General features: G+C 45.2%; 2 protein-coding genes across 5 annotated transcripts; one reads left to right on the top strand and one right to left on the bottom strand.

Moving 5' to 3' along the window:
- Nucleotides 1-5,255: 5,255 nt before the first annotated feature.
- On the top strand, nucleotides 5,256-33,832 carry LOC147100717 (glutamate receptor U1-like). The gene is made up of 11 exons (XM_085967246.1): nucleotides 5,256-5,430; nucleotides 7,774-7,850; nucleotides 10,861-10,892; nucleotides 16,356-16,415; nucleotides 18,906-19,088; nucleotides 20,505-20,731; nucleotides 22,333-22,430; nucleotides 24,752-24,969; nucleotides 27,391-27,616; nucleotides 27,920-28,164; nucleotides 30,808-33,832. Exons 2-11 carry the CDS (start codon nucleotides 7,784-7,786, stop codon nucleotides 30,889-30,891), a joined length of 1,440 nt encoding a protein of 479 aa, XP_085823372.1. The 5' UTR covers nucleotides 5,256-5,430; nucleotides 7,774-7,783; the 3' UTR covers nucleotides 30,892-33,832.
- A 1,813-nt stretch (nucleotides 33,833-35,645) lies between these two features.
- Nucleotides 35,646-107,359, bottom strand: pank4 (pantothenate kinase 4 (inactive)). 4 transcript variants are annotated; one of them, XR_015073539.1, is made up of 20 exons: nucleotides 107,218-107,359; nucleotides 92,673-92,755; nucleotides 90,098-90,306; nucleotides 83,521-83,704; nucleotides 81,684-81,776; nucleotides 79,528-79,681; nucleotides 76,713-76,894; nucleotides 75,341-75,422; nucleotides 73,886-73,986; nucleotides 69,619-69,774; nucleotides 61,878-61,990; nucleotides 60,131-60,218; nucleotides 54,919-55,070; nucleotides 54,107-54,162; nucleotides 53,388-53,437; nucleotides 49,397-49,501; nucleotides 45,935-46,035; nucleotides 44,847-44,915; nucleotides 42,191-42,471; nucleotides 35,646-37,894 (listed from the first exon to the last, which is right to left on the bottom strand). XR_015073539.1 is itself a non-coding variant. In XM_085967243.1 (19 exons), the coding sequence occupies exons 1-19, from the start codon at nucleotides 107,357-107,359 to the stop codon at nucleotides 42,258-42,260; spliced, it is 2,334 nt and encodes a 777-aa protein (XP_085823369.1). In that variant the 3' UTR covers nucleotides 42,075-42,257. The 4 variants fall into 4 exon arrangements, 3 of the variants coding, with proteins under 3 accessions (XP_085823369.1, XP_085823370.1, XP_085823371.1); XM_085967243.1 differs by lacking the exon at nucleotides 35,646-37,894 and having other exon boundaries at nucleotides 42,075-42,471; XM_085967244.1 differs by lacking the exons at nucleotides 35,646-37,894; nucleotides 49,397-49,501 and having other exon boundaries at nucleotides 42,075-42,471.
- Nucleotides 107,360-144,179: the final 36,820 nt, after the last annotated feature.

Genomic DNA, 144,179 nt, shown 5'->3' with positions numbered 1-144,179 from the left:
CAAATATTTAAGTGTGTGAACCGTTTTTTTTGTCCATTGTACACTCTGTCTACACGAATAAGCAGCAGGGCATGTTTCCATACAATCAAACAGCGGGAGGCCATCACCGCTTTGGGATATTTACAAGTAAGAGTTTATTTTATAGCAGGGGCGAGAGAGTCTTGTTCCTTCTAATTGGGCTGAACTGCGCTGACCATTCGACACTGAGGCCCACGATGGCAGGCTTAAGCCCAACACGCCCAATAAAGTTCAGAGTGCTGTCAGGTCACCTCCGTGTTGAACAAGCCTCGGTACAAGTGCAGAATCAGCTCTGCGTGTGTAATTGTCACAGCGTGTCTTGATGGTCTTTGTGAGTTCATTAAGGACTCTTCAATAGAGAAGGCTCGGTGGGAATGCACCAGAATAAGCCTTTATGCAGAACGCTTGACTGCTCCTAATAACCACAATCTTACGACGCGCTCTGATCCAGAGGAATCTTGTTGCAACACTCCCAGATAGGTGAAGAGGGGGTGGGTGAGGAACCTTTCCCGTACTGTGTACTGTTTGGTCCCAGTGTTTTCTTGGCAATCGCTCAGCCACGGCAGGAGAGGACAAGAGGTCACAGAGGTGGGGTGGTGCTGTACAAGTTAAGGACATCGTTAGCAAAATACTGCGGATGCTGGACATCCGAAATAACAACAGAAAATGCTGGAAAAACTCAGCAGGCCAGGCAACATCCGTGGAGAGAGAAATAGAGTCAATGTTTCGGGTCGAAACCCTTCGTCCACAGATGTTGCTTGGCCAGTTGAGTTTTTTCAGCATTTTCGGTTGTTATAACGGAGTATTAGTTTATTAACGAGTCAGTGACGGGGGGAAGTCAGGACACTGAACTCGTTCACCAAAACAACAACTGGCATTTATAGAAACACCTATAACATAGAAAAACGTCCCAAGTTGCTTCACGGAAGCGTGAACAGACAAAAAAAATGGACGCGGAGAGATTAGGAGGGGTTGACCCTAAGCTTGGGCTTAAAGGTGGAGCGGTTCAGGAAGGAAATCCCAGAGTGCTGCTGAAGGGAATGGAGGGGACACACATCTAGGAAACAGCTGGATTCTGCGATGGGCAGACGATAGGGTGGCTATTCTGGGAGGAAGAGATTAGATGGGCCGAAGGATCTCCTACATGCAAAGCCAACTTGTGATCATCTCAGCAGTAAATGCAGTCAGTGAAAACATTGTTCGGAGTTTTAGTTTGTTGCTAAATCTGAAACCTTTACGTCCGATAGGGAATTTCTGGAATCACAAAACACCGTTTCGCTTGATCTCAGCCCCGCCTTCCTATTTCCACTGCCCACATCCCCCAGTCTCCCCTCCCTCTCTCGCTCCAGTTTGCCTCAATGACTTCCTCCAGTAAATAGTTTGAATTTGTATCTGGACCAGCTGAGGCTGTGTCTCTCGCACTGGGTCTAGTTTTGGTTTCTGTATTACAGACAGGCTCTTCAGAGGGTTGGGTTATGAGGAGAGATCCATCAGCCAGTGACTACAATCTCCTGGAAAAGAGGATGAGGGGGGAACATGATGGAAGTCTTTAAGACTTTCAATGGGTATAGAGAATCTGGATCCATGGATTTGAGGACTAGTGGACAGAGTTTAAAGTTACGGAGGTCGAGAAATTTAGCAATAGGTTTTTAGTAAGAGGGTGGTGGAAAAGAAAACCATGGCAAAACGACTGGGTGAATTCCATACAGAGTGTGTACCCGCCTGTACTGAGTGCGTATTCACTTACCTATATTTTGTATTTGTTCTCAGGTTGTGGACAATACTGGAAACCCTCTCTCACTGCCAGGGTCTCACACGACCGGCTGCACTCTCGGAGCAAACCCTTGGAATCACTAAAGTGCTACAATTGGCCTAAGTCTCCCTAGTCTAGAGAGAGGCAAACCCAGCCAAGAGTCCCAGGCTTGCCGCCCAGTGCTTGCTGCTGGAAGGGTGTAGTCATTAGTTGGGGACTGGATTGGTTTTAGCTACAATGACCACACTCCCCATTGTCCAATAGCCTTCCGACCTAGTGGGGTTGCCCATGGAGACTGATTAGTCGGAACCGACCCAGCACCTGTCGAGTACAGCACAGAGCTGCAGATCAGTCACAGAATCAAACAGCACAGAAGGAGGCCATTCGGCCCATCGTGCCTGTGCCGACTCTTTGAAAGAGCTCTCCAATTAGCCCCACTTCCCGCCTCTTTCACCACAGCCCTGCAATTTTTTCCTTTTCAAATATTTAACCAATTCCCTTTTGCAAGTTCCTGTTGAATCTGTTTCCACCGCCCTGTCAGGCAGCGCGTTCCAGGTCACAACAACTCGCTGCGTAAAAACAAAATTCGCCTCATCTTCCCCCTCAGGCTCTTTTTATCGTGATTTAATTGAACGGTGGAATAGGCTCGAGGGGCTGAATGGCCTCCTCCTGTGATAATCAGACAAGGAACGAGAAAGACCAAAGTGGGAAAGCGCAGTTTAACTTTGTGCTTGTGCAGCCTGCAAGGATTATTATGTAACTTTGAAGAATGCTCAGCATGTCAGCCGTTGTCTGTGGCACGATGACACGATAAATCAAGCTGCACAATTTCGAGCAAAAGTACTTTGCCTGCAGCTTGAGTTGGACACTGGGTGTATCTCTGGCAGCGAGTGAGCTGAAACAATGCAGCTTCCTGCTCAACAAAGCACGGAGGATCTAGGCTGTAACTGATCTCAGTAAACAATTTAACTCCTGGTTAGGAAGGTTCAAGCAGAATTGAGTGACTTTCCTTTTTTCTCACTGTGTTGAAGTTAAGACTCATCCGGCTCTCTCACATTCTGTCCCAAGACACCAAATACCACAGAACCCCTCACAACAACAACTTGCAATTATGCCATGCCTTTAACATAGTGAAAACGTCCCAAGGCGCTTCACAGGAGCGATTATGAAACAAAATTTGACACCGAGCCATAGGAGATATTAGGAGAGGTGATCAAAAGCTTGGCCAAAGAGGTAGGTTTTAAGGAGTGTCTTACAGGAGAAGAGAGAGGTGGAGAAGTTTAGGGAGGGAATTCCAGAGCTTAGGGGCACAGCAGCTGAGGGCACGGCCGCCAATGATGGGGCAATGAAAATCTGGGATGCGCAAGAGGTCAGAATTGGAGGAAGGCAGAGTTTGCAGAGGGTTGTGGGGCTGGAGGAGGTTACAGAGATAGGGAGGGGCGAGGCCATGGAGGGATTTGAACACAAGGATGAGAATTTAAAAATCGAGGTATTGCCGGACCGGGAGCCAGTGTAGGTCAGCGAGCACAGGGGTGTTTTTGCGAGTTAGGATATGGGCAGCGGAGTTTTGGATGAGCTCAAGTTTATGGAGGGTGCAAGGTGGTAGGCCGGCCAGTGAGCATTGGGATAGTCAAGTCGGGAGATAACAAAGGCATGGATGAGGGTTCCCAGCAGCAGATGAGCTGAAGCAGGGGCGATGTTACGGAGGTGGAGGTAGGCGGTCTTAGTGGAAACTCCCAATTACATTGAGTCCGGTGTCACTGGGTTTTCCTGGTAGTTGCCCAGTTACTGTGGGTTACCACCGGCTCCATGACACCTGCGGGTCAGGAGTTGGTGATGCCATCACCAGGTCACCTGTGGATCAGGAGTTGGCGATACCATCACCAGGTCACCTGCGGGTCAGGAGTTGGCGATGCCATCACCAGATCACCTGCGGGTCAGGAGTTGGCGATACCATCACCAGGCCACCTGCGGGTCAGGAGTTGGCGATGCCATCACCAGGTCACCTGCGGATCAGGAGTTGGCGATACCATCACCAGGTCACCTGCGGATCAGGAGTTGGCGACACTATCACCAGGTCACCTGCGGGTCAGGAGTTGGCGATACCATCACCAGGCCACCTGCGGGTCAGGAGTTGGCGATACCATCACCAGGTCACCTGCGGGTCAGGAGTTGGCGATACTATCACCAGGTCACCTGCGGGTCAGGAGTTGGCGATACCATCACCAGGCCACCTGCGGGTCAGGAGTTGGCGATACCATCACCAGATCACCTGAAATGGAAAAGCAGCTTTGGTCTTCCCTTCTTCCCACGACCTACAAGCTTTGAAAAAAAAGCTTGGGGTCACTTGGCCACGATCTCCTGACTTAACTCATCTTCTTTCCTCAAGGGGAAGGGGAGACTTTTTTGTGCTATGTGCAATGAAAGATCACAAAGATAAGTATAGAGGAGGTGGGGGATCCTCAGCCAATCCTTGCACAGAAACCCACAATTCCCTTCCATCACCTAACTACCCCTTCAATGAGTTTCTGCTTCGCCTTCCCTAGAAACGAAGGGGGTCATTTTAATTTTGAGCGATAGTGTAAAACGGATGATATCGAGAGTTGGCCGGTCGTTATCACCCCCGCCCCATCCTCCATTCCCTTGACTTCAGCAGAAAGGATAATCGGGTGGGGCGTAGAATGGGTGGGCATTCCAATATTGCCTTAAGTTAAAATTACCCTCTAATAGTGGAGCTGGGGTTAAACTGTGGATCTTGTTAAATCAACAGCACTCCAAACGCTCATCCACCCATTGAACCATCCAGCAATAAATGGCAGCTTTGCAGTAATGAGAACTATTTGTAGTTTAGTGATGATGGCTGGGGGATAAATATTGGCCAGGACACCGGGGAGAACTCCCCTGCTCTTCTTTGAAATTGTACCATGGGATCTTTTACATCCACCCCAGACAGCAGACAGGGCCTCATCTGAAAGACAGCACCTCCGACAGTGCAGCACTGGAGTGTCAGCCGAGATTATGGTCTCAAGTCTCTGGAGTGGGGCTTGAACCCACAACCTCCTGACTCCGAAGGTGAGAGCTCCACCTGCTGACCCACGGCTGACGTATGTATATATAAATCCTGCTCTATATGTTGTACAAACAGAATGCATGTGGGGAACTAGTGAGTCATTCAGAAGAAAGCACCTGTGTGTCTACTCTCTTCTAACTGGTTTGAATTTCTTGGTCAGTGTCCCTCAGTTTTGCATTGACCACTTTTGCTGCCGGGTGACCTGGGGAGACTGCCCGCGGAAATCATGCAGCGCCTTGCCACGGCAACACGTTTTGCTTCTCTCTCACAGATCGTGGCGGGGCTGGTCATCCATGAGCTTTGGAAAAGGGAAAACTAGGAGTTAGGGTCTAACCTTATCCTCCCAGGGTTTGGTTAAATATCTGCAAACAGCTTCCAGACTAACTTAGCATTCCGAGCTCTCCAGTCGTTAAGAGGTTCTTAGACTGGCTCCTCCCAGACCTCCCAAACCCCCCCTCGCCCCCAAAACACCCTTCATTTACAACTCAGCTGATCCGAATCATTCGTAAGTTGGACTGCTTGCACAGAGGCAGAAAAGGAGCGAAAAGTCATTCTTAACACTGATCCTAGAATAAAATGTGCTGACTGAGTGAGTAACTGCAGTTTCTTTTTTTTGACATCACATCTCTGTCTGAGTAAGTTATTGTTACTGATTTTGGGGATCTATAATTTCATTCGGAGCTGGGAAAAACGTGGATTATTGAATTATTTTCTTTTAAAGGGTTCAGACGGGCACATGATAAGGAGATGCTCCCCCTCTCTCCTCGCTTTGAGCACTGTGCTTAGGGGTCCCAGTACAGCAGGACTGAGAGAGAGAGATCCACAATCTATGCCTGTCTCCTCTCTCTTCTATTTTAGTGCCTCTCAGCGCTCACTGGAAATCAGAAAACCACTTACGAAGGGAGGGGGACTCTGGCTCAAAGCTTGCATTTTTAATCAGTAACATCTGGATCCCTACAGCTCTCGAAACAATTGAGATCAGCTCATTTGTGTTTTTCAGTGCCGCTAATGACAGGGGAATCACTTTTTTATTAACCGTCTTCTGCAATCTTCTAATATAATTTATCTTTTTAATTCCACTGCAAGGTCGTAAATGCAAGTACAGTTCTGGATTGTAGTAAGTTGGTGTGTCAGAATCCACATATTGCAGAGTGAAAGCATCTGGGTTCGCCTCTGCACACTTGCCCCCACACGATGAGTTTCCGATCTCAGCCCTGCCTTGGAGGGAAGGGGAGAAGAGACGGGCACACTCTCTGGGGGGCAATTGTAACCTAACCCGCCCCGCGGGAAACTGACTGAACCGGGTGCAACGCTGCTTTTAACGCCCTGCCCAATTTTACTCTCCATTGAAGTCAATATTGGGCGGGGCGTTCCACCCGATCCCGTGGGTTTCCCAACCGGAGGGTTAGGTTAAAATTTACCCCCCCCCCCGTTGAGCTTAGGACCGCTGCTTTCCTCTCAAGGGGGATCAGAGGGCGATCTCAGAGCAGCCCATATCTGAGAAACGGGAGCCCACAGCACACCTGAAGTTCCGAAACACCAGACATCAGGAAACGGTGACACTGAGACTGCCAACAGTCTGTGTGCTGAGGGGCACTTGCAAGAAATGCAGTAAAGAAAGAACCTTAGGACATCCCAAAGCATTTCACAGCCAGTGAAGTGCACTAACTGTTGTAATGCAGAGAAATGCAGCAGCCAAATTGTGCACAGCAAGGTTCCACAAGAGGAGGTGCGGAGAAATTTCTTGATGCAGCGAGTGTATAGATCTATATAGAATGCACTGCCTGAAAGAGGGAAAGAGCAAGGGGAGTGGGACTAATTGGATCGCCCTTTCAAACAGGCACAATGGACCAAATGGCCTCTTTCTATGCTGTAAGATTCTATGATAATCTGTTTTAGCGATGTTGGTTGAGGGATAAATATTGCCCGGGAGAACTCCCCTGCTCCTCTTTGAATAGTACCGTGGGATTTTTTACACCCACCTGAGAGAGCAGACGGGGCCCTCAGTTTAACGTCTCATCCGAAAGACGGCACCTCCGACAGTGCAGCACTCCCTCAGCACTGCCCTGGGAGTGTCAGCCTGGATTCTGTGCTCAAGTCTCTGGAGTGGGACTTGAACCCACAACCTTCTGACTCAGAAGGGAGAGTGCTGCCCACTGAGCCACAGCTGACACACAAACATAGGAAATGTGAATCTAAGTTCATGGTAAACTAAATTTGTGATAAATTTACACGCACAGTAAATTAAAATGTGCAAATATGGCAACATTTATTAGACACAAAAAAAACTGGAGTTAAGTATAGGCCCAGAGCGGGTAAGGACGGCAGGTTTCCTTCCCTAAAGGACACGAGGCAACCCGTTGGGTTTTTACGACAATCCGATAGTTTCATGGTCACTTTTACTGATACCTGTTGTTTTTAAACTGAATTCAAACTCTCAAACTGCCATGATGGCAACTGACCTCATATTCTACTGAATTATTAGTTCAGGCCTCTGAGCTGCTTGCTCTAGCAACATAACCACAACGCCACTGTACCACTACACACCAGTCCCTGACTGTCTTCTGGCAGTGAATCCGTATCCTGCAATTGCACCTCCAGAGCAGCCCGTGCCATTTTCAGAAGGGGCTTTCCCAAGTGATATGCCCGAACTGTGCAAAGACTTGGGAACTGAACCCTACGCCAACAGGCACTCTCCCTGCCTCCCGCGGGCTACTTTCCTACTTGCATGCTCCATGTCCCTTTCCGCTAATTGGAAATGGATCGGTTGTTTTGAAGGGTGGCGATTGGCATTCAGTATCGTGTTTGTGCCAATTCTTCACGGCAGTCTGAAAGCAAAGGGGAGGGGCTTTGTCCTGCTTCTCATCAAATACAGGCCTGTCCCCTGCCCTGGGTCAGTACTTCTCTTACTGTTGTATTTGTCTCATTCTAGGTCGATCACTATGAGGAACAGTGTGAGGTTATTGCTCTCTGTGACGGTACTGCTGTCCTTTGCCATGATTAGGACAGGTATAAAATCTTGTAATTCACAGATTACTGAAATCAAAATATTTAAATCAGTTAAGTTCAGATCAAAAAGTTTACATTTTTTGAAATAGAAAGAACTTGCATTTACACAGCACCTTTCATGATCTCAGGACTCCCAAAGAGCTTTACAGCCAATGAAGTTCTTTTGAAGTGTAGTCACTGTTGTAATGTAGGAAACGCGGCAGCCAATTTGTGCACAGCAAGCTCCCACAAACAGCAATGAGATAATGGCCAAATAATCTATTTTTTAGTGATGTTGGTTGAGGGATAAATATTGGTCAGGACACTAGGGACAACTCCTCAGCTCTTCTTCATAGATAGATCTTTTACATCTACCTGAGAGGGCAGACAGGGCCTCAGTATAACATCGCACCCGAAAGATGGCACCTCTGACAGTGCAGCACTCCCTCTAAGTGCCAGCCTAGATTTTGTGCTCAAGTCTCTGGAGTGGGACTTGAACACCTCCTGCCTCAGAGTCACCCTGGCCAATATTTATCTCTACCCCAACATTACTAAAAGAGATTATCTGGTCATTTTCACATGGATGTTTGTGGGATCTTGCTGTGCGCAAATTGGCTGCCACATTTCCCACATTACAACAGTGACTCCACTTCAGAAGAAGTTCATTGGCTATAAAGCGCTTTGTGATGTCCTGAGTTTGTGAAAGGCGCTATATAAATGCAAGTTCTTTCTTTAAGGTGGCTGCAATTGTTCCCAATGCTGCTGGGCTCGGGAGGGGGGTAATAAAGCCCACATTTGTTCTTTCCTGTGACCCCTGCTGGACATGTGTGTGCAAGTGGGCTGTCGGGTGAGGGCGGGGGGGGGGCGGCAGCTGTGTTCAGCTGTGATGCCTCTCGAGTGGAATAGGCTTCCCCCTGGAAGGGTGACCTCACCTGGATTGTCTACCAGCAGGTGCCTATTAACCCGCAGGGCAGAATTCCCTTGGGAGGAAGCCAGCGCCTTCGGGAAAGGAGGAAGGGAAAGTTGGAAAAATTGTTACGAATCATGCGACGGCTATTTACTTTATCTCGCACTTGCAACTCGTTCCGTTGAGAGTTTTTCTTGCTCAGCATCTTCCTGAGCCTGGGCGCGCTATCATTATCCAATCTGAAACCGGATGCAAACCGCCCCTCTAGCCCTCTCGGGGGCTCTTTGTCCTTCAGTCTATCTCCTCGAGTGAAATTAGTGAAAATAAAAAAGACCTCAGCGAGATCCTCGATTCATTATCTGATTCAGACAGTGATGAAGCAATTCAAAACTGTCTCTTTTTAAAAACAAGTCTTTTTTTTTGGAATGGTTATTAATTATTCAGAGTCCCAGTGCGCTGGCTTCCTCTCTGCTCTTCATTCAATTGTAAATTTCCTTTTTGGAATGGAGTGAAAGGCCTGTCTTGTTCACTCTGAGATGTTTTATCAGTTTTATTGTCAAGGATTCAGAAGTGAGAGAGGGAGAGAGCGAGAGTGTGTGAAGAGCGCCACTGGGGAATTCTTGGGAAAAAAACATAAAACACACAAGAGAGCATTTAGGACAAGCTTCTCAGCCTCCCAGCCTCCCACAGAGTCACAAGGCTGAGAGCTGATGGCATCTCGCTCACCTTCTACTGGGGTCGAAGATGTGGAGAGGTCAGGGGTCATACTTCAGTGGTAAAGGCTGTGGGAATGTGGGTGAAATTCCTCTTTTAATGCGAAACAACGGGATGCCTCTTTTTCTCCCTCCCTAATTAGTACATGCTCGAGAAATCAAAATAGAACTGTTCAAAATCATGATGATACAGTAAATGAGGAGAAACTATCCACTGGCAAGAGGGTCAGTGATAATATAATTATCGAGTCTGGGGTGAAAATTAAAACTGAACCACGTTATCTGATAAATCTGAGTGATGGCCACAATCCGATGTGCAACCTGAGCCCCAGAAACCCCCAGCGTTGGAGATTACATGGCTCCGAATGGGTGGGGAGTGATGCAGGGGGCATCATGACTGGACGGGGCAGGCTGGATGGACAAGTGGTTCTTTTCCTGTCTGTCATTTTCGTATGTAACCAGGGGACACAGATTTAAGATAACTGGCAAAAGATCCAGAGGGGGAGATGAGGAGAATTGTTTTTACGCAGCGAGTTGTTGGGATCTGGAATGTGCTGCCTGAAAGGGTGATGGAAGCAGATTCAATAGTAACTTTCAAAAGGGAATTGGATAAGTACTTGAAAAGGAGAAATTAGCAGGGCTATTTAAAGAGCAGGAGGAGTGAGACTAATTGGATAGCTCTTTCAAAGGGCCAGCACAGGCACGATGGGCCGAATGGACTCCTTCTGCATTCTATGATTCTAAGCCACCCAGTCCTGTGATTTTGTTAGTGGGGAACAGGCAGTCTCTTGTTTTTCAGTTAGAACAGTGTCAATCCCTAAGCCATACAGCCACAACGGGTTCCAGGTTTAATCCCCGGCCTGTAGAATGACAGGGCCCTACAATTGAGCTCAGTACCTCTTGAGTTAGGGATTGGGGGGGGGGGGGGGGGCGCGGGTATAGAAAAGTCAGCTGCTAATCGCTAACCAGTGCCTCCTGCTGGATAGTCAAATGAGAACAGCGTATTGCTTGGTTCTCCCACGTTTTACTAGTTGTGTCATCTCGTAAAATGTGAGGGACCCAAACCTAACTTTCTCACGGCCTCCCCACCGCATCATTCCCCAGTGACCATGCGCCGATGTCCGGTGAGGGCGAGATTAAGCTTGAACTGCGACGTGACCCCCCATGGTGGAATAGCTCGCTCGCATTGACTGTCTTAAGCCTTACACTTGGAGACTGGCCACCTCGGACAAGGTACTGGAGAGCATTAGACATCCATAGAACTGTAGCTCGACCTGATCTGCAGCCTAGGCGGAAAAAGATTGCTATGTGTATTTTACGTTTACTAAAAATAACTTCTTCAGTATTCAATTTTAAACAATGTTTGTACATTTTGATGCCAGCCTAAGATTGGTCCTTTTTCTTTTTGCAGGTGCTGGGGAGAATCATGACATCACTCCGGAGGTTCACACTTGTTTGTTTCACACCCGCACGGCCTCTTTTATATATATATATATATATATATATAAATATTCCCAATATATAGATATATAAATATTCCCTATATAGATATAATAAATATTCCCAATATATATAAATATTCCACATATATATATATATATATAAATATTCCCTATATAGATATAAATATTCCCAATATATATAAATATTCCCAGTATGTATAAAAGTTCCATATACATATAAATATTCCCAACATGTATAAATTTCCCTTTTATATATATATAAATATTCTCAATTTATATAATTACTCCCAATATATATTTCCCAATATACATAAATATTCTGTGTATAAATATTCTGCACATATACACATGGGGGAGAAATTCCCCATGCGGGCTGTTTGGGGCGCTAAGTGAAAAAGGTTTGGAAAATTAGCGCCAGGCGCTAACCTTTTCAAATATTTGTTAAATTCCTTCTTTTTGCTCCAAGCGGAAAGTGGAGGCTAAATCAAGCGCTCCACTCGCCTCTTGGGGTGCAAGAGATGGGGAATGTCCCGATCCGGGGCGATGTGCTCAGCAGCGCCACATGTGGCCAAACGTGGCGTGGTGTTGCAGGGGCTCTTCCCTCTTCCCTGCGAGCTCTGCAGGTTTCATTGTAGATTTCTGGGCCACTGGGGAGCGGGAGTGCCGGGCTCATGGCACGGACGCCGCGACCGGTGGCCGAAAATATATATATTTTTTAAATCAGCATTTTTTTTTTTGGTCGGCCGGCCACCTTTAAGTTGCGCCCCGCCAGCGGCCGGCCTCACTGTTCGCGACCCCTGCAGCAGTCGGTAACATCGTCCGGCGCTGCTGCGGGGCGCGAGTGCGAATTTTTCTCCTGAGGCGCTACCGGGGCGTTGCGCCCGGAGATGACGTCATGATCTCCGGGCGCCGAAGATCGGGCTGATACCCAGTCGCGCTGCCACTAACCTCCCACGGAATTTAGTGGGAGGCGCGGTTATTGAAAAGCCATTTGCGCCCCGTTAACGCCTCCCACTGGAGGCCAAACGAGGGGAATTTCGCCCCCATATTCTCTAGATATATAAATTCTCTATATATACATATTCTCTATGTACTTAAATATGTATAAATGACTTGGACTTGGGCACAATACCAAAAATTGTAGACAACATATAAATAGAAAGTGTAGTTAAGAGAGGAGAGGATACTGTAAGTGATCTGAAGAGTACATGGACAGGTTAGTAGATTGGGCAGATAGATGTCAAGGTGAAGTTTAATGTGGAGAAAGGCGATCGATTTTGGAATGATGAATAAGGAGAGGCGAGGACATGTACATATATACCTAAACAGTGAAACTGTAAGAGGAGAACAGAAAGGCTTCAACGTTTACACAAATATTTGGTGGGAGGCAGGATATGTTTTTAACATGGGGAAACGGCAGGGGAATGGGACTAAGTGGAGAGTTCTTTCAGACAGCCAACAACGGCACCATGGGCTGAATGGCTTCTTACTATGCTGTAAAATTCTATGAATCTATAAATAGCTAATTTAAATATTTGTCATGTATTTAAATATTATTATATCAAGTTGGACATTTACATAGAAAATAGAATCTTACAGCACAGAAGGAGGCCATTCGGCCCATCATGCCTCTTTGAAAGAGCTCTCCAATTAGTCCCACTCCCCCGCTCTTTTCCCGTAGCCCTATGATTTTCACCCCTTCAAGTATTTATCCAATTCCCTTTTGAAAGTTATTATTGAATCTGCTCCCACCACCCTTTCAGGCAGTGCATGCCGTGTAAAATTTAATATTCATAAGAACATAAGAATGTAAGAAATAGGAGCAGGAGTCGGCCATTTGGCCCCTCGAGCCTGCTCCACCATTTAATAAGATCATGGCTGATCTTCTAACTCATCTCCACTTTTCTGCACTATCCCCATATCCCTTGATTCCCTTAATATTCAATAATCTATCGATCTCGGTCTTGAATATACTCAATGACTGAACCTCCACAGCCCTCTGGGGTAGAGAATTCCAAAGATTCACCACCCTCTGTGTGAAGAAATTTCTCCTCATCTCAGTCCTAAATGGCTGACCCCTTAATTCTGAGATTGTGACCCCTGGTTCTAGACTCCCCAGCCAGGGGGAAACATCCTCCCTGCATCTACCCTGTCAAGCCCAGTAAGAAGTTTGTATGTTTCAATGAGATCACCTCTCATTCTTCTAAACTCTAGAGAATATAGGCCTAGTCTACTCAATCTCTCCTCATAGGACAATCCCCCCATCCCAGGAATCAGTCTGGTGAACCTTCGTTGCACGACCTCTATGGCAAGTATATCCTTTCTTAGGTAAGGAGACCAAAACTGTACACAATACTCCAGGTGTGGTCTCACCAGGGCCCTATATAATTGCAGTAAGACCTCTTTACTCTTATACTCAAATCCTCTTGCAATAAAAGCCAACATACCATTTGCTTTCCCAATTGCTTGCTGTACCTGCATGTTAACTTTCAGTGATTCGTGTACAAGGACACCCAGGTCCCTCTGAGCACCAACATTTCTCAATCACTCACTATTTAAAAAATACTCTGCTTTTCTATTTTTCCTACCAAAGTGGATAACTTCACATTTCTCCACATTATATTCCATTTACCATGTTCTTGCCCACTCACTTAGCCTGTCTATATTCCCTTGAAGTCTCCTTGCATCCTCCTCACAACTTACATTCCCAACCAGCTTTGTATCACCAGCAAATTTTGAATATATGACATTTGGTCCCCTCATCCAAATCATTGATGTAGATTGTGAATAGCTGAGGCCCAAGCACTGATCCTTGTGGTACCCCACTAGTTACAGCCTGCCAACCCAAAAATGACCTGTTTATTCCTACTCTGTTTTCTGTCTGCTCACCAATCCTCAATCCATGCGAGTATATTACCCCCAACCCCATGTGCCCTAATTTTGTTTAATAACCTCTTGTGTGGCACCTTATCGAATGCCTGCTGAAAATCCAAATACACCACATCCACTGGTTCCCCCTTATCTATTCTGCTAGTTACAACCTCAAAAAACTCTAACAGATTTGTCAAACACGATTTCCCTTTCATAAATCCATGTTGACTCTGCCCACTCCTATTATTATTTTCTAAGTGCCCTGTTATCACGTCCTTAATAATAGATTCTAGCATTTTCCCTACTACTGATGTCAGGCTAACTGGTCTGTAGTTACCAGTTTTCTCTCTCCCTTCTTTCTTAAATAGTGGGGTTACATTTGCTACCTTCCAATCAGTGGGAACCATTCTAGAATCTATGGAATTTTGGAAAATGACAACCAATGCATCCACTATCTCTATAGCCACCTCTTTCAAAACCCTGGGATGTAGGCCATCAGGTCCAGGGGATTTGTTGGCTTTCTGTCCCATTAATTTCTCCAGTACTATTTTTTTACAAATACTAATTGCTTTCAGTTCCTCATTCTCGCTAGGGCCTTGGTTCTCCATTATTTCCGGGAAGTTTTTTGTGTCTTCTTCCATGAAGACAGACACAAAGGGCTGGATTTTCATTGAGGAGTCGGGTAGGTGGGACTACAACTTTCGGGGTTGTAGTCCCGCCTCCATCGAGTTCTAGCCAACCCACGCGATTTTGACTTGATTGACCTTATTGAGCCCGCCCAGCGGGCTCAGCAGGCCAATTAAGGGCCACCCAGCAACAGGTGATGTCACAGATTGATACTTCATCTGTCAAGACCTTTTGACAGATGAAATATCAGCGTTTCACAGCTGTTTGAAGCTGTCAAACACTGACAATCTGTATTCGAAGTTAATTCCTTCCTCTCAGGATGATTTAGAGATCTCCCCGGAACAGAAAGCTGAATGCTGCAATTTTTGACAGCTCACAGCCATTCTGCTTTCTGTGCCGGTGAGATGAGGGACTCCCGAGACCTGAAGGAAGGAAGGCTGTAAAGGTAAGTAAAGGTATGTAAAACTTATTTAATCACTTTAGACACACCAAACACACTTACCTTTGCACTCATGCACCCATCACTCACCTGAACACCGGACATCTCGACCCCTCCAAGCCCTTCATCCCGACAGTCTGCCTCCTCTAACTTGCGTGGTTTGGAACCGTCGGGAATCCCACACTTCAACATTGAAAATAGGGATTAGGCTAAAAACTGCCTGTTAACTACCTGTTAACAGGCAGTTAATTGGCACTAATCCCCTTCCCGCCTCGGGGAGGCGGGTCCCAGTGCGGGGCGGGTATCCGCCTCCTTTGAAACTGGCATGGAGGCGGGTTGGGGACAGGATGGGTTCGTGCCCCCCGATTTCGGGATTTTAAACCCCCACACGCCTCCAATCCCGCCTCCACGGCTCAATGAAAATCCTGCCCAAAGTATTTGTTTAATTTCTCTGCCATTTCCTTATTCCCCATTATAATTTCTCCTGTCTCAGCCTGTAAGGGACCCACATTTACTTTTGCTAATCTTTTCCTTTTTACATACCTATAGAAGCTTTTACAATCTGTTTTTATGTCTCTCGCTAGTTTACTCTCATATTCTATTTTCCCTTTCTTTATCAATTTCTTGGTCCTCCTTTGCTGAATTCTAAAATCCGCCCAATCCTCAGGCTTACTACTCTTTCTGGCAACATTATAAGCCTCTTCCTTTGATGTAGCTTCCAAATCCACTGTGTGCAATTTAAATATTCAAATAACCTTTTGAACATTAATACATAAAAGTATAAAGCACGATAATCTGCTAAACACGCTACCCTGAGTGAATTAGTTTGCATTATGCTGTGGAATGATTACTGGGATATTTCCATGCAATTTGTCTACAAGGCAAGTTCCTCATCTCAGTTGGGCCGAGGGAGATAATCCAAGGCGGATCGCAATCCCATTGGGAGGGGAAGGCCAGGGAGGTGGAATCCTTCAACCAGTCTCCCACGCAGTGGAACGTTAGCTTAGGGATCTGGGCAGTTACCCGTGTTCTCACTCAACCAGGAGAGGTAGGCAAGCCCGATGATGAGAACGTTAATGATTGAGCCCCTATATCAGCAAAATTAAACCTTCTCCCCACTGCTAAACCTTCCCTCCACACCACCCCCCACCCCCCCCCCCCACCCTGGAAGAAATGAGCAATCTTCACAGGATCTTCTGTTGCCTGGGCCCTAAGCTCTGGAATTCCCTGCCTAAACCTCTCTGCCTCTCTTTCCTCCTTTAAGACGCTCCTTAAAACCTACCTCTTTGACCAAGCTTTTGGTCACCTGTCCTAATTTACCCTTATGTGGATCGGTGTCAAATTTTTTGTCTTAAAATACTCCTGTGTAGCGCCTTGGGACGTTTTACTACGTTAAAGGCGCTATATAAATACATGTTATTGTTGTTGTTGTTGATCTTCAAAGGGAATGATCCCACTTGCTAACCAGTTGCCTTCAGCAAAAGAACTTTTCTTATTTTTCAACAGGTGCAGGACAGAGAAAAGAGGCAGCTTTCAGGGCAGACACTGATGGTCACCACCATTATGGTAATGTATCCTTTAACAGCGTGTCGCTACACACACACACACACACACACACACACACACACACACAGTGCGGTCCTGTAAACCACGGCAATCACTGCCCTTGCAAATACATTTCCAGGCCGCGCCGAACATTATACACAGGAACTGTTCCCGACAGATTGATACATCAGCCTCTTCCTTCCTTAATAATTCTGCTTTAGAAGAGCAAAGTAATAGTCTGTATCTTGGACTGAACATCGAGGCAGGTTAGAAACTAGCCTTTCACCTCTGGGTTACTGAGTTCCAATCCAGCCCATGATTGATTTGGCCAGCTCCTAGCAGGCATAGTCTCTCAGCACCACGAAATTGGCAATCTCACTCGTACAGGCCAGAAGGAAGGCTGGTGTGGGGGAATGGAAATAGTTTTGCTGAGTGAGCTTAAAGTTAAATGATGGGATTTTCCATGAACCTCACACACTGGAGACCTGGGTGAGACAGACCCAAAGGTACTTCAAAAGGCTAACAAAGAAACAAAACTTGCATCCCATCAGTTCTGAGATGGATTCATAGAGAGGTCTCCTCTCAGGTGCAAGTAGGGCGCACTACCTCACTGCTCCATCCTGTCCCCATTTGGATTTTTTGAATGACAGGAATTCTTGGCCTACACACCAGCGCCACCATCTCTGCGGAAGAACTGGCATCATCTGTACAGGTCTAGTACCAGAGCACTGTATCACAATATGGAACTCAGTTTATTCATTAGTACAAGGTACTCGAGGCTGTCATTAGATTTTGATCCTTATCTTAAGATTATGAGCTCATAATCTAGGCTGTCACTCCCAGTGCAGTACTGAGGGAGTGCTGCACTGTCGGAGGTGCCATCTTTTGGATGAGACGTTAAACCGAAGCCCTGTCTGACCGCTCAGGTGGACGGAAAAGATCCCACAGCCGCTAATAGTCCGGCCAATATTTATCCCTTAGCTGACATCACTAAAACAGATGATCTGGTTATTATCACATTGTTGTTTGTGGGAGCTTGCTGTGTGCCGCATTTCCCTACATTACAACAGTGACACTTCGAAAGTGCTTAATTGGCTGCTTTGGGATGTCCTGTGGTCGTGAATGGCGCTATAGAAATGAAAGTCTCTCTCTCTTCAGCAAAACCCCAGCCTCTCCCGCCAGCACGTTTTCCAGGTCTCTCCAGTTTAGTCTCCAGTGTCTGAAAAATTCCAGTTTAGAAAATATATTCTTCCTTCCAGTCAAATCTTGGTAAGATTAACTTCCAAAGTACATTTAACATTGACTAGGGTGGTGAGGTTAACATTAACAAAGCCCTGAACTCAGCAACTGGGTAATCAGCCAAACCTGGACGAGGTTACATGTGACTAATAGAAAGGCTCAAACACTCAGTCAAATAATAGTCATGATGTGATGCTATTCATGCAGGCAAGAGAAAAAAGAAAGATTTGCATTTATATAGCGCCTTTCATGACCTCAGGACATCCCAAACCGCTTTACAACCAATGAAGTACTTTTGAAGTGGAGTCACTGTTGTAATGTAGGAAATGCGGCAGCCAATTTACACACAGCAAGCTCCCACAAACAGCAATGTGATAATGGTCAGATCATCTGTTTTAGTGATATTGGTTGAGGGATAAATATTGGTCAGGGCATCGGGGACAACGCCCCTGCTCTTCTTCGAAATAGTGCCATGGGATCTTTTACGTCCACCTGAGAGGACAGACGAGGCCTCGGTTTAACGTCTCATCGGAAAGACGGCACCTCTGACAGTGCAGCACTCCCTTGGTACTGCCCTGGAGTGTCAGCCTAGATTTATGTGCTCAAGTCTTTGGAGTGGGACTTGAACCCACAACCTTCAGAGGCGAGTGTGCTACCGACTGAACCACAGCTGACAGCTCTGTAGTTAGTGACCAGGGCGAGTTGTGTTTGAGTGAACTTCGAGAGTTAGCAATCTGAAATCAAAGGTAAATACTGATGAAAGGAAATCCTCAAAATGACATTCCCACTGGTCTCTAGCGACTGACACCTTTCCAAGTTCAAAACAGTGGAACTCATAGAATGATACAGCACAAAAGGGGACCACAGAAGGGGACCATCCAGCCCATCGTGTCTGTGCTGGCTCTTTGAAAGAGCGATCCAATTGGTCCCACTCACCTGCTCCTTCCTCATAACCCTGGAAATTTCTCGTTTTCAAGTAGTTATCCAATTCCCTTTTGAGTTACTATGGAATCTGCTTCCACCGCCCTTTCATATTCCAGATAGTAATAATAATTCATCTTAAATCTGGGTTTCAACCACATCTAAGAACGATACTTACAAGTGTAACAGGTCAACGTCTCTACACTTGGGATGTGGGCTTGACACACAGGCAGGAAGGAGATGAGTGAGCAGGTCCCGTCAAATGGGCTGCATCTGCAGTTGCCTCCACCATTGGTAAGATAGGTCCAGTTAATACACTAATGAGGTCTTCTTGATGTTTCCATTCAAAAGCAAACGCCATTTATAATGGCCAAGCCTACGGGAGGGTTCGAAGGGTTCTGCATCGACCTGCTTCAGTTATTCACAGAAAGGTTCAAGTTCCGCTATGAAATCCAACTCGTGAAGGACGGATTCTACGGGCGTAAATTGGAAAACGGCAGGTGGAACGGAATGCTGGGGGAATTGATGAGCGAAGTAAGTTTTTAAAGTGTCATTCTTGAATGTGACCAACATTCATTGCCCATTCCTCGTTATCCTGAGAAGGATAGCGATGGGCTGAACTGCTGCAGTCCATGTGGTGGAGGTCTTATTATTCTTTGTAGTGGTTTTGATACAACTGAGTGGCTTGCCTAGGCCACTTTAGAGGGCAGTTGAGAGTCAACCGTGTTGGTGTGGGGCTGGAGTTACATATAGGCCCAGACTGGTAAGAATGGCAGGTGTCCTTCCCTAAAGGCCATTAGTGAACCAGTTGGGTTATAACAACAATCTGACAGCTTCACGGTCACTTTTACTGATATCAGCTTTTTATTTCCAGATATTTTTTAAACAGATTTCAAATTGAGAAACTGCCCTGGTGGGTTTTGAACTGATGTTCTACTAATAGATTATTAGCCCAGGCCTCTGGATTACTAGTCCAGCAACATGACCACTATGCTACCGTGCCCCTTTAAGTGCACAAGTAAGTTGACCTTCCCTATCCGTGGGCTGACGCAAGTGGATTGTAGTGATTGGAGCTCCAGAGGTCAATGCCAGAAGGGCAAAAGTTGTCTTGATGCCTACCTCACCCCTCCTGCACACAGGTTGCCGAGTTTTCAATCTGTGCTGAGTGGCACGGTGCCTGATTCATGTTTTTTGGATAGAAGCATCACATCTGGTCTCGGCTCCTGCCACACACCAACAGCCCTGGTGAGATCAGGGTGAGGGTGGCAGAGAAATTCCCTTTAGCTAAGCAGCACTACTAGAGTAGACGTGTCCCTCAGACTGTGAAGGATGCATAGTTAACTTTCCATGGATCAGTACAGACTCGATGCTGCAGCGTATACACTGGAAACGGTAAAGACAGTGAGAGAGATAGAGCTCCAAAATTTAACACCACTCTTTTTGGGAGCAGCGCAGAGTGCCAGGAACAATCAGCAATGAATGTGCGGAGAGGTGCCCTAAAGTCACAGAATTGGTGGCCCGCACCGCCCTCTGTGACCTACGGAAATAGGGATACTTTGGGTGAGTCAACAAGGCCTTCCGTTACAAAAAGGCCTTGCCTAAACTTTACACAGCTCCTTTAATTGGCCTCAGTGCTTTATGAAGGGGAAAATCAGGCAGTGGTCTGCTCCTGATCGTTACCTGGTGAAGCCTGTCGGATTGGAAAGTGCTCGCCATTGTGAAATAACCCCCAACACTCACTGTCCAGGACAACACATAAGGAATGGCCATTTGAGTGCAATAAGACACCTGCGGGATGGCCCTCCGTTGATGGTCAGGATGCAAAGGGACATTTTTTTCCTCCCCGATGTTTAAAGGGTTTGTAGAAGTGCAAGTCTGCTGCTGTCGGAGAGAAGGAGGGAGTAGGAAACAATAAAGTAACTTTCATCTCCTCTGGTTGACTCTTGGCAGGAGGCAGATCTGGCCATCGCTCCACTGACCATCACTAGGGAGCGCGAGAATGAGTTTGGCTTCACCCGCCCCTTCATGTCCGTGGGGATCAGCATCTTGGTGCGTAAGGACTCCAACTCGCAGGGCACCAGCCTTTTCCAATTCCTGAGCCCCTTCTCCGCTGAGACCTGGCTCGGTCTTTTCATCGCCTATGTTTTGACCTGCTTCTGCCTGTTCCTCGCAGCAAGGTATTCTTTAAATGTTTATCAGGTCTAATTCTGACCAAAGAGCAGTGGAATGCAGCACCAGTAAGATCAGATTCCTGTTGAGAGAGTGGGAGAAAGAAGAAAGGGAAAAAATGAGGGAGGGAAGGAAAAAAGGAGAGACGGAGGAAAATGAAAGTGGGGAAGGAGGAAAAGATGGAAATCTTTTTGCACTCCTCTACTTGATATTTTCCATTTTATTTCCCCTTCCGAATCCAGCTCACTTTTCCCAGCTGGCATAGAATGATGCCACCCCTCAAGTTATTCCAATGAATCATCAATCATGTTAAGATCACCCAGAGGAAGGTGTGTTGGAATGACAAGGGAGAGATGTGAGGCAATAGTTGGCAAAGCAGACACTTGTATCACCTCTGGGACATGGGCTCAAATCTAGCAGTGCCTCATGGGATGAAATGCCATTGAGTTTGGATCTTTTCAAGACAGTTCCCAGTGACTCCACAATGCAAACCTGCCCATATCTTGGAGCTAATTGTCAACTTTGTTAAGGGAGGTCATGATGATGGTCTGTGCAGGAAAGGGAAAGGTCACAGTGTGGGTGGTTCGTAACAGATTGGGTTTAAGACATGTTGTTGCAGGCAGTATAGAGGGAGCTTTACCACAACTGCGGAGTGCCACAGGGCTGCACTACCACTTATCCCCTCTGGTGGTGCTACTGAGAACAGTAGCTTCCAGCAGCTCAACTGTGCCACTGGCTGGAATGTAGTTGGTACAACAACTGTTTGTAACTTTCACAAGTCCAGCACGGGTTAGATACAGAGTAAAGCTCCCTCTACACTGTCCCATCAAACACCCCATGGGCAGGTACAGCACGGGGTTAGATACAGAGTAAAGCTCCCTCTACACTGTCCCATCAAACACTCCCAGGACAGGTACAGCACGGGTTAGATACAGAGTAAAGCTCCCTCTACACTGTCCCATCAAACACCCCATGGGCAGGTACAGCACGGGGTTAGATACAGAGTAAAGCTTCCTCTACACTGCCCCATCAAACACTCCCAGGGCAGGTACAGCACGGGTTAGATACAGAGTAAAGCTCCCTCTACACTGTCCCATCAAACACTCCCAGGACAGGTACAGCACGGGTTAAATACAGAGTAAAGCTCCCTCTACACTGCCCCATCAAACACTCCCAGGGCAGGTACAGCACGGGTTAGAGAGTAAAGCTCCCTCTACACTGTCCCATCAAACACCCCCAGGGCAGGTACAGCATGGGTTAGATAGAGAGTACAGCTCCCTCTACACTGTCCCATCAAACACTCCCAGGGCAGGTACAGCACGGGTTAGATACAGGGTAAAGCTCCCTCTACACTGTCCCATCAAACACCCCCAGGGCAGGTGGAGCAAGGGTTAGATACAGAGTAAAGCTCCCTCTACACTGTCCCATCAAACACTCCCAGAGCAGGTACAGCACGGGTTAGATACAAAAAAGTAAATATTGCACTTTAAAAGTTAATGATTATAAAAATAGAAGGGGGGGGGACAAAAGTCTGTTATTGTTCCAGAGATGTGCTATATGTTATTATTCGACAATATACGGAGTGTGTTATGTGACTAATATTTTGCAGACTGAGCCCCAATGAATGGAGTGAGCCTGAGGTTGAAAGTAGCCGTTTCTCTCTGCTTGACAGCTTCTGGTTTGGAGTCGGAGCCCTCACTCTACAAGGTAAAAGGTCTCCAAGCACTGACAGTCAGCAGCTGCCAGTGGGCTTCAGCGGGCCTTGGTTCTGTCCTGCAGCTGATCATATTTTCCCTGGTTTAATTTTTGTTAAGGGGTGAAAGGCCCAGTCAGTGCTCACCTTCACGTCTGATCACCAAGGCAAGTGACATGAGACTGCGCAACATCCCACAAAATCCCCTCAATTTCTACGCTTCAAACTTATGGAGTTTCACTGGCCCCAGTTCTTACCAGGATTCAGGAGTTAAGAGTCAGTAAAACTATAGTAGATAGCGACCTACGAGAGCCTGTTCTTCACATTAATAGTGGTCTCCGACAGTGCAGCGCTCCCTCAGTACTGCCCATCCGACAGTGCAGCGCTCCCTCAGTACTGCCCCTCCGACAGTGCAGCGCTCCCTCAGTACTGCCCCTCCCACAGTGCAGCACTTCCTCAGTACTGCTCCTCCCACAGTGCAGCACTCCCTCAGTACTGCCCCTCCCACAGTGCAGCACTCCTTCAGTACTGCCCATCCGACAGTGCAGCGCTCCCTCAGTACTGCCCATCCGACAGTGCAGCGCTCCCTCAGTACTGCACTAAAGTGTCAACCTAGATTCTGTGCTCAAGTCCCTGGAGTGGAGCTTGAACACACAACCTTCTGACTCAGAGGCGAGGGTGCTACCGCCGAGCCACGGCTGACGCTATTATAGGAACAGGAGTAGGCCATTTAGCCCCTCGAGCCTGTTCTGCCATTCAATGAGATCATGGCTCATCTGTGACCTAACTCCATATACCTTTGGTTAACAAAAATCTATCAATCTCAGATTTAAAATTAATTGACCTAGAATCAATTGCCGTTTGCAGAAGAGAGTTACAAACTTCTACCACCCTTTGTGTGTAGAAGTATTTCCTAACTTCACTCCTGAAAGGTCTGGCTCTAATTTTTAGGCTACGTCCCCTAGTCCTAAACTCCCCAACCAGCGGAAATAGTTTCTCTCTATTTACCCTATCAGTTCCCCATAATATCTTGAAAATGTCGATCAAATCACCCCTTAACCATCTAAATTCCAGGGAATACAACCCTAGTTTCCATAATTTATCATTCTGGTAAACCTACGCTGCACTCCCTCCAAGGCCAATACATCCTTCCTAAGGTGTGGTGCCCAGAACTGCTCACAGTGCTCCAGGTGTGGTCTAACCAGGGCTTTGTATAGCTGCAGCATAACTTCTACCCCCTTGTACTCTCGTCCTCTAGATATAAAGACCAACATTCCATTAGGCTTTTTGATTATTTCTGTACCTGCCCATGACATTTTAATGATCTATGTACATGGACCCCATAGCCTCTTTGGACCTCCACTGTTTCTAGCTTTTCACCTTTTAGAAAGTACTCTGGAACGCTATTATAGGTCCAAAGTGGATGACCTCACACTTGCCTATATTGAAATCCATTTGCCACAGTTTTCCCCATTCACTTAATCTATTAATATCTTTGTAATTTTATGCTTCCATCTACACTGCTTACAATGCTGCCCATCTTTGTGTCATCGGCAAACTTGGATATGTGGCTCTCTATCCCATTATCTAAGTTGTTAATAAATGCGGCGAATAGTTGAAGCCCCAACACAGATCCCTGTGGGACACCACTAATCACATCCTGCCAATTAGAGTACCTGCCCATTATTCCTACTCTTTGTCTCCTGCCGCTCAGCCAATTTAATAACCAGGTCAATAATTTGCCTTCAATGCCTTTGTGGTAAAATAGCCTGTCTGGGTTCACACAGGAAGATTGGCATTTGGGCGAGGCACCAGAGGGTGGCTGATCGTCATGGAGCTGTACTGGAGAAGGTGCAAAAAAGATTTACAAGGATGATACCAAAACTGAGCCGTTATAACTATCAGGAAAGACTGAACAGGCTGGGGCTCTATTCTCTAGAAAACAGAAGGATGAGGGGTGACCTAATAAAGGACTTTAAAATTATGAAGCGATTTGATAAGGTAGATGTTTCGGGGGGTGGGGAGGAGTCCAAAACAAGGGGCCATAAATATAAGATTGTCACTAATAAATCTAATAATTCAGGAGAAACTTCTTTACCCAGAGAGCAGTTAGAAGGTGTAACCTGCTATCACATGTAATAGTTGAGGTGAATAACATGGATGCTTCGAAGGGGAAGCTAGATAAGCACGAGGGAAAAAGGAATAGAAGGATATGCTGATTGGGTTAAATGAAGAGGGGTGGGAGGAGACTCGTGTGGGGCATAAACACAGGCTGAATGGCCTGGTTCTGTGCTGTAAATTCCATGAAAAAAATACCCTTGCTGTGTTCCAACAGGTGCGGAGCCACATCCCAGAGCCCTGTCCACCCGGGTCATTGGCACAATCTGGTGGCTGTTCGTCATCGTTCTACTGGTAGCATACACGACCAGTTTTGCAGGCTCCTTGAACTCGGAGACCCACCGACCAGTCATCAATTCCTTCGATGACCTTGCAAAACAAAGTGAAATTGAGTACGGCACAGTGTATGGTGGCTCCACCTTCGCGTTCTTTAAGGTACATGCCTCTGCCTGGCGCCAGCTTTGTATTTTCTCAACCCAGCTCTTGCCGGGATTCAGGAGAGAAGAGTCAGTAAGAGTACAGTGGATACCGGCCTGTTCTTCATCAGTAATAAGGGTCTCATACTCAATTGGACAGGTTTGCCTATTACAACCTACAATTGTGTAGCAGCTTTCACATCTCAGGGCACTTCACTGAGTTTGCATGAGCCTTGAGCAGTAAAAGAAGAGTTCAGACAAGTGATCCATAACATGGTTGGAAAGATAGGCTTTCAGGAGAGTTTTCAACAGTGAGGTGTAGCAATGTGGAAGGTTTAGAGAGGGAGACAATTTAGTTACCAACCAATAGTTATGGATACGGCAGCGTAATGCCTATGTTACTGGACTGGTAATCCAGAGGCCTCGGCTAATAATCATTACAACATGAGTTCAAATCCCACCATGGTAGATTTAGGAATTGGAATTTTTTTTTTAATAATCTGGAAATAAAATGTTGGTATAAGTAAAAGTAACCAAGAAACTCAGATTGTTGTAAAAAGACACCTGGTTCACTCGTATACTTTAGAGAAGGAAACCTGCCATTCTTCTGTGACTCCAGTCTCACACCAACATGGTTGAGTCTTACATGTGCTCTTACGTGGCCTAGCAAGCCACTCAGACGTTCAAGAAGGCCCACCTACCATCTTCTCAGGGTAGCTAGCAATGGGCAATAAATGCCGACCTTGCCAGTGATGCCCACATCCCAAGAATGAAAAAAAAAATCAAGAACCCTTGAAGCCCAATAACTTAACGATTAGAAACACCCTGGTAACTAATCAGTGACCAGCAGCTCAGCAACCATCAATGAAGAATGCTTGGGTAACCAGGAGTGAAGTCAGCTTCATTATCAACTAATAAAGACTAACCTAATTACCCATCATTAGAGCTCAATAACTACACAGTGAAATGTATCTTAGAAGCCAGCAAGTGAAGAAGAGCCAAGTCTCCCAAACTTTGATTCCTTCCACAAAAGCAAAATACTGCGGATGCTGGAAATCTGAAATAAAATCAGAAAATGCTGGGAATACTCAGCAGGTCAGGCAGCATCTGTGGAGAGAGAAACAGAGTTAACATAGAAAAATAGGAGCAGGAGTAGGCCATTCGGCCCTTCGAGCCTGCTCCGCCATTCAATATGATCATGGCTGATCCTCTATCTCAATACCATATTCCCGCTCTGTCCCCATACTCCTTGATACCTTTTGTGTCTAGAAATCTATCTATCTCCTTCTTAAATATATTCAGTGACTTGGCCTCCACAGCCTTCTGTGGTAGAGAATTCCACAGGTTCACCACCCTCAGTGAAGAAATTTCTCCTCATCTCAGTCCTAAATGTCTACCCCGTATCCTGAGACTGTGACCCCTCATTCTAGACCCCCCCAGTCAGGGGAATCATCCTCCCTGCATCCAGTCTGTCTAGCCCTGTCAGAATTTTATACGTTTCAATGAGATCCCCTCTCATTCTTCTAAACTCTAGTGAATACAGGCCTAGTCGACCCAATCTCTCCTCATACGACAGTCCTGCCATCCCAGGAATCAGTCTGGTGAACCTTCGCTGTACTCCCTCTATGGCAAGTATATCCTTTCTTAGGTAAGGAGACCAAAACTGCACCCAGTACTCCAGGTGTGGTCTCACCAAGGCCCTGTATAACTGTAGTAAGACATCCTTGCTCCTGTACTCAAATCCTCTTGCAATGAAGGCCAACATACCATTTGCCTTCCTAACTGCTTGCTGTACCTGTATGTTTGCTTTCAATGATTGATGTACAAGGACACCCAGGTCCCTCTGTACATCAACATTTCCCAATCTATCACTATTTAAATAATACTCTGCCTTTCTGTTTTTCCTACTGAAGTGGATAACTTCACATTTATCCACGTTATACTGCATCTGCCATGTATTTGCCCACTCACTCAACTTATCTAAATCGCTGTGAAGCCCCTTTGCATCCTCCTCACAACTCACAATCCCACCTAGTTTCGTGTCGTCAGCAAACTTGGAAAAAATACATTTGGTTCCCTCATCCAAATCATTGATATATATTGTGAATAGCTGGGGCGATTCAGCTCGATAACCTTTCATCAGAACTGGAATGAGTTAGAGATAACAGTTTTTTAAGCAAGTACAAAGCCAGGGGGGAGAAGTGGTGGGGAGAAGGAAAGAACAAATAGAAATGTCTGTGCCAGGGTGGAGGGCAGAGAGTGATTAAAAGATAAAAGGGATGATGGTGCGAGGCAAAAGGTGATAATGGGACAAGAAGCAAAAGACAGGTGCATAGGTCTGACCTGCTGAGTGCTTGGCATTTATCCTGTTTCTAATTATCCTCGTTAATGAATGTATCTTTTATTAATATGAATGCTCCTCTCTTTGATATTCTGGCAGAACTCAAAAATTCCAACCTACTCTAAAATCTATGAAACAATGAACAGTAAAAGCGATTCCGTCCTGGTCCATACGACAAATGAAGGAGTGCAACGAGTGCTCGGCTCCAACTACGCCCTAATTGGCGAATCCTCGATGATAGACCTGGCTGTCGCAGAGCACTGCAACTTGATGAGGGTCCCGGACGTAGCAACTGTAAGGGGATATGGAATTGCTACTCGCCTCGGTGAGTTGCATCCTTAAGCTAAACCAATTGGTTTATTTAAGACGGGTGGACACAGTCCCCCCTTTGGGTATTTCTTGAGAGTCTTTACATTACAACTGCAGTTCACAAAAGTGCTTTGTTGGTTGTGATGTGCTTTCGGGTGTCCTGAAGTCATGAATGGTGCTGTATAAATGTTCTTTCCTACTCAATATTCCACGCCTCACCCCCAATTTCATGTTCTCTAATCTCACATGTCTACTGTTTAATTTAACTATAAATTTTGTTTCAAGAATATATCATTCTTTGTTTTGTTTTTGGCCCAAGGTGATCCACTCAGAGACAATTTAACTCTTGCCATTTTGGAGCTTGAGGAGTCTGGACACCTCCATCAGTTGAAGGCCAAATGGTGGCAATCTTCGTGTAGTGATGAATACTCAGCAGAATGGAGTCCACTGAAACTAAACCAGATTGGAGGCACCTTCCTCTTTCTCGCAATTGGATTGTTGTTGGCCTTGGTCATCGCTTGCATTGAGTTGGCTGTCAAATCAAGAAAAAAGGCTGATCAAGATGTATGTGTTTTATTAATTCCTCCTACCTTGAACAGAGGCCCAACCAGTTCCCATTCACCACCACCCTCCTCCGCCTGGCTGAACTTGTTCTCACATCGAATAACTTCTCTTTTGACTTCACTCACTTGCTCCAAGTAAAAGATGTTGCTTTGGGAACTCGCATGGGTCCTAGCTATGCCTGCCTTTTCGTGGGTTATGTGGAACATTCTTTATTCCAGTCCTACTCAGGTTCCCTCCCTCACCTCTTTTTCCGGTACAGTGATGACTGCATCAGTGCTGATTTCTGCTCTCGCCCTGAACTGGAAAATTTTATTCACTTTGCTTTCAATTTCCACCCTTCCCTTGCCTTCACATGGTCCATCTCCAACTCTTCCCTTCTCTTTCTCGAGCTATATATCCTAAGATCTTATTTGCCTTTTTCACCACCACATCTCATTGCACTGGCGGTTTCATGGTATTTTCCACTAAAACCCCACGGATTCCGCTCCTGTGAGGTTTCCTGTAACCTGTTCCCATTTATTTGGCACTCCCACTGTTGTTTCACTTCCATGACTTGCATTACTCTAAATCATTTCTCTACATTCCCACTTTTTGGCCCAATCCCCAAATTTATCCAGATGCTGTGCAACTGGTTTCTTTGTTCCCTACTTTTCATGGTCACTCCCATTTTATCTAATAAATAGCCAGTTAGATGGACCAGGAAGGACCAGATTCAATTTCAGGGATGTAGCTGATCTTACTGAGGATCTCAGTGCAGTCACTATGATCCTGGGCTGGGGTGGGGGGAGAGGGGAAAACACAGCCAGGGTTCCCACTCCAAATCACAATCTACTGCTGGCAATTGTGCATATGTGCAATTGGACAAGGACAGGACTGGGCTCAGCTGTGATGCTCCTTCCGTCACACGACACGCAGCTGTCTGAGCTCACACACAAAGTATGGGGGAAGCTGGATAGATACTATAAATGGCTGTACCCTGAGCCAGGAACCTATGCCTTCAGGAGTGGCAAAAGAAAGTTGGGAAAAAAAAGGTTGGCCAGGAATACATTCCTCAATGGCATGTTTTAAACTACCTGTAACACGGTAGAGAATTGAATAGCCTACAGCCGGTGGCTCTATGCCATATAGAGATATGCTCAAGAAGACACTACCCCCTGAGAAAATAGGATGTCATAATGTGTTTGTAAAGATCTTGGAGAAACTTGGCATCAAACAAAAGTTTTTTTTGATGGAGGGGCGCCGTATGTAGAGGTGGGATACCTACCATTTCATTTCTGGAGTTGGGTTTGGGAGCCCAGGTTATTGGGTGAAAGTCTCCTGTGTTTTCTGGTAGTAATGCTTCTGCGTGAAATTAAATTGGGGCAGCGAGATCCCAGCTCAGAATCGGCTGACTTTTTTTTTTTGCACTTTGGTTAATGACTTCTCCAAGTCTGTATTCACCGGCCTGCATTTTTCACTTTGAGTAATGATGTCCCGTGATGACTTTCAACTCGGCCCCGCTTTGGGGAGAGGGGGGTTCGGCAGCCCCCTTGGCGGGGGGGGGCGGGCGGCAGGACCTGATTGAAAAGTAGGGAAGTTATGCTAAACTTGTCTCAAACCTTGATTAGACCACAGTTGGAGTACTGCGTACAGTTCTGGTCGCCATATTATAAAAAGGATATAGAGGCACTGGAGAGGGTGCAGAGAAGATTTACAAGGATGATACCAGAAATGCGAGGGTATACATATCAGGAAAGGATGAACAGGCTGGGTCTCTTTTCTCTTGAAAAAAGGTGGCTGAGGGGTGACCGAATAGAGGTCTTTAAAATTATGGAAGGTTTTGATAGAGTGGATACAGAGAGAATTTCTTGGTGACTATCTTATGTTGATGGCCTCTAGTTATGCTCTTCCCCACTTGTGGGGAAGAGCATAACTAGAGGCCATCAACATAAGATAGTCACCAAGAAATCCAATAAGGAATTCAGAAGAAATGTCTTTACCCAGAGTGGTGAGAATGTGGAACTCGCTACCACAGGGAGTGGTTGAAGCGAAAAGTATAGATGCATTTAAGGGGAGGCTAGACAAGCACATGAGGGAGAAGGGAATAGAGGGTTATGCTGATAGAGTTAGATGACGGGAGGAGGCTGGAGTGGAGCATAAACGCCGGCATGGACTAGTTGGGCCGAATGGTCTGTTTCTGTGCCTTATATCCTATGTAATCCTATGATGGGGCTTGGTCCTTTCCACAACAGCACCGAAGCCTGGACTCCCGTCTCTTCCCAAACCATCGTTCTTCAAGGCCAACCAAAACCCAAGAAGGGAACCCCCCCCAAAAGAGGGTCAAAAGTCAGCGTGGTGGCAACTCGGGGTCAGTCTCTGCAGAGGTGGAAACTCTGGACTTAGTCTCAGATTGGAGTGACATCTGGGAAACATGCCTCCTTAAATTGGCAATCTCGCTTTGAGATACAAGAATTTTTCAGATTAGCGCATTAAGTGGGGTGCCTTCCCAAGTTGGAGTTCAAGCCTACGCTATACCCCTGACTTGGGAGCTTAAGGGGTGTGGGTGATAAAATTAGATACGGCGTCATCAGAATTGACTCAAGCTTAGTAAATGTTGTCCTGACTTGTCTTGTTTTTCCTCTTTCATTTTTTGCTTGCTTACAGAAATCCTGTTGCAATGTCTTCACTGAAGAACTTAATCTTCGATTCAAAGGGGGAAGCGAGGCCAATAAAAAGACCAAGGCCTGAGGATCTCACAATGAAAGATGGTTGTTCACTCAGATCATCACAACTAACCCACTTCTCTCCTCCTCCTAACGCAAGTTATGTGGAAAGTTGAATTTAATATATAATATTCTTATGTTAATTGTAAGATACTCTAGTTGTGTATACATATATACAGACGTAGGATTAGCATTTGGTTCAATCTTTTGGTTTCTTTTTACTTAATGAAATAATTAAAAGTTGCTCATCCCCAGGATGCTTTAGGGTTTGATTTGTCAGGGTACAATTTAGCTGACACTGTGGTTTAGGTGTTGGGTGAAACGTCAGGATGTGTAAGATTCGTGTCTCTTGACTTGTTTTCATGGCCGCACTGGGAAACAGTTAGCCAAGGCAGTTTTGAGATAAGGAGTGGAACAATGGAACAACAGGATGAAAAACAGTTGGCACCTGTTGTTTTGAAGGAAATAAATCCTTTCTGGGGGGTCTTGTTCACAATAACGCTGGCCATGCCATAATTAATTATCAATGACAGAGTTCGTGAGAAACAGATTATAAAGATCCTAAGCTTTTCTTAACAAGTGGTAGAGTCAGGGTTCGACAAGGAACAACCAAGGTTACCTGTCTACCGGGGGAAACTGAACAGTTAATATTCTTTATTTCTCTGTATGTCAACAATGTGTACCTGGACTGGGCCGAATACAAATTAACGGAGAACGTTGCAAACCCTATTTGGTGCCAGAAATTAAACTGTTACATAATGCTAACATAGAAAAATACAGCACATATCTGAACTCCCGACTCTGATGGAGACTATTATTGGTTATTTAATGTAACTAAAAACTGGAATATAGTGCAAGGCACCACCAAGATTGAAAAGAATACGATAGATGAGATAATCAGCAAGTTGTGATGAATTGATGCCAAGCTTGGATTACAAAGCCTGTCGATTGTAGGAAGAAAGCCATATTGAGAGAAGTGACGAGTTCCACAGTTAAGGATCAGTTACAGCAGGAGATAGCGTGATGTGCCTTGATTTTAACACTGAAATCAATGGAATGAAAAGCGGATGGGATCCGTAACAGGTGGGCGATCCGCTCCACCCCGCCCCGTCAGGTTACCATGCAAATTCACCCCATGTCCCTTAACCAAGTTCCGCAGCTCAGGTGAAAAGCAACTCACTGCAATTACTTAGACACTTAAAGAAATGAACCAGCCCCCAGGAACGCTGTCCAGGAATAATAGTCGAGGACACTGGTAATCTTGCCAGCCACTGGCAGCGCTACCCTTAGTTGTAACTTGGTTATAGATAACCTGGCAAAGCTCTACAACTGGCGTTGTGCTGACAGGGAGAACATGGAGGCAGTTGTCCTTGGTTACTGGCAGGTAGGTGTGCCAGGGTCTGAAAGTATGATCTGGTGCCTGCTGAACTCCTGGGCAAACATCCGACATCTTGGACCACCTCAACCATGAAATGCTGTATTTGAGTCACCTTTAAAAACAAACTTCCCGTAAAGGAGGTAAAGAAAATAATTACTCCCCAAAAATTGTATTTTCCTAAAAAATTAAAAATTTGAAAAATGGAAACAAAATCTGTCATAAATAATACAGCACTAAACCATACTGTAAACATTGGAAAAGCACACACAAGGTCTGCTTCTCTTTAAGAGCTCCATTTGCCTGTGGAGATGCCAATGCTCCCATTCTAAAGGGGCACTGGAAGGAAAGAAAGAGCAAACCCAGCACAAACCCCACACAATTGTTCCGGGTTCAGAATCGGCCCTGCTATTTCCAATTCAACAATACACAATCGGCATCACCAAGTCTTGGATCAGGATTCCAGACTGTTGGACCCAACACTGGGTGTTAGTTTAGTGGAGGTTAGAACGTGGCTGCCAGTCTCTCAGTAAATTGGTCTGTACAATCACCCTTTCCCCACCACACCACGAATACCACCAACCGCCCAATCTAGATGGTGTGTAAGTAAGTTTGTACTCACCTGGCAGATTGAATCCACACTGCAGAAGCTGGTGGTCAACAACCAGTGGTGGCCGAGCCTTCAGCTGCCACGGCCCGAAGCTCTGGAATTCCCTCCCTAAACCTCTCCGCTTCTCTCGCCTCCTTTAAGAAGCTCCTTAAAACCGACCGCTTTGACCAAGTTTTTGGCCACCTGTCCTAATATCTCCTTATGTGGCTCGGTATCAACTTATGTTTGATAATTGCTCCTGTGAAGCGCCTTGGGATGTTTTACTACGTTAAAGGCGCTATATAAATGCAAGTTGTTGTTTATCTAGGATGGCAAACCACTTTGGGAGGGAAGGGCATGATGCTTCACTGTAGAAAGGAGAAGCAAGGAAGTATATTACTAAGCTGATACAGTCCGACTGCGAGGAATAGGGCTAAAGTCAAGAATTTCTAACGTCAGCACAGGTAGAGGTTGTAAATTCCTGGAGTAAGCTGGTGCACTGGGGCTAGTCACTGGCCTCTGACCTCTAGGAGCGTAGTTCAATCCAGCCTAGACCAATGGGTTGAAAGGGTCTAATGTGAAGAGAGTTTGGGCAGTTTCAATCCCGTTCTTAGATGGGTCTACAGTACAAAACCAACCCAGCTTTGCACGAATTGGCAATGTCACTCAGACAGGCCTAAGAATGATTGCTCCCAAAAATTGCAAACATGTCACTCTAGTGCAGTAAGGGGGTGCTCGTTGCAAGTAAAACAAGCTTTAATCTGCAGCTAGCTATGCCTGACCTGGGAACACTGGGTGCTTGAAATAAGACAGTCTTCTATTCTCCAGCACCAACATCCCTCAGCTTAAATGAGAATCTGGTTTTTTTTAAAGCTTGCATGCCTTTAGTAGACACACTACTTTTATATATTACTTGTACAGGACTCAGTAATAACATTCATGTCATGTTAGTGTTGATTTTAGACTCATTGTCTTAATAAAATCTTGTACTGCAACACAGAACACGCTTTTACCAAGTACATTATTTTGCTAAACTTAACTTGTGGTCATTTTACTTGTGACTTTATTTATGAGTTTGGCAGTCTTGTTTAAACAATAAAGAGCTTTATTTATTATAAACAAGGTTGATGTACCTTGGCTTAGGGGAGGTTTTTTAAAAAGGTTGTTCATTTCCAGGGTTTGCAGGATGAAACCCAACATGAAATGACGGCTGCCTTTCTGTAAATAACTGAGAGTTTGAAGTGTGACAGATTTTAGGATAGACAGATGGGACAAAGAGTAGGAGAGTGTGCTAAAGCAAAAATGAACACAAAAAAAACATACATAGTGGGTATTCCTATGATTTTTTTCTGCTAAAATCTATTCTGAGGTAGTCCAGTCAAGTGTGGAAAAGGCCTGGGATCAATGAATTCCAACCGAAGGGGGCAGAGTTTACCTGTCCATCATCGTTCGTATGTAAAGCCTGTCCCATACAATGGTGATACCTTGTGTATCCCAATATATACACTCCCCGTCCCACCTGAAACCACGTGATCTCCTGGGAGAGGCGAGAAACCAGATAAAAACCCAGACCATTTATACACTTGGCATATTTTTCAAATCAAGACACAGGCAAAAATCACAGAAACCAAATGCTCCTTCCAAAATAATCTATATTTAATTTATACACATGGTGTTAACTAGTTGATCACATAAAATACAGCAAGGTTTTTCCCTTTTCCAATCTGTTCCCTTGGTTTGAGTGTGCTCTGCCAACATCGTGTCGTGCAGCCTGGGCCAATCCGGGATACTTTGGACCATTTTTATTTACATCTCTTAATACTGTCACAATATAAAATCCTCCGTCTAAATAGGAATCCACTGTTCCAATCAGAATATAACCTACTTGACTGTGCTGCCCTGAGGTTGGCAGGAGTAACCTGGAGTATGTTACAAGGTCTGAAGTCTTTGACTTAAGGGGTTAATTGCACATTGCTGCAGGTTACCCTGTCCGCATTGCTGCAGGTTACCCTGTCCGCATTGCTGCAGGTTACCCTGTCCGCATTGCTGCAGGTTACCCTGTCCGCATTGCTGCAGGTTACCCTGTCCGCATTGCTGCAGGTTACCCTGTCCGCATTGCTGCAGGTTACCCTGTCCGCATTGCTGCAGGTTACCCTGTCCGCATTGCTGCAGGTTACCCTGTCCGCATTGCTGCAGGTTACCCTGTCCGCATTGCTGCAGGTTACCCTGTCCGCATTGCTGCAGGTTACCCTGTCCGCATTGCTGCAGGTTACCCTGTCCGCATTGCTGCAGGTTACCCTGTCCGCATTGCTGCAGGTTACCCTGTCCGCATTGCTGCAGGTTACCCTGTCCGCATTGCTGCAGGTTACCCTGTCCGCATTGCTGCAGGTTACCCTGTCCGCATTGCTGCAGGTTACCCTGTCCGCATTGCTGCAGGTTACCCTGTCCGCATTGCTGCAGGTTACCCTGTCCGCATTGCTGCAGGTTACCCTGTCCGCATTGCTGCAGGTTACCCTGTCCGCATTGCTGCAGGTTACCCTGTCCGCATTGCTGCAGGTTACCCTGTCCGCATTGCTGCAGGTTACCCTGTCCGCATTGCTGCAGGTTACCCTGTCCGCATTGCTGCAGGTTACCCTGTCCGCATTGCTGCAGGTTACCCTGTCCGCATTGCTGCAGGTTACCCTGTCCGCATTGCTGCAGGTTACCCTGTCCGCATTGCTGCAGGTTACCCTGTCCGCATTGCTGCAGGTTACCCTGTCCGCATTGCTGCAGGTTACCCTGTCCGCATTGCTGCAGGTTACCCTGTCCGCATTGCTGCAGGTTACCCTGTCCGCATTGCTGCAGGTTACCCTGTCCGCATTGCTGCAGGTTACCCTGTCCGCATTGCTGCAGGTTACCCTGTCCGCATTGCTGCAGGTTACCCTGTCCACATTGCTGCAGCAAAATGTATACTCTTCTCACAGACAATTCATGTCTACTGCATATGCTACCTACTGCCTTGTTCATTAATGAATTCATTAACTTATGGCTTAATTAAAGCACATGATGCAACTTACAGGTTGACCACAACAAGCAGCGGTAAATCTGGAAGGGATAGTGGTGCAATATTGCTTTACATTTCACTGTTGTGATTATCTACAGTGACAGATTATTCCCCTCCTCCGTGGATCAATGCACGACACTGAAATATAAAGCAGTACAATCCCCCGTCCCCGACACGTTGCCCCGTAATCCTTCACATTCAGGCTAATATTCCTCAGTTGGTTTCATTCATTATTAACCACCATCATGAAAGGACTCTGCACGTGCAAGGACCACAGGCTCACCCAGGGAGGGCAGCCTGATCAGCAACATCGAAGGGCTGCAGCCTGTTACAGCAGCCTGTATCAATTTTCAATTAATGCTGCAAGTTTAAAAGTAGCACCTCTCCCCTCCGCCCCCCCCCCCCCACGAGAAACAATTCCTTTACTCTGCTTACCTCTTAATTTTTCTTTTAAATTTCACTCTGCAAGGAGATTCCCAACATAGGAAGAGGGTGCAGTGCAGAGAGTGCGATTTCTGCAGTTTCTTACTACGAGGATGAATTAGGTGATATAGCTCAGTACAGTTTGGGCTTACTGCCCAGACCCTAATGAGCCACAAAATACTGATTATAATTTAAGAACTTGTGTTAAAATTAAATGGTGTATAAAGAATCCGCACCACTCAATCATAAAGTGAAATTTATATCAGAGCCGTGTGGTTAGGCCGGACTTTTAACTGACTAACCAAATATAAATCAGATTTCATGGCTGGCTACCAACAAGTTATTTAATGGAGCATCTCAAATATTCATTGCAAGTGCTTGCTCAGCTCAGTGAGTAGCACTCTCATCTCTGGCTCAGAAGGTCCCGAGTTTGAGCCCCATTATGGGCTTGGACATATAGCCTAGGCTGACACTCCAGTGCACTGCTGAGGGAGTGCTGCATTGTCAGAGGTGCTGCCTTTCAGGATAAGGCGTTAAGCCAAGGCCCTAACTGCCTGCTCAAGTGGATGTTAAAATCCCGTGGCACTATTCTAAGAAGAGCAGGGCGTTCTCCTGGTGTCCTACTCAACATTCCTTCCTCAACCGCCACCACCACCAGTCAGCCATTCAAGTTGCTGTTTGTGGCAGCTGTTTAATACATTTCTTATAAAGCACTTTGGCATGACCTTGCATAAATTTTAAGTTTGTTCTTTATTTCTTAACGGCAAATAAAGATTCCTCTATTTGGGTCTTCAATACAATGAGGGCCCATCCTAATTCATCCATCCAGAAAGTTGAGTATATTCAAGACAGAGATCAATAGATTCTTGAATATTAAGGGAATCAAGGGATATGGGGATAGTGCAGGAAAGTGGAGATGAGGTAGAAGATCAGCCATGATCTTATTGAATGGCGGAGCAGGCTCGAGGGGCCGTATGGCCGACTCCTGCTCCTATTTCTTATGTTCTTAAAGGTTTCCTCTCCCCAAGTCACAGCATCTGACAGCTTCTTAAATGAATTGCGCCCCCACTACCTGACCTGCTCGTCACTTTTAGTGTGAAGAACTCCCTGTTGTTCATTCTAAAGTTACTTTTGCCAGCTTGAACCTGTCCTACAGTCACAGTTTAATTTGAAGGAGTGCTGCCGATGCACCTTTTCCATACTGTCTCGTAAACCACGCCACTTTCTTATGACACTTGCCTGGCTCAACAAGGAAGAGATCAAAGCAATAATCAGTTGGGGCTTAAAAAGAAACAGAGTGAATATTGGCATCACTATGTCAGCCAATGAGTTGGAGGCAGCGCAGGACTTGCCATTTTAATTCAGAGTCTCTGAACTCATGACCAAAACTACAGCAGAGTCTCCAGAGTACAACAGGATTATTTCTCCAACAAAATGCATTGTGTGGAGGATAGTTACATAATACAAATTATGTGCGTAAAATCAATCCCAGTTACTTACAGCAGTGATTAACGGGCGAATTACCCAATCATCTTCATTCTGGCCGGGCCTTGTGATGCCATTATATGCAACTATCTTAGCGAGTCAAGATGCTGGTTCTAAATTAAAAAGGCATGATTAAAGTGTCATTAAAATCATTATTTCCATTTAACCTAAAAATAAAAAGCTCCTTCAGTGTCTTGGTTGTGCCTGTTGCGACACTTAGCCAGAGAGATCGGGAAGAGCCCAGGTTTGATCAATGCTGAATAAGCTGATCTCAGCCACGGTGGCAGTACAAGGTAAATTGGTTCAAGCTCCCCCAGGGTTACGGGTGAGGGAAAACCAGCCAGGATTCCTGCGCATGATTGCTGTCTGGTAACTCCCGTTAGAAAAGTGCGAGTGTGCACACACATTGGGCGAGGCCGGGACCAAGCTCGTCTGTGATGTTTCCCACGGTCAAATAGCCAGCGGAGACGCACTGTCTAGGCGCACTCATGAGGAATGGTCGCTTGTCGAGGTGCGGCTTGCGCCTGTGGAACCGTAAAGCAGCAAGTCTGAGCTTTCTGGAAAGATATTTTAAAAAAGAACAATCGCATGAGAATTGATGCTGAAAACCTACTCCATGATCCTTTAACAATCATTCCTGTGTTCATTCAAGTAAGTCCTGCCAGAGGCAGTGTGGGCTTGCACAATTACTAAACTCTGCTGCTTAATGCAGCAGATCCCACATTTGCAGTAAAGTAAGGCAGTTTCAGTTCCTTTCACCCTTTCCTTCCCAAGCCCACTGTAGCTGACATTGTTCATGCGCTGCCTGAAAGGGTGGTGGAAGCAGATTCAACAGTAAACTGGATAAATACTTGAAAAGGAAAAAAATGTTGCTGGGCTCTGGGGAAAGTGCAGGAAAGTGGGACTAATTGGATTGAGCTTTCAAAGAGCCGGCACAGGCACGATGGGCCGAATGGCTTCCTTCTGTGCTGTATCATTCTATGACACTCCAGTCACAACGATAGAAATACTGTGCCATGCAACAACTAGCCATGAACAATATTAACTACAGTGGGCTTGGGTGAGAAATTCTACCCTAAATGTCTACTCCCAGGCTACATCTAATTTAGTCATTTTTAAAGCTATAGAGGCAGGGTTGAACAGCCTCATAAGCGTATATGCCAATTAGGATCACAGTGCAAGTCAAGAGAGTGCACTTCCCCTTTAAATAGTTCCCCTGAGGACAAAGGTCAGTTGTAGTGACCGACATTATCAACAGGCAATCAGTACCCAGGGATCTCAAGTCTTCAAGGGGGGGGAAGGAGGCAGAACTGGCCCATTTTGGTCACAGCAGCTCAGAAAAATAGCAAGTTACACCCTTGAACTTTTTTTTTTTTTTTTTTTTAATTCCCTCCCCCACCCCCCACCTTTCCTGACAGTGCAGATTCATGCAGGGGTACAGGTCAACAGAAATTGACCACCCTCTGGGAGCTGGTCCCAAGTGGTCACAGTTTGTATGTGAGCCCAGTCAGCAAGTGCTGGCAGGCCCCTCTAATTCTTTGAGATTATTTTAAATTTGGCCCCTCACATTATATCACCGACCAATAGAAACAACCCATGACTATTTACTTGACCATAACCCTTCATAATGAAGACCTCCGTCAGCACTCCTTTGAACCTTCACAGCTCCATTGAAAAACCCCTGTCTAAAGTATCTTCATAACTGTAACCATCGCTCCTGGGAACATGCTGCTGAATCTATGCTGCACCTTTTCCCATTGCTTTTATATCCTTCTTATAATGAGGTGCCCAAAACTATGCACAATTCTTGTACTGAGCATTGCTTACTTTGAAACACAATAAGGGCCAGCAATTTAATGCAATACTTGCAAGTCAACCCAACAAGCCTTTTATAACAGCACATCGCTCGTATCTTAAAGCGAGAAAAATTCATACAACACTGATTCTTCCAAGTAGATGGTCACTCCTGCAAAAAGCAGATGTCGGGCTCGGCTGACGCACACTGCAGTTCAAAACAAGTTTTAGTTTAAAAACTTTGAATGATTGCTTGGAGATTTGTGCCAGCCGTTTCAGATCACAGACAAACTTTACCTGCAGTGTTCAGGATGCTTTTCTGGTACAGGTGTCAGCTGTGGCTCAGTGGGTGGCACCCTCGCCTCGGAGTCAGAAGGTTGTAGGTTCAAGTTCCACCCCAGAGACTTGAGCACAAAATCTAGGTTAACACTCCCAGTACAGTACTGAGAGAGTGCTGCACTGTCAGAGGTGCTGTCTTTTGGATAAGACGTTAAACCGAGGCCCCCACCTGCCCTCTCAGGTGGACACAGAAGATCCCATGGCTCTAATTCAAAGAAGCGCAGGGGAGTTCTCCCCGGTGTCCTTGACAATATTTATTCCTCAACCAACATCACTAAAACAGATGATCAAACAAACCAGCTACTCTCTTTAGAAAAGCCAATCTAAGCCATCAACTCAAATAGGCTCCAACTGATTGATTATTTGCAATCAGGTGAAAATTCTGTTATGATTTAATTGTTACAGGTTATGATCATTTGGTGCTGCTGGGTATCTATAATCTGATACACCAAAAGATCGATAAAACGAATTTTTACATAATCCTCACCAGTTGGCAGAATATACCCAATGTTGTCACTCGGCGTATCTGGCTCATTGTTACCAATACTCCATGGGGTGGGGAAAACTATTCTCACAATGCAATATACTTCAATAGAAACCTCTTGTGCAGTCTCAAATTACTCCTCCATTACCAGCCTCACTAACATACCTGTATCCACCAGTACTGTACCCGTGTTATACAGTGACAGACCTGTGCCCACCAGTACTGTACCCGTGTTATAGTGACAGACCTGTGCCCACCAGTACTGTACCCGTTATACAGTGACAGACCTGTACCCACCAGTACTGTACCCGTGTTATAGTGACAGACCTGTACCCACCAGTACTATACCCGTGTTATACAGTGACAGACCTGTGCCCACCAGTACTGTACCCGTGTTATACAGTGACAGACCTGTACCCACCAGTACTGTACCCGTGTTATACAGTGACAGACTTGTACCCACCAGTACTGTATCCCAGTGTTATACAGTGACAGACTTGTACCCACCAGTACTGTACCCCAGTGTTATACAGTGACAGACCTGTGCCCACCAGTACTGTACCTCAGTGTTATACAGTGACAGACTTGTACCCACCAGTACTGTACCCCAGTGTTATACAGTGACAGACCTGTACCCTCCAGTACTGTACTCCTAGTGTTATACAGTGACAGACCTGTACCCACCAGTACTGTACTCCGTGTTATAGTGACAGACCTGTACCCTCCAGTACTGTACTCCTAGTGTTATACAGTGACAGACCTGTACCCACCAGTACTGTACCCCAGTGTTATACAGTGACAGACTTGTACCCACCAGTACTGTACCCCAGTGTTATAGTGACAGACTTGTACCCACCAGTACTGTACCCCAGTGTTATAGTGACAGACTTGTACCCACCAGTACTGTACCCCAGTGTTATACAGTGACAGACCTGTGCCCACCAGTACTGTACCCCAGTGTTATACAGTGACAGACTTGTACCCACCAGTACTGTACCCCAGTGTTATACAGTGACAGACCTGTACCCTCCAGTACTGTACTCCTAGTGTTATAGTGACAGACCTGTACCCACCAGTACTGTACTCCGTGTTATAGTGACAGACCTGTACCCTCCAGTACTGTACTCCTAGTGTTATACAGTGACAGACCTGTACCCACTAGTACTGTACTCCTAGTGTTGTAGTGATAGACCTGTACCCACCAGTACTGTACTCCTAGTGTTATACAGTGACAGACCTGTACCCTCCAGTACTGTACTCCTAGTGTTATACAGTGACAGACCTGTACCCACCAGTACTGTACTCCTAGTGTTGTAGTGATAGACCTGTACCCACCAGTACTGTACTCCTAGTGTTATATAGCTTAAACTTCTCTCTTTAGATATAATTCAAGGCTTGAAGGACATTTGTAATTGTTCGACTGAGTGTTTCGCACAGTTCCAAGTGGGCACAGTATGAAAATGTCACCCGTGCACCATTACACTTTACTAGGACCCTAATGACAACACTGGCATCTGCAGGCCGCACCATCCTTTAACTGGATCTCTTCAAGAGAACAGCTTGCGAAAGGGATAACATTTCACCTGATTGTCTTGAGTGACCAAAAGCAAAACAATGTCCGTTTCCACAAATACTGTGTCTATACAATAAACGTTTTTTTTTAAAACAAGGATATGGATGCTGTACATATATAATATATATTATTGCTTCTGACACAAAAGCTTTGCTGATCCATATTGACATTTTTTTCCAAACTGCAAATATATAGTCACAGAAAAAAAAATACAATTACATTCCACAGGGGACATCTCGGTGCCAGTGCAGTGTCAAGTCTCTCCTCAGCAAGGTCCTCCTCACTTTCACTTTGGTGCCATCTCATATTTGAAAACCACACTAAAGATTCTCCCGCCAAGCCGATCTGCCAACCAGGCATTTTTGATGACGGCAAGCTTGAGGCTTTCACAACGCAGTGCAGCGTAATAGTTTGTGTGAATAGCTCGACCCATGCCTTCGATAATCACCAGGTCCGTCTTCCTCTCCCAGACCACCGTTGCCAATCCTTTGTCCAGCCGACTGTGGGAGAGAGGGACATAAAAGACCACCGTTAGCCTCTACGCCAAGGCTGACATTGGTGGGGGGGGGGGGAAAAGAGACTTCAGTGTTGTCTATCCTGCTACTATCAACAGAAGGAAAGTCACAGATAGGCAGTCAGCCCATCGAAGCTCGTTCCTCCAGTACCCAGACTCTCCCATATCAACATACAGCAAAAGTGGGGGAAACTCCATCAGACCCACCCATGCTCATCCTATCCATTAAACAACGCTCCAGCCTCCTCCACTGGCAATAATGCCCACTCCCACTGTGGCATCAGCTGCATGTCGAACTCCCTCCGTTACCCCACCCTGCACAACATTCCTAACATTTGAGTGAATTCGTTCTTCAGGATTTCTCTCTCGTGTATTTTTCACCAATTAATATTTGCATCCTCTGATCCTACATCTCGACATTACCTCAATGAGGTGTCGCCACTTAACCACCTTTCCACACCAGCGAGCTTAATCCTCTCTAATCTTTCACAGCCTGTGCCCCCTCGCACTGTGGGGGTGGGGGGGGGGCGGGGGAGTCGTGTTGCCTTTCTCTACATCGTCTCCATAGCATGGTTGTTTTTCTGTGTTGTAGTGATTGGACTTGAACACAAGAATTGGCACAATTGGTCAGTTGTTCGCTGTCGGTTTGGCTCAGTGGGTAACACTCTTGTCAGATTGAGAAGGTTGTGGGTTCAAGTCCCACTCCCGCACTTGAACACATCAGTGCAGTACTGAGAGCTGTTTTCTTTCAGACGGGCAGTTAAACCAAGGCCCTGTCTGTTCAACTGGACATAAAAGATCGCATGGCAGGATTTGAAGAGGAGCAGGGAGTTCTCCCCGTGCCCGGACTAACATTCTTCCCTCAACCAACACCACCAAAAACAGAATAATTTGTCATTTGTCTCATCTGCTGATTGTGAGACTTTGCTGTGCACAAACTGGCTGCAGTGTTTACCTACATAACAACAGTGGCTGCACTTTGCAATATAACAAGTGAAGCACTACGCAACATCCTAAAAATACGATAAGGTGCTACATAAATGTAAGTGCTTTCTTTTTGTAAAGCCTTAGCACCACCACTGGATCCGTGTATCATACTGTCCTGGATACAAACCCCACCATTCTCTTAGCTTACAGAACACGATGCAGAAAAAAAAGTGCACTTAAACCAATGCATTTTGTTACCATCACCTACATCACTAACACCAGAGACAGACCCGCGCCCTCCAGCACTTCACACTAATGCTATGTTGTTTAATCAAAGTCCAGAGCAAAATGTAACATTTTTACAGTTCAATGTTTTCAGTTCAACTAGCGTGAAAATGACAAATGCATGTTACTTTTTTTTTAAATAACATTTTTAAAATCCACTTAAATCTCAGGTTACACACTCCCGATTGGCCACATGGTAAGTTCCTGCTCTCCTTCGGGCTGACACACAGAGGTGCTGAGTGGGTTCAACAGGCTTTCCCCATAAGAAAAGGCCTGAAAGAGTGAAGGATAGCACACAAGCAAACAAGGTTCCCTGTCACACCCCTCCCAGTGGATATTGGCAGAACTGACAGCAATTTACTCAGCCCATGGGAGCACAGGCATAGCAGTAGCATTTTTTTTAAGAAGGCAACAACTCTCCAATGGCTCAGTTGCTACAGGCAACTTAGCTGCACAGACCAGAACGTCCCTGGAATTTTACCAGACAGCTGGCCTCAACTGGGACAGCAGTTTGGATGCTACGACAGGGACAGCAGCCCTGGTTTTTTTGTGAAGGAAAAATAAATAAGCCAGGGTTCAGTTTCTAATTATCCAGTCACCTCTGTGCACAAGAGACAACAGTACGAGAGAAAAACCAGAGAAAAAGAATGAGAACACGAGAGAGGGGGAGGGGGAGAGAGAGAGAGAGAGAGAGAGGGAAGGAGGGAGGGAGAGATAGAGAGGGAGAGATAGAGAAAGAGAAGGAGGCTCACATGGGCAAGGTAATGGAGAGTAGCTGGCACCAAGGAACTATACCGCAGCAAAAGTCAAAGTTCATAGAATGAGGGCAATCAGCTTGCACTTCCTTAGCACCATTAACAAAATAAAATGTTTACCAAGCAGTTCACAGAGGCAAAAATAACCGGGCACTGAGCAGTGGTGGGAGAAGGGTTAGGAGGGGTCACTGAAAGCATTGTTGGGAAGTAAGATTTAAGGAGGCTTTTGAAGAAAGGGTGGGAACAGACAATAGGGTGGGAACAGACAATAGGGTGGGAACAGACAATAGGGTGGGAACAGACAATAGGGTGGGAACAGACAATAGGGTGGGAACAGACAATAGGTAATTCAATAAGGTTTCTAAAAAAGATAGGGCAACAAGAGAAAACTTACCTCAGATCTAGACAGGGTGAACTGGAGCCACTCTGAACCAGTAATAATTTACCTTCCTGTAAAGCTGTCCTGTAAGGAGGAACAGGAGCAGAGTTAAGTGCCGTTACCAGCTCGAACCTTACATATAGACTCACAGCAAACTGTTACAGGGCCAAGGATGGGCCGACAACAGCAACAAAGACCGACCCTAAAGTCACAGGCACTGAATCTAAGCAGGGATCTCCTGGCTTAACTTCAGCAGAAACCTGGAGAAACGGTGTTAAAGAGGCCATTTTTAGCCATTTCTCTGCGGTTTCTACCGATCTCACAACAGCTTGCATTTATATAGCGCCTTTAATGTAGTAAAACATCCCAAGGCATTTCACAGGAGTGTAATCAAACAACATTTGACACCGAGCCACAGGAGCGATTATCAAACAACATTTGACATCGAGGCACATATGGAGGTATTCGGGCAGATGACCAAAAGCTTGGTCAAAGAGGTGGGTTTTAAGGAGCGTCTTAAAGGAGAAACGTGGTGGGAATTCCAGGCCTTAGTGTTTAAATCTCAGCGCTATGACTGGACAGTAAATCTTTTGTTCACCTCCGCTCCCCTCCCTCCACTGAAAGTGCACTCACGCTGGGGTATAGTTCCAGAAGCGTCAGGAACTGTCTGGGACCGGGCCCAAATGTACATCCTTCACGCGTGAGCCTAGACGGTGTGTGGGCCAGGAGGCTATTCGATAGCTGGAGGGCGTCTTAGTCGAGCCTGGTCTCGTCCTCACTTTCCAGGCTAGGGTCAACCAACCAAGTTACTGGAATTGACTGTACACAAGACCATGTGACCAGCAGATGGCGCTCACCAACTGCGCTCAGTTCCAGGATTCATAGCATCATACAGCACAGGAGGAGGCCATTTGGCCCATCGTGCCTGCGCCTGCTCTTTGAAAGAGCTATCCAAATTAGTCCCACTCTTTCTCCATGGCACTGCAAATTCACCCAAATGCCACAAAGAAAATTATATCAGCACTGCTCCAGCACAAGTAAAGCCTTTCTTTTACCTAAACCAAAGGCGGCATTGGTGGATGCAATTCTGTCATGTTGCATACCTGATGACTGAATCCATCGCTGCAATCCTCTCTGTAACTATTGCCAACTCGCTGCAGGTAACATCATTTAACGCTGGTCCTGAGTTACTGGCTAAAATAACCTGCATTTGAAGGCAGCTATGTCAGGCAAGCTTGGAGTGAAATCGCAAACAGATCCACTGAAGTGCTGTTTAGACATGTCTTGTAAAAGCCATACAGCAAAGCAAGACTCAGAAGCTTCTTCCATCACATCAAACCCATTTACAGTGAGGATGCGGCAGCTGTAGGGCATTACCCAAAGTATATTGCCACTGACTGGCAACTTTCCTTTACAGTGTGTTTGGAGTGGGAGAGGGGAAGAGAAGCCCCGAGTGGAGGTCAGACACACAGGAAGATAATCAGACAGCAGAAAAATGGCAAAGTCATCGCAAAGTACTTCTGCACAACTGCTAGCAGGCAAGTCTAGCACAAGGTCAGCCTTGGTGCAGGTACCTCCGGCTCAGAAGATGGTGTATATCACAAAAGAAAAATGCATTTTTAAAGTGATTTATTCCCCTCCAAAATGTTGCATTACCATTATAGCTGGCACAGAGCAAGGTGAAAGTCTGCCCTACACCCAGCGAAAACAGCATTTGCAGACAAGTTTAGATTTAAGCTGGAGATGTTAAATTAGTATTTATTTTGCAGATATTTAACCATATTAAAAGTCTTGAGTGCAGCGCAGACTTCCTGTAAGTGTCACGTTTACTTCCTGTAACACTTTCCTGTCACATCTTGTTGACAGACCTGTTATAAAGCAGTGCATCCTCTGATTCAGCGAACAACATCACACGCGGAGGGAGAGGACACACACACACAGCCACACACAATCTACGTTAGGGTTTATGAAATAATAAATAGCTCTCCATTGTTGAAAATACAGATGGATCTCCTGTGGCGTTGCTCACATGTCATTTGGGATCTATAGAATGGTTGTAAAATTGAGATGCTAATCTTATCCAGCCCTTTAAGACCACTGTTCTCAAGTACTCCCTGTTGTAATTGCAACTGCTTGTTAATTTCACAGGTGAATTAAATTTTAAGTTTCAAGTCAATGACTGGCTTTTTTTTAAAAAAGATTACTTAAAATTCGTAACAAACTGTGACATTTGGACTATGACAGACATGCATTAGACTCAAGGCAATTTTCTAAATGTCGAATCCATATACATTGTTATAGAAGCCGTTTTATGCTTCAAAACATTTGCAACCTGGTGGGAGATTAAGGCTATACTGCATGGTAGTTGTTTTTGTGACCAGGGTCAATAGCTTTAGCAAATTCAGAACTAGTTCAGGCTACAGTGCATTTTAAAAAGCCCGTGCACATGTGCAAAGCAGTTGGTTCTTGCATGTTCCAAACCAAGAGGGGTCTGCTCAAGGCAATTTTCTAAATGTCGAATCCATATACATTGTTATAGAAGGCATTTTACGCTTCAAAATATTTGCAATACACACAGGTCCATATGGGAGGGGTCTGCTCATTCACAGGTCAATATGGGAGGGGTCTGCTCATTCACAGGTCAATATGGGAGGGGTCTGCTCACACAGGTCAATATGGGAGGGGTCTGCTCATTCACAGGTCAATATGGGAGGGGTCTGCTCACACACAGGTCAATATGGGAGGGGTCTGCTCGTTCACAGGTCAATATGGGAGGGGTCTGCTCACACACAGGTCAATATGGGAGGGGTCTGCTCATTCACAGGTCAATATGGGAGGGGTCTGCTCACACACAGGTCAATATGGGAGGGGTCTGCTCATTCACAGGTCAATATGGGAGGGGTCTGCTCACACACAGGTCAATATGGGAGGGGTCTGCTCATTCACAGGTCAATATGGGAGGGGTCTGCTCACACACAGGTCAATATGGGAGGGGTCTGCTCACCCTTTTAAAAAGATGCCGGCAGTTGTATATCAGATTGAGCAGAGACAATTTTCTTTCACGCTTACTGGGCAGCTTCCTCCAGAACTGGGCATGCAGTCATCCTATTTCTATCTGCTCCCCACACCACTATCAACTGGTCTTCCAACAGCATGTGACCAAGGCGTTCACAGAGACAATCACATGCTGCACCCCTACATCCTCCTAATTGAGGATAGCATGGGGTAAAACAACTGTTAAAAATTTGCGAGCGTGCACACAAAGCAGGTTTGTCCAAGTTACAAGGTGGCACAGTCCAATATACCTTTAAGCCAATGCAGCATACAAACATCACGCACTCAAATGATTCTTCACACTATTAAACCAGAACAAAATAATGTAACTGCTCAGACATAACCCTGTCCAAATATACCACATTTAAAATTTGTTTGTTTTTATTTTTGACAATCAGGACCAAAAATTCACTAAAGCTCTTTTTAAAACAGATGCAAATTTTGGCAAATTAGGAAACTGGGATGAATAAATAACATTGGCACCCTTTCTCCCCTCATTAAAAAATGTGAAATATAGTTCTGTCCTTCAATTTGGGCAGAGGTGTTAATCTGAGCAATACTTTAAATGCTAGTTCTACCAGTTAGTTAACAGTTCTGGTTAGATTACAGGTAGATTGCACAAATGGTCCTCATTGGCTGAGAACTGAACATCTGTAGCAATCGTTCCACTTTAGAATTTGTTTACAAGACATCAAAAGGTGGAAGCTAAATAATGGGAATCCACACTAAATACAGAACCCATAATCTAATGGGAATAAAGAATTGTGGCCAGGGGGAGGGGGAATTTCTACTTTCAATTATTTTATTGACAGGAGGAAGTTCCCTCCTGTGGTGTGTTTATCCAGATTTTAACCAATTGTTACAGGTATCACCGGCCTGGGAGACAATGACGACGGCAGCATGTTTGGCCAATGTCCTATAGCTGGTAATACGGGGATGCTGATAAAAGGACTGGAATCTGGCCACCTGCCAACCACCCACCTGAAGACTGCACGACTCTAATGGGAGGGAGAACAAGGACCAATTTGGCTAATAAATGGAAAATAAGCTATCCTCTTCCCCGATTCTCGTCCCCCCTTTCTCCTTTCCCAAAGATGCTGCCGAATGTAGGCCATACTCCGGAGCCTTGGCCGCATGACCCTTTGTTACGAGTGAGTCTACAGAGCGAGTGTCGGCTGGCTACTCAATTCTAGCAGTCATTGAAAGGCGAGCCTCGTCCTGTCCTCACCCAGAACACTGCCCAGCAGTAGTCATTGGATAAATGATCAGGAGTGGGAACTGATCTGTCCCCTCATTGGCCCAGTGCCATGGAGCCCAACACCCTACTGCCACCCTGGCTCCGACTGGCTAACTCAGCACAGATGAGATATTGAACACTCATGTGACTCAGATACACACTAGGCAGCCCAAGGAAGGGAATCATAGAGTAGGAATGTGTTAAAACCAAGGAATGACCACACCTTTTTTGTTCACTACTTCTCAACCAGACGGAGCAATGTGTAATGCTTTACCTCTGTTCCTTTGGACAGCAGCTCCCTGACAAATGGGAAAACTCCAAGAATTATGTCTATTCCACTATTATCTACGAAAAATAAGGCACATTTGTGAGGAGGACCCTGCAAGAGAAAGCCAGTAGGGTTTGGTATTTGATCACTGAGTAATTCTTGTCTCTGCTTTTTAATCTCTAATCATATAGCTATCTAAATATCTGTAAGAACTGGACACAGAGTTTCTTGCTAATCAATGTCAGATTATATTTTAGTAAAACAGCAGTACTAATGACAGGAGTTAATGGCATCATAGAGTCATAGAGTTATACAGCACAGAAAGAGGCCCTTCAGCCCATCGTGTCCACGCCGGCCATCAAGCCCTGTCTATTCTAATCCCATTTTCCAGCACTTGGTCCGTAGCCTTGTATGCTATGGCATTTCAAGTGCTCATCTAAATGCTTCTTGAATGTTATGGGGGTTCCTGCCTCTACCACCCTTTCAGGCAGTGAGTTCCAACCACCCTCTGGTGAAAAAGTTTTTCCTCAAATCCCCTCTAAATCTCCTGCCCCTTACCTTGAAACTATGCCCCCTGGTTATTGACCCCTCTACTAAGAGGAAAAGTTCCTTTCTATCTACCCCATCTATGCCCCTCATAATTTTGTTCACCTCAATCAGGTCCCCCCTCAGCCTTCTCTGCTCTAAGGAAAACAACCCCAGCTAATAGTCACTGCTAGCATATAAAACTGACAGAAACTGAATAGAACTGAGATTGTGTATTCTGAATAACTAACATCAGAGAGTGATTTATGGCTATAGTCAAATCATAGAGACCATATGACAGTTCGAACCTCTCAAGTTTTGCTCTTGGGATTTATGATGTTGTATTAACTCTTCAAATAACATAGCTGTCCTATAACTCACTCCGGATATCCAATGTTCTACTTATAAACCATCTGGACCCAATAATTAGATTCCAGCTTGTAACTCATTTCTAGGTATCTGTTATTCTATATATAAACGACTCAACCTCCATACTTAGATTAGAATTCCTGCAACTCCCTCTTGGGTGTTTAGTTCATGATAGCTCAAATCCAAAATGTCAAATGAAGATAATTTGGGAGGCACAATGGTTTTTAACCACCGCATTTACTAGTGTCAAACCCAAGCTATCTGCACACTTTTAATACATTGAAGAAACTGAATGAGGCACTTAATGAGCCCAGCACTCGACAGCTTAAATCCAACATTAAATTGCTCTTCCCTTCACACAGGAGCTGTTTCACCGAATAAAATGGAGAGTTCAATTGATAATGCAAAAGGTGCGACAGATTCGACTCAATTATCAGTGATACAGTCGACAGAAAACAGAAAGAACAAGATAAATGTAGCACAAAACCGAGGGACTACAACAATAACCTGTGGGTCAGGGTGCAGGGTGGAGAGAATGGTCCCAAATGAATAGCCAAGCAAATGGCAGCCCAAAAAAACCTAACAATCTGAATGGACATAAAAAGGCTAATAAAAAAAACTTACGACGCAAGTAAGAAACAGAATTACCTGAATGCCAGAAGAATTAGGAATAAATACTGGAATTGGAATCATATGTAGCAGAAGGATAATGTCTTGGGGATTGTGAAATTATGGCTCATCTCATAAGAGGGAATATGCAGGAATGTAGATTGTTCAGGAAAAAGAAATGATCGGAGGGTTGAAGGGGTAGCTTTAGCCCTGAATTTCCGATCAGAGGCTTCCTGCGGGCGGATGCCTCCGATTGGAAAAAAAATCTACAAACTTATCTGCTGGTTCCGTAGATACCGAGGCTTGCGATCCTGGGCCTCTCCTGATCGAAATGCGGAGACCCAGGTATCCCAATGGAAGAACGGAATCCCCATTCACACTTTTGACAGTTCCGTACGCACGGAACTCTCAAAAGTATGAAAGGGGATGACTACAAAAATGCAACACACTGAAATAAATAAAGAAAAACCATTATATATGTAAAATTAATTTAAAATATTTAATTAAATGGCATTTTAACAAAAATTTAATTTTTTGAAAAATAAATTTAAATGTTTTAAAGGGGCTAAAAATAACCTTACCTTGTTGCACAGGTTTTTTTAAATGATTGAATTTTTTTTTAAATGTTATTTTAAATTCTTATGTTGGTAAAAGCAGGCCTTATGCCTGCTTTTACTAGGCGTAAGGATTCTATGGCCTTTCAGCGGGCGGAAGTTGTGCAAAAAACGCAACTCTCCACCCGCAGAGGCACTTCTCCTGGGGATGCGTGCGATCTGGCAAGAAGATTCTTGACCGATCGCAAATGTCAGGTTTTAGCGCATGCATTTCGCATGCCTAAACCCAGCACTTGCGCGGCCCCTACGGGTGCGTACACACCTTGTACGCACCCGTAGGGTCGCAAAATTCGGCCCTTTATATGTACAGAATGATCATGGTGTCAAGAGACTGTGTATTTCTGGTCGGCACACTTCATAAATGACTTGCATGCACTGAAGAGGGTGCAGAGCAGAGCAAGAATGATTCTAAGTGTAAAAGGGATGAGCTACGAGGAAACGACAGAGAAGCTCGAGTGCTATACTCTAGGGAGGAGGTGGTTAAGATGGTGCACAAAATATTAAATAGCACGGAAAAGTCAAACCTAGAATATTATTTTATGATCAGTCCAGCCGATAGAATTAGAGGATGTAAATTTAAAAACAGTTCATAAAAGAATTTTCCTCGACTCAAAGTGCAATTTATGTTTGGAACAATCGAACTGGCAAAGCAGTGTAATCAAAAGAAGTGGTAGAGTTCAAGATGCAGTTGGATAGTTGCAAGCTAGTCTGGGCGAATTGAAATACCAGAAGGACAGGCTCAATGGGCCGAAGGGCCTTTTTAAAAATCCTTTTCCTTTTTGATGCATTTAAGGGGAAACTATATAAGTACGAGTGAGAAAGGAATGGACGGTTGTGTTGATAGTATTAGGTGATGAGGAGAGGGAGGAGGCTGGTGTGGTGCATAAGCACCGGCATAGACCAGTTGGGCTGAATGGCCTGTTTCTGTGCTGTACATTCTATGTAATTATGTTTTTATGCACTAAATCCCAGACTGTAGATTGCCACATTAGGTGGTACAGGAAGCTCTGTGGCCTCGTGAGGCATGTGTAAGACATTGAAAGCTATAAAAACACAAGCGCAAGTCTTTAAAAAAAGCATAATGCTTTTGGGCAGCCCTGGCATTACCAAACCACTGGAATTCCAAAGTGACAGGATGGGAAGTTTTGCCCAAACCCCCACCACCCCATGTGGAGAGTTTAGCAAGTGGAAGAGTCCATCTGGGCTTCTCCCCTGAATGTTCCTGTCATTTATTTTAAGGAAACTCTAATACCCTGAATCCAATCTCACTTCTGCCTAAGCAAATCTTTTAAGCGTGTGACAGAGAGTTGCAACACCCAGCTACAAGTCATGGGACATAATTGCTCTTCTGCACACCACTGAACACAATTAGGTGCAACAACTCAGCTGAAATAAATATAGATGTAATTATAAAACATGCACCGATGGTGTTAGAGTTAATGGCTGTAGTACGATTATGGGTGTTAAATTTTTACACAGTCAGGCTTTGCATTCGTAGTAGAAATCAAAAGTTTAACATAGAAGGTGGTGAATAAATGGAACAGACAGTGTGGGTAAGTAATGGAGAAGGCCAGTGTGTGAACATTCAAGAGGGAACTGGATAGATATTTAGCAGAGTAAGTGATAGAGAGACATGAGAGCTAGAATACTGGTATTTTTCAAATTTGGGACCGGCCAGATAGACTGTAATGATCTCTTACGGTTCTGCACAACCCTATGAATCCCTTTTACGTTACAACCTTGTAACTCACTCCCAGGTATTACTTCTATATCTAAAATTTATCATTTAACCCAAATTATCTGTATGCTGGTGGATTACAACACCCCTGGTATCCTGACTAAGGAACACAAATAACCGAGTTATTTCTATAAATTCCTACCTTAAGTCGTTCTAACCAGTCATTATATGCATCCACCAGCCACGGGCGTACTGAGAAACACAAGAACACACATTCTCTGTTAGTTGCTTTCATGAAACTCCTTTAGGAATGGACTCCCCCGAGTATTTCATTCTTTGTTAAAGGGGAACTTCAGCGTCAGATTATGTACTGTGACAATACACGTACACCCCAACATCAGTCTCCGCGATAAAAAGAAAAATCGCGATTGCTATATGTAGATGGCAGAACATCCGCAGAGAGAAAAAGACAGGTTAACATTTTAAATGGAGATGCTTCGTCGGAGCTCAGGGGCTGCACCTGAAACATTAACCTGGCTTCTCTCTTTACAGAGTCGCACTGTCCTGATGTTCCCCGCATTTGGGGTGGGCGGGGGGTGTTTAGTCCTTTAGTGAAGTTAACCGAATTAGCTCAGCCGGGGGGGGGGGGGGGTCGGAAGAACCCAAAGGGCTTTGTTCCGTTACCAGGAACACCCCAAGCATGATACAGCAACTTCAGGAGAATATAGGGAGGCGGGAATAATTATAATTAAGAAGGGACTTCAGTAATTCCATTTAAACTTTAATTACTCTACTTCCCCTACTCTCTGCGGTGTACCACCAGCACGACACCATGGCACACAGGGTATTGTCGATCTCATTTGCACAGTTGAATTACCTTTAATTTCTTACAATGTCAAATAATGTCTCAGGGTTCCTTACCTTGCAGCTGCTTTTTTGCTTCTTCAAAGCCAAATGCTGAATTTGTTTCAAGAACACTAAATGTGACAGAAAAACATGATGTAACACAGAAAGGTTCAGGACACTGCAAGTACGGAACTAGAAAAAGGTTTTCCAGAGGCTTTCTAAATGTTGTTACTGGGAGTACGGAATGGCAGTGCTTTTCAATAATAAGAACTCCATTCGTTTGTAAATGCAGCACCCAGAGTGATACTGAGCCAGGTTCTGTTCTTGGTCTGTGCGCAATTTACCAATGACTCCCAGGACTGCAATAGGAATCAAAGCCCATGGGCCAGGATCCCTGCTCCTGATCACTGTGAAGTTACCCCTGGTGGGAAGCACATGGATGTTGATGTCAAGTGATGGCAGGATTGAGGTTCGGTTGCGATGCCCCCTTCACCGCATAGTCAATTAGGCTGCCGACATCTATGATCTAAAACTCAAGACCTAAAAAATGGCCATTGGGCAAGTGCTGAACAGCAGCCGTAAAGCAACACAAGTCAAAGTCTTCACAAGATAGAAAAAAAACCAATTAGGAGTAAAAGAAACAAACTACGTACTCTGTCCATAGAAAACTAAATCATTGAGAATGCTTGCCCCCTCGAGAGTTCAGGTTGCCCAACCAGAAGAGACCTGCTTAGATAACAGAGCGTCAACCCCAACCAACTGGTATTGAGGTCAGCATGGACCAACACCTCAAAAACAGATTCATCTTTCCCCCTCTTCGAAATTTCACCGACCTAGTAAAATATTACAGAATGAAACCGTTTCCATCAGGTCTCTTTCCAACTTACTCTGAAACAGCTTTGGCTCCCCAGTCAAAGACGTTCCCCGCTAAGAGACCTTTCACTAATGCAAACTGCCGCTCCTCCATGCTCAGTGACTCCAAGCCTTGCACAACCTTCTGAAAGTGTTTCAATGCTATGTCATTCTCCCTCTGTTTCACCTGTAAAACAGTGAGTGCACAAGATTCTAGTCAAATAATATTGTGGGAGAAAAACTGGCATAAAGAGAAAAAAAAAATGTACAGGATCAGCCAACATGGGGAAAGATATATGCACCACAAACGGGCTGATCTGATAATCACAAGCAAGTTAAAGTCAGCATCATGAGTGGGATATAAATCACTGCTGCAGTTTCGGGGCTGCACCAAATGTTGCTCTTGTGTTCTATGCCAAGAACCACTCTCGTAAATGAGTCCTCACTCCTGACAAACCAAAGTGCAACCGTATACATATCTGTATACCAGATACAATATCTAGGAATATAGATTGCCCTTGACTCATACAATATACTGTACCCTTGTTACTGGAATTGACAAGCCCTTTTGTATTCTCCTAGCCCTCAAGTAGCAAAGAACAAACAGGGATAACAACAGAAAATGCTGGAAAAACTCAGCAGGCCAGGCAACATCCGTGGAGAGAAATTAGAGTGACGTTTCGGGTCTAACCCTTTTTCCAACTGGAAAGGAAATAAAATAGATCGAAGGCAGGGCTGCGATAGAACAAAAGAAGTAAAAGAAGTAAAAGAGACATTAAGAGGTATTCAAAACCAGACGAGATGGTAATAGGACAGTGGAGACAAAAGACGGCAAGATTAGGTGTGAAGTGTACTGGCAGAAAGAGAGACAGCTGCCATGTGGGAGAGAGAAAAAAAAAGGGGGGGGGGGAGGGAAGATCCAAAGCAAAGGGGTGGGAAAAAAATATAAGTAACAATGTAATAGGGGCCGAGGTTATGATCTGAAATTGTTGAACTCAATATTGAGTCCGGAAGGCTGCAAAGTGCCTAATCGGAAGATGAGGTGCTGTTCCTCGAGTTTACGTTGAGCTTCCGTGGAACAATGCAAGAGGCCAAGGACGGTGAGGTCCGTGTGGGAATGGAGCGGTGAATTAAAATGACAGTCGACCAGAAGCTCGGGGTCACCCTTACGGAGGTGTTCCGCAAAGCGGTTACCCAATCTGCGTTTGATCTCCCCAATGTAGAGGAGACCGCATCGTGAGCAGCGAATACAGTATACTAGATTGCAAGAAGTACAAGTAAATCGCTGTTTCACCTGGAAGGGGTGTTTGGGGCCCTGGACAGTGGGAAGGGGGGAGGTACAGGGGCAGGTGTTACATCTCCTGCGCTTGCACGGGAAGGTGCCAGGTGAAGGGGAAGGACTGTTGGGGGTGATAGAGGAGTGGACTAGGGTGTCTCGGAGGGAGCAGTCCCTATGGAATGCTGAAAGGGGAGGGGAGGGTAGGGGAAGATGCGTTTGGTGGTGGGATCGCTTTGGAGGTAGCGGAAATGGCGGAGGATGATCTGTTGGATGTGGAGGATGGTGGGGTGAAAGGTGAGGACAAGGGGAACCCTATCGTGGTTCCGGGAGAGGGGCAGGGGTGAGGGCAGAAGTGCAGGAGATAGAACGGACACGGTCGAGGGCCGTGTCAACCACGGTAGAGGGGAATCCTCGGTTGCGGAAAAAGGAAGACATGTCGGAAGCACTGGTGTGGAAAGTGGCATCGTCGGAGCAGATACGGCGGAGACGGAGAAACTGGGAGAATGGAATAGAGTCCTTACAGGAGGCGGGGTGGGAGGAAGTGTAGTCCAGGTAGCTGTAGGAGTCAGTGGGCTTGTAGTGAATATTGGTCGATAACCTATCCCCAGAGATGGAGACGGAGAAGTCGAGGAAGGGAAGGGAAGAGTCAGAGATGGACCATGTGAAGGTGAGGGAAGGGTGGAAATTGGAGGCAAAGTGAATGAAATTGTCTAGTTCGGGGCGAGAGCAGGAAACGGCACCGATACAGTCATCAATGTATTGGAAAAAGAGGTGAGGGAAGGGACCCGAGTAGGACTGGAACAAAGAGTGTTCCACATGTCCCACAAAAAGGCAGGCATAGCTAGGACCCATGCGGGTACCCATAGCAACACCTTTGATTTGGAGGAAATGAGTGGAGTTAAAGGAGAAGTTGTTCAATGTGAGAACAAGTTCAGCCAGGCGGAGGAGGGTGGTGGTGGATGGGGACTGGACGGGCCTCTGTTCAAGGAAGAAGCGGAGCGCCCTCAGGCCATCCTGGTGGGGGATGGAGGTGTAGAGGGATTGTACGTCCATGGTGAAAAGGAAGCGGTTGGGGCCAGGAAACTGGAAACTGTTAAAGTGGCGGAGGTCGTCCGAAGAGTCGCGGATGTAGGTGGGAAGAGACTGGACAAGGGGAGAAAAGATAGAGTCGAGATAGGAAGAGATAAGTTCCGCAGGGCAAGAACAGGCTGAAACGATGGGTCTACCAGGGCAGTCCTGTTTGTGGATCTTGGGAAGGAGGTAGAAGTGGGCTGTGCGGGGTTGGGGAACTCTGAGGTTGGTGGCCGCGGGGGGAAGATCTCCAGAGGAGATGAGGTCAGTGACAGTCTTGGAAACGGTGGTTTGATGTTCGGTAGTGGGGTCATGGTCCAGGTGGAGGTAGGAGGTGGTGTCGGAAACAGGGATTGGGTTAAGACTGTGATTTAGGTTATAATCTACGAATCAGGTTTATTAGAAGTAAAAATTAATCTATAGCAAAAAAAACAGTAGGTTTCACAACACTTAACTTACACCTCCTAGGTTACAACAATAAAGGGTCGTGATACTAAGTTAATTTCCCAGTAATATTGAATCCAGTCCAGTGCTCGTAATGCAAACATTATACAGGAGGCTTAGTCTACCCCCAACATCGATGGAACCTGAAGAACTGCTGCAGGCTTGGTTACAGGAGATATAGAAAGAATAAATAAAGTGCATTTCTATAGCGCCTTTCATGACCCAGGACGTCCCAGAGCACTTCACAGCCAATGAAGTACTTTTGCAGTGTCGTCACTGTTGTAATGTAGGGAAATACAGCAGCCAATGTGCGCACAGCAAGGTCTCACAAACAGCAATGTGACAATGACCAGATCATCTTTTTTAATGATGAGACAAATGACAAGATTTCGTGATACTGGTTGAGGGATAAATATTGGCCAGGACACCGGGAGAACGCCCCGGCTCTTCTTCGAAATAGTGCCATGGGATCTTTTACATTCACCCGAGAGGGCAGACGGGGCTTCAATGTAACATCTCAGCTGAAAGATGTCACTCCCTCAATACTGCATTGAAGTGTCAGCTTGGATTATACGTGGTCAAGGCGCTGGAGTGGGGCTTGAACCCACAATCTGCTGACTCAGAGGCGAGAGTACTCCCTCCCCGGGATGCGATATACCTTCCAACCCCTCTGAAGTTCAAACTGGGACAAAGGAAGTCAAAAAAGATATTGGTTTAGTCTACTCTCACACAGTCTTCAGCTTCTGCATCAATGGAACCCAAACAACTGCTGTGGGCTGGGAAGAGATGTACCTCTCGTCCCCTTTAAGGTTCAAACTAGGACAAAGGAAATCAAAGATTATTTTTCCACAAATGAATAAAGCTGTCAATCAAACTAGGGCTCAAAGATATAAGGCTTCATATAGTGACACCACTATTCCCAGCCAGAATAGAGATGACTGGGTAATTGCCCTATCAATCACTGCTGTAAGTGACTGGGATTGATTTTCATGTAATTTGTATGTAACTATCCCCCACTCACTGCATTTTGCTGGCAAAATCACCCTGCTTTTATTGAGAGACATTGCTGTAGTTTTGGTCACTAGTTCTGTTTGCTGTCGCTCGTGGAGACTCTTTTTAAATAGACTCTGTAGACTGTTTGCTGTAGTGCGCTGTTTAAATAGACCCTACCAAGTAAGTAGACTTTGTTTGCTGTAACATAGACGGTTTGCTATGATTCCTGTCGCAAGTCACGTCCCATCTCCAACTCACTGGTTGACACTAAACATATAGGGCTCATCTCCCAGAACCTGTCTGCACTACACTCAGCCACCACCTTTGATTTGAAAACTGTTTCTTTTGGGCAATTTTCAACATGCATTTTCAAAGAAAACAGCAAGACAAAAGTACATACTGCCAAAGGAGGAAACAAGGTTGTAATTAAAACAATTGCTTTATTCCAGCATTCTGCAGCAGCTTAGACTCTGGGGACAATTACACTGGTTGAGTGAATGCTCAACTTTCAGTCTGAGTGTTGCATTTATTTAAAAGAACCCATTTTAAACTCAAATATTGTAAAGGGGGAGAAAGGAAAAATAACCAATTTAATTGGATCCCACATATTCTGTTTCTGCCATAAGTTAAGCAGGTAAATTAAAAGTATCAAACGCTCCTTTGGTTTTTGGTCTCAGCCCGCTCCCCTTCACTGCCATTTTGCTTTAGAACCAAGCCTTTTCTTCTGATATTCTTTGCAATTGTCCTATATCCACTGCAATTGATTTTCAATTATTAATTTGTTCTCAGTGTATTATTTTTTATAACCTTCTTGCTGCTGTGTCCTGTGTTGCCAATTTTGTGTTAACCTTTCCTCTCGCTGTGCCCAGAAATTTTGAAAATAATTTCTAATGATTCGGAGAGGTGGGACGGTGGGGCTGAGGCTCCACATACTCCCGGGGGAAGGCAAGGGTGAAGTTGGGTATGTAAAGCCAACCCCAGAAGGTTTCGTGGAAGTGGGGGTGGGAGTGGAGAAGGAGAGAGGAACCGCTGTGCCAGTTACTGACTTATCATTCGTACCATTTATTATAAAACACGCACAGTTCTATATAGGAAGACGTGTTTGCTCTTTTATCTAAAAGACACCATTTGAACAAGACCAACATGGTCTTGTTCAAAAAAAAATTATAGGCTAACTTTAATGAGGGGCTAACTTGATGAGCTGACTGCAAATGTTTCTAGTAACGTCACTGAGAATATTTTTCTCAACAGTGCCCTCTGGCTGTAGGCTCATCACCGTAATACTCTTAAAATATCTCATGGGCTTTTTCATTGCCAAGTGCAGTATCAACCTCACAGGCCCCAGTTTTCCATAATCAAAGCAACACAAGGGTCGAAGACATTCGGCCAAGGCTTTCTTTTGCAAGTAAATTACTGATATTTCTTTTTGAGGAAAAGTAAAGAAAAGCAGGAGTGCCTACTTTTGAGTAAGGATCTGGAAAGTTGAATTCATTCAGACAGTGCTCCCGCGTGTCCAGCAAGCTTCTGACTGTTAGGGATCCGTATGCACTGAGAGAAAAGGGAAGTGAAAAAGCATTTTCAGGATATACCAGGACAGTCAAAGGTGCACAGAAATCTATGTTAAAAATGTTCGTAATGCTTCCCGAGGTTATTGCTGCTTGTTACAATCCCCAATGGAAGGTGCACACACGAAAGGTGTGCGAGAGCGGGATCGGGTTTGGTGTTGATGCCTTCCATGTGGAATAGTCTGCTGACATTCATTGTCCAGGCTTCCCCATGAAGTACAGCCACGTCTGTAAAGTACTGGAGGGCTCCCACCGCTTCCAGTGCAGGACCCCGGCAAGAGTCCGCGTCTTCAGGATAGGAGATGGTGAGAAAATGGATACACAGAAAATATGGTTTTCTTTAAATTATGCATTTTTATTTAAAATAAATTCAACACTATGGAAAAGGAAGATTTTCCAAGTTGAGGGTTTTTCTGTAAGCATCTCTCCACCTCTTTGACGGCAGTGTGTTTTGACTGTGTGAAATAGCAATTCTGATTGGTTACAAGACTTGCTACAGCCACTTAATGACAAGAAAAAAGAGCAAGGTCCCTTGAGTTCGCCTTCTACCAACCTGGTAGTCGCATGATAATGGAGTTGTTGACTAATCATAGCACTCAATCTCTCTCAATTAGTCTACAACAGAGCCAGACATGAGGTGAGGAAAACCCCCAGTGGTGGAGAGCTTTGGGAACAATAGGCCCAAACTCACCTCTTCATCCCATGCATGCTACACTTACTACATGTTGTGTCTCAAATTACTTACACACTATAGAGCAAAATATTATTTTCTGAAAGAAATCTATCTCATTTGCATCTGAATGGATCAACACTCTCTGCTTCCACCGTCTCCCTATGTAGTCTGATCCATAGATTTACCATCGCTCGGTGAAATAATGTTTCTGCAGATGAGTTTTCAATTTACCCCCTTACACTGCAGGCCGTGTCCTCTGCTGCTACTGCTCTGGACAAGGTGAAACAGCTGGTCATGGTCAATATTACCTCGTCCCTTTAGAATCCTAACGACAGCCATCATATCAACTTTTCAACCTTCTCTTTTCCAGTGAGAACATGTCCAATTTACACAATCGTTCCTCAGAAGCCAATCCCTCTATCCCCTCAATCGTTTTGGTTGCTCTCTTCTGTATCCTTTCAATAGCTGCAATATCTTTTCTGTACGGTGGCAACCAGAACTGTACACAGTATTCTAAGTGTGGTTGTACCAATGATTTATAAAGTTACAGGATTATCTCACTATTTCAGAGAATTACACAGAGTGTGCAGCACAGAAACAGACCACGCGGCCCGACTGGTCTAGGCTGGCGTTTATGCTCCACGCGCGCCTCCTCCCACCTTATCAGCACATCCTCTTGTTCCTTTCTTCTTCATATACTTATCTAGCTTCCCCTTAAATGCATCATGCTATTCACCTCAGCTACTCCTTGCGGTAGCGTGTTCCAGCTCAATTACTGACCTTTAAATATATCCCAACACCTGATTTGTTGATCAGCCAAATGTTTACATTTATTACAGCAACAAAGGAGTTAAGACCCTGAACGCCTGGAAGTGATGCTGTTTTCAAGACTACCAACACCATGGAATTGCGTGCTTTTTGTATCAATCTACAAATCCACTCAAAACACTGGACTTGGCCAATACTCACAACGGCTGGTGCCTCAACGTCTGAAGTTTGTGCCTGTATTTCTGCCGGAATTTCTCTGCTCGCTCCGGGGCATCCAGCAACTGTGGTTGGCTAGCGACAGCCCGCTTTACTACCTGCAACAGAAGAAACAAAAACACGATTTACGTAAGAATATAAGAAATAGGTGCAGGAGTAGGCCATTTGGCCCTTCAAGTCTGCTCCGCCATTCAATAAGATCATGGCTGATTTTCTACTTCATCTCCACTTTCCTGCACTCTCCCCATATCCCCTGATTCCCTTAATATCCAAAAATCGATTGATCTCTGTCTTGAATATACTCAACGACTGAGCATCCACAGCCCTCTGGGGTAGAGAATTCCAAAGATTCACCACCCTCTGAGTGAAGAAGTTTCTCCTCATCTCAGTCCTAAATGGCCGACCCCTTATTCTGAGACTGTGTCTCCTGGTTCTAGACTCCCCAGTCAGGGGAAACATCCTCCCTGCATCTACCAGATCGGACCAGGGAGCAGTGAGGCGGAGCCCGGTATAAAAACCGGCGACCAGCGAGGCCCGAGACCAGATCGGACCAGGGAGCAGTGAGGCGGAGCCCGGTATAAAAACCGGCGACCAGCGAGGCCCGAGACCAGATCGGACCAGGGAGCAGTGAGGCGGAGCCCGGTATAAAAACCGGCGACCAGCGAGGCCCAAGACCAGATCGGACCAGGGAGCAGTGAGGCGGAGCCCGGTATAAAAACCGGCGACCAGCGAGGCCCGAGACCAGATCGGACCAGGGAGCAGTGAGGCGGAGCCCGGTATAAAAACCGGCGACCAGCGAGGCCCGAGACCAGATCGGACCAGGGAGCAGTGAGGCGGAGCCCGGTATAAAAACCGGCGACCAGCGAGGCCCGAGACCAGATCAGACCAGGGAGCAGTGAGGCGGAGCCCGGTATAAAAACCGGCGACCAGCGAGGCTTACCAAATCAACAGCAGAGGAGAGAGGTAAAAAGTAATCAGAGTGTGACGTCACCAGGGATCAGGTAAGTGATTGGTTGGTGAGTATTTCTCTTTTTTAAATTTTAACTCTGTAGTTTATAGTTACTAGGGTCTTTTCTGGTATAGCAGGGACTGTTGGTAGACTATACAAGCGCCTTAGTGATATCTTTAATTGGTGATAGTAAATTAAATTTAAATTAATTAAAGGGAAGGTCATGCCAGGAGAGCCCAGCCCCGTGATATGCTCCTCTTGCTCTATGTGGGAATTCAGGGACACTGCCGGTGCCCCTGATGACCACGTGTGCCGGAGATGCATCCATCTGCAGCTACTAGCAGACCGCATTGAGGCGCTGGAGCTGCGGGTGGATGGGTTGTTGAGCATTCACGATGCTGAGAGGGTCGTGGATAACACGTTTAGTGAGTTGGTCACACCGCAGGGTAGGGCTGCACAGGAAGAAAGGAAATGGGTGACCACCAGGCGGAGCAATAGAAGCAGGCAGGTAGTGCAGGAGACCCCTGTGACCATTCCCCTCTCAAACAGGTATACCGCTTTGGATACTGTTGAGGGGGATGACTCACCAGGGGAAGGCAGCAGCAGCCAACTTCCTGGCACTGGGGGTGCTCCTGCTGCCCAGGAAGGGAGGAAAAAGAGTGGGAGAGCAATAGTGGTAGGGGATTCTATAGTAAGGGGAACAGATAGGCGTTTCTGTGGCCGTAGACGTGAATCCAGGATGGTTTGTTGCCTCCCTGGTGCCAGGGTCAAGGATGTCACTGAGCGGCTGCAGGGCATTCTGGAGGGGGAGGGTGAACAGCCAGAGGTCATGGTCCACATTGGTACCAACGACATAGGTAAAAAGAGGGATGAGGTCCTGCAGCAAGAATTTAGGGAGCTAGGTGGAAGATTAAAGAGCAGGACCTCAAAGGTTGTAATCTCTGGATTACTCCTGGTGCCACGTGCTAGTGAGTATAGGAATAGGAAGATAGAACAGATGAATGCGTGGCTAAAGGGATGGTGCAGGGGGGAGGGCTTTAGTTTCCTGGATCACTGGGTCTGCTTCTGGGAAAGGTGGGACTTGTACAAGTCGGACGGTTTACACCTGAACCAGAGGGGGACCAATATCCTTGCGGGGAGGTTTGCTAGCACTGTTGGGGGGGGTTTAAACTAACTTGGCAGGGGGATGGGATACAGAGTGGAGCTATAGTAGGGGGTGATTTACAGCCAAATACGGAGGAAAAAACAAGTCAGCTGGGAACAGAGCAAATATGTGAAGGCAAAAGGGAATATGGCAGGGCTGGAAGGCATTTATTTTAATGCAAGGAGTCTTGCAAATAAGGTGGATGAACTGAAGTTGTTGTTGAACACATGGGAGTACGATATTGTTGCTATCACGGAGACATGGTTGAGGGAGGGTCAGGACTGGCAGCTCAATATTCCGGGGTATAGAATCTTCAGGCGAGACAGAGGGGGGTGTAAAAGGGGAGGGGGTGTTGCAATATTAATTAAGGAGTCAATTACTGCTGTAAGGAGGGACGATATATTAGCGGGTTCCTCTAATGAGGCCATATGGGTAGAACTTAAAAACAAAAAGGGGGCAAGCACTTTGCTGGGAGTGTACTATAGGCCCCCAAACAGTCAGGGGGAGATAGAGGAACAGATATGTAGGCAAATCTCAGAGAAGTGCGAAAATAATAGGGTAATAATAGTGGGGGATTTCAACTTCCCCAATATTAATTGGGATAGTCAGAGTGTGAAAGGCTTAGAGGGTGCAGAATTCTTAAAGTGCATCCAAGAGAGCTTTTTGAGCCAACATGTAGAAAGTCCTACAAGAGAGGGGGCGGTACTGGACCTAATTCTAGGGAATGTAGCCGGGCAAGTGGTGGAAGTGTCAGTAGGAGAGCATTTTGGCGACAGTGACCATAATTCGGTGAGATTTAAGGTGGTCATGGAAAAAGACAAAGACGGCCCGGAAATAAGGGTTCTAAATTGGGGGAAGGCCGATTTTAATATGATAAGGCAGGATCTGGCCAAAATGGACTGGGAGCAGCTACTTATAGGAAAATCCACATCAAAACAGTGGGAGACTTTCAGAAGGGAAATAGAGAGAGTACAACGCCAACATGTTCCTGTAAAGGTCAAGGGTGGGACCAACAAGCAAAGGGAACCTTGGATGACAAGGGATATACAAAAATGCATTAGGAAAAAAAGGGGGGCTTTTGGCAATTACAAAAGACTAAAGACGGAGGAAGCCCTAGAGGAGTATAAAAAGTGCAGGGGCATACTTAAAAGAGAAATTAGGAGGGCAAGGAGGGGCCATGAAATAACACTGGCGAGCAAAATAAAGGAAAATCCTAAGATGTTTTATAAGTATATTAAGGGCAAGAGGATAACCAGGGAAAGGGTAGGGCCAATTGGGGACCAAAGTGGCAATCTGTGTGTAGAGCCAGATGATGTAGGCGGGGTTTTAAATGAATTTTTTGCATCTGTGTTCACTATGGAGAAAGACGATGTAGACATAGAAATCGGGCAAGGGGACTGTGACATACTTGAACATATTAGCATCGAGAGGGAGGAGGTACTAGCGGTTTTAGCAGGCCAAAAAGTGGATAAATCCCCAGGCCCGGACGAGATGTATCCCAGGCTGTTGTGTGAGGCAAAGGAGGAGATTGCAGGGGCTCTGACACAAATTTTCAGAACCTCTCTGGCCACAGGGGATGTACCAGAGGACTGGAGAACAGCTAACGTAGTACCATTATTCAAGAAGGGTAGCAGGGATAAACCAGGGAATTACAGGCCAGTGAGCCTAACATCTGTGGTAGGGAAATTATTGGAAAAAATTCTGAGGGACAAAATTAGTCACCACTTGGAGAGGCAAGGATTAATCGGGGATAGTCAGCATGGCTTTGTCAAGGGTAAATCATGTCTGACCAATCTGATTGAATTTTTCGAGGGGGTGACTAGGTGTGTGGATGAGGGAAATGCTGTGGATGTGGTTTACATGGACTTCAGTAAAGCTTTTGACAAAGTCCCGCATAGGAGACTGGTCAAGAAGGTAAGAGCCCATGGGATCCAGGGTGCCTTGGCGCGTTGGATCCTAAACTGGCTGAGTGGCAGGAGGCAGAGGGTGATGGTCGAAGGTTGCTTTTGTGACTGGAAGCCTGTGTCCAGTGGGGTACCTCAGGGATCGGTGCTGGGTCCCTTGCTGTTTGTGATCTACATAAATGATTTGGATGAGAATGTAAAAGGTATGATCAGTAAGTTCGCAGATGACACGAAAATTGGTGGGGTGGTAAATTGCGAGGAGGAAAGCCTCAGGCTACAGGACGATATAAACGGGTTGGTCAGATGGGCGGAAAAGTGGCAAATGGAATTTAACCCTGAAAAGTGCGAGGTGATGCATTTTGGACGGACAAATAAGGCAAGGGAATACACAATGAGTGGTAGGACCCTAGGAAGTACAGAGGGTCAGAGGGACCTTGGTGTACATGTACATAGATCCCTGAAGGCAGCGGAACAGGTAGATAAGGTGGTTAAAAAGGCATATGGGATACTTGCCTTCATTAGCCGAGGCATAGAATATAAGAGCAGGGAGGTTATGATGGAGCTGTACAAAACGCTGGTGAGGCCACAGCTGGAGTACTGTGTGCAGTTCTGGTCGCCTCACTATATATATAGAAAGGTTGTGATTGCTTTGGAGGGGGTGCAGAGAAGATTCACCAGGATGTTACCTGGGATGGAGCACCTCAGCTATGAAGAAAGGCTAAACAGGCTGGGGTTGTTTTCCTTGGAGCAAAGAAGGCTGAGGGGGGACCTGATTGAGGTGTACAAAATGATGAGGGGCATCGATAGGGTGGATAAAGAGGAACTTTTCCCCTTAGTAGGGGGGTCAATAACAAGGGGGTATAGATTCAGGGTAAGGGGCAGGAGATTTAGAGGGGATTTGAGGAGGAACTTTTTCACCCAGAGGGTGGTTGGAATCTGGAACTCACTGCCTGAAAGGGTGGTAGAGGCAGGAACCCTCAACATTCAAGAAGCATTTGGATGAGCACTTGAAATGCCATTGCATACAAGGCTATGGACCAAATGCTGGAAAATGGGATTAGACTGGACAGGGATTGATGGACGGCGCAGACACGATGGGCCGAAGGGCCTCTTTCTGTGCTGTAAAACTCTATGACCCTGTCAAGCCCTGTAAGAATTTTGTATGTTTCAATGAAACCACCTCACATTCTTCTAAACTCTAGAGAATATACGCCCAGTCTACTCAATCTCTCTCTCAGGACAATCCCCCCATCCCAGGGACCAGTCTGGTGAACCTTTGTTGCATGACCTCTATGGCAAGTATATCCTCCCTTAGGTAAGGAGACCAAAACTGTACACAATACTCCAGGTGTGGGCTCACCAGGGCCCTATATAATTGCAGTAAGATTCATATTGGAACAGCCTCTTTTAGCTGATTTTTGTGTGGTTTTGGTATACAATATAGTGGGATAGGAGGAGTAACAAAGAGAACTTGAATTTATATTGTGCCTCATCATACCCTCAGAACATCCCAGAGTTTCACAACCAATGAATTACTTTTGATGCGCAGGCACTGTTCCTAGGTAGCACTATATAAATGTAACTTGCTGTTAGGCAGCTAGCTACATGCGCGTTCAAGTTTTGTATAACTGAACTCCTTCATCATTTATCACTTCCATAAAAGTTCAGTGGCTTAGTGGGTACATGCACCACAAGATGTGATATACACTATGTATCTATCAAAATGTACTCAACAATAAGTCATCTTAGAAAACAAAGTGACAAAAGGCATAAAAGAGACAACAATTGTACTATGCTGCCTTCAAGAATGATTTACTATGAAGCTGGTATTGATCCAACCTTCGCATATAAATCCAGACACTGCAGCACAGTGGAGTGCCAGTGTGTGGCGCCACACAGTGGTGGGATGTAGGTTTCTGCCCTCGAAGCTCCCGTCTGAATTTTTCAATTTCAGAAACCCTCAAAACCTTGCTTCCACACCAGTGGCAGGTGGAACAGTGGAGCCGGCAGAAGGCCGGGATCAAATCACCTGCCCTCTGTTGATGGCAAGACTGTGAGATGACAATTACACCAATATAAAACAAACAGTAAAACACAGAACAAAGCACGGCAAATGCAGGAATTCGGAAACCAACCAGAAAATGCTGGAAACATTTAGCAAGTCAGGCAGCATCTGCAAAGAAAGGAAAATATGTTGCCGTTTCAGGCAGCACCCTTCATCAGAACTCAGTTGCTGAGTGTTTCCAGCATTTATTGTTCATGTTAAAAACTAAAAAACTCGCATTTCTAAAGCGCCTTTCATGACCGCAGGATGTCCCAAAGTACTTTTACAGTCAATGAAGTATTTTTGAAGTGTAGCCACTGTTGTAATGTGGGAAATGCGGCAGCCAATTTGCGCACAGCAAGCTCCCACAAACAGCAATGTGATAATGACCAGATCATCTGGTTTTTTAGGTGTTGGTTGAGGGATAAATATTGGCTAGGACACCGGGGAGAACGCTCCTGTTCTTCTTCGAAATAGTGCCGTGGGATCTTTTACGTTTACCCAAGAGGGCAGGCGAGGCCTTGATTTAACATCTCATCCGAAAGACGGCACCTCCGACAGTGCAGCATTCCCTCAGTACTGCACTGAAGTGTCAGCCTGGATTATGTGCTCAAGTCTCTGGTGTAGCACTTGACCCACAACCTACTGACTCAGAGGTGAGAGTGCTACCCACTGAGCCACAACTGGCAATTTAACAGTAACAGCATCCAGATTCACTGGTTATTGGCCTTAAAAATTGCAAATTTAACTTCCCCAGTGGCTTATTGTGTACATGCACCACAAGATGTGATACCAACCAATACAGAGACGTTGCTAGGTTCAATTCCTGATCTAACTGATCTCAGTTGCCGTGGTTACTGGAGAGCTACACCTTTAGCTTTGTTGGGTTAAGGAGGAGGAGGAGAAAAAAGGTCAGGATTTCCATCTCTGATTGTTACCCAGCAAATCTTCCTGGAAGTACGGTGTGTAGATCTCGAGAGAGGATTTAGGATCAAGCTTCACTGTGATGTCCTCTGTGACAGAGCAGCCCCCCGACATTCATTTTCCAGGCTCTCACATGCTGAATGCTCGCTTAGACATTGCATTGGGGAGCTGTCAGCGCCTGTGGAATCGAACACCCTCGGCAAAGGAGGGGTGGAGGGGGGGTGATGCGCTATCAATTACTCATAAAAGACTGAGAGTTAGAAGAGTAACTAAAGGCTTTTATTAACAACAGAATGGAGGTCTGCCTCGAGTGGTCGACCGGTCCAGGATACAAGGGCTGGGGAGCAGTCACCTTTATACTAGGACCTGTGGGAGGAGTCAGCCGAGGCATGTCCAGGCATGTACACAGTGGAATACAAACAGGACAAACAGGAATACAAACAGTGGTTTACCACAGGGGGAAAGGGCGAGGGAAGTGGGGGAGAGATTGCAAAAAAAAACCTGGAAATCAACATTGCTTCTAAAGCGATCAAGGAGCACATTCTATTGTAGCAGTAACTCCTGAAAGTTGAGGTGAATAGCATAGATGCATTTAAGGAGAAGCTAGACAAGCACATGAGGGAGAAAGGAGTAGAAGGATATGCTGATAGGATGAGAGGAGGAGGCTCGTGTGGAGCGTAAACGGCGGTATAGACCAGTTGGGCCGAATGGCCTGTTTCGGTGCTGTAAATTCTGTGTAATTCTACTTATGTAAAACTTACACCGTCTAAAGCATCTTCGAAGCAGCTCAGCCAATACTCCCTCGCCATGGCGTCTTCAGTGAGGTCAACTGTATCTGGGCTGTATGATGACGCATCGAGGAGGAGGGGAAGGTTCACCAGCTGCCGTTCCAGTCGGTCCATCTCCAGCATGTCAAACTGAAAATTAAATCAAACCTTCAATTTACTGTACGAAGCTTCCTTTTAATTTCTCATGAGGCATTTTTGTAGCATCTCGAAAATGGGGAGGGGGGGGGGAAGGAGTTGGCAAGAATGCAAAAAAAAATCATACAGGCACACATACACACAAAGTTCCAGGCTGCCAAACTGTCATATACCGGAAGCCTAGCTGGCTGTTAGTGTTTATCCTGGCAACAATCAAAGCTTCTTCCATTATCCACTTGCACTAGTTTGCTAGAATATGCCTCTAAACATATGGAAGGCTTTAGAAGCATTGTAGCCACAAAAAGCAGGACAACAGAATTCACTCACATCTGCCTTCATTAAAGAGAGTGTGCCAGTGTCACAGTAAAGAAATTGGATAGGATAAAAATAGATAAAGAGGAGGTACTTAAAACATTGGCCACGCTCAAAGTAGAATAGTCACCCAGTCTGGATGGGATGCATTCTAGGTTGTTGAGCGAAGCAAGGGTGGAAATTGCGGAGACTCTGGCCACAATCTTCCAATGCTCCTTAGATATGGAAGGTGTGGCAAAGGACTGGAGGATTGCAAATGTTACACCCCTGTTCAAAAAAGGGGAGAGGGATAAACCTGGCAATTACAGGCCAAGCAGCTCAGCGCCGATGATGGGGAAACTTTGAGAGATATTAATCCAGGACAAAATTAATTGGCACTTGGAAAAATATGCGTTAATAAATGAAAGCCAGCACGGATTTGTTAAAGGCAAATCGTGTTTGACTAACTTGATTGAATTCTTTGATGAAGTAACGGAGAGGGTGGATGAGGGTAGTACAGTTGATGTTGTGTATATGGACTTTCAAAAGGCATTTGATAAAGTGCCACTTGAAGTCCATGGGATTAAAGGGACAATGGCTGCATGGATACAAAACTGGCTAAGGGACAGAAAGCAGAGACTAGTGATGAACGATTGTTTTACAGACTGGAGGGATGTGTGCAGTGGTGTCCCCCAGGGGTCGGTATTGGGACCACTGCTCTTTATGATATATATTAATGACTTGGACTTAGTTATACAGGGCAATAAATTCCAAGTTTGCAATGACATGAAACTCGGACATGTAGTCAACAGTGAGGAGGATAATAAACTTCAGGAGGACATGAACAGAATGGTGAAATGGGCAGACACATGGCAGATGAAATTTAATAGAGAAGTGTGAAGTGATTCATTTTGGTAGGAAGAATGAGTGGCAATATAAACTAAATGGTACAATGTTAATGGGGTGCAGGAGCAGAGAGACCTGGATGTGTAGTACACAGGGTCTTTGAAGGTGGCAGGGCAAGTTGAGAAGGCTGTTAAAAAGCCATACGGGATCCTTGATTTTATAAATAGAGGCATAGAGTACAAAAGCAAGGAACTTATGTTAAACCTTTATAAAACATTGGATAAGCCTCAGCTGGAGTACTGTGGCTAATTCTGAGCACCACGTTTTAGGAAAGGTGCAGAGAACATTTACTAGAATGGTACCAGAGAGGAGAGACTTCAGTTACGTGGAGAGACGAAGACACTGGGGTTGCTCTCCTTAGAGCAGAGAAGGTTAAGGGGAGATGTGATAGAGGTGTTCAAAATCTGTTTCTGTGGCAGAAGGGTCGCTAACCAGAGGACACAGATTTAAGGTAATTGACAAAAGAACCAGAGGCAACATGAGAAAAAAAAAATTTACACAGCGAGTTGTTAGAATCTGGAGTGCACTTCCTGAAAGGGCGGTGAAAGCAGATTCAATAATAAATTTCAAAAGGGAATTGGATAAACGCTTGAAAAGGAAAAATTTGCTGGGCTATGGGAAAAGAGCAGGGGAGTGGGACTCATTGGATAGCTCTCTCAAAGAGTCGACACAGGCATGATGGGCCGAATGGCTTCCATCTGTGCTGTTATCAGTCTACGATTCTATGATTTGATCACAAAATTAAAGTTACAAACATGGGCCAGCATGGGTGGCTCCATCAGCTGCCCACTTAAAATCTATTTTTTTTTAAAGCATCTATTTAAAATTACATTTTGTGTGTTTACTAATCAGCTTTTGGGCATTTAAACTGTAACAGCACTGTGTAAGGATCGCAGATCCTTCCATTCTTTGCTACTTACCAAGACACCAAACATACTGCATTCAATCTTACTATTTGTTTACAGGTGGATTTAGTACACTTACAATTGGCAATTTTGGAAAGACTGAAGGACATTCAAGCGGGTGAAAGCTAGCCTGCCTGTTAGAGCAAATCAAACTGTAGCATAGACACAGCATTCGGAGTTTGACCGAGCATAGACAGGCCTAACGGGAGTATACCCTCCAGCGATTTCCACCCCCCCACACCCCTCCCCAGAATATGAAAACAGTAGCAGCAACTGCAATCAAATAGCAATAATGGACTCCTACCTATAATGTACTCGGGGGGTAAAGGACAGCAATTGAAGGACATGGCTGATCAACATGTCTATCCTCAATGCCAACAGTGCAGGGCAATTACCAATTATTACTTTATGTTCCTGCTTTCAACAGGGCGAGAATTACACGGGAGAGTTAACACGACAAAGCAAAGGGGGAAGAAATGAAAAGGATCACTTACTGAAAACTGTAGAAGGATTAACAGAACGTGGAGGAGACCAGAAAGGAATGAAAGATGCAGGTTAGAACGTAAATGTGCAAAATGAACAAAAGAAGAAAATAACTAAGTTACCCCACACCCCCCAGCAAACAAAATCTCATCAGTTGGAGAAGGAAAATGCTTGCAATATTCGTCCTTCTCTTCCCCTCAGCCCCACCCCTCCCAGAAATTCTGGCATCTCAAACCATATGTCCAAGACTTGTAGGCTCCATCTCAGGGAAGGGGGTGGATAATGTCCTGATTTAAAAAAAATTACTTTAAAGCCTTAAACAGGTTTCTTATCACCCTAAATTCAACATGCCGATTCTGATGAAGAAAGCTTGCTACTTAAACTGAACAACTGACATTCTACTCAAGTGTAGATGAGCTAGCAAAACTTAAACCTGGAAAATATTGCCAGAAAAAAAATAACCACACATCTAGGGCAGGTGACTTGGTGCCACATCCCGTGATAAACAGTAGCCTGTAGCGCGATTTGATGCGAAAGTACCGCGGTTTCGCACAAAACATGCCGGAAGTGGTGAGAACACCCGTGTCTATGCAGATCTCCGCGATGACCAACGACCTGACGTATTATTTCACAGATGCAAGAAAGGCACTGGAAAGAGCCTTTGTACAGAGTAATGTCTGTTTTCAATGCTCTATACATTACTGTAGGAACTAATGTGCAATTTCAAAAACCATTATAAACAAGGACCTTTTTGCCAATCTTCTGGAATGAATAATGAATGTGCAAAACAGGATGCAATGTCTGGGAGGATTGGAGAGGCATCTGCTGGTTTCAGGCACAGGGCTTTTTCCATATCCCTTCATGGCATGATGGGATAAAAAAAATATGCTTCCTTGAGAAATAAAGATTCGCTTCAGAATAAATCAAATTGCTGTAATATCTGGGGCGTGAATTAACTCTCAATCACGTCGATTTTGTGATGGCTCCAAGGCGCATTTACACTGCAAATGTAGTCTCTATCGTTGTGTAAAAGTAGCCTGAATCAAGAGTCACAGCCCAACGTGATACCAGAGCAAAGTGGAGTGAGGCTCCCTGGAGGAAGGAGTCTTACAGCAGCTCTCCAGTGTCAGGTTGAGCCCCCACTCTGCATTCACACTACTCAGGTTTAGTGTTGAACTTACAGCGTGAATATACCCAGAATGCTCATCATATTAATCTGCAAAAGCAGAAAGCACTATCAATAAGGACATTTTTGCAAATCATTTGGAACAAATTGTGCAAAATTTGAAACAACATAGATTTGATTTGTTTCATCGTGCTAGACAAGACGTTAAATGTCACTTTAACTCCCTGCTTCCCCAACAACTGCTCTCTACTTAAGTGGCAGCTACTCAAAGAGAAGGACTTGCTGGTGAATGCAGGGGAGATTACCCACTCCATAGGCTACAGTCAATGTCTTTTGAAGGTACCAGGTTTTATATAAATCACGTGGTGTAAGGATTCTCATTACAGATGCATACCGTTCCACTTCGTGTTCGCTGCATTGGATGCACATCAGGAGAGCTGCTCATTAAACCTGAACTGCCAGCGTAGTTCTCTCCCCAGCTATACTGATTAGGATCTGAAAAATAAAAGATGATGGGGTAAAATGTGTGCAACTTAGCAGCAAGAAGGCCGAGGGAAGTCTGTATTTCTGGGAATGGAGAAAAAGTTGGAGAAACTACAGGACGGCAGAAATCAGCAGCCGTTTTAGTTCGTTTTTTTTTCTTCTCCTAGCATTCTGTTAACAGGCAGGCTCTGGAAAGTGTCTTTGGAGCTTCGCAACAGCTTCAGAGACGCTTCAAGGTATGGGCCGAGTGTTTACGAGCTGTTGCTGAGCAACAGTGTTTGTTGTCAAATACGGAGATTTTCATCTTCGTATGCTTCAACGTTGACTTTGCATGTCCGGCACTTTTGATAGATCGGCAACACGCCGGTCCCGTCGGTGCCGGATATCAGAACTTTTCCTGTACACTGGACTGAAATAGATTTCCCATTAACTAATACGCACTCTCAGTGCTGTCCTGGAGTATCAGCCCGATTACATGCTCAAGGTTCTGGTGTGGGGCTTGAATCGATGACCTACTGACTCAGGAAGCAAGACTGCTTCCAACTGAGCCAAGCTGACCAATGTAATTGGGTGTTTGACTGGGTCCAAATTATGAGGACAGGTTGCATAGATTAGGCTTGTATTCCCTTGAATACAGAAGATTAAGGGGTGATGTAAATGAGGTATTTAAGATGAACAAACGAGGGTAGATAGAGTGAAACTATTATCTCTATGGCATAACCTTAAAATTAGAGGTAGGTCGTTCAGGGGTGATGTCAGGAAGCACTTCTTCACACAAAAGGGCAGTGAAAATCTGGAACTCTTTCCTCGGGTGACTGTCTGTGTGGAGTTTGCACATTCTCCCCGTGTTTGCGTGGGTTTTCTCCGGGTGCTCCGGTTTCCTCCCACAGTCCAAAGATGTGCGGGTTAGGTTGATTGGCTATGATAAAATTGACCCTTAGTGTTAGGGGGATTAAATACGTGGGGTTACGGGGATAGGGTGGGATATGTGTTGGTGTAGGAGTTACGGGGATCGGGTGGGATATGTGTCAGTGCAGGCTCGATGGGCCGAAATGGCCTCTATCTGCACTGTGGGGTTTCTGTGATTCTGTGAAAAGCTGTTGAGGCTGGGGGTCAATTGAAAATTGCAAGACAGAGATTGATGGATTTTTGTTAGGCAAGGGTATTAAGGGTTATGGAACCAAGGCGGGTAACTGGAGTTAAAATAAAGATCAGCCATGATCTAATTGAATGGCGGAACAGGCTCAAGGGGCTGAATGGCCTCCTCCTGTTCTTATGACCAAACCGCAACCACAATGCAGGGGTGAGAATAACGTACAGATTTTACCACACCTGAAAGAGTAATACATCGAAAACAGGTACTTACTGTCCTCTTCTGCTCCCTTTAGGAAAGCCCCGATGGTACCAAGGTATCCTTCATGTCTCAAAAAAAGTGCCTGAACTTCACCCTGACAACCAAGCGAGATAAAACCAGTGATAAACTTGTCGACGACAAATTTGTCATTACACAGTAACCTCATGTAAATAGGTTCAACGTAAAGAGGTTAGGATAGCTGGATTCATGGTAACAGTTAATGTTATACTGAAGGGATAATTACTAGTCCTAGCCCTTTTAGGGCTACCCCAGATCAGGCATATTCCTCAGACGTTCACTTTCAATTAAAGTTTGAGGTAGCCGAGTCCTAAAGATGCTTAACTGGGTCTGAAGATCTGGACCATCTCTCCCTAAAGGAAAGGAACAACCTGAAAATTTTACCGTCCTCCAGATAGCACTTTTAATAAGTTTAGCTAGACTGTAACGTTCCGGATATTATGAGGGTCCGGAAAACTCCCCCAGAATTCTGCAACTCCTCACCAAAGAGTGTACAGAGATTGAGTTCGCAAGTTTGATACAGAAGTCTTATGCGAGACAATTCTAAAAATATATAGATTTATTAAAGAACCGACATGTAATTTACAGTTGGTGAGTCAATCGCAACATTAACAGTTCCAAAAAGAGAAAGCTTACAATTCTATTATCAGATACAGTTTTACAGTTCTTAAAAGTTTATTCAGGATATCCACCAAAATCAAATACCTTTGATCCCTGAGGTACAAAGAGTTGGAGACTTGCGGAGCTGCCTCTGAAGCCGAGAATCGCTTTGCCCCTTTAAAGCGAGTCTGTTATCCCATTTGAGAGTTCAATATTTATACTCTTTTCCAGTGGTATTTCCTTTAAGGTTTTCTGCTGATGTAAGCTAATTATCTCTAGTCATTCTTACAGTCACCTCAGCTGGTAGCATTACAGAATTATGTCTCTTCTCTAGGTGTTTTAAGTTTACCATAAAAAAAGGTGTAACAGCAGGTGCGATTTACTTGATGTCATTTTTACGAAGGCAGGTGTTTGTGCTTCTTTACGAAGTGTAAATTAGAACACCTTGTACAGGGTGAACCATTGTTTGAATCCGAAAGGTTCAGACTGTCGGGAGCCTTTAACCTTCTGTTTCAATAAGGTTATTGATTCAGTGTCAACAACTATCTTATCTCTATAGCCAGAATGCTTTCACAGCTTTTTCATAGTTAGGTTTCTAGATTTCCAGACCCAGTTTGTCATGTTTTAATAAGGTCAGAATTCTTTCATAGAATGGTGTATTTTTCTGAATAGGTTAGATGGCTTATTCCTTCACAATACAGTTTGGGTACCTATATTGGAGACCTCGCAACAAAGAGTTCCCAGTGACCAACCCTGCAATCGTTACCTTTGTGAAGTAGTTGATACTGTAGCTAATGGTGTGCATGGTAACAGGGTGGCCTCGGATAAAGAAACCGCCAAAGTAGACTCTGCTGAGGTTGTGGAGCTTGGCGTACAGGCAGGCCAGCTGGCCGATGTCATTGCTGATCATATGGAGTAAACTCTTCGCCATGTCCTCTTTAGTGAACTCTGGACACAAAAAAAACCACAGTAGAGACATTTCATTCTCTGTAAGGTTGTTGGGGGGGGGGGGGCAGGGGGAAGGGAGAAGAACAGAGAGGGAAGGGTGGGGTCCACATATGTAGGAGTTACTAACTTATTGCAAAGTGCCAGAATCTCAACCAACATCTTGCTTAAGAGCCACTATGGAGTGATGGGATGCAGGCCTACACCTGCAATTCCTCACAGTGAGCTACTATCTCCAGTCATGCCACCACAGGTCCTCAATTCTACAGCAAATTAGTAATTTAACTGAGAGGTGTCATGGGATGACTGGTAATAGAAAATGCTACACTGGTGCAGTAGAGGTGCACTCTTCTTAGCTTGGGGGGGGGGGGGGGGAAGTGTGAAGGAGCTTTACTCTGCATGTAACCAGGCTACACAACAACTTGTATTTATATAGTGCCTTTAACATAGTAAAACGTCCCAAGGCGCTTCACAGGAGTATTATAAGACAAAAAATTTGACACCGAGCCACATAAGGAGAAATTAGGACAGGTGACCAAAAGCTTGGTCAAATAGTTAGGTTTTACGGAGCATCTTAAAGGAGGAAAGAGAATTAGAGAGGCGGAGAAGTTTAGACAGGGAATTCCGGAGCTTAGGGCCCAGGCAACAGAAAGCAGAGTCGCCAATGGTTGAGCGATTATAATCAGGGATGCTCAAGAGGGCAGAATTAGAGGAGTGCAGATATCTGCTAGAGGTGATTACAGAGAAAGGGAGGGGCAAAACCATGAGGGATTTAAAAACAAGGATGAGAATTTGAAATCGAGGCGTTGCTTAACCGGGAGCCAATGTAGGTCAGCGAGCACAGGGGAGATGGGTGAACGGGGCTTGGTGCGAGTTAGGACACGGGCAGCCGCGTTTTGGATGACCTCAAGTTTACGTAGGGTAGAATGTGGGAGGCCAGCCAGGAGTGCGTTGGAATAGTCAAGTCTAGAGGTAACAACGGCATGAATGAGGGTTTCAGCAGCGGATGAGCTGAGGCAAGGGCAGAGGCAGGCAATGTTACAGAGGTGGAAATAGGCGGTCTTAGTTATGCCGCGGATATGTGGTTGGAAGCTCTTTCAGGGTAAAATATGACACCAAGGTTGCGAACATTGTGGTTCAGCCTCAGACAGATATTAGGGAGAGCGATGGAGTCAGTGGCTACGGAACAGAGTTTGTGGCGGGGCTTGAAGACAACGGCTTCAGTCTTCCCAATATTTAATTCGAGAAAATTTCTGCTCATCCAGAACTGGATGTCGGCAAGCAGTCTGACAATTTATAGACCGTGGAGGGGTCAGGAGAAGTGGTGGTGAGGTAGAACTGGGTGTCGTCAGCGTACATGTGGAAACTGACGCTGTGTTTTCGGATGATGTCGCCAAGGGGCAGCAAGTAGTTGAGAAATAGGAGGGAGCCAAGAATAGATCCTTGGGGGACACCAGAGGTAACGATGTGGGAGCGGGAAGAGAAGCCATTGCAGGTGATTCTCTTGTTACGATTAGATAGATAAGAATGGAACCAGGCCAGTGCAGTCCCACCCAGCTGGACGACGGTGGAGAGGCGTTGGAGGAGGATGGAGTGGTCAACCGTGTCAAAGGCTGCAGACAAGTCAAGAAGGACGAGGAGGGATAGTTTACCTTTGTCACAGTCACAAAAAATGTCATTTGTGACTTTGATGAGAGCCATTTCAGTACTGTGGCAGGGGCAGAAACCTGATTGGAGGGATTCAAACATGGAGTTGCGGGAAAGATGGGCACGGATTTGGGGGGCGACAACACGTTCAAGGACTTTGGAGAGCAGACTTAGAAGCAGGCGATACGGACTCTGAATGCCTAAAATGAGAGTTATTCCATTCTAAGCACTAACATCTGCCACCTTAGTGAGCTTAAAATTTAACAAATGTCATAGGTCGAGTGAGAGTTTTTGCTCTGCATTCTACCATCATCACTTATATACCATGAATCATCTTCTGTGTAAGATTCAGCTGGAGGTACACTTTTGTACCTGGAACACATGTTGCACTCTACTGCCATTTATAGGCGAGACTAAGGGTAGCTCCATTGGGCAAGACAATACAGCAGCAATAATTTTTAGCATGGATACTCAGTTAATTGTGTTTTGCACTATGAGTACACCTATGGAATTGGAATTTTTATAATTGCACTATAAAGGAAACCTCCTTAAAACCTCCTGTTCTTAAAATGCCATTTTGTTTTTTCCATTACTTGTAGAAAAAGTTATTTTAATCCCATTTTTACTTCATGTACTGTAACTCCAACCTCAGAAAACCACTCTTATGACTATTTCCATTTCCCACTCCAGCCATTTTTGTTCCTCCGAGAAGGACAAATTAGTATTGATTTAGCATCAGTTTTGGGCTGTGGAATTGTGCTTACTGAGGACTGGATCGAGACTATCCAAACTTACTTCATATAGGACCCTTATAGCCAGAAAGAGAGACTTTCATCCCATAAATTTGGATTGGGTTCAAAACCAAGTATCAATGGTAAAAGACCAACTCAACTATGTTAAGTACCTCTCCCCAACAGTTATCCCAAGAACGTGCTTCCAGTCAAAGATGGTGTATAGCAAGACACGGATACCCACCAAGATCCACTTACCCTTATCAGTAGTCGCAGATTTTCCAAAGCTACTGGCTATAAGATCCCCAGTCAGCCCAAAGGATTCGTACGCCCCTCCGTAAATGTCGCGAACTAACATGTCAACATTTGTGTGCTGCCCTTTCGATGCAAGCTGCAATAATTCATCGAATCGCTGTAGGAAGAAAATAAAAGTGTAAACTGTAAACGAATCAAGTCAACCCTTGGGGCATAAGAGTGGAGAAGGGCAGAATTCAGGAAATAGCTTTTGTAACGCAAAATGCCCTCGAGTCCTAAATAATGTGAATTTTACATCCCTTTGTTCTGTAGTTGCTACACAGAGTTAGGAACACCCAAGCAAAGTGGGAGAAAAATCCGGAGCTTAAAACTGAAATTCATATTCATTGTTTGACCCTCTTGCTTACCCTCCTCTTTCATTGACTCCTTGATGGAGTATAGGTCCAATTGCACCAGTTGTCCTACTGCACCTTGGTCAAGTCATCAGTATTTACAGACGGGCAGTGTCATCACCCTTATCCTGCCCCCACCCGATGTCCATACTTCCAACTATGTTGGATGAATAATGATCAAAAGCAGGAACACTGATCAACTCTTCACTAGTCCAGGGTACAGCGGCCAATTACACTAGTCCAGGGTACAGCGGCCAATTACACTAGTCCAGGGTACAGCGGCCAATTACACTAGTCCAGGGTACAGCGGCCAATTACACTAGTCCAGGGTACAGCGGCCAATTACACTAGTCCAGGGTACAGCGGCCAATTACACTAGTCCAGGGTACAGCGGCCAATTACACTAGTCCAGGGTACAGCAGCCAATTACAGCGGCCAATTACACTAGTCCAGGGTACAGCGGCCAATTACACTAGTCCAGGGTACAGCGGCCAATTACACTAGTCCAGGGTACAGCGGCCAATTACACTAGTCCAGGGTACAGCAGCCAATTACAGTACCCCTACTCCGCCCCACAGCAAAGATCAATTGACTTAGCACAGACTGGGGATTAAACCTTGTCATCTGAGTTTTAAAACAAATTTACATTGACTCGATTTATTTCCTCCCGCAATATTATGTCACAATATGTCCATTCAGTGACCGGGATAGGAACCAGCAATCCCACAACAGATCTCGTCCATTAGTGCTCAACAACCAGATACAAGGAGGTGCGCAAGCACAGCCTTGGCTGAATTGTGCTCAGATTATCCCTCACTATGCGGGAGTGCTTTTCTCACTGTTTCAACACCACCCACTGATGACGCAGAAATGATCAGGACCTCCCTCACGGAAAGGGGTGCGGTTCAACCTCGGTCGCCTTCACAGATCTCTGCCGGGGGCCGGCGGGGGCGGGGACACACACAATATTCTAAACAAGAAGCTAATTTGAAAGAAGCAACAGAAGAGACAGCAGGAAGCAGCATGGGGTGAAGTGAGAGATTTGCCCGAATAACAAGCAAAACGCTTCATGGAAAGTAACAGCATTTTAACTGGTAACCTCAACAGAAAAGAGCAGCTGTTGTCATTATCACTGTTGTGGCAGAACTCAGGATTGATTAAGGTGCCAGCCGTGGCTCTGTGGTGGTGCTCTCACCTCCAAGTCAGAAGGACGTGGGTTCAGGTCCCACTCCAGAGACTTGAGCACAAAAATTTAGGTTGACACTCCCAGTGCAGTACTGAGGGAGTGTTGCAGTGTCAGAGGTGCTGTCTTTCAGATGAGACGTTAAACCGAGGCCTCATATGTCCGGCCTCATATGTCCACTCAGGTGGACATAAAAGATCCCATGGCACTATTTCAAAGAAAAGCAGGGGAGTTCTGCCCGGTGTCCTGGCCAATATTTATCCTTCAACCAACATTACTAAAACAGAACCTTGCTGTGCGCAAATTGGCTGCTACGTTATATTACAAGTGACTACACTTCAAAAATACTTCATTGGCTGCAAAGTGCTTTGGAATGTCATGAGGTCGTGTAAGATGCTATATAAATGCAAGTCTTTCTTTTTTTTCCCCTTTTTACTGCATATGGGGAGAAGGCTGTCATCTAAGTACCTGACTACAGAGCAGAGCTACCTGAAGACTGCTTCAAGCTCACATTCCTGGCCACAGATAGACATGTGGTGTGGAGAAAATCTAAAGGGCAAAGGGGAGGGGAAAGAAATGACCACCTTTGTTTTTGTTAGCAAGGCGCCGAGCCCCCAGAATGTACCACCTCCTATTGAACTTCCTCCGATCCGTTCAAATTGGTCTTCAGACTCCACCTACATGGATGAGAGGAATCACATTAAAATAAACAGAATTTGCTGGTCAATTCACTATTTCTAATCCTCTCTCAAGTTTCCTTTTCCAGTGGTGGTTCACCTGGGCGCATCCCCTTGAGCGGGAAAGAAGCACAAGCAACATCTGATGGCCAACTTTAGCTTCCCCTTGATGGCCTGTTAGGTAAAAGCGCCAGCTTGGCTCACGTGGTACAACTCTCACTTGATTCAGGTCTTGGGTTCCAGCTCGCTCACTGACCTCGCACAAAATATCAGCCGACACCAGTGCCACATCAGGGAATGCTGCATTGTCAGAGGTGCCATCCTTCAGACAAGGTGCTCACAAAGTAGTTATAGATGAGGAGGGTCATTTGGCCCATCCATCCTGAAAGACCTTACACTCCACTCCACGCAGCCTCTACTTCCAGAGTTTTCACCACCACAATTCTAGACGGAAGTCCATGCCATCTGTTGATCACTCTTTGTGAAGAACTTCCTGACCTCAGTGCAAAATCTGCCTTTAACCCAAGTTCAGGTAGACAAATATCCCATGGCACCATTGAAGAACAGGGAGTTATCCCAGTGTCTAAGCAAACATTCCTCTATCAACCAATAGCACCAAAAACAGACACATCCCATTGCAGTTTGTGGGATCTTGCTGTGCACACAATGTTTCCTTACATAACAACAGTGGTTGCACTTCAAAGTAATTCTCTACAAATAACACACACACACACACTTTTAACTTGAGAAATCATTGGTCTGTTTCCTATTTAGGATTCGTATGTTGAAAGAATGAACCAGCTGATCTCGGTCGACACATCAGTTGAGTGCTACAACTAGCCTTGGTGTCCCCGGGCTGGCGGAGGGGGTGAAATTCAGAGTTCCAACTCGATTGCTATCCAGGCACCTCGCTGGAAAGCACATGCGCATCTGGGTGAGGGCAGGATCAGGTTCGTGTGTGATGCCCTCCTCAGTCAAACAGCCTGCTGACCCCCACTATCCAGGCTGGGGGTTGCCAACTCTGATTGGACGTATTCCTGGAGGGTTCAACACATGGCCTCCCACCTCCAATTGCCCCGCCCAGTCAAACAGCATTCCCTCTCTACAAACCCCCCCATCTCCAATATTTTTTTATAGCGAATAAACAAAAGTGTTCAAAGAAAATTACAGGAAACTTTGGTTTGTCCGGAAGTTGTATGTCCGGAAACCTCGATCTAACGGCAGAAATCAGCAGCCGTTTTGTTAGGTTTTTTTTCTTCTCCTAGCATTTTTTTAAACAGTCAGTCTCTGGAAAGCCTCTCTGAAGCTGTTGCTAAGCTACAGAGACACTTCCAAGGTACGGGCCGACTGTTTACAAGCTGTTGCTAACAATGACCACTTGGGCAAGGCACCAGGAGACTGCCAGCTCCTATAGGCATCACTCCCAAATAACAGTCAGTGCCTTGACAAGTGGAGGGGAGGAAATTAGGAGGAAGGTGAATACCAATCCTAAAAGATCGCAGCCAAGATTCGAGATCAATTACCTGTGTCAGCGCTGTTTTGAAAGCTAAAATGGAAAACACATGGTAACTAGGAGAAACTGAGACACAGTAAGTGTACAGCTGTCTCCCTTTACAACATTTATATGTGACAATTTAGTGGAGCGCGCCTTTACATTTCTTAAAAGAGGCAAGACCAGAAGTAGACATGTTGCATTTTGTCAGTCACTGATAGTGCCCAACTATCCTAGACAGATCCTACTTACCCGGACTATAGATACTCCTGACCCAATGTTCACCAGCAGGTAGGGGAAGATATCTGGGTACGTCGTCTGAAAGCGGAATTCAGGGTCTCCGTGCTTCACGTACACAAAGGCCTCATGCGGGATATTTCGCAGCACAAAGTTGCAACCTTTGATTAAGCAAGTCATTTCATCTTCCTTATCCACTCTGAAAAGAAATTGAAAGGAACATCTGGTCTCACTCATATAGAAAGCCAAGGCACAAAGCATCATGTCAACTAGGGCAACAGCAGCATTGACTGGGTTATACCAAAACAAATCCCGTTAAGCACAACCCTGCAACCTGTCCCATCACAAGAAGGGAACCAACTTAAAAAGAACCTCAAGAGTAAAATAGTGGACTGCCCCAAGTGCGTGAACAGCACTGCACTAACAAAACCAAAGCAACAATGTATTCTCCTGCAATACAACTTGACAAAATATATGCAACTCTCCATCCCACCACGCCACCTCCGGTCACATCCCACGAACTGCAACTCCCTCCCTGCCTCTAAAACCCTCACCAAACCCAATCTTTTGACCATTCCTGTCATCTCTAACTCTTCCACGACTGCTCATCCTCCAATTACTCCTGTGAAGTGCCTTGTGCCATTTACATTAAATGCACTATATAAAAACCAAGTTGTTACGTGTGTAAGGTATTTGTAAATAATATAAAACATATGTAATATCAAATTTATTTTAAAAAGCCAAAATGAAGACTATGCTACTGGAATATGGTGCTTATAGTTTCAGAATAAGGAAGAACTGTTGGCTCGAAGTGTGCGTCAAGGTCACTGACTCACTTAAAGGGAAACGCAGCCTTGATTACACACAGTTCATTTTTCCCAAAACACAGCAGTTTACAAATCGAGGGCCTTCCTGTATTTTCCATTTCTGACCAATTAGCATTCCTTGTGTCAACTGACTGGGAAAAGGGAGCATTTTATTTTATTATTGGAGAAGCGAGGGTTTTACTGAGAAACAGGACATGGTTTGGTGATATTGGATTGCTGGCATAGTGTGGATGGGGGCATAACATTACAAAGTTCATTGATAGATTAAACGAGTGGGCAAAACTGTGGCTAAATGCGGGTAAGTGTGAGGGCTAGCTATAAAGACAATGAGGTTTTGCTACAGCTATACAAAGCCCTGGCTGGACCACATCTGGAATATTATGTACAATTCTGGCCACCGCATCAGAGAAAGGATATATTGGCCTTGGAAGGAGTGCAGTGCAGATTCACCAGAATGTTACCAAGGCTCAAAGGGTTAACTAATAAGAAAAAGACTTGCATTTATATAGCACCTTTTACCACCTCAGGGCCTCCCAAAGTGCTTTACAATATTTTTTGAAGTGTAGTTACTGTTGTAATGCAGGGAACGTGGCAGTCAATTTGCGCACAGCATGCTCCCACAAACAACAATGTGATAACAACCAGATAATCTGTTTTAGTACGATAGCAAAATACTGCAGATGCTGGAAATCCGAAATAACAACAGATGCTTAATCTGTTTTAGTGATGTTGATTGTGGGATAAATATTGGCCAGGACACCGGGGAGAAATCCCCTGCTCTTCTTCGAAAAAGTGCCATGGGATCATTTACGTCCACCTGAGGGGGCAGACCGGGCCTCGGTTTAACGTCTCATCCGAAAGATGGCACCTCCAACAGTGCAGCACTCCCTCAGCACTGCACTGGGAGTGTCAGCCTAGATTTTTGTGCTCAAGTCCTTGGAGTGGGACTTGAACCCACAACCTGCTGACTCAAGAGGCAAAAGTACTACCAACTGAGCCACAGCTGACAATGAGGAGAGATTACATAAACTAGGCTTGTATTCCCTGGAATATAGAAGGTTAAGGGGTAATTTGATTGAGATTTTTAGGATTTTGAAAGGAATGGATAGGGTAGATAGAGAGAACCTTTTTCCACTGGTGAGGGAGTCTAAGACAAGGGGACATAACCTTAAAATCAGGGCCAGGTCATTCAGGAGACATGTTAGGGAACATCTCTTCACACAAAGGGTGGTAGAAGTGTGGAACTCTCGCCCACAAGCAGTAGATGCCAGTTCAATTAATAATTTTAAATCCGAGATCGATCGATTTCTTGCTAGCCAGGGGTATTGAGGGATATGGAGCCAAGGCAGGTAAATGGAGTTAGCCATGATCTCGTTGAATGGCGGAAGAGGCATGAGGGGCTGAACGGCCTACTCCTGTTGCCATGAACTGTAGTATTGTTATCTCTGCCATACACTCCTTTTCCAGAAGCATAATACTAAATACTGTAGTATAGGGAGGTCATAGGAACATAGGCTAGCAACACCGCGTTTTCCAGTCACCATTCGACGGGCATGGGGTCGAATAACTCCCAAGCGCTGCAGATCCAAGCAGTATACTTTCTGTACACCATCATGTGCGCTTTACAGCTATCTAGATCTTAGAAAAATGGTACATCTAGCACGCACTTCCTGTCCCACCACCTTTCAGATGTCACACATAGTCTAATGCAAACTTCTGCATCACATTTCAAGAAAAAAAAAAAGGCAGTCACTTGGAATGTACAGGCACTCCGGCAACACAACATACCAGAGCCAGAATGATAGCAGCTTCGTAACTGACCCGTGTATGTACTCACCTTGGGTTTAGGTAACAGCGATTAGACTTTGTGGGTTTAAAAGAGCACTTAATTTTATCAGAATCACACATGATGCATTTCACCCCATAACAGTATCATATAAAAAACTGAGATAACACAGCACACCGACCATTGTATACGGAATACTCTGTCTTCCTCCATAACATTGGCTGGTAATAAAGTTCAAAAAAAAAACTGACACCAATCACGTAATATACTCGCGGAACTCGAAGTCTTATTTTTATACGGGCAGGAGCATTGTAGCCTAGAACGCAAAATGTAGGCTATAAAACACGTCAGGTTCTACACATACGCTGATGACACCCAGCTCTACCTCACCAACACCTCTCTCGACCCCTCCACTGTCTCTAAATTGTCAGACTGCTTGTCCGGCATCCAGTACTAGATGAGCAGAAATTTCCTCCGTCTACATATTTGGAGACTGAAGCCATTGTCTTCGGTCCCCGCCACAAATTCCATTTCCTAACCACTATCCCTCTCCCTGGCATCTGTCTGAGGCTGAACCAGATTGTTCGCAACCTTGGTGTCATATCTGACCCCCGAGATGAGCTTCCGAACACACATCTGCTCAGACTGCCTATTTCCACCTCCGTAACATCACCCAATTCTGCCCCTGCCACAGCTCATCCATGCCTTGGTTACCTCCAGACTCGACTATTCCAACGCACTCCTGGCCGGCCTCCCATCTCCCGCCCTCCGTAAACTTGAGCTCATTCAAAACTCTGCTGCCCGTGTCCTAACTCGCACCAAGTCCCTTTCACTGACCTACACCTGCTCCCAATTGAGCAACGCCTTGACTTTAAAATCCCTCCCTGGCCCCTCCCTATCTCTAATCTCCTCCAGCCCTGCAACCCTCCAAAATACAGCTCCTAAAATTCTGACCTCTTGCGCACCCCCTATTTTAATTGCTCCACCATTGCCGGCTGTGCCATCAGCTGCCGAGGCCCTGAGCTCTGGAATTCCCTCCCTAAGCCTCTCCGCCTCTCTACCTCTCTTTCCTCCTTTAAGACGCTCCTTAAAACCTACCTCTTTGACTAAGCTTTTGGTCACCTTCCCTTATGTGGCTTGGTGTTAAATTTTGTTTGATAACACTCCTGTGAAGCGCCTTGGAATGCTTAATAACGTTAAAGGCACTATATAAATGCAAGTTGTTGCTAAGGTGAAGCCGGGCCCCTTAAGATCCGAGTCTAACTAATTCCTGGATGAGATCAAGAGTTGAATTGTTCTTCAGGTTGCGGATCAGTACCCAGGATCAATGGGCTGGCTCGGTTTCTATTTTTTTTTTTAAGTGCATTTGCTACGGTCAGTCGGACATTCCAGAGATATTCCGACTCCTGCGTCAATAAGGTACTTTCATCGGCGGGATGGAGTTTCTCTATATATTCCAAATGACTGCTTTTGTTGCTATATATACATATAAAATATAGATGTTTTTAAAGGGTGACCGGCAGGAAAAGGAGAAGCGATCTACCATTTGTATAATATCAGCAAGTGCCCGATAGCACTGCTCACGGTCAGTTAGAGGATGCACTGTTTTATAAGGAGGAACATTGTATCATGCAAAATGTAATGCATTATTCTTCTGCTAAAGTGTAGGTGTGTATCGCTTTAAGGCTGGGGCTCTTTGAGAAGGGTGACCTAATAGAGGTCTTTAAAATTATGAAGGGGTTTGATAGGGTAGACGTAGAGAAAATGTTTCCACTTGTGGGGGAGACCAGAACTCAAGATCATAAATACAAGATAGTTACCAATAAATCCAATAAGGAATTCAGGAGAAACTCCTTTACCCAGAGAGTGGTGAGAATGTGGAACTCGCTACCACAGGAGTAGTTGAGGCGATTAGCAGAAATGAAGTTAAGGGGAAGCTAGATAAGTACATGAGGGAGAAAAGAATAGAAGGATACGTTGATAGGGTGAGAAGAGGCAGGGTGGGAGGAAGCTCGTGTGGAGCATAAACACCGGCATGGACCTGTTGAGCCGAACAGCCTGTTTCTGTGCTGAACATTCTATGTAATGTGCAACATCTAATTGCAAACATCAATTATGAAGTTGCTGCCGTTATGTAAGCAATGAATGAGTTCTCAATGATGTCAATTAAGAGACTGTTGACATTCTGGCTCCAGTATTTTGTGTTCTTGAAGACTTCCTTTGTTTCTTTATACATTTCTTTGAAGCGTAACACGTAGGAAATGCACATTTGATGTACCAGTTTTATAATATACCCGTCAATCGCCTGTGGTGTTGCACATGGGGACTTAAGATCAAGTATAGACTTCAGGAGAAGCAGTTACAGGGCGGGGAAATTAGACCAAACATAATTCAGTTCCCCAAAGTCATACCTTCTAACTTTATTTATATATTTCCATTACAAATTCCCATGTCCGCATTTACAACAGTAAACTGCCTGTATGGACTTCTCGTGCTGCAATTACACCCAACCACCAGTGGGGATGCTACAACACAATTGGCTGGAGTGTAATTACAGCTGAACAAATTTACATGACAGTTTCCATTATAAATATGGACTTGGAATTTATAACAGAAAGAGTTGACAAGAAGTGCATGCAGATGCAAGATTTTTAAAGATATATAAAAATACAAGAGAAATCTGCTTCTATCACTAACTCCCTTGGGAGAGTGAAAAAAACTGAAAAGAAATTGGTAGAAAGTAATGTTTAATTAAACTCATATTGGCATTTTTAATTGCATATAAGCAGAACATGCCACTGACCCAGCAGTGTGCTGATTAAGGACAATTAACACAAGCCCACATCCAGTGAGCACAGTATTAATTTAAGTCTTTATTAACCTGTGATTTAGCTAAATATAAAACCAGAAATAGAAGAGGATTTCAGAAAAATTAAATCAGGTTGTTGTCTCACAGCAGAGGGCTGTATAAACATTTCCCTTTTGAATTCTAAATGATTATACAGAGGATAACTCAAACGCTAACCGAAGAATAAATTCTCTTGTAACACAGCTGAACCACATAATTCACAATTGACTTGACTCCAAGGTGAAGTACATCACCTGACTAAATAGAGGGCAATTACTGACAAGTGTTTTATTTGTATCCAAAGTTAAAAAAAATAATTTTAGTGGGAACAATCACAAGTACTAAACAGAAAAAAATGAACTTGTATTTACATAGCACCTTTCACAACCTCAGGGCGTCCCAAAGCACTGAAGCATTTTTTTTAATAAAGTGTAGTCACTGTTGTAATGTAGGGAAAATGGCAGCCAATTTGCACACAGCAAGGTCTCACAAACAGCAATGCGATAATGACCAGATCATCTATTTTTAGTGATGTTGGTTGAGGGATAAATATTGGCCAGGACACCAGGCAGATCTCCCCTTCTCTTCTTCGAAACAGTGCCATGGGATCTTTTACATCCACCCGAGAGGAGAGATGGGGTCTTGGTTCAACGTCTCATCCGAAAGACAACATCTTCCTCAGTACTGCACTAGGAATGTCAGCCTAGATTTTGTGCTCAAGTCTCTGGAGTGGGAGGCGAGAGTGCTACCAGCCAAGGCTGACATAAAGAAGAATAGACAATCCAATAAGACAATTGCGCATTCCTCCCTTGCAAGTGATTTTTTCTATAGTTCTGTTTTTATTCACAATATTCCTCTTAAACCATCATTCTCACCCTCAGTCCTTTGGTACACGTCGCTCCTGACAATAGGAATCTATTTCTCCATCGACCGCAACCAAACCCAGGAGTTAGCTAGCAGATTTTGGCAGGTACATGCAGCACTGATAGCAACCCTTGGAGCAAATCAAGTTTCCCACTTGTGCCCAGAACACAAGAGAGAAAGAAAGATTTGGTTGGGGACTGTGTGGTTCATCAGTGCACCTTGGTGCCAATGTCACTTGTTCTCACTAACTTTTAAGCTCTCACTTACTTTAGTCCCAGCTTCTTCTCGATCAGGCTCTTGAACTTGTGAGCACCGCCTCCCGTGGCTTTAATCACTTTGGTCTCCGTGTTCACCAGGTGGGCTTTGATGAAGTCCAGGCACGTTTCTATATAAGCGTTTTCAAATTTAACAAAATGAAGTCTGGCAGTGATCTCTTCCTGAACGGAGATCTCGTACAGTGGTTCATCATCGGGACCCTTAGAAAAACACAAACACAGCGTCAGGGTCTGAAACAAAGGCTGCGGAAAACCACATTTTCCAGAAGAAATAGAATACAACATGACCAATAAAAGTCTACAGCAGGAGCATGCATGGTTTTTGTCTCCAATGGACGCTCGGGTGCGTACTATAAGGTCTCATATAAAGTTTAAACTCAATATTCCATTAAATTACAAATATCTTAAGTTGCTGATATTAACAGAGCTTGATGTTCTGATTTAGGATGATTCCACCAATGAGGTACCGGTGCCAAGGCTAGCCCTTCCCAAACCTCTAGCAGCACAAAATTCAATTAAATCAATTAGCAAGGAGCAAAAGCACAAAGAGGACTGAGCTTCCTGGACTTGGTGGGCCAGACTGCCAGGGCTTGGGGGCTACCTACAGGCCAAAGCTTGAACACCCTTGTATTACAGGGCGTGTTTAAATGATCGCCTGACACAAAGCTCAAAATTTATGCAAAGTTCTAGTTATTTTATCAAAGTTTTCGGGATTTTTGATTGCCTGTTCTTCGTTAATTTACCATTACACTCATCATAATAGCAGCCTAGAATGAAAAATTAAAATGCAATGAAAAGTAATGGCAAAAGTTAATTCTGTTTACCAGCCAATAATCGTGAAACAGCTGACCTGCTTACTATCCGTGTGGGGAGCGACTGCTTTTGGAACCAGTTCTTTGTTATAGGAGAGACAAAGACAACATCACCAAAGACATTTTTACATTACTGTGGTGCCGCTGACTATCAACACGTGGGTCTTGCACAGTCGATGGAACTTCCTAGTGTAAACTGTCTGGCCCACCTTGTTCTTGTAAGCACCACTTTCGTCAGGTTTCACGTGTACACTGATGACACCCAGCTATACCTTGCCACCACTTCTCTCGACCCCTACACTGTCTCTGTGTTGTCAGACTGCTTGTCCCACATCCAGTCCTGGAAGAGCCGCTTTTTCCTCCAATTAAAAACTTGAAGACCGAAGCCATTGTCTTCGGCTCTCACCACAAACTCCATTCTCTAGCCACCAACTCCATCCCCCTCCCTGATCACTGCCTCGGGCTGAACCAGATTATTTGGAACCTCAGTGTCCTATTAAACTTTGAGCTGAGCTTCCGAACCCATTCCTTTTCCATCACCAAGACCGTCTATTTCCACCTCCGTTTTATCGCCCGTCTCCGCCCCTGCCTCAGCCCATCTGCTGCCGAAACCCTCATCCATGCTTTTGTTACCTCCAGACTCGACTATTCCAATGCTGGGCGACCTACCCTCATCCACCCTCCATAAAAACTCAAGCTCTCAAGACTCTGCAGCCTGTATCCTAATTCCCGTTCACCCATCACCCATGCTCGCTGACCTACGTTGGCTCCCAGTCCACCAACGCCTCCATTTTAAAATTCTCTTCCTTGTGTTCAAATCTCTCCATGGCCTCGCCACTCCCGATCGCTATAACCTTCTCCAGCCCTACAATCCTCTGGAAACTCTTGTGTTCCTCCAACATTGGCCTCTTGTCCAACCCCCACTTTCTTCACCCCACCAATGGCGGCTGTGCTTTCTGCCGTCTAGGCCCTACGCTCTAGAATTCCTTCCCTGAACCTCTCCGGCTCTCCACCTCTCTCTCCTCCTTTAAAAGGCTCCTTAAAACCTACCGCCCTGTCCTAATGTCTCCTTCTTTGGCTCGGTGTCATTTTTTGTCCAATTACACTCCTGTGAAGCATTTTACTACGTTAAAGGCGCTATATAAATGCAAGTTGTTGTTGTCTCTGCATTGGAACTACCTCCTCCATGAACTCAGTTAGCCTGCAGATCATCAGTGGCAGGCTTCAAATGTAAAAATAGGAAAGCAGCGCAGAGAAGTTGTTTTGGCATCACTCTCCCAGCCTGCACCTGGCCACAATATAAGTTGGTTTTCTGACATCTCTCACCCAAATTCAGCCATTACAGTAGGCTACCCCAAAACCACCGTCCACACTACTCTAGGAGATACGCAAAAGTAACTGAGGGATGGCCCACCCACTGGTTTCCCCTCCCTCCAAATATGACCACGGTCGGGACGGACCCATTTTGGAAATTATGAGCATAAATCCATATCTGACCTCTCTGTGGGACGCCACACAAGTGGAGTGGGGATGGAGCAGACACCCACTTGGCTGACTAAATGATGGAAGTGTTGGTAAGAGGAGCAGTATCCAGATGCATTTTTTTTGTGCTAAAGATGGTGTGGGACCTGGGAGCAAATAGAAGGGTACCTAGCTGAAAAGAAAGACTGCAAACAGATGTGCACCCTCCATCACAACTGCAGTATTGTTGGCTAGGTGCCGACCCTGGAGAATATGTCTGCCTGTCATACTTACTTTGCCATAATGATCGAAGGATCGCACTTTGGCTACCTTGTGCTGCACAGTTGAGTAGTAGGCCAGCTTTGTCAAGGAGCCACCTGTTAACAAAAGACATTCTGCTAGTTCTGTAAACATTATGTAGCACGACAGCTCAAACTGCAACAAAAGAGGAACAGCTCGAGAACGCACAGCAGTGCTAAACCAGTGTTGTCACCAGACTTAATTGGTTTGGTGCCAATACACAAGGCGTAAAGATACTTGTGCCAATATGCTTCAATGCTGTGTGCTGCTCTTAATTTACCAGCTCAACCTGCTCCTATCGTCACTTCCAGTGATGGGTCTGTAAGGCTCAAAATGCTCTCAACTACCAAGTTTGAAATAGCTAAATTTATACTTTTACTGTTGGATGCTCTACAGTTCACATGCCCACTGTTATGCGTCACTAAAATATTAATGACAACACCTTTATCTCTCCTGAACAGGTACACCTAGCTACATACTAACTCTTCATCCATTTTTATTTTGCTGCTAGTTCTCTAGCTGAAGCAGAGACTTGCAGCTGCCAAGTCCACTCTCCCTTTTGTATTGCACCTGTATAGTGTAATTCTCTGTTGGAGGAGCCCTAGAAAGAAGCCCACGAATTCTGCGCCTCCAAAGCCCACTCTCGGGAAAAGCTGGGTCCCAGACAATGGAAGCACAGCCAGAGTACAACAAGCCTCCTGCTGACGGCACACTATCAATCATGAAAATATCTGTTAACTGTTTCCTGCTGAAGAAATAGGAATGGCATAGGCTAAGCTCCAATGTTTTATATATTAGATGATTTCTTTTTGTTTGTTTTTCACTCTCTACTTATGATTCTCCCTCCCACCCAATATTTCTGCTACAAGGACAAATTGTTAATGACCTTGGGAGAATATCAGGGGTTAGCGGAGAACTGTTTGGAAGGAAGCCATCAGCATGAGGAGGGGTTGAATAAACAAATACAATTTAAAACGGCAAGTTCAGATATGCGCCGGTGAATGGAGCACGTACTAATCTTAGTTCTGCTCCTTCACACAAACATCCAGTGAACTCAGAACTAAACCTTCACTTCTGAAACACTTCAACAGTGATGTCGGTGGCGAAGTTTATATTTAGCTAGTACATTAAGTAAACCAAAGCTCTTTTATTCACTTCACTAGGAAATTACTGGAAGAACATATCACAATTTTTGTGATGGAAAGTTGTCAGCAACCAAAACTGATAAAACGCAGGATTTGAAGTGCGGAGATTCAGATGTTACCCTCCTCTCTTTTGGTCTTCCCACCCGTGTCCCAAACCACTCTCCCAGCTCTGAGGCCAGGCAGACAGACAACCTGATCTGCCAATGCCATTCAAGACTGGCGTTCCCAGCTTCTCTGCTCCCCTGCGTGGAAGTAGCTGGCCTCTGCACGGCACTTCCCCATCAGCACAAACAACATCGACAGCTCGGCCATGCGGATAAACACAAGCACAAATTTTAGGTATGTGGTGATTATTCCTTGTTTAGTAAAAGTATTGTGATTGGTTGTTTGTTAACTGCCTTGGGATATATGTTGTAATCTCATTGGTCGTTGATGTCACATGATGTGTGGTGGCCACCTTAAATTCAGTTCTTTTCCAGCTTTGGTTGGGACTGGATGTGGAAAGATGTGCTGCAGATTTTAAAGTTAATAAAGCCTAGCTTTGGAAGGCAAATCTATTCTTTATTAACTTTATGTTAGAATGGAGCGATATCTTCAACCAGAACGATTCAAGGCTGACCCCAATTCTGCTGGAGTGGATGATAAATGGAAACATTGGTATTGTACATTTTAAAACTTTTTGGGAGTGTTGGATCAAGAGTCTCTAAATAAGCTGAATATGCTGATCAACTACATTGCTCCGGATGTATATAAATATATTTTGGACTGTAAAACTTATGAAGTGGCTATTTCTACATTGGAAAAGATTTTTGTTAAACCAAAGAATGAGGTATTTGCACGTCACCTTCTATCTGCCCGTAGGCAGCAGGTGGGAGAATCTTTGGATACTTATTTACAAGCACTTCGGTGCCTTAGTGTTAACTGTAATTATAAGGCCGTGACGGCTGAAGAATATAAGGAAGAATCGGTACGGGATGCTTTTATTAATGGATTACTGTCTAGATCAATTCGTCAGTGGTTGTTAGAAAATAAGACTTTGGATCTTAAAAGTGCTTTTGAGCAAGCTTCTACATTGGATGTGGCTCAGAGAAGTTCGGATTCTTATGCTCTTTTTAATCGGCCTGCGACTATGGTTTCGGCAGTTTCGGATGAAAAGGAATTATGTGGACTTAATGGGAGTGGTTTTCTAGATTCTGAAACAGTTTCTACTTCGGCGGCTGTTGCCTCTAGGATTCAGAAGTGTTATTTTTGTGGGAATATCCGGCACCCTCGTCTGAAGTGTCCTGCTCGGGAGGCTGTGTGTAGTAAATGCGGCAAGCGAGGTCATTATGCACGTGTGTGCAAATCATCAGGTTCAATTACCTCCTCCTCTCCTGGTGTGGGAGGGCCCTCCTCTACCACCTCCTCCTCTGTGACTATTCAGCCTTTAGATAGGGCGTTTATTGCATCAATTTCTGCTGCATTTGGTCATGGCCTAAACAAAGCTATAGTTACGGCTCAAGTTAATGGGTTGGAAGTGAAGGCCCTTATAGATACAGGCAGTACTGAGTTTTATAAGTCTTCAGTTTGCGAAGGAGAAGCATTTGAAAATTTCGCCTGTTACGTATCAGGTGTGTATGGCTCAGACGACCCTTACTTCACAAATAGCTGGTTGTTGCTTTGTGAAAATTATTCTTCTAGGTAATACGTATACTGATATACGCCTATCTGTTTTGTCTAATCTCTGTGCGGATATTTTGATTGGACATGATGTGCTTCAGTTACACGAGTCTCTTAGTCTTTCATTTGGAGGGACTAAGCCACCTTTATCTATTTGTGGATTAACCTCTTTATCCATTTCTCCATTATCACTTTTTTCCAATTTGATGCCGGATTGTAAGCCAATTGCTACAAAGTCAAGAAGATATAGTAGTCAGGATAGAGAATTTATTAATTCTGAAGTTCAACGTCTCTTATTGGAAGGAATCATTGAACCTAGTTGTTCGCCTTGGCGAGCACAGGTAGTTGTCACGACTAACGAGAGACACAAGAAACGAATGGTGATAGACTATTCCCAAACTATTAATAGGTATACTCAATTAGATGCGTACCCTTTGCCTAAGATTGATGAGCTTATCAATAAAGTATCTCAGTATAAGGTTTTTAGCACTATTGACTTAGAGTGCTTATCAGATTCCTATTGTTAAGAAGGATCAACCATATACGGCCTTTGAGGCTGGTGGAAAGCTGTATCAGTTTTGCCGAATACCATTTGGTGTTACTAATGGTGTTGCTTGTTTTCAACGGGCAATGGATGCTTTTATAAGTGATAACTCCCTCTCTGACACCTTTTCATACTTAGATGACATCACAGTGTGTGGCAAATCAAGGGTGGAGCATGATTCTAATTTAAAAAGATTCCTTCAAGCTGCAGAAAAAGTTGGTTTAACTTTTAATAAAGAGAAATGTATCTTTTCGACTACTGAGGTAAATCTATTGGGGTATATTATCTCGGGAAACAAGATTAAACCAGATCCAGAACGTCTGCGACCATTGATTGATTTACCTTGTCCTACTAATTCTAAGGCTTTGCAACGAGTTGTTGGACTGTTTTCTTATTATTCTAATTGGATTGCAAATTTTTCACGGAAGATCCGGCCTCTTATTCGGGTTACGACATATCCTCTATCATGGGAGGCCAGGACATGTTTTGAGAATTTTAAAAAGGATATTTTAGGAGCAGTTGTGCATTCTATTGATGAGCAGGTTCCTTTTGTGATCGAGACGGATGCTTCTGATTTTGCAATTGGGGCTACTCTGAACCAAAATGGAAGATCTGTGGCCTTTTTCTCACGTACTTTGAACAATAGTGAAAAAAGACATTCTTCAATAGAGAAAGAGGCATACGCAATAGTAGAAGCATTGCGTAAATGGAGACATTTATCGGGGCGACATTTCACGTTGGTAACTGATCAAAAATCTGTGTCCTTTATGTTTGATGTTAAACATTTTGGAAAGATCAAAAATGATAAAATAATGAGATGGAGGATTGAGTTGGCATGTTACCATTTTGACATCGTTTATCGTCCGGGGAAGGATAATGTTGCTGCTGATGCACTGTCGAGGGCTTATTGTTCTGTGATTCACGGAGATACGCTTATTAATCTTCACAATGCCTTATGTCATCCTGGGGTTACGAGGATGATACACTTCGTACGCAGTAAGAATTTGCCCTTTTCAGTTGAAGATGTCAAGCGGATGACTTCATCATGTTCTATCTGCGCTCGGTGTAAACCGAATTTCTTTAAGCCTCAACGAGCTCATCTTATAAAGGCTACTTCTCCTTTTGAACGTTTGAGCGTCGATTTGAAGGGGCCTCTTCCTTCAACTACTCAAAACCGATATATTTTTACTGTTGTGGATGAGTTTTCAAGGTTCCCTTTTGCTTTTCCTTGTGCAGATGTATCCGCTGCTACAGTTATCAAATGTCTGACTCAACTTTTTGTCATCTTTGGGATGCCTGCGTATATCCATTCGGATCAGGGAAGTTCTTTTATGTCTTCCCAGTTGAAGGAATACCTTCAGAGTCGGGGAATTTCTACTAGTAGAACTACCCCGTATAATCCCCAGGGTAATGGACAGTGTGAACGATACAATGGGGTGATCTGGAAGGCAGTTATGTTGGCTTTGACATCCCGGAACCTTAAGAATACACAGTGGGAAATGGTACTGCCTGATGCCCTGCATTCCATTAGATCATTGCTTTCAACGGCTACTAATGTGACCCCCCATGAAAGGCTCTTTAACTATCCGCGGAGATCTACTACGGGATCTTCGGTACCTTCATGGCTTACTATGCAGGGACCTGTGCTGCTTCGACGCCATGTTAGATTGTCAAAATATGATCCTTTAGTGGAGGAGGTGGAGCTGTTGGAGGCAAATTCCCAATATGCTCATATTCGATTCCAAGATGGGAAAGAAAGTACCGTTTCAATTAAAGACTTGGCTCCTTGTGGTGGCCAGCCCTCTTCTGAGGATATTAACAATAGTCATGATTTAGATAATGTGGATGCTGTTACAGATACTACGAATGTCTCCAATCCGATTGCAGATAATTATACTTCTATTAGTCAGCCCTTGATGGATGTTTATGACCGTCCCAGTTTACCTTCTGATGGGATTTCTAATCCGGAAACCGTTGAAAATCAGGATATGGATAGCCTTCCTGCTGAAGATACTTCTGTGCCTTCTGGTGTGGGAGGGCAAGGAATTTCACCAAGGTTAAGAAGGTCGACACGAACAAGATATCCGGTCGACCGATTGAAAATGGACTTTTAAATTGATAGTAATGTTTTAAAATTGTTGAAATATTTTGTTTTAGTTGAGAGATACTTAATACTTATGTGCAATGTTATTATTTGTTGTTGTTCACTTAGTATTGTGTCATGTAAACAGTTTTACTCTTGTTGTGCATAGTTTTAGTTGTAAATTAATTATAAATTGTAAAGGTTATTTAGGTTGGAGTATATTTTAAAAGGAGGGGTGAATGTGGTGATTATTCCTTGTTTAGTAAAAGTATTGTGATTGGTTGTTTGTTAACTGCCTTGGGATATATGTTGTAATCTCATTGGTAGTTGATGTCACATGATGTGTGGTGGCCACCTTAAATTCAGTTCTTTTCCAGCTTTGGTTGGGACTGGATGTGGAAAGATGTGCTGCAAATTTTAAAGTTAATAAAGCCTAGCTTTGGAAGGCAAATCTATTCTTTATTTCAAGGTACAAATAGTAGAGACAATTTTTTTTTTTTTTTATACAAGAGGAAACTTTCTCCCCTCTCCTGAAGGTGCTGACTCTAGCTGGGGGACGGTACCTTGCCCAAATGCCCATTCTTCATGTGTGGGTCTAGGTGGTGAATGTCAGCAGGTTTTTCTGAACATCATAGCCAAGCTCGATCCTCACCCGCCATGCACACTTTTCAGCAGAAATCACTGAATGTGATCAGAGGCTGATTTCCCCCCCCCCCCCCCCCCCCTTCCTAGCCCAGACATACTGATGCCAACTGTCCTCCTCTCCCTGCGCCCTCATTCCTGCCCTGGCTCAGGTCACCTAACTCAGCAAAGACCGCAAATCAAAGCTGGGTCCTGACGATTCATCTACCGTACATAATATATTCAAGTGTGTGAATTAGGGCTAATTCTATACTCCACTCAGTCCCCAGGGTTACCTCAGTTATTGTCTTGAAAATCAAAGAATGTTACAGCACCGAAGGAGGCCATTCAGCCCATCTTACCTGTGCCAGTCTCTTGAAAGACCTGTCCGGTTAGTCCCATTTCCCTGCTCTATCCACAGAGCCCTGCAAATCTTTCCTTTTCAAGTACCGAATTCCCCTTTGAAAGTCATTGTTGAATCTGCTTCCACCACACTTTCAGGCAGAGCATTCCAGATCATAACTCACTGTGTAAAGAAAAATTCTCATCTCCCCTCTGGTTCATTTGCCAATTATCTTAAATCTGTGTCCTCTGGTTACTCTTGAGCACAAAACTCTAGGCAGACACTCCAATGCACTGACGGAGGTGCCGTCTTTCGGATGAGACGGTAAACCGAGGTCCTGTCTGCTCTCTCAGGTGGACATAAAAGATCGCACGGCACTATTTCAAAGAAGAGCAGGGGAGTTCTCCCCGGTGTCCTGGCCAATAATTATCCCTCAATCAACATCTAAAACAGATGATCTGGTCATTATCACAATGCTGTTTGTGGGAGCTTGCTGTGCGCAAATTGGTGGCTGCATTTCCTACATTACAACAGTGACTACACTTCAAAAGTACTTCATTGGCTGTAATACGCCCGGTGGTCATGAAATACGCTTTATAATTACAAGTCTTTCTTTTACCGACCCTCCCGCTGGTAGAAAGTTTCTCCGTATTTACTCTCATCAAACTCCTTGTAATTTAGAACACCTCTACTAAATCTTCCCTTCATCTTCTCAGAGAACACTGGAAGTCCCTCATCCCTGGTGTAATATAGTAAAGTAGTAACAAGAGTCAAAATTTCCATCTCCAAGCTCCGTTGGTAAAGATATCTCACAGTTGGCAGCTCAGGAAGGAACTGAAGCAGGGAGTGTCTCCCTGTCACTCACAGTTACACGTGAGCTGAATAATGACTCCCTTTAGCCAAATATTGGGCTGACAATCACAGCTAAACCCAATCCTGAAGTCAACAGACACACTTTCCGGGAGATGTCACTGGATAGCGAGAAAATCTGGCTGATTTTTCTTCCTACCAGTCTCGGGGGAAGGAGAACAAATATTTTTCCCCACCTTTGCCCCAGCTGAGATTAAATAATTCAGACTAAGGGGTTCAAACTTGGGACATGCCCGATCTGTATCTCTCAGTGCATGATGTGGTGCATTTACAGGCTGAACCATTGGAGGGCCCATTTATGTGTGGTTCCTTATGTTGGCATCTTAATAAACACTAAATATTTTTTTTAATCTACTGATCATAAAATATTAAAGCACAGAAGGAGGCCATTTGGCCCATCGTGCCTGTGCCGGCTCTTTGAGAGAGTTATCCAAATTAGTCCCACTCCCCCGCTCTTTCCCCAAAGTCCTGAAAATCACCCAAAAGTTACAGAAACAATGAGCACTTGGAAAGAAAAGACTTGCATTTCTACAGCACCTTTCACGACAACCGGTCGTCCCAAAGCGCTTTACAGCCAATGAAGTACTTTTGAAGTGTAGTCCCTGTTTTAATGTAGGAAACGCGGCAGCCAATTTCTGCACAGCAAGCTCCCACAAACAGCAATGTGATAATGACCAGATAATCTGTTTCAGCGATGTTGATTGAGGGATAAATATTGGCCAGGACACCGGGGATAACTCCCCTGCTCTTCTTCAAAATACTGCTATAGGCTCTTTTATGTCCACCTGAGAGGGCAGACGGGCCTCGGTTTAACGCCTCATCGAAAAGACGGCACCTCTGACAGTGCAGCACTGCACTGGAGTGTCAGCCTAGCTTTATGTGCTCAAGTCCCTGGAGTGGGACTTGAACCCACAACCTTCTGACTCAGAGGCGAGGGTGCTGCCCACTGAGCCACAGCTGATTAATGGAATAATAGAATGGCTGCATTGTATAAATATTGTAAGAAGTGGGTTACTGGCATCGTTTCATAGAGTCATAGTCATAATGGCACAGAAGGATGCAATTCGGACCATCGAGTCCATGCCGGCTCTCTATAGAGCAATCCAGTCAGTCCCATTCCCCCGCTCTATCCCTGTAGCCCTGCAAGTTTATTGCCCTCAAGTGCCTATCCAGTCTCCCCTTGAAAACACTGAGTGTCTCCGCTTCCACCACTTCCGTCGGCAGCGAGTTCCAGGTCCTCGCCACTCGCAGTGTAAAAATTATTTTCCTCACGTCCCCCCTGTATCTCTTGCCCAAAACCTTAAATCTGTGTCCCCTAGTTTTTGTACTGTCAACTAGTGGGAACAGCCTTTCCTCGTCTAGCCTATCCAAACCCGTCATAATCTTGTACACCTCTATCAAATCACCCCTCAACCTCCTTTGCTCGAATGAAAACAAATCCAGCTTCTCCAACCTGTCCTTGTAGCTAAGATCCCCCATTCCCGGAACCATTCTGGTAAATCTCCTCTGCACCCTCTCAAGGGCCTTCACATCCTTCCTAAAGTGTGGTGACCAGAACTGGACGCAATACTCCAGTTGTAGCCTAACCAGCGCTTTATAAAGGTTCAGCATAACTTCTCTACTTTTGTACTCAATACCTCTATTTATGAAACCCAAGATCCCATATGCTTTGTTAACCACTCTGTCAATATGTCCTGCCACCTTCAGGGACCTATGCACATTAACTCCCAGGTCCCGCTGTCCCTGCACACTCCTTTAAACTGTGCCATTAAGTGTATATTGCCTCTCCCTGTTCCTTCTCCCAAAATGCATCACCTCACACTTCTCTGTATTAAATCCCTTCTGCCACTTGTCTGTCCATTCTGCTAGCCTTTCTATGTCCTGTTGCAGTCGATTGATATCATCGCTGTTTGCCACACCCCCAAGTGTCATCACCAAATTTAGAAATCTACTTTGTATTCCAATATCCAGGTCATTTATATACATCAATAAAAGCAGTGGCCCCAGCACTGACCCTTGGGGAACCCCACTGTCTACCATCCTCCAGTCTGAAAAACAGCCATTTACCACAACTCACTGTTTTCTGTCCTTAAGCCAATCCCTTATCCAAGCTGCCACTGACCCACCTATTCCATGAGCCTCAATTTTGTTAACCAGCCTTCTATGTGGTACTTTGTCAAATGCCTTCCGAAAATCCATGTAGACAACATCCATTGCATTCCCTTCATCAATCCTCTCTGTTACTTCATCAAAAAATTCAATTAGATTAGTCAAACACAATCTTCCTTTTACAAACCCGCGTTGGCTCTCCTTAATGAGCTTAAACCTCTCCAAGTGCCCGTTAATTTTTTCCATGATTATTGTTTCTAAAACTTTACCCACCACTGATGTTAAACTGACAGGCCTGTAGTTACTAGGATTGTCCTTACACCCTTTCTTGAACAATAGTGTCACATTTGCCACTTTCCAATCCTCAGGCACCTCCCCCGTATCTAGGGAAGATTGGAAAATTATGGCAAGCCCTTCTGCTATCTCCTCCCCCAATTCCCTTTGCAACCTGGGATGCAAGGCATCTGGACCAGGCGACTTGTCCACTCTAAGAATACCCAGCCTTTCTAGTACATCCTGTATCAATTTTCACCCCTTCCATTGCTTCTACCTTTTCCACTTCTACCAATATTTTGTCAACATCCATCTCCTTAGTAAACACCGATACAAAGTACAAAAGCAAAATACTGCAGATGCTGAAATAAAAACAGAAAATGCTGGAGAAACTCAGCAGGTCAGGCAGCATCTGTGGAGAGAGAAACAGAGTTAACGTTTCAGGTCGATGACCCTTTGTCAGACTTGAGGTATATGGGAATTAATGGGGTCAGGGGTTCAAACTCTATTTGGGGCTCCTGAGGGTCTCTCATATTCTCTCTTTGCCAATCTTATTTTCATCTTCACTTCCCCTCTCAACTTATTGTATTTGGTCTGGTTCTCCCTTGAAGAATTCACCTGATATGCATCATACGCCCTCTTTTTTGGTTCATCATCTTCTCTATCTCCCTCGTCATCCAAGGAGCCCTTGCTTTGGTTCCCTTACCCTTCCCTCTTGTTGGAACGTACCTAGCCTGTACTTGGAACATCACTTCCTTAAAGATCACCTATTGTTCCATTACAGTTTTTCCTGTCAGTCTTTGGTTCCGTTTTACCGTGGCTAAATCCTTTCGCATCCCATTGAAGTTCGCCCTATTCCAGTTTAGTTCCACTCTCGATTGTTCCTTGCTCCTTTTCTAGTACCTTTTTCTATATGAAAAAGCAAAAAATGCTGGAAATATACAGTAGGTTAGTCAGCATCTGTGAAGAGAAACGACTGGTTGGGATGGTCCACATGTGCCGTTCATCACAACAGGTACACACCTGGGACCTCACAATCCATCTTTTCCCATTACAGGTGCTGACTGGCCTGCTGTGCATTTCTAGCACGTTTGGTTTTTATTTTGAGTTCCAGCCTTTGTGTCTTTTTTTCCTTTTTCTTTCTCTGTGCCTGCTTTGTTCGGTTGTTACCACTCTCCTCTCGGAGTCATCGGTTGTGGGTTGAAGTCCCCGCTTCAGTGCTTGATCACATAATCTAGGCTGATGTTGTGTTGCAGTCCCGAGGGAGTGCTGCATGGTCGGTAGTGAGACCCTTTGGACGAGATGTTACACCAGGCTGGCTGCTTATTCTGGTGTTGGGGATGATAGTTACAAGTTCTCATAGCAGTTTTTGAAGAAGGGCAGGGAGCACTTTCCATGTCCTGACCAGCATTACTCCCGCAACCAGAAACAGATTAACTAGCCATTCACCGTATTGCTATTTGGTGGGATCGCGCTGTGTGCAAATAGATTGTGGAGTTTGTCTAGCTAACAATCGCTACGCTTAAATATATTAAATTGCGTGTGAAATACTTTGAAACATTTGAGAGGTGTAATAAGATACTATGCAAATGCAACTCTTTTTCATGTGAAGTAAGATTTAAAAATGAGCGTAACAGGGCACGTTTAGTAGAACGCAATTGCGGCAGCAAAATGTGTAAAGATGAAATGTACTAATTATCCTATGTTTAATTGCAGAAATGACCATACCAGTTTAGAAAGATGAAACTTACAAAAAAGAGACACTGACATAACCCTTTTCTGGAAAAACAAAACTTAATAGTGGTCAAGAGAGAGAATGACTCGCTTCTCAGAAATCACATGACCTGATGACTCATTTCCAAGAAATCAGAGGGTGCACAGGCCCCTGCAGTGAAAAGTGAAACTTATGTTATAGGCTACCTTGTTTAAGTTAGACACACCTAGTTAGTGATTAATGTATAGACTTTTAAATCGATTGGACCTCTGGAGTAGGAGGTCTCGGAAAATGTGTATAACTGTGTGAACCTCAAGAGGTTCAGTGGAGTCGGAGCCTTGTGTTGGGACGCAAGAGCCATAGCTCCCCAGGCCTGAATAAACCGTTTTGACTTCAATTATTGGGTCTGTCTTTCTTACAACAAGCCAGTGTCGTCGACCTTGTATATCACTTGGTCCGCACTTTGGGGGCTTACATCACATGTTATCATGAGAATAAGCACAATGTGCTGTATTGCTAACTGAAGAATTAAAGAGATAGCAGTGATGTGGCACATTATGACTTGGACAGCGATTAAGTTTTGCATAGTTTGCGGTTTTTGTTCGTTTGGTAACTGGTCTTGCAGGGCTTCTAGAAGCAGGTTCTCCTGGTTGCTATAGATCAATGTTTATTGTGTGGGGTGTAGTGTGATAGCCAAGTGGTAGCACCCTTGCCTCGGAGTCAGAAGGTAGTAGACCGACACTCCAGCGCTGCACTGGCGAGGGTGTCATCTTTCGGATGAGATGTCTGCTCTCTCAGGTGGACATAAAAGATCCCATGGCACTATTTCGAAGAGGAGCAGGGGGAGTTATCCCCGGTGTCCTGGCCAATATTTATCCCTCAACCAACATGACAAAAACAGATTATCTGGTCATTATCACATTGCTGTTTGTGGGACCTTGCTGTGCGCAGATTGGCTGCCGTGTTTCCCACATTACAACAGTGACTCCACTTCAAATAGTACTTCATTGGCAGTAAAGCGCTTTGAGGCGTCCGGTGGTCGGGAAAGGCGCTATATAAATGCAAGTCGTTCTTTCTTTCTTAATTCTCAGGTCAAATTAATGTTGTTGCCAATGGATTTCCTCCATTTCCTTTTATCTATCTATAAGCAACTAGTTGTCTGCATCCACAGTCCAACCAAAATAATGAAAATATAAGGATTTGAAACTCTTACAAAAATTTCCCAGGATCCCAAAGATTTTTAAATTCTGAATATAGACAAAGTCTAAGTACTTTTTTTTTAAAGAAAACCTGAATCAAATTGCTCCATTCCTGGAAATTATAAACTTGAAAACTGTATGTCCTAGTATTGCCTACACTGTGAACACACAATTTTACTAATTGCTGTTATGCTCATTCCTCATTTTTCTATAACAGACAAGCCTTTTATTGGTTTCAAAGTCTGATTTTTTTTTTGCAGTGGGCAATTACACACATTAATCATTAACGATCTCCTAAGGGAAAACATTCAACCACTTATAATGCATTTTTCCCAGTCAATTAAAGTTTTTATAATTTATATTACCAAACATTACTCAAATCAATGTCAGATACAGAAGGGTGGGAAGCGATGGAAAGCAGAGAGCAATAAATCAGGCCACAGTACAATGAATTTTCTTATGAAGTTCACTGGCTATTCCCTTTTGCACAAAACACAAATCCCAACTTCCCAGATGACGCAGGTGGGCAAGGCAATGAGTAGCTTAGCCACAAACACACACGCACATTTGGTCTCTCACCCGTGCTGAGTGATCTAGTCTCAGCCAGGCTAGTAGTAGTGGCATTATATTTGGCTTCAACCATCCTGGATCGAAAGGGGAGAGAAAAAATAAACTGCTAGATATTTCCTCTCTAGAATGCTATTCAGTAATACCAGCCATTTAACAGCCTGGTCAACACTTTGCATCTAATTTCACGAGAGAGGAACTGACACCATATTCCAGCAGAGTCAGTGCCTTTGCAGGGGAAAGAAGGTAAATAAGAAAATTGGTAGAAAAAAAGTACATATTTTCCTTGAATTACTTAGTTTCAAAAAAATTCTAATTCCTATGTTCAGTAACTGAAATCAAGAAATAACAGTAAGTATGTGCAAACTGCCCCCTTCACAAATGGAGCCAAGAATAAACACATTAAGGTCTTAAAGCAACTTGGGACGTTCTATAATAACCTGCATTTATATAGCGCATTTAACATAGTAAAACGTCCCAAGGCACTTCAAAGGAGCAGTTATCAAACAAAATTTGACACCAAGCCACAAAGAGATATTAGGACAGATGGCCAAAAACTTGGTCATAAAGGTAAGTTTTAAGAAGTGTCTTAAAGGAGGAGAGATCTCTTAGGACCTGGACGGCTGATGTTACAACCGCCAATGGTGGAGCAAAGTAAATCTGGGAAGCGTGAGATTTGGAGGAGTGCAGAGATCTTCGAGGATTGTAGAGCTGGAGGAGCTTACTGAAATAGAGGAGTGAGGCAATGGAGGGATTTGAAAACAAGGATGAGAATTTTAAAATCAAGGCGTTGCTAGACCAGGAGCCAATGTAGGTCAGCAAGCACATGGGTGAACAGGACTTGGTGCGAGTTAGGATAGGGACAGCAGAGTTTTGGATGAGCTCAAGTATACTGATGGCGCAAGGTGGCAGGCCGTCCAGCAGAGAACTGGAATAGTCCAGTCTAGAGGTCGACGTTAAAAGTGCTGTATAAATGCAAGCTACTGTTAGACTGACCGATTAACCTTCTAAAATGACTAGCTCCCTGATAAATACCAATCACGTATTGAAGGATGGTCAGAATGCAATACATACTCCTCCACACTGACTGTGCACTTATTTCACTAGCTATAAACAACTGTGCAGGATTGTGTACTTTTCGATCCAGAGTGGGCTGTCGGAGCGATGCCTGATGGGAGTTGTAGTTTTGCTGTTCGTGCTTTTGAACGTCAAACAACCAGCGGCGTCCGCCTTGAGAACTACAACTCCCGGGGGGCGCTGCAGCATGCCGAGCATGCGCATTGCGCCCCGTCCACTTTTCCTTTTTCCCCTTCCTCTCCCTCCTCCCAATCCTCTCAGGCCAAACAGTTCCCTGGCCCTTATCACCCGCCCCTCACTCTCAGCACCGCCGCCTCGCATAGTTCTCTGCCTACCTATGTCGATAGCGAAGCTCTTGGCATTCTCCAGGTTGCGGAATATCTCGTCGGGCGGCAGGGTGATGCTTTTGTCCAGGCCGTCCCGCACCGAGCGGGACGTTCGAACGCCCCCGTCCGCCTTCGTGCAATCTACCGCCATCGCCGTTCCCACAGCACCGCACGTCAGACGCATCCGCACAGCGACGTCGGTGACGCCGCACGCAATGCCAGGCCATTACATCATCTGCTAAAGTTGCTCATGCAGAGGCTTTGCTGGAATTGTGACACATTCCCGCAGACCCCCTGTAAAATTGTACACACAACTAGGGGCCTCTGTAAATACTGACACACTCCTGCAGACCCCCTGTAAAATTATACACACAACTAGGGGCCTCTGTCAATACTGACACACTCCCGCAGACCCCCTGTAAAATTATACACACAACTAGGGGCCTCTGTAAATACTGACACACTTCCTCAGACCCCCTGTAAAATTATACACACAACTAGGGGCCTCTGTCAATACTGACACACTTCCTCAGACCCCCTGTAAAATTATACACACAGCTAGGGGCCTCTGTCAATACTGACACACTTCCTCAGACCCACTTTAAAATTGTACACACAACTAGGGGCCTCTGTCAATACTGACACACTCCCGCAGACCCCCTGTAAAATTATACACACAACTAAAGACCTCTGTCAATACTGACACACTCCCGCAGACCCCCTGTAAAACAACTAGGGATAGTAAATTTTTCTTATTCATTCATGGGATGTGGGCATCGCTGGCAAGGCAAGCATTTATGGGAGTGATTATTTTCACGGTGTTCTGGTCCCTCTGCGCATGCACCCATTTTGGGGCACCTGAAAACCCTCTGAGGAACCTGAAGCCATTGTGGTACCGTGCATGCGTACCCGACGAATAAGCTTCCTGCAATTTTCCATCTATTAGTCAGTCTTTTGTTCTCAGTTCTATTGAATATGATTGTGGGGGGGGGGGGCGGCGGGAGGTATTGTCCGCCAGAGATTCCACTCCTGATTAATATCCAGGAACGCCTGCTAAAAAGTGAGTGGCTGTCAGTTGAGAACAGGATCAGGCTTGGCTGTGATGCTACACTCACCTACCATCAGTTTAAGTAGACTGTCATTCACTCATTTCTCCCCACCTAGTCTCAGGGGTATTTAGGCCAATTGGAGCAACCCCCGTACTGCCCTTCGACAACATCAACCAAACAAATGGCGTCAAGTTCTGCATGTGCACTGACGACACCCAGTTCTACCTCTCCACCGCCTCGCTCAAACCCTCCACTGTTGTCAGACTGTTTGTCCAACATCCAGTCCTGGATGAGCTGTAATTTCCTCCAGTTAACCATCGGGAAAGATCAAAGCCAATGTCTTCAGTGGCCCCCATCCTCCCACCCCCAAGCTCTGTTCCCTCGCCACTGATTTAGTCACCCTCCCCAGCCACTGTTTCTGGCTGAATCAGATTCTTCGCAACCTTTGCGTCCTATTTGACCCCAAGCTGAGCTTCTGACCCCATACCCTGTAACATTGCACTTCTCTGCCACTGCCTCAGCTGCAGAAACCCTCAGCCATGCTTTTGTTACCTCCAGACTCGACTATTCAAATGCTCTCCTGGTCGTTCTCCCATCTTCCACATTCCATGAACTCGAACCCTTCAAAAACTCTGCTGCCCGTATCCTAACCTGCACTAAATCCCATTCACCCATCGCCCTGTGCTCGCTGACCTATGTTGGCTCCCGGTCCCCCAACACCCCCAATTTAAAATTCTCATTCTCATTTTCAAAACCCTTCTTGGCCTCTCCCCTCCCTATCTTCGTGATCTCCTCCAGAGCTACAGCCCTTTGAGAACTCTGTGTTCCTCCAACTCTGGCCTCTTACGCATCCCCCACTTCCTTCGCCCCACCATTGGCGGCCGTGCCTTCGGCTCTCTGGGCCTTACGCTCTGGAATTCCCTCCCTAAACTTCTCTGGCTCTCCACCTCTCCCTCTCTCTCCCTCCCTTTAAGACTCTCCTGTAAACCTATCTCTTTGGTCTTTCAGCTGACACGTTAAACCTAGGTCCAGTCTGCCCTCTCAGGTTGATATACAAAATCCCAAAGCATTCTTTGAAGAATGTTCTCCCGGTGTCCTGACCAACATTTATCCCTTAGCCATACAACAAATGATTTGGCCATTTATTTCATTGCTGTCTGTGAGACCTTGCAGTTTTCAAATTGTCATTCCGCATTTTCTAAATTACAACAGTGACTGCAATTCAACAGACTTCATTGACTGTAAAGCACTTTGGGACATTCTGATTTCATGAAAGGAACGATATAAATGAAAGTTCTTTCTTTCTTTGGTCAAGCTTTTAGTCGCCCCTCTTTAACATCTCTTTCTTTGGTTCAGTGTCAATGTTTGTCTGATTACGCTTCAGTGAAGCACCTTGGGACATTTTCCTATGTTAAAGATGTTATAAAAATGCAAGTTGTTGTTATTGTCCTACAGTGACTACACTTCAAAAAGTCCTTCATTGGCTGTAAAGCACTTTGGAATGTCCGGTGGTCATGAAAGGCGCTATATAAATGCAAGTCTTTTTATTGGTGAGAAGAGCTAACTCGGTACACATCCGATTCCTTTGAATTTTTCTGTTGTACAAAAACCAACATTTGCATGAGCTTCATTACATTCTGTTGTGATACCCGATTGGAGTACACTGTTATACTGTCACTTTTGCATTGTTCCAAAAGTAACTCCAGAAGGATATGGTGATGGGGTGAGAGGAAGAGGGGTGGGAGGAGGCTGGTGTGGAGCATAAACACCGGCATGGACCTGCTGGTCTGAATGGCCTGTTTCTGTGCTGTAAATACTAAGAACATAAGAAATAGGAGCAGGAGTAGGCCAATCGGCCCCTCGAGCCTGCTCCGCCATTCAATAAGATCATGGCTGATCTGATCCTAACCGCCAATCCACTATCACAGAACCATATCCTGAATCTAACAGAATTAGACACACGAAATAGGAGCAGGATCAGGCTACACGGCCCCTGGGCCCGCTCCGCTACCCACAGGGCCATGACCGATCTGAACCTAGACTCATGTCCAAATTCCTGCCCGCTCCCCGTAACCCTTAATTCCCTTTACTTCTAGGAAACTGTCTATTTCTGTTTTAAATTTATGTAATGATGTAGCTTCTACAGCTTTTTGGGGCAGCATATTCCATGGACCTATCACCCTCTGAGTGAAGTAGTTCCTCCTCATCTCAGTTTTGAAAGAGCAGCCCCTTATTCTAAGACTATGCCCCCTAGTTCTAGTTTCACCCATCATCGGGAACATCTTCCCCGCATCCACCCGATCCAACCCCTTCACAATCTTATATGTTTCAATAAGATCGCCTCTCATTCTTCTGAACTCCAATGAGTAGAGTCCCAATCTACTCAACCTCTCCTCATATGTCCATCCCCTCATCCCCGGGATTAACCGAGTGAACCTTCTTTGTACTGACTCGAGAGCAAGTATGTCCTTTCTTAAGTATGGACACCAAAACTGTACGCAGTATTCCAGGTGCGGTCTCACCAATACCTTGTACAACTGAAGCAATACCTCCCTATTTTTATATTCTATCCCCCTAGCAATGAAAGCCAACATTCCATTGGCCTTCTTAATCACTTGCTGCACCTGCATACTAACCTTTTGAGTTTCGTGCACCAGGACCCCCAGATCCCTTTGTACTACAGTACTTTCCAGTTTCTTGCCATTAAGATAATAACTTGCTCTATGATTTTTCCTGCCAAAGTGCATAACCTCACACTTTCCAGTATTGTATTCCATCTGCCAAATCTCTGCCCACTTACTTAGCCTGTCTATGTCCCCTTGCAGGTTTTTTATGTCCTCCTCACTCACTACTTTCCCTCCCATCTTAGTATCATCTGCAAACTTTGATATGTTACACTCGGTCCCCTCCTCCAAATCGTTAATATAGATTGTAAAGAGTTGGGGACCCAACACTGACCCCTGCGGAACACCACTAGTTACTGATTGCCAGTCTGAGAATGAACCATTTATCCCAACTCTCTGCCTTCTGTTAGATAGCCAATCCTCTATCCATGCCAGAATATTACCCCCAATCCTGTGATTTTTTATCTTAAGCAATAATCTTTTGTGTGGCACCTTGTCAAATGCCTTTTGGAAGTCTAAATACACTACGTCCACTGGTTCCCCTTTATCCACCCTATATGTTACTTCCTCAAAGAACTCCAGCAAATTTGTCAAACATGACTTCCCCTTCATAAAACCATGCTGACTTTGTCCTATTAAATTATGATTATCCAAATGTCCTGTTACTGTCTCCTTAATAATGGACTCCAAAATTTTACCTACCACAGATGTTAGGCTAACCGGTCTATAGTTTCCAGCCAGCCCTGTCTACTATGTCCTGATTGGACTCCAGAGCGCAACTCCAGAGCCAGAGTACCATAGGGAGGACATTTCACACCACTTGGACATGACACCACGTGAGGTATAACTCCAGTCCAATAGCAAACCAGGTTTAAAAAATGCTCAATGATATAAATTCAAGCAGTTTCTTGGAGGGCAGGGATGCTTCCCACATGCTCAGGAGGGTGCAGATTCACAGCCTGTGATATAAATAGGAGTTAATGGCTTATGAACAGCTCTCTGCACCAACTGATCTCATTATAAAAAGAGCCTAACATCGAAAAAATATCCCCAAACACTGCAATCTATTAATGATTAATAGGATTACGTTTCAGCCTCTTCATCTGTCAACATATTGTGTTAAATGTTTTTTTAAATCTTCTTTCAATTGTAAATGTTTGAAACACAAGAGTGGGAGAGCATTTTCACCTTCATTCTAAAGACTCTTCAGACTCTTGTTTAATTTTCTCCAGCAGATGTTTGCCAGATTAAACCCACAACAATGGCAAAGAGCTTGTGTTGAAGAATGAAGTTGATCCTGCTTTTGTCAGTCCTTTAGCACAAGAGGCTCGCAATGAGCTATTTGTCCCGGGCGATGGCCATAAACTCACTGCTGCCTCTTCACAAACTCCTTTCAACTCTTAGCCTGAACTCAATGTGATGTTAATGCGGCTCATTGGGGCTTTCTCGGCTATTCATTCCCCCCATCGACCTTTTATGTCTCAAATCAAACTCGAGTGACTTAAACAAGCTCCAGAAGAGTCCATCGAGGTTGTCTTTGGTCTTGAGTTCTTTCAAAGGCCTGTCGCGTGCCAAACCCCCTCTCAAGCCGCTCCCAAAACTGACTTCAGTTTACCACTTCGGGATATTTCTCGCAGTATCGAATCGATTTTTCAGAGATGCTCCCACATTTATTGTGCGGCCGGAGCTGGCGACTTGTCTCTCTCTGTGGGCACGGAATTGGCGCTGTGTGAACTCAATGAGACGGAGGCGTTTCTGCGATTTTCTTCGCTGTGAGGTGCCGTCCTGGCTGAAGGCCGCTGTCAGAGACGGGCTCCCATTTAATATGATAAACAGGAGGCCCCGGGGATTCGCTCCAGCTTAGCAAATCGCTCCTTAAAGAACACCTAAAAAGATTTCATGGGGTGTATAAAGATTCACTTGTAGTTCTTTAAAAAAAAATTGCTGACATATATATATTTGTCACGAACTCCTTAAAATAAAGCTATCGGATGCTTCTAGAATCGTAGAATGATACAGCACAGAAGCAGGCCATTCGGCCCGTCGTGTCTGTGCCGGCTCTTTGAAAGAGCGCTCCAATTAGTCCCACTCCCCTGCTCTTTCCCCATAGCCCTGCAAATGTTTCCCCTTCAGGTATTTATCCAATTCCCTTTTGAAAGTCACTATTGAATCTGCTTCCACCACCCTTTCAGGTGGAGAAACATCTCTGCAACATTTAGGCAAGAATTTATCTCTGTATTTTGAACAGGTGTTTGGTTATAATTTCCGTTACAATTTCACTCCATCTCAGAAACACGTGATGATGTATGTGAACCAATTCCTTTAAAAAGTCTATATTTGTACTGGAAAATTGTCTTAAAGATCATCTATTGTATTTAATTACAGAACCTTCAGGAAAATTACATTTTAAACAATTCTTCTGCATTACTGTGATCCCTTCAAGCATCTTAATGGAAGAAATAACATTAATAAACAAATCCTAGTTGGTTCACAATAAGTTGATCTGTAGTAGTTCATCCAGGAACCTCAATTCCTAACTTCCTCATTTTTTTCCTGTATTGTTTATGCCATTGTCTGAGACCCTGTCCCTTTAGGTCCCAAGGGGTGTGGTAGTGTAGTGGTTATGGTACTGGACTCTGAATCCAGAATGTATGAGTTCAGAATCTCTCCACGGCAGTTTGAGAATTTAGATTCATTACTATTAAAAAAATCTTCATTGTAGAAGTGACCATGAAGCTGTGGGATTGATTCACTCATGTCCTTTAGGGAAGGAAGCCAGCCGCCCATATCCATCTGGCCTATATGTGACTCAAGTCCCACATGAATCGGATTGACTCCTAACTGCAGGCAAGCTACTCATTTGTATCAAACCACTACAAAGATTGCAGTGGTTCAAGAAGAAGGCCCACCACTACCTTCTCAGGGCAACTAAGGATACGCAATAAATGCCCCCCTTGGTAGTGACTCCCACATCGCGAGATTGAGTAAAGCCCCAATTTCAGGCTTCTGGTTGGTTTCCGATCTCCTGGACTTCTCTGGGCATTTAGACTACGTTTCTGCTTTGAACTACACCGGGTTACACCTCTACGTTTCTGCAGTGGACTACACTGGATTACACTGTAAGACTTACCTGCTGTGTCTCTATCTCCGCTGCTAAAAGTTGTTTTTTTGTTTAAAAATAACTTTTAAACTGCGGCTGTGTCTCTGCTGAATTGGTTCTACTGGTTTTCCAGCTTTGTTGGCTTCTAGCTAGCAGCTGTTGTTTCACTGGCTGTCCGGTGACTCGTTCTACTTTGCTGTTTGCTGGCTAGTAGTTTTACTTTTTCTCCGCCACTTTGATCTACGGTGACCGACAACTTGCGTCAATTTCGCCATCATCTTTCTGCACCGCTACCGACTCTCATTCCTACGGCAACAACCTCCATCCTCAAACTCTCTACCCTTCAAATAGCTTCTGGACTTCACTCACCTCCTTTGGACAGCGGTTCATCGATGCTCTATACCGGCCCCATCCTGCTTACGTCGGCTTTGTCCCTCCATGGGACCTCTGACTTTGACCCTGGTCTCCCTATTATTGTCTCCAACCTATTTCCTGCTCCCAGGAAATATGTATTGCATTAATTATTACATAACTAGGCCTATGTAAACTGAGCTTTTCCCTGTGTCCATTCACGTGCGCACTTTGGCTGCTGCTCCGGACCCGAGTCGTTCATTTCTTTTTCCATTTTTTCTCTCCCTTTTCCTTTTCTCTCTATCCCTCCCTTACCGCTCTCTCCTGTCGTCATGCCTCCTTTCATCTCTCCTCTCTCGGATACCCTGCCCTCCCAAATCCCTACCCCAATCCTTCATTACTCTTCGACCTTCCTACTCTCCTGCTGCCGTCCCAGGCTTGACTCCCTCTTGGATAAGCCTACAGCTTCCCTCTGGGTCTCTCTTGGCATCCTATGAAGGGCCATCGCTGCCTCCTTACGAGCAGCAACCCCAACTGTCCCATCCTATTCTTTCGCCGACCTTCCCGCCCAGTGCGTCCACTGGGGGCTAATCTTGCCAATCTCCTTCCCGTCCAACTCATCCCTCCCAGCGCTGACCCTGTGGAGGCTGGCAGTGGGTCAGCCATCACCGATCCTCTCCGCATCTCCCTCCAGAACGTCCGTTCACTTGCGAACAAGGCCCATGAGCTTATCGTGGATGATTGCATCGACATGATGGCCCTGATGGAAACTTGGTTGAGGGGTGATGACACTTTACCTTTAAATGAAGCCTCCCCGCCTGGCTATACCTTCTACCACTTGCCACCCCATGGTGGCGGTGTGGCTCTCATCACCAAGTCACACCTTGGTCTGTCCCCCTACTCCTCCGGCACTTTCTCCTCCTCTGAGCATCTCACCTTAGTCCACCCCCTCACCTCTCATTAAAAATTCTCATTCTCTACCACCCACCCAAGTACCATAAAAATTTTATTACTGAGATATCTTCACTGCTTTCCTCCCTCAGCCTCTGCACCGAGCGACTTCTCATCCTCGGTGACTTCAACCTCCACCTCAATTCATCATGCTCTCTCTCCTTTGAGTTCACTAGCCTCCTATCCTCCCTTAATCTCTCCCTCCATGTAAATTCTCCAACCTATATTCACGGCCACCCCCTCAACCTCGCCATCTCTTGTGGCCCTGCTACTTCTATTGTGTCAATTGCAGATAAGGCCATCTCTGACCACTTTCTCGTATCGCTCTCCACCCACATCCCCCTCCCCCCCAACCCCGCCACATCCCAACCCTACTTCCTTCTGTGTCCGCCCCTGGAAAAAAACTCTCTCACAACTCTCTTACAACTACACTTACGAAAACCCAACTTTCCAGCCTTTGGCCCTTCCCTCATCACGACATTTCTGCAGCAACCGATCTGCTCAACCACACCCTTACCACCACCTTTGATGTCCTAGTCCCTATTAAAACAATTACCCTCTCTCACCCTGGCCATTGCCCCTGGTACGGCTCTCATCTTCACTCCCTTAAGTCCAAGGGATGCAGACTTGAATGGATTTGGCGGACAATTGGATAAGCCATTCACTGCCAGATGTGGCTGGGCCACATAAAGCATTATCGGGTCCTGCTCTCATGTGCCAAAATTGCTCATTATTCCAGAATCATCCTGGAATGCAAAGATAAACCCTGGTTTCTATTCTCCACTACTAACCGTCTTCTTAAACCCCTCTCCCCTGTCTCCTCCACCCTCACCTCTGACAAGTGTGAGGAGCTCATGGACTTCCTTGTCTCTAAGATTGAGACCATCTGTTCCCCTACTTCCCTCCCATCCCCTAGCCCACCGGGCCAAACTTCCTCTAAGGTTCCCACCCTGCCCTAGTCCTGAACTCACATCTTTCTCCAGTTTCTCTCTGATCTCCCCTCATGACCTCTCTGCACTCATCTTGTTCATGAGACCCACTTCCTGCTCTCATCTTGTTCATGAGACCCACTTCCTGCTCCCTCAACCCTATTCCCACCAAACTGCTGACCACCTAACTTCCTTTTCTGGCTCCCATGTTAGCTGACATTGTTAATGGTTCTCGCTCCTCAGGTACTGTCTCCCTCTCCTTCAAATTTGCCATCATCACCCCTCTCCTCAAAAAAACAGCCCTTGACCTGGTTGTCCTTGCAAACTACCGGCCCATCTCCAACCTCCCTTTTCTCTCCAAAGTCCTTGAACGTGTTGTTGCCTCCCAAATCCGTGCCCATCTTTCCTGCAACTCCATGTTTGAATCCCTCCAATCAGGTTTCCGCCCTTGCCACAGTACTAATGACATCCTTTGTGACTGTGACAAAGGTAAATTATCCCTCCTCATCCTTCTTGACTTGTCTGCAGCCTTTGACACAGCTGACCACTCCATTCTTCTCCAACACCTCTCCACCATCATCCAGTTGGGTCGGACTGCACTCGCCTGGTTCCATTCTTATCTATCTAATCATAGCCACAGAATCACTTGCAATGGCTTTTCTTCCCACTCCCACATCGTGACCTCTGGTGTCCCCCAAGGATCTATCCTTGGTCCCCTCCTATTTCTCATCTACATGTTGTCCGTTGGTGACGTCATCTGAAAACACGATGTCAGTTTCCACATGTACACTGATGACACCCAGCTCTACTTCACCGCCACTTCTCTCGACCGCTCCATGGTCTATAAATTGTCAGACTGTTTGTCCGACATCCAGTTCTGGATGAGCAAAAATTCTCTCTAATTAAATATTGGGAAGACCGAAGTCATTGTCTTCGGTCCCTGCCATGAACTCCGTTCCCTAGCCACTGACTCCATCCCTCTCCCTAACATCTGTCTGAGGCTGAACCACACTGTTCGCAAACTTGGTTTCAAAGTTAATCCTGAAATGAGCTACCGACCACCTATCCGTGGCATAACTAAGACTGCCTATTTCCACCTCTGTAACATTGCCTTTCTCCACCCTTGCCTCAGCTCAGCCACTGCTGAAACCCTCATCCATGCCTTTGTTACCTCTAGACTTGACTATTCCAAAGCACTCCTGGCTGGCCTCCCACATTCTACCCTACATAAACTTGAGGTCATCCAAAACTCAGATGCCTGTTTCTTAACTCACACCAAGTCCCATTCACCCATCACCCCTGTGCTCACTGACCTACATTGGCTCCCGGTTAAGCAATGCCTCGATTTCAAAATTCTCATCCTTGTTTTCAAATCCCTCCATGGCCTCGCCCCTCCCTATCTCTGTAATCTTCTCCAGCCCCACAAACCCCCGAGATATCTGCGCTCCTCTAATTCTGCCCTCTTGAGCATCCCAGATGATAATCGCTCAACCATTGGTGCCCATGCCTTCAGCTGCCTAGGCCCTAAGCTCTGGAATTCCCTCCCTAAACCTCTCCGCCTCGCTACCTCTCTTTCCTCCTTTAAGACGCTTCTTAAAACCTACCTCTTTGACCAAGCTTTTGGTCACCTGCCCTAATTTCTCCTTATGTGGTTCAGTGTCAAATTTTTGTCTTATAATACTCCAGTGAAGCACCTTGGGACATTTTACTACATTAAAGGTGCTATATAGATACAGGTTGTTGTTGTTATTTTACTTTAATAATTTCAGATTTTAATAATTTGCCTCTTCATTTTCAATTCCACTCCTAAATGTACAAAAACTTAAAACACTACATAGGACAGGACGGTGTCTAGCATCAGACAACGAAATACTCTCATTTGGAATTTATAATGAAACGCTGTTTACATTTATTTCAAACTCCTTTTTAAAACCTCAGTGAGTGAAAGTGGTCTGAAAGCTGGTTTTTTTTTGTCAGCTGGGTGTCTGACCTGTACAAAAAGAAACCCATTCTCAGGCTTAAAAATCTCCAACCCACATGACTGAGAAATGCACAGAAGCGGAGTTTCTGTTGGTCTGTTATGCTCTCTCCTTACAGGAATGCGCCCACTTACTAACACTCAGAGAATGTAGGGGCAGATTGGGAAGAGCCGAGTCCTGGAGACCCCCAAGTGCAGATAGGGGAACTGCTGCAACTTAACTGGACTGATGCACGCATTTCAAGAGAGTTGTGTGGGGACTTTTCTGCCTTGTGCAGGCTATTGCTGGGGAGGGTGTTCGCGATGGGAAACGGCTCAGGTCGGGGGGAGCTGGAGGCCGCTGTGAGATTCTGAGCAGAAAATTGTGATTGTGTCAGAACATGGAGATCATTAGCACGGTGCTGGCTTTGAGAGCAGAGCGTGAAATGGATTTAGGATTTACTAGAGAGCGAGAAATGAGCTTTGAATAGCACCCCCACTATGACATTGGCCGCCAGCCCCTTCACCGCCCTGTCACTCACACACACTGATCAGCAGCAATTTTTCAGATCATCTTTTGCTTATGAAGGAAATGACTCCACAGGTGTTACATTCTTGCACTTGGCACTTACGTGAGAGGAGCAGGAACATAGGAAAACGAGGAGGCCATTCAGCTCCTCGAGCCTGTTCCACTATTCAATTAGATCATGGCTGATCTGTATCTCGACTCCAGCTACCAGCCTTGGTTCTATATCCCTTAATACCCTTGCCTAACAAAAATCTATCAATCCTGTTTTGGAATTTTCAATTGTCCCCCAGCCTCAACAGCTGTTGGGGGCGAGAGTTCCAGATTTCCACCACCCTTTGTGTGAAGAAGTGTTTCCTGACATCACCCCTGAACAGCCTAGCTCTAATTCTAAGGCTATGCCCCCTTGTTCCGGACTCCCCGCCGCAGAGGAAATAGTTTCTCACTATGTACCCTATCAAATCCTTAAAGATTAGAAAGCACCATGTGAATCTCCTGATCTATCCTTATCGAGTAAGCAAACTGCAGCGACATTAGGTAAGAAAAAAGCAATGGACATTTCAGCCACTTTATACACCTCCTGTGTACCAGGAAATAAAGCATCTGGAGTATCTGGCAGTGATGCAAGTGATGCAAGTGTGCAGTGTATATATTTCCTGCTGAAATCGTCCTCAAATGCGAGGAGGGAGAGAAGGATGAAGAATTGAGGAAGGCAGAGCTTGCACGAAAAAAAGTACAAAAACCAGCCTCTGAATGCCAGTGATATTTCAATTGACACACCATAGCCAAGTCTTTCCTAATGTTATTATAAATATAAACCCAGCGAACTCCACACAACAAAGTCGATTCTTTACTGTCATTGTACCTACAGTTCTTCAGTGATCAAGATATTTCTCAATCTTTTTCTCACTCCACTCCCCACATTTGCCTGTATCTTTTACCTCCTCCAGCAGATGTTTCCACATCAGCCCACAACAATTGCAAGCAGCTCATGTTTAAGAATGAAGGCCAGCCGCTTTTTTTTTACCAGCCCAGAAAAGACAATGAGCTGTTTGTCCCGGGCGATGGCCATAAACTCACTGCTGCCTCTTCACAACTCCTTTCAACTCTTAGCCTGAACTCAATGTGATGTTAATGCGGCTCATTGGGGCTTTCTCGGCTATTCATTCCCCCCATCGACCTTTTATGTCTCAAATCAAACTCGAGTGACTTAAACAAGCTCCAGAAGAGTCCATCGAGGTTGTCTTTGGTCTTGAGTTCTTTCAAAGGCCTGTCGCGTGCCAAACCCCCTCTCAAGCCGCTCCCAAAACTGGCTTCAATTTACCACTTTGGGATATTTCTCGCAGTATCGAATCGATTTTTCAGAGATGCTCCCACATTTATTGTGCGGCCGGAGCTGGCGACTTGTCTCTCTCTGTGGGCACGGAATTGGCGCTGTGTGAACTCAATGAGACGGAGGCGTTTCTGCGATTTTCTTCGCTGTGAGGTGCCGTCCTGGCTGAAGGCCGCTGTCAGAGACGGGCTCCCATTTAATATGATAAACAGGAGGCCCCGGGGATTCGCTCCAGCTTAGCAAATCGCTCCTTTTTGATATTTTAAAAGAAATAAAAGGAGCCAAAAACTTCTTGGAAAGAGAAAGTGTTGAAAAGCGACGAAGAGAAAAGGCTCAACAAGGGAACTAGTCAGTGAAGTTATCAAACAGAAAAGGGGGCCTCGTCAGACTAAACATTCAACAAATTGAAACCTTCAATAATAAACAGTTCAACGAGTCCTGGAATAAAACTGACGGGTGGGGGTTACTCTGGTGAATACAATGAGGGAAGATGTTGTTTATAAACATTTCGTTAAACATAACGCATAGAACCTTCCCCCAATGTTGAGTTTACATAAGTTCACCTCGAACAAACTGAGCAAAGTAACAGTTCCTATTCTGCACTGCCGGAGTAGATAATGATGTATATCGACCAATTATTTTTCTCTCGTCTTTTAATACAGTTTATAACAAACTAATCGCTTGGTGTCAACCTTGCTCAGTGGTAGCATTCTTCGCTGCTACGTGAGGGATTGTGGGTTCAAGCTCCCACTGCATAAAATTATTGGCAGGGTAGATGCAGGGAGGATGCTTCCCCTGGCTGGAGAGTCTAGAACCAAGGGTCCTAGTCTCAAGATAAGGGGTTGTCCATTTAGGACTGAGATGAGGAGAAATGTCTTCACCGAGAGGGTTGTGAATCTTGGAATTCTCTACCCAGAGGGCTGTGGATGCTCAGTCGTTGAGTATATTCAAGACTGAGATCATAGATTTTTGGACTCTAAGGGAATCAAGGCATACGGGGGGATAGTGCAGGAAAGTGGAGTTGAGGTCAATGATCAGCCATGGTCTTATTGAATGGCGGAGCAGGCTCGAGGGGCCGTATGGCCTACTATTTCTGATGTTCCAGAGACTTGCGCATATAATCCAGGCTAACACTCTAGTGCAGCACTAGATGGTTCACATCTGAGGTGCCACCTTTCAGATGAGATGTTCAACCGAGGCCCCATCTGCCCCATCAGGTGGACGTAAACGATCCCATGGCACTATTTCGAAGAAGAGCAGGTGAGTTCTCCAATATTTATTGGATTTTGAGCAATATTTACCCCTCAACCAAAACCTAAAGACAGATTATTTAGTGATGATCAGGTTGCTGTTTGTGGGAGCTTGCTGTGCGCAAATTGGCTGCCGCGTTTCCTACATTACAACAGTGACTACACTTCAAAAAGTACTTCATTGGCTGTAAAGCGCTTTGGGACATCCGGAGGTTGTGAAAGGCGCTATAGAAATGCAAGATCTTTATTTACTGTGAGCAGCTGAAATATTCCCACTTCTGGACACTTTATGGTTTATTTGACCCTTGTCCAGGAACGGTTCTTTATGGATGATTTGTGAGGGTTCCTATGGCAACAAGTCCCACCAACAGATAATGTAGAAGAAGACCTGGGATAAATCATACGTTCTTTTATTTCAAATACACAATCACAACAATACAATATTCCTAATATAACCACAACCTGCTCTCACGGTATCTCAGGCACGGTGTGAATGTGTTATATACACACAGGATGACATCAAAGGGAGTGTAAAAATACCTGAGGAGATTCCCTTATGCTTAATGAACACCAATAGATGCAAGTTGCACAGAGTGGGGGCGAGTGGCCGATCCCACTGTTTATCTGTGGGTCAATGTACCGAGTGTGAAGCGATGATAAATGAAAGCGCTTGTGGAGAGAAAAAGAATCCCCGAGGACTCGCTGGGAGTGCTGCCATTTACTGGTGTGGGAAATGTAGAAATCGCTAATAACCGTAACATGGCGATTCAAAACGGGCCCTTCTCCCTCTCACAGACAGCTGGCGTCCCTCCATTCAGTTCATCCCCCCTCTCTCTGTCTCGGCACAAAAGAGTCTGGGCCTGTGAAAAGTGCAAGTGTCTAACCTAGCCCAGGTTTAAATGTTGTCACTGCCTCGAGAATCGCCGGGCTTTTCAAACCCATCCTTACTCCCAGCCCGAAATAATCAATGAAAAATAACCTCTCACGCAAAGCGCTCCCTCAACCACCGACTTGAGGTTCTTTCCATAATGATGATGATGTATTAATATATAATAAATAATCCCATTTAGTATCCCAGTGGGGTTCAATCTCGCCTCCAAGGAACAGGAATATTACGTTGTGTTATTGTTTGTTAGACACCTTAATTGCAGTTAGTGCCACTTTCAGAGCTCTGCACCATCTCAACATCACTCTTAGTCAAAGGAAAGATAGGAATAATCAGTCACAACGCGAATAACTTGGAATCCTGCCCTTACAATGTTTATATCTGGGACGGGCCTTCGAGTCTAATTACGTTCATTAACTTTGATTTAATTATGTTTGGGAGTCATTTCCTCCCACAGTCTGGAAAGACGGGTTGTGAGGGGACTTTGCAGGAATTGCCCTTGTGCAGGATGTTGCTGATTAATTCATTTAAGACTTAACAAGCATGTGCATCGTCCGTCTCACTTCTGAACGCGCAGCAAAGTAGGTTTAATAACACAGGTCTGTGTCACAATTACCAGCACTAGTCAATAAAAGTAGAAAAGTTGCTTTAAAGTGTGTCTACCCCCCAGAGAAAGCCTCAAAGGACGAGGAAAGGCTGGTTAAGAGAGCTGTGAGTGGAGCTTTTCTGTCTTGTGCAGGTTGTTGCTGGGGTGGGTGTTCGCGGCGGGAAGCGGCTCAGGTCGGGGGGAGCTGGAGGCCGCTGTGACTCTGAGCAGAAAATTGTGATTGTGTCAGAACATGGAGATCATTAGCACGGTGCTGGCTTTGAGAGCAGAGCGTGAAACGGATTTGGGATTTACCAGAGAGCGAGAAATGAGCTTTGAATAGCACCCCCACTATGACATTGGCCGCCAGCCCCTTCACCGCCCTGTCACCCTCACACACTGATCAGCAGCAATGTTTCGGTTCATTTTCCGCTGTGTGAGGGACATTACCGCACAAGATGCGAATCCCTGCTCTCCGACCCTTGGCACTACTTGGTGGTCTCAGGGAAAGATTAAAATATGACATTTCGAACAGACAAGTTGTAAAATATAGTTCAGAAACGCAACATTCTCAAAGTAAACGCACCCAGTCCTCTCCCAGAAAAAAAGAGTAAAAACTAAAGGATTCGATAAATTTAAGTTAGAGGATCTCACATATTTTATCTGATCTATTTTGTCATTATAGTCTCACACACTGAATATGCCACCCTTATATCTGTACTCCGATACGTGCCTCACATGCAGGGTGTAACTCTAAACTCCTCGCCTCCTTCCTCCTGCTGTCTTCAGGTGTTTAAAATCCAAGCTTGGCGTCACCTAATCTCTACCTCCTGGTTTACTGCATCTTTCCCACCCTTTTCAAACTTGGTGGACGGCACTTAGGGGCCTCGTCCCTCCACCTATGTGTCTTGATAGAAATGTCATACATGGTATCGCATTTCTCTACTCCATGGGTCACTGGACAACAACGATCTTGATTGTGCTCCTCTCCATAACCCAGCGACACCTGGGCCCAGGCCGGCACCCGCAAGGCCAGCCAGCTCAGCCAAAACCGAGGTCCTACCTGCTCGGTATGGCTGCATTCCTCCCCTCAGACATGTGGGACATTCCTGACCGAAGCTGTTGAATATGAAGAGCTGGTTTGAGTATTTGCTGTACCCGCAGGGTTAACTTTCACTTTATTAACTTTTCATTCCTGTTTATTGGGAACAATCTAAGGAGACATAATACGATAGCAAAATACTGCGGATGCTGGAAATCTGAAATAACAACAGAAAACGCTGGAAAAACTCAGCAGGCCAGGCAGCATCCGTGGAGAGAGAAACAGAGCTAACGTTTCAAGTTCTGAAGAAGGGTTTCGACCTGAAACGTTAACTCTGTTTCTCTCTCCACAGATGTTGCCTGGCCTGCTGAGTTTTTCCAGCGTTTTCTGTTGTTATTAAGGAGACATAATATTGTCTGTCCCCGTTGTGAGGGAAGAAAAAGTGTCTGGCAATGTTTTCCCTTCTTGCTTACAAATATAAACTACAATGAAGCACATCACAGTAAACACATTAATATCCTGCCATTCTCACACGAAAACTTTGACAAAAATAGTGTGGTTCCTGCTCCCTTAATGTTATATGAAGGCACTACCCCTTTAACAACCCACCATATTTAGTAATAACATATTTAATGAAATAATTGGCGAAAGAACTAGAGGGGAAATGAGGATAAATTTCTTCACACGGAGGGTTGTTCTGATCTGGGACGCACTGCCTGAAAGGGGTGGAACCAGATTCCATGGGAACTTTCAAAAGGCAATTGGACATGTACTTGAAGACAATTAATTTGCAGGGTTATGGGGTAAAGCTGGGGTTGGGGTTAAATTAGACAGCTCCTTCAAAGAGCCAGCACAGGCACGATGGGCCGAATGGCCTCCACTGTGCTGTAAAATTCTATGATTCTAACCCACCATATTTCTCAGGTGTAACACTTTTTCTGCCAACTCGAGTTTAAAAAATCATTCGATTATTTTTCCATTAACAATTAAAGTCTCCTATTAAAATGAACAAACATCTTTACATTTTAAATGTTTGTTATCATTGAGCACTCACCCCAATACAATTTTTTTTGTACAGTAAGTGAACGTGTTTTTTTGGGATTCTTTCTTTAGTTAAGTATTTGAAATCAGTCGTTCAATTCGAATTTTAAAATAACAGAAAACGCTGGAAACAGCCACAGGTTAAGCAGCACCTGTAGAGCGAGGGAGTTAGGAGCAATGTTTCAGATTTCCAGCATCTGCAGTGTTTCACTTTTCAGTTTTATTGCTCAGTTCGAACTACCAAGTTATGTTAGACTGGATATCCACTCTGCGGGTGCAGTAATGTATTGGTTCTGTTACTGGACAAGTAATCCAGAGAACGTGGGTTCACATGCCACCACGGCAGTCGAAGAATCTGAATTCACATTTTAAAAATCAAAATCCTGGAACTCCCTCCCTAACAGCACTGTGGGAGCACCTTCACCACACAGACTGCAGCGGTTCAAGAAGGCGGCTCACCACCACCTTCTCTAGGGCAATTAGGGAAGGGCAATAAATGCTGGCCTTGCCAGCAATGCCCACATCCCATGAACAAATTTAAAAAAATCTAGAGATAAAAAGCTGGTCTCAATAAAAGTGTTGGATTATTGAAGACCCTGATGAGAGGGGTATGGTTCGGTAGTGGTTATGTTACTGGACTAGAAATCGAGAGATCGTGAGTTCCAATCCTAATTTGAATTCACATCCACTCCGGTCAAGTAAGAGTCTAGGGACCTTCTGCTAGTGGCCAACTAATTTACTCTTGAAAGCATCGATTTGGTTTTTAGCAGGTGTTATTAGGCGAGAGATAAATGGCCTTTGGTTCTCAATTGGAGTCCAGAGAATCGTCAACATTTCACAGCGAGACCCTGTGAAATTCTTTTAAACCGGCATCGAGTCTCATTTGTCTGTTAAATGACTAACTGGACTCTCTTTAAAAGTGAGTGGGGGATAAATAAAACAGAACTCTATCTGGCCAGTAACCACATGAGAAAGTCATCAAGTTACCCTGTCCCTGTCCCAATGAATGCAACCCATTGCTGAAGCCCTCCACTCTGAATCGGTGGAGGTCCCAGGGAGGAGATGAGTAACTCGTGAGACCTGCCCTGACTTTTGAAATAGTATTTTGTCGATTTTAAAATTAAACACCAATAGAACCCTTTTTCTGGCCTCATATTTGGTAAGAATGGATACATTTTACGCCAGGATGCCCCACCCCGCAGTCCCAACAACCCCGCTCTGTGAGCACCGTTGTCTTACCTGCTGATTTGGCCTGTTTGCATGACACGGTCCAGAAGGCTTGGGAAGAGCTGTTGCCACACTGGTGGATAAATCCTAACTCACACAGGAAAAACTGTCAGTATCAGCAGTTTGAGATATGTACAAATTAATGCGGACAGGGATTTAAATCCGGCGTCCAGGCCAATATTTATATAAAATAAGAATGACTTGCATTTCTATGGCGCCTTTCACAACCTCAGGACGTCCCAAAGCGCTTTACAGCCAATAAAGTACTTTTGAAGTGGTCACTGTTGTAATGTGGGAAACGCGGCAGCCAATTTGCGCACAGCAAGCTCCCACAAACAGCAATGTGATAATGACCAGACAATCTGTTTTTGTGATTTTGGTTGCGCAATAAAGATTGGCCCAGGACACAGGGAGAACTCCCGTGCTCTTCTTCGAATAGTGCCGTGGGATCTTTTACGTCCACCTGAGAGGGCAGACGGCCCCCCCGACAGTGCTGCACTCCCTCAGTACTGCTTTGGAGTGTCAGCCTAGATTATCCCTTAAGCAACACCGCTAAAACATATTATTGTATCTCATTGCAGTTTGTGGGAGCTTGCTGTGCACAAATTGGCTGCCGGGTTTCCTATATTGCAACAGTGAATACACTTTAAAAAAGAGTACTTAATTGGCTGTAAAGCATTTTGGAATGTGAAGGGCGCTGTATAAATGCAAATCTTTCTTTCTTTCAAACCCCTGAAACTCCATGATATCCACCTTTGCGGCCACACTAATACAAATGTTTAGACACCCCTATTTTAGTTAATCGTGAAAAAATACATGAATTGATTGCATCTCCAGTGTTCTGACCTGATATCTCTCTTACTGTATCCAAGAAGCACACTGTCCTTCCCCTAAATGCTGATAAATAAGGTCACTCAGCTACACGAATGAAAATCAAATGAAACGTGCAACTTCCCGCCAGGATGGAGCTATCTTAAAAAGGAAATAGCTTGGTGAGAAATATTTGCCAAACCCATGTGTCATTCTTAGTGTTTGCAGATACACTGAGTGTTGGCGTGATTCACCGTTAAATGTATAACTGCCGAAGTATTTCTCTGTCACCTAACCAAGAAGCAAAAAAAACCTGACACAAAACAGCGGTTAAACTGTGAGCTAGAGTGTAATAGGAATGGGCTGTACTAACAGTTCTTTGACATACCCGAGTTACATGTACATCGAGTTGACAGCACAAAACAGGCCATTCGGCCCAACTGGTCCATGCCGGTGTTTATGCTCCACAACGGCCTCCTCCCACCCCACCACACCTCACCCTATCAAGATATCCTTCTATTCATTTCTCCCTCATGCGCTTATCTAGTTTCCCCTTAAATACATCTATATTATTTGTCTCAACTACTCCTTCTGGTAGCGTGTTCCACATTCTTTGGGTAAAGCAGTTTCTCCTGAATTCCCTATTGGATTTATTAGTGACTATCTTATATTTATGACTTCTAGTTTTGGACTCCCCACGAGTAGACATATTTTCTCTGCATCTACCCTATCGAACCATTTCATTATCTATAAGGCCTCTATCAGGTCACCCTTCAGTCCTTTTCTTTTCTAGAGAAAATAGCCCCAGCCTGTTCCTCTCAGTTCTGGTATCATTCTTGCGAATCTTTTTTGCACCTTCTCCAATGCCTCTATATCCTTTTTATAATATGGAGACCAGAACTGTGCACAGTACTCCAAGTGTGGTCTTAACAAGGTTTGATACAATTTAACATAACCTCTCTGCTTTTTAATTCTATCCCTCTAGAAATGAACCCCAGTGTGTGGTTAGCTTTTATGGCCTTATCATTGGAAATATGTTTGACAATGGTGCACATTTTGAACCAGTTCCACCTTTTTTTCATGGCAAACATACACTAATCTTTAAATTGACTTCTTGGTGTTCCTTCATAAATCCGAACAAAAAGGTAAGTGGTGTGCTGAGATTGCTGATCGTTTCATGTGTTTCCTTTACAGAGATTGGGTGCCTGTTTGGATATCAGGTGAGCACACTGTTGGCCTGGACTGTGATGTTCTCCCCCTCATCCCCCCCTCAATCCCCCCCCCCCCACATCTCATATTATGTAATAGCTTGGCATATATTATGAGGGGCCGCATGGGCAAGGTGCATGAGGTCCATGGCACTGTACCATGAGACCATTGCAAGAGACAGCACATTCAGAAGAGATGGGGAGAAATTGGGAATAAATGCAATTATGTTAAGCCAATGTATTTTAAAAATATATAATGGTAGAGGCTCCACCAGTGACCTTCTGGATAAAGGCACTACAGTAGTTGGTGTAATACTAAACTGTAGAGGCTGGAAGTTATCAGGTTCAATTGGTGGTGTCTACTGATCGATTGAGTTTACACCCTAGACAGCATTGAAATTAGTGTCAGCAATTCTTGGCTAGGCAGACAAACATTCAACCACAGTTCCTCATGTCTCAGTCCAACCTGCCATTCTCACCTTATCCCTCATGTCCCTTGTTCTCCTGCAAACATATCTCATTTTCTCTTGAAGTTATTTCCAGTATAAATTTACTGAAATTACTTCAGTGGCCTTCCTTAGTAATTCATTCCAAATGTCTAGTGCTGAGGAGTAAAGGGAAAAATCCATTTCCATCTTCAGTATATAAGAAATAAAAAGTTAAGGACAGGAAAAGCCCAAATGAGTCATGGAGCTGGTCCCTCAGGGGTCACTGTTTCAGAATAAGGGGTCGGCCATTTAAGACTGAGATGAGAAATGTCTTCACTCAGAGGGTGGTGAATCTTTGGAATTCTCTACCCCAGAGGGCTGTGGAGGCTCAGTCGTTGAGTATATTCAAGACAGAGATTGATAGATTTTTGAATATTAAGGTAATCAAGGGATATGGGGATAGTGCAGGAAAGTGGAGATGAGGATCAGCCATGATTTTACTGAATGGCGGAGCAGGCTCGAAGGGTCAAATGGCCGACTCCTGCTCCTATTTCTTATGTTCTCTGTGGCTTAGTTGGTAGCACACTCGCCTCTGAGTCAGAAGGTTGTGGGTTTAAGTCCCACTCCAGGGACTTGAGCACATAAAGCTAGGCTGACACTCCAGTGCAGTGCTGCACTGTTGGGGGTGTCGTCTTTCAGATGAGACATTAAACCGAGGCCCTGTCTGCCCTCTCAGGTGGGCGTTAATGATCCCATGGCACTATTTTGAAGAAGAGCAAGGGAGATATCCCCGGTGCCCTGGCCAATATTTATCCCTCAATCAACATCACTAAAACAGATGATCTGGTCATTATCACATTCCTGTTTGTGGGACCTTGCTGTGCGCAAATTGGCTGCCGCGTTTCCCACATTGCAACAGTGACTCCACTTCAAAAAGTACTTCCTTGGCTGTAAAGTGCTTTGACATGAAAGGTGCTATAGAAATGTGAGTTTTTTCTTTCTTGATTGTCCAGCTCACCAAGTCTAACATCCAACTGCAATTTCAACTCCTTTAAGAGCCTTGACTCCACTAACTTATCTGGGTCCTGAAATTCTAATCTTGAGAAACTAATTTGCCCAGACTTACCAAACTGATTTGAAACTCTGCCATAGTGGAGGCAGTTAACTCCTCCCTAAGATAGCGGAGAGAGGAATTTCAGAGACCAATGTGTTAAGCGACCATTAAACACAGCATTTCAGAACCCTGGGAGATTGTTCGGCAACTTCATCAGCCTTATCGATCAGTTTTACATTTATTTTTCAGTAATTTCTAAGATAGAACGCAAATGAGATAGATTTATTTCAGCAAGTAACGTTTTGGGATCCAGTATATGAGCAATTTGAGACATAACATGTGGTGAGTGTAGCGTGCTTGGGAGGAACAGGTGACTTTGGACCTTTGGAATCTCCAAACTCCACCATTGGGGGTTTCCCTCACCTCATGTCTGGGGGTACTGGAGACTAATTGATAGAGATTGATTGGTGATTAGTTAACAACTCCATTATCGTTATACCATAGAACGACCAAGATGGTAGACGGTGAACTAGATGGAGTTCGATCTTTTATCAACAAACAATTCCTCTGTTCGTAGTACCAAGTCCCTTTACACCCAACCTCCATTGCATCCAATGTGATGTCTCTCAGAATGAGCATGAGAATTTCAACATAGGAAAAATAGAAACTACAAGCGTGAAGGTGCGACGCCTCATCACTGAAATGAACTAATAACAAATGAAGTTACTTTTCGCTTTTATACACGATTTTCCTTAGAAGCGGGATTCAGTTCATTGTCCCCTGATCAATGGTGGATTCAACGGTGAAGGGTTCAGGATCACCTGCTTCACACACTTCTCCGTTATCCCTCTTCTGCCAAGACCCACTCCCAACATTTGCCTGTATCTTTTACCTCCTCCAGCAGATGTTTCCACATCAGCCCACAACAATTGCAAGCAGCTCATGTTTAAGAATGAAGGCCGGCCGCTTTTTTTTACCAGCCCAGAAAAGACAATGAGCTGATTGTCCCGGGCGATGGCCATAAACTCACTGCTGCCTCTTCACAACTCCTTTCAACTCTTAGCCTGAACTCAATGTGATGTTAATGCGGCTCATTGGGGCTTTCTCGGCTATTCATTCCCCCCATCGACCTTATATGTCTCAAATCAAACTCGAGTGACTTAAACAAGCTCCAGAAGAGTCCATCGAGGTTGTCTTTGGTCTTGAGTTCTTTCAAAGGCCTGTCGCGTGCCAAACCCCCTCTCAAGCCGCTCCCAAAACTGGCTTCAATTTACCACTTCGGGATATTTCTCGCAGTATCGAATCGATTTTTCAGAGATGCTCCCACATTTATTGTGCGGCCGGAGCTGGCGACTTGTCTCTCTCTGTGGGCACGGAATTGGCGCTGTGTGAACTCAATGAGACGGAGGCGTTTCTGCGATTTTCTTCGCTGTGAGGTGCCGTCCTGGCTGAAGGCCGCTGTCAGAGACTGGCTCCCATTTAATATGATAAACAGGAGGCCCCGGGGATTCGCTCCAGCTTAGCAAATCGCTCCTTTGATTCTTTTTTTTAAATAGCGCGCACACACAAAAAAAAAGTTCTTTGAAACTGGTTAGAAAGTAAAAGTGTTGATCAGACTGGATTCAAACTGAGAGAGAAACTGAGCCACAGATTGAAGCAAAGAACAAGTCGCTGAATTAGAAAACAGGAGGGAGAGAGGGCGAACCGCGACAGAGAGGGAAATGTAATGTTGGTCGGTGGGGAACAGACTTCGTTCAAACATTTATCGACGAATAGAGAGGGAAGGACGAATAAATATTTAACTGAGTAGAAATTGAGCAAAGGAAAATGCGGTATTTACAATAAGAATCTCTCTTTAACTTTACAACGGATTATTTGGATGTACAATTTCACCCAAGTTGCTGAGTGATCTCATTAAATAATCTTACAGCACAGGAGGCTATTCGGCCCATCGTGTCTGTGCCGGCTCTTTGAAAGAGCTCTCCAATTAGTCCCACTCCTCCCGCTCTTTCCCCATAGCCCTGCAAATGTTTCCTTTTCAAGTATTTATCCAATTCCCTTTTGAAAGTTACTATTGAATCTGCTTCCACCGCCCTTTCAGGCAGCGCGTTCCAGATCATAACAACTCGCTGCATTAAAAAAAATCTCCTCATCTCATCCTTGGGTCTTTTGCCAATTGACTTAAATCTGTGTCCTCTGGTTACCGACCCTCCGGCGAGTGGAATCAATCAATCAATCTATCTGTCTGTCTGTCTGTCTGTCTGTCTGTCTATCTATCTATCTATCTATCTATCTATCTATCTATCTATCTATCTCCTTCATAATTTTGAACACCTCTATTAAATATCCCTTTAACCTTCTCTGCTCTAATCAGAACACTGTGTTTATAATTTGGAAATAAACATATAAAAAATGGGGGAACTCTCTGGCACAGCTCTGCAAATGGTGGAGCTACAGCAATAAGCTATCTCTGGGGAAAAGAACCCGCACTGAATGGGAGCGGCGCATTCGCTGTTCAGCTTCTCACTCCAATAATGTTCCTACTACACCACAGCCTGCTCTCACGGTCTGTCCCTGTCGCAGGCACGGTGTGAATGTGTGATATACAAACACGATGACATCAAGGGGAACTTTGCACAAAAATACCTGAGGAGATTCCCTTATGCTTAATGAACTCCAATCGATGCAAGTTGCACAGAGTGGGGGCGAGTGACCAGACTGTTCATCTGTGGGTCAATGTACCGAGTGTGAAGCGATGATAAATGAAAGCGTTTGTGGAAAAAACCCCGAGGACTCGCTGGGAGTGCTGCCATTTACTGGTGTGGGAAATGTAGAAATCGCTAATAACCGTAACATGGAGATTCAAAACGGGCCCTTCTCCCTCTCACAGACAGCTGGCGTCCCTCCATTCAGTTCATCCCCCCTCTCTCTGTCTCTGCACAAAAGAGTCTGGGCCTGTGAAAAGTGCAAGTGATTAAAACCCCAGGTGTGGTATCCCAACCCCAAGAGATTCACTGCTGAAACAGACCATTGGGCATTATCACGTTGCTGTTTGTGGGATCTTGCTGTGCGCAGTCGGCTGCCGTTGTTTCCTACGTTACAACGGTGACTACACTTCAGAAATACTTCATTGGATGTAAAAGGCCATTTGGGACATCCTGAGGTTGTGAAAGGCGCTATAGAAATGCAGGTTCTGTCTTTTTAAGCCTGTGCAGAAATAAACACAAGTGGTCTCTTTACAGGAGGCACCTTCCCCGCAGTTAATAGCAGAGGAGGTTTTTGACTGCATTTTGTGTTGCTTGTTATACCGGAGGATCATTCGGGACAGGGAGCAGGCCATTCAGCCCTTGAACCTGTTCCGCCACTCAAGGGGGAAGTGCCTCTGTTGGTTTGAATGGAAATCTGCTTGCTACATATTAATTGACATCTCAACCTATCTCCATTCTCGCCTTTGTTAACAGTAACCGGCCCACTTGTTGATTTCATTTACTGGAATCCAGCGAGTGCAAGTATCATTCACGCTGGAATGAACTCCATTTATTACCAGGATTTCCCCAACGAAACACAACATTGCACCAGCTCTTTGGCTATGCAGCACACGCGTACAGCCATAAACGGTTCAATTGAGAATCACTAACGCACAACCGGCATCCTTAATATATTTTCAAAGAATATTTAGTATTTTAAAGTTGTGAAGGAGATCTTTTCTGTCTTGTGCAGGCTGTTGCTGGGGTGGGGGACTGTTCGCGGTAAGGTGGGGGGTGGGGGGTGAGAGCTGGAGGCCGCTGTGAGACTCTGAGCATAAAATTGTGATTGTGTCAGGACATGGAGATCATTAGCACGGTGCTGGCTTTGAGAGCAGAGCGTGAAACGGATTTGGGATTTACCAGAGAGCGAGAAATGAGCTTTGAATAGCACCCCCACTATGACATTGGCCGCCAGCCCCTTCACCGCCCTGTCACCCTCACACACTGATCAGCAGCAATTTTTCAGTTCATTTTCCGCTGTGTGAGGGACATTACCGCACAAGAGGCGGATCCCCGACCTCTCGCAATGCGTTTCGTTTTTGGGGTGCATAAGTTAAATTGTAAAACGTTACACACAAACATCTAAATATCGCCAATTAACGTTTTAGTAACTATATTAAAATTAGCACCAAATAATCCACAACAATCTTCCGAGTGAACAAAGGGATGAAGTTAAAAATGAAAGATAATAAATGTATGGGGCAAACACATTCCAATCCGGGCTTGGACCCAGACAGAATCCCACAAAAATTCCTAAAGTGACCAAATTCAATCAAAATTCAGTTTTGTTGCATTCGGGGTAAGAATTGATCAAGGGTCGGGGAAGACCTGTACACCTCCCACCTCCAGTCTCCAACCCCCTCTGGGGCCGCACCCCTCTCCCTAGATTATCACTGTGGTCATTCCTTCTCTGGGCTCTCCAAGTATTTGTCGTCCTTCCTGTACCCTCACCGTGTAGGACTCATCCCTCTCCAGTCCAACTCATTTCCCCCCAGGACCTCAATCTGTGGAACTCCAGAACTTCCCTCAACTCTCCGCTTCAAACCGTCTATAAAACTCAACCCTGGCGTCACCGAATCATTTCTTCCCCCCTGCTCTTTTCAAATTTGGCGCTATTATTTACAATAATAATTTCTCCTCTTGTTTCTCAATGAAATACAAGGCGTTTTTATTCACGTGGGCTCCGAGGTATCTCAGACTGGTGAAGACGGTTCCTGCTGTTTATCAGCAGATAGTTCGGAATATAAAAGCGATTGAAACTTCTTTAGAGAACATAAAGAAGCGATTCCCTGTCCACAGTCCTCTCCTTTCCAGTCAATGACAAATATATTTTAGAAGCAAACCCGCGTGTTGATCAAATGACCTGTCACTCAGAATGATTAGTAGTTTGGAACATTTGACCCGTAAAGATTGTGTTGGACGTGGGATGCAGTCAGCGCCCCCTCGGTGCCCAGGCCTGCTCCCCGGGCCGGATTTACGGCAATCACCTCTTTTGTGGGCTTAATCCTATTTTGTGAAAATTCCCTTTTGTTTCTCGACACTTGGGGGGGAAACAAAGAGCTCGGATAATCTGCGGGGAGCATTTGAAAATGTTCTTTCTCAACACTTGAGTGGGCCGTTTTGATTTTTAATCGGCTCAGAGTAGATCAATTCTTGTTACAATAATCATTTCTCCTTCTCACAGACAAACTCACATTTCCTAACTCTCTCATACATTCTCTAACTTTCACCCTCTCTAACTCTTTCTGCCTCTAACTCGAAGTCCTCTCTAATTTCCACACTGAGTCCCTACTCACCCTCTCTCTCTCACAATCTCACCCTCCAGTTCACACTAGCCTACTCCTTAATGGCCATTAACCACCTGCCACAGCAACCTGCATTTATATAGCGCCTTTAAATCGTAATACGTCCCAAGGCGTTTCACAGGAGCATAATCAGTCAAAAATGGACACTGAGCCAAAAAAGGAGATATTAGGACCAAAAGGTTGGTCAGCGAGGTAGGTTTTAAGGAGCTTCGTAAAGGAGGAAGGAGATGGAGTGGATTAGGGCGGGAATTCCAGAGCTGAGGGCCCAGTCAGCTGAAGGCACGGCCGCCAATGGTGGAGCGAAGGGAGTGCGAGATGGACAAGAGGCCAGAATTGTCAGAAGGCAGAGATTTTGGAGGCAATGTTCCCTCTAATTTCCCCCCCCCTGTGTGGCCCCTTTACATTTGCTGTTCAATATCTCTTCCAGCGGCAACAGCTGGTGAGCGGCTTGCGAGGGACCTTAGGGGGAACATTGGTTGTGGGGCTTGAGAAGGTTACAGAGATAGGGAGGGAGCGAGGCCATGGAAGGATTTGAACACGAGGACGAGAATTTTAAATTCGAGCCAGTGTAGATCAGCGGGCACAGGGGTGATGGGTGAACGGGACTTGGTGCGAGTTAGGATAGGGGCAGCAGAGCTTTGGGTGAGCTCAAGTTTAGGCGGGAGCAAGGTGGGAGGGCGGCCAGGAGAGCGCTAGAATAGTCGAGTCTGGAGGTTACAAAAGCGTAGATTCTTTTCCTAATTTTTAGAATCAGGCGGGCGTATTGTAACAAGTATTGCCTTTCCTGTGGCACCCACATCCGAAGAATCAATATTTTAAAATCTTTCGAAGGACAGGGCCCTGGCTCCAGATTTAAGCTAAAACTTTAGTGTAGGTGCAAAGAGGAAACTGCTTAGCTAAGATTGTGGTGTAACTCCATCCTCATTCTCTCTTGGGTACAAGCTCTCAAACACTTTCTCTCTAAGACTGCAGTTATACTGGCACTTTTGTGTTGATGTGAAGTGATTCCTGGGACTGGGGACAGGGTCACTGGCAAGGTTTTGGAAGCTAAGCAGAGCCAGGCCTGGTTAGTACCTGGAGGAATGACCATCAGGGCAAGACCAGGTGCAGAAGGTTCACGGAAGGAGCCCTGAGGAGGGGCGGTTGGTGAGAAGGTCACGGAAAGAGCCCCGGGAGGGGCGGCTGGTAAGCAGGCCCAGGCGTTGGGCTGAAGATTGTCGGACAGGAGGAATGGTGGAAATGGAATGGCGGCGCGCACAGACGCAGCAGCTTTGCTTCTCCCAGGACGGTGCTATTTACATTTAATGTTAATGTTATTTGTACTGGACTCATGGGAGCTTGCAAGATCACATTTCCTTGTACAATGACAATAAAGTTGAATTATTATTAAATTAACTTGGGGACCAAATCCCGATCAGACTTCTGAATGTACTCCAGCGAAGCAATCCCACCCCCAATACCCCTCATCTCTCCCCACCAATCCCCTCAATCCCCCAAACCCGCCCCTAACCTACCTCAACCCGCTTTGAGGAGATCATGTCACAAATCTTAAACTTGGCACCAGGTGGAGTATAATTCCAGTCTGATATAAATTGATCCATTTGATCTCCCAGGCACTTTATAAACATAGTATTTAGTCTTTTAAAGATATATTAAAGCGGGTTCTGCTATATTTGCTCTCTTAATATAAACACGTACATAGCTCTCTTCTAGAAAGCAGAGTAACAGTATAATTCTGTTGAAGATATTACAAGGACCCGGTGGGCGAGATATGGAGAAACTATTTCCCCTAGTGGGAGAATCAAGAACAAGGGGAAATAATCTTAAAATTAGAGCTGGGCCATTCAGGAGCAAAATAAAGAAGCACTTTTTCACACGAAGTGTGGCAGAAATTTGAAATTCTCTTTCCTTAAAGGCTGTGGATGCTGGAGGTCAATTGGAGCTTTCAAGACTGAGATTGGTAGATTTTTGTTGGGTAAGGGTATCAAGGGAAAAGGTAGCAAAAGTGGGTAAATGGAGTTGAGGTGCAGCCCGAGGGCCTGAATGGCCTTCTCCTGTTCCTTATGTTTCTATGTTCCTCTGTTCTTCCCAGCTTTGCTTCACATTTTACACCAATGGACTCAGAATGGTGATATAGTAGAACTGCAAGCTCAGATGTCAAACGCCTATTGGAGCCTTTTTAGTGAATAAAAGTACAAAGATAATTTCAATAATATGACTATAATTACGTTTGTGGTGTTCAGTTTATATTACACTTTATGGGGGCACTTTGTTTTTTTGATGAACACTGTGAATAGAGAGGAAATAGGAATCGCGGTTCATTGTTGACTAATGACTATTACGGTGTTAATGATTAACTGCACTAACCAACAATTTGTCTTTAGATATTGTATGAAGTACCCCAATTGCCCAACAGGGTGTCCATGATTAACACAATCAATATACTATATTGGCTCTCAATCCTGTTGTGTGTTTTATTGTTCGGTTCAGATCCTGCGCATAAAATGTAACAAAATGTCACCCTATTGAAAAGATGGAGTTCTCCAATCATTGCTCTATATGTGGAGGCCACAAACTGCAGAGAAAGAACTCCCGCGTCTGCCCCTCCGCCGGAAAAAACACAAGCACCAACAGTGATAGTCAGTGAATCTAAAGATGAGAAAACTGAGTAAAGAAATCTCAAAAATGTAAATCTGATGTATAAATGATGTTCCCTATATATTCACTATCGCATGCACATCTACTGTCAGATTTTATCATCTTTCTCTCAATAACTCATTCTTTGACATCCAGTGTCAGTCATTGTGACTATCTCAGAGTGGGTGTATATTACATTGCATCTTCTAGTCTGAGGCAAACCTGCTTACACTGCCAAAGTGACACTCAAATTCTATTACCCAGGAGAGAACCTTGTGCATGGGTGTTTGAATCCAGGTGTAGGACTCCTCTCCCATCAGTTATATTTTAAATCTTTACACAGTGCTGGGGCTGTGTCTGCACTTTCTAAATATGTAAAGACATATGTATCCTAACTCACACCAAGTCCCGTTCACCCATCACTACTGCACTCACTGACCTACATTGGCTTCCAATTCACCAACACCTGGACTTTAAAATTCTCATCATCATGTTCAAATCCCTCCATGACCTCGCCCCTCCCTATTTGTGTCACCACCTCCAGCCCTAAAACCCTCCAAGATCTCTGCGTTGCTCCAATACTGCCTCTTGCGCATCTCCCACTTCCTTTGTTCCACCATTGGCTTCAGCTGCCTGGGCCCTAAACCTCTCCACCTCTCTTTCCTCTTTTAAGATGTTCCTTAAAACCTACCTCTTTGACCAAGCTTTTTTAAAATTAGTTTATGGGATCAGGGCGTCGCTGGCAATGCTAGCATTTATTGCCCATCCCTAGTTGACCTTGAGAAGGTGGTGGTGAGCCGCCTTCTTGAACCGCTGCAGTCCGTGTGGTGGTACTCCCACAGTGCTGTTAGGTAGGGAGTTCCAGGATTTTGACCCAGCGACGATGAAGGATTGGCGATATACTTCTAAGTCAGGATGGTGTGTGACTTGGAGGGGAACTTGGAGGTGGTGGTGTTCCCATGCACCTGCTGCCCTTGTCCTTCTAGGTGGAAGAGGTTGCGGGTTTTGGAGGTGCTGCCGAAGAAGCCTTGGTGAGTTACAGCAGTGCATCTTGTAGATGGTACACACTGCAGCCATGGTATGCCGGTGGTGGAGGGAGTGAATGTTTAAGGTGGTGGATGGGGTGCCAATCTTGTCCTGGATAGTGTCAAGTTTCTTCAGTGTTGTTGGAGCTGCACTCATCCAGGCAAGTGGAGAGTATTCCATCACATTCCTTACTTGTGTCTTATAGATGGTGGAAAGGCTTTGGGAAGTCAGGAGGTGAGATACTCGCCACAGAATACCTAGCATCTGACCTGCTCTTGTTGCCACAGTATTTATGTAGCTGGTCCAGTTAAGTTTCTGGTTAATGGTGACCCCCAGGATGTTGATAGTGGGGGATTCTGCAATGGTAATGCCATTGAATGTCAAGGGGAGGTGGCTAGACTCTCGCTTGTTGGAGTTAGTCATTGCCTGGCACTTCTGTGGAGCGAATGTTACCTGCCACTTATCAGCCCAAGCCTGAACGTCATCCAGGTCTTGTTGCGTGCGGGCATGGACTGCTTCATTATCTGTGGAGTTGTGAATGGCGCTGAACACTGTGCAGTCATCAGTGAACATCCCCATTTCTGACCTTATGTTGGAGGGAAGGTCATTGATGAAGCAGCTGAAAATGGTTGGGCCTAGGACACTGCCCTGAGGAACTCCTGCAGCAATGTCCTGGGGCTGTGATGATTGACCTTCAATCACCACAACCATCTTCTTTTGTGCTAGGTATGACTCCAGCCAGTGGAGCATTTTCCCCGATTCCCATTGACTTCAGTTTTACTAGGACTCCTTGATGCCAGACTCATTCAAATGCTGCCTTGATATCAAGGGCAGTCACTCTCACCTCACCTCTGGAATTCAGCTCCTTTGTCCATGTTTGGACCAAGGCTGTAATGAGGTCGGGAGCCGAGTGGTCTTGGCGGAACCCAAACTGGGCATCAGTGAGCAGGTTATTGGTGAGTAAGTGCCACTTGATAGCACTGTCGATGACACCTTCTATCACTTTGCTGATGATTGAGAGTAGACTGATGGGGCGGTAATTGGCCAGGTTCGATTTGTCCGCTTTTTGTGGACAGGACATACCTGGGCAGTTTTCCACATTGTCGGATAGATGCCAGTGTTGTAGCTATACTGGAACAGCTTGGCTAGAGGCACGGCTAGTTCTGGAGCACAAGTCTTCAGCACGATAGCCGTGATGTTGTCAGGGCCCATAACCTTTGCTGTATCCAGTGCGCTCAGCCATTTCTTGATATCACGTGGAGTGAATCAAATTGGCTGAAGACTGGCTTCTGTGATGGTGGGGACCTCGGGAGTAGGCCGATATGGATCATCCACTCAGCACTTCTGGCTGAAGTTTGTTGCAAATGCTTCAGCCTTGTCTTTTGCACTCACGTGCGGGGCTCCACCATCATTGAGATGAGGATATTCATGGAGCCTTCTCCTCCCATTAGTTGTTTAATGGTCCACCATCATTCACGACTGGATGTGGCAGGACTGCAGAACTTTGATCTGATCCGTTGATTGTGGGATCGCTTAGCTCTGTCTATAGCATGCTGCTTCTGCTTTTTAGCATGCAGGTAGTCCTGTGTTGCAGCTTCCCCAGGTTGGCACCTCATTTTTAGGTATGCCTGGTGCTGCGCCTAGCATGCTTTTCTACACTTGTTGTTGAACCAGGTTTGGTCCCCTGGCTTGGTGGTAATGGTAGAGTGAGGGATATGCCAGGCCATGAGGTTACAGATTGTGGTGGAATACAATTCTGCTGCTGCTGATGGCCCACAGCGCCTCATGGATGCCCAGTTTTGAGCTGCTAGATCTGTTCTGAATCTATCCCATTTAGCACGGTGGTAGTGCCACACAACACGATGGAGGGTGTTCTCAGTGTGAAGATGGGACTTCACATGACTGTGTGGTGGTCACTGCTGCCAATGTTGTTATGGACAGATGCATCTGCGACAGGTAGATTGGTGAAGATGAGGTCAAGTAGGTTTTTTCCTCATGTTGGTTCACTCACCACCTGTCGCAGGCCCAGACTGGCAGTTATGTCCTTCAGGACTCGGCCAGCTCAGTCAGTAGTGGTGCTACCGAGCCACTCTTTGTGATGGACATTGAAGTCCCCCACCCAGAGTACATTATATGCCCTTGCTACTCTCAGTGCTTCTTCCAAGTGGTGTTCAACATGGAGGAGTACTGATTCATCAGCTGAGAGAGGGCGGTAGGTGGTAATCAGCAGGAGGTTTCCTTGCCCATGCTTGACCTGAAGCCATGAGACTTCATGGGAATGTTGAGGACTCCCAGGGCCACTCCTTCCTGACTGTATACCACTGTGCCGCCACCCCTGGTGAGTCTGTCCTGCCGGTGGGACAGGACATACCCAGGGATGGTGATGGAGGAGTTCAGGACATTGGCTGAAAGGTATGATTCTGTGAGTATGACTATGTCAGGCTGTTGCTTGACTAGTCTGTGGGACAGCTCTCCCAATTTTAGCACAAGTCCCCAGATGTTGGTGAGGAGGACTTTGCAGAGTCGACTGGGCTGGGTGTGCTGTTGCCGTGTCCGTAGCCGGTGCCGAGGTCGATGCCGGGTGGTCTGTCCGGTTTCATTCTTATTATTGTGTTTCGTAGCGATTTGTTACAACTGAGTGACTCGCTAGGCCATTTCAGAGGGCAGTTAAGAGTCAACCACATTGCTGTGGGTCTGGAGTCACATATAGGCCAGACCAGGTAAGGACGGCAGATTTCCTTCCCTAAAGGACATTAGTGAACCAGATGGGTTTTTACGACAATCCGATAGTTTCATGGCTCCCATTACTGATACTAGCTTTTTTATTACAGATTTATTTAATTAACTGAATTTAAATTCCCCAGCTGCCGTGGTGGGATTTGAACTCACGTCTCTGGATCATTAGTCCAGACCCCTGGATTACTAGCCCAGTGACATTACCCCTTCTTTGGCTTGGTGTCAATTCTAATCTGATTTCCGCTCCTGTGAAACCACTGGGATGTTTTACTATGTTAAAGGCGCTATATAAATGCAAGTTGTTGGTTAAATAAATTGCAGGTAGTTGTCAAAATTGTTTGCTCCCTGGTCACATTTTACAGGTGGTTTGACACCACAATGGGTTTACTCTACAGGTCTTTTCAAATGGAAGTGGTGTGAGACTATCTCCTCTGCGGAGTGACTCCACTTCACTCCATGGTCAGGTCGAGTCTTGCTACTAGATTTCGTCTCATTTAGCAGAAACTGTGTTGACCATTTTATACTTAGAATCATAGACCTAGAAATTCGTGTTCACCACAAAAGTTGCCAGTGTTACCAGCAACTGAAGTTAAGGGCCACTGAAAATGGCCGCAATGCTAAGGAGAATAAATTTGTCTGGGGGTGCAGGAGATTGGTGGTGCAGAGCTAACCTTCCGTGCAATGGCCTCCTTGTTGCGTTAGTGGAAACCTTCGAGGCGAAGTTCCTGTCCTGAAGTGGTGTTCGAGCTTCGCACAGCCTCTGGGAGCGCGGCTGTGGAGCTCGCAAGGAAATGTGGGCAATTAAAAGGGCTATGACTTAAAGGGGCAAAGCACTCAGACCTAATACAAATTAAAATGAAGCTTTAAGTCCTTATTGCCTTTCAAAAAAAAATGTAACAATGCACGACCTCCACCCCCAATCACTCACCTACCAACAATCTGCACCAATCACGAGGCACATCTCCCATTCCTAGCCTCACCTTGGAGGAGACAGTGCAGACCATTCTTGGCAGGGGCATGGCTGAGTCCTTGGCTAGCGGCGGGACGGAAAGGATAATGTGGTTATTCAGCTCTTAAAGCTGAATTCCCTTCCGAACCTCAAAAAATGGGAAAACTGCTTCAGCACTAACACACATGGCTCAGCAAGCCAGGGAAGGGGCACCCAGGGTCTCGCACGCAGCATTCCAGCTTTGTGCAGGGGGTCAACACTGCAAGACAGGCCCTCTACCCACAGGGGCCAGGAGGCCCTCCAGAAAGAAGGATGTGGGAGTACATCACTAAAGTCATCACTGCCAGCAGTGCTGCCTCCACCACATGGCTCCAGTGCCCAAATGAACTTCATGACCTCAGACCACTGGTCAAGGTCAGTGAATGCATCTTCAAAAGCCATCTCCTACCAACTGCACCACTAGCCTCACACACTGCGCAATGCACGACCTCCACCCCCAATCACTCACCTACCAACAATCTGCACCAATCACGAGGCACATCTCCCATTACTAGCCTCACCTTGGAGGAGACAGTGCAGGCCATTCTTGGCAGGGGCACGGCTGAGCCCTTGGCCAGCGGCGGGACGGAAAGGATAAAAGATGCTGGTATCCTCAAAAGTCATCCTCCTTCTGGCATGCACCTCTTGCTTTCCTGTCCTCCCATTACCGCAACTCCATCCTTGTGCCTTCCTCATTTCACACACCCAAGAAATGCAGCCTGCCCAGCCAGTGTTCGGCCAAGAAAAGGGAGAGGAGAGAGGGAAGAAGAAGAAAGAAGAAGAAGAAGTTACTTGATTTGACACGCCCAGCCACTAGCTCCTCAAGATTGACCAACAAGGCCATTTGCAGTGTCCCCCACTGAAAGTCAGCAGCCTTCCACCAGCCATGCTGCAGCCACTGGGGTAGTACTGCGTGACATCAGTAGGATAGGTTAAGGCACACACAAGACAGTCACTAAGAAAATGCATAAGGGTGATGAGTTGATTTCTTGATGTCATATTGGATGGATAGATGTATAAAGTTGGATTGGAAGGTTTGCTTTGTGGTGCCTTTTATTTCAGCATTGTGGCCAAGAGGACACTGTGATGGTCAGTGACAGATGGAATGTAAGGTGTGGGACAAATGTGGAAAGGGGAGTTGGGGTTGTGGTCACTGGTGCTGCAGGCGGATGATTCCATCCCTGATATCCCGGCCAAAAAGGGGCCATCTGGGTTGCATCTTTCCTTCTGCTTCCTCCTCTTCGGCTTCTTCCTCTCTGTGTCTTCCTCTTCCCCCTGTGAGCGGATGCTGTAAATCTGAAATGACAGCATAAAAGGCTGGAAATACTCAGCTGGTCAGGCAGCATCTTGACCTGAGGCATGAGCTCTGTTTCCCTCTCCATGGATGTTGCCTGACCTGCGGAGTATTTGCAGCATTTTCTGTCTTCTCAGAGGCCTTCCTTTACCATCCGAGACCTTGCAAGTGTCCAGCAGCACTCCCTACACACTTAAAAAACTTTTAACATCTATTGCAGCAAGCCACTACTTCAATAAAATCAAAAAACCCCAGTCCAAAAGTTTAAATCCAAACTTACCTGAAAGATGCGAGTGTCCCTTTAAGAGGTGCTGACATCACCACTATCAGCCTGCTTGCACACCAGGTTTACCTGGTGTGCTTAGGACCCAATTCAGCGCTAGGGTTGTAGTTCGGAGTGGTGATGTTAAGTCGGCATTGCACGCCGATTGACATCACCACACTGCTAATTACTAGCAGTGCCAAGGGAAGGAGGAAAATGGCGGTCGCCGCAGAACCCGCCACCAGCTGCTGAAAGAACACGGCCGCCATTTTTTTGCCATTTCATGGCGCTATGGAGTGGCGGTAAGTACATGAATTTCTAGCCCATAGAATCTTACATTACAG

This window comes from Somniosus microcephalus, chromosome 25 (genome assembly GCF_052327205.1).
Source record: "Somniosus microcephalus isolate GS21.2 chromosome 25, FLI_Smic_1.0, whole genome shotgun sequence".
Taxonomy (NCBI): domain Eukaryota; kingdom Metazoa; phylum Chordata; class Chondrichthyes; order Squaliformes; family Somniosidae; genus Somniosus; species Somniosus microcephalus.
The sequence above is the reverse complement of the archived record's forward strand: the minus strand, read 5'-3'. Positions and strand labels throughout refer to the sequence as shown.

Bases quoted from the DNA above. Each gene is read 5' to 3' on its own strand.
- LOC147100717 (XM_085967246.1), top strand. From the start codon at position 7,784: ATGAGGAACAGTGTGAGGTTATTGCTCTCTGTGACGGTACTGCTGTCC. The intron at 20,732-22,332 runs GTATTCTTTAAA...AATATTTTGCAG, and splicing joins TGCCTGTTCCTCGCAGCAAG to ACTGAGCCCCAATGAATGGA. The intron at 27,617-27,919 runs GTGAGTTGCATC...TTTTGGCCCAAG, and splicing joins TGGAATTGCTACTCGCCTCG to GTGATCCACTCAGAGACAAT.
- pank4 (XM_085967243.1), bottom strand. From the start codon at position 107,359: ATGGCGGTAGATTGCACGAAGGCGGACGGGGGCGTTCGAACGTCCCGC. The intron at 81,777-83,520 runs GTAAGTAGGATC...TCATCCATGTAG, and splicing joins CAGGAGTATCTATAGTCCGG to GTGGAGTCTGAAGACCAATT. The intron at 79,682-81,683 runs GTGGTCATTTCT...TTCTTCCTACAG, and splicing joins CCTTGCTAACAAAAACAAAG to CGATTCGATGAATTATTGCA.